This window comes from Mauremys mutica, chromosome 5, assembly GCF_020497125.1.
Source record: "Mauremys mutica isolate MM-2020 ecotype Southern chromosome 5, ASM2049712v1, whole genome shotgun sequence".
Taxonomy (NCBI): domain Eukaryota; kingdom Metazoa; phylum Chordata; order Testudines; family Geoemydidae; genus Mauremys; species Mauremys mutica.
In genome coordinates, this window is record NC_059076.1 from 108,352,102 (window position 1) to 108,496,280 (window position 144,179).

The window sequence follows — 144,179 nt, forward strand, 5'->3', positions numbered from 1 at the left end:
ATTTATACTTCCAGACCATCCTAAAGGATCTTAGTATAAATGAGAATCAGACTCTTGATGAGCCGTCAGTGGTTCAAGCGTAGTTCCAACAAGACTCCCTGAGCCATTTACTTTGACTATTCTTAAGGCCACATTCTCCCCCCTCTCTCTTCCTTCTCCTTCATCTCTGTGCAGCTGCAATACACCAGGAATCATACCTCAATTTATGCAGACATGATTCCTTCACATCATGAGTCTTCTTCTATCTCAATTAAAAAAAAAATTAAAAAAAAATGTTTCTAGCGGTGGGCCCATTACCTCTAAGGACCAGCAAAGTTCAAGTCTTAGTTATCAACTTTCTCCATTTTGTTCATCTTATACTTTGAACTAGCACTTTTACATGGATACTACTCAATTGTACCCATCTTTCAAAGGTCTAAAATAATTCCTATGGTTAAAATCCACTATCAACTTACTCCAATTTGTGTCTTTGTCCTAGTAGCGCTTTGCTTATCTAGCAATAGCCTCCTCTTTTCTGTCCCTCCCACAATCTCACCACTGTTAATGAGTGCAATGTCTGCCACTCCTGCTATTCCTAACCATTTTCTGGTACGCCACATCTATTCCTCATCTCCTTTCAAGAGTTTTGTATTTTTATGTATCTAATGGAATTAATCCTGTGTGATGGCAGCCCAAACAGGAGATAACCTCAATCAGCTGTAGCATTTGGACTTGCTGGTTCATGTTCTCCCTAAAACCAAGGCATAAACTAGCTTGTTATATATTCAAGGATGAAAACTGAGCCTAGCTATTAACCAACACCTGAAAAATGCTCACCCAGACAGAATGCAACTACAGCCTGGGATGAAAAATAAAACAGGTTAAGTAATTGTAGTAGTAAGGCTGCTACATTTAAACAATTAAACACAGTTCAGTTTTTTCTTATTTAATAAATAATATCAAAAAAGTGAACCGGTTCTTTTTTTACATTACTGGAAAAACAACAGTCACTTGTCTAACTTCAGCAATTATACAAGCTGTAGAGAAACAGGTTTATATTTGAAACCAGTTTTTTTACATGGACTTTCCGTATCCAGTTTAAGTGGAGGCCAGGGTGCCTGCCCTCACATCTATTGATGACTTTTCCTCTCCTGGGCTTGGTCTTCTGCTGCTCTGGTTCCACAGATGACCTCACTGTTTACAAGCCAAAAAACCCTGATTTCTTCTTTAACATTATGTCAGCAAAAATGTAGCCATTTTCAATAACTGTGATCAAATTACATTACTCTCTATATAGTATCATCAGACAGCTGTTAAAATAAGTTTGTCACAGGAGTAGTAACATGACATTTCATCGTGACTAAAACCTTATAGAAAAAAACTGAAACGAAATATTATATGTGCTTACACACACTGGACAAAACACTTATGTAGTTTACATTTCATTTTTATTTATTCCTTGAAACTGCCCATATTGCAGATTTTTTTGATGAAATATGGAACTGAGCAATTCAAATTTTCTACAAAATTATGGTAAAAACTTGCTCAATTTTCTACCTTATTGCTAAGAAATTTTACAGGTGCACAGTTTGAAAAATATAACCCTTAAAGGACTGAATGCATATACTTGCTGCAAGATTCAAGAAACAAACTAAAACTAAGCATAGCACCTACAGCTGGACAAAAGCAGTACTGACTGTAGGCAAATGTTTACAAATGGAACTATTCATCCATTTTGTAACTTTACGAAGGGAGAAAACAGTTCAGTCCTAAAAGGGTTAGGTAGAAACCCTAATATATTACTGTTTCTAACAAAGCTGCCACTCAACCCCACAGTACAGTGCTTGAAAACAAAGTCAACTGTCTGGCACAGGAAAGTACACACATTTTTTCAGTACTCATAAACACAGCTGCTTTTGAAAGTAAAAAGTAAATAACATGGTTAATAATTACAGAGCATTTTGTTTCAAAATTGACACCTCTATAGTTATTTGGTTTAAAGTGGGTAACTCACTTGTTTCATTTGTGTCAGATTTGTATTAGGGGTTATTATGGTTTTATTTCTTTAGGTTCATGTCTTTTCAGGTAACCAGTATGATACCTTATAAGTCTGTGCAATGAAGACAGAAGTGAAATAGTGTATATCAGAATTAACAAAAAGACAGATGCAGGGAGCATTCAGATAAAATTAGGAAAATGTCAGCAGCAGGTTATATTATACTAGTGTTGAATTCTGAAGTGCAGTTCTAAACAAAAACAGAACATAGGTAGCTTTGAGCATTTAACTTGCTTTCTCATCCTATTAGTTGGAACTATAAAAACATTCTGAACAGACTCAATTTCTAAGTATACTTTTAGAAATAATAAGATAAGACAAGACTTAACAGCTACAGTAGAACAGTTCTATAGTTTCATATTGAAACATTCTATAAGTAGTTTAACAGAAATTTTTTGCATTCTTGGGATATTATTAGTATCATGAAAGATGATCAACAGCTCTTGATGCCATTAAAAGTAACAAAGCCACTCTCAGGAAAGAGTTCAAGAAAATAAGTTATTTGAACTTAAATTACAACTGAGCATCTTTCTTAGTGACAGTGTGGATCTGGAAGACAATTCCTGTGTTACTAATTATCTACTAAAGACAATGGAGCCACAAGTCCAGGAAAAAGCCAACAAAAAGAGCTTTAAAAACTGTACATGAGCAGATACTGCTGAAATGGAATTTAATGTACTTTTTCACCCATTAGTCTGTGGTATGTAGAGTGGCAGAAATTAGGCCAAATGCATCATGTTTGTTAGTTTCTTGAAAAGTCCAGGAATACTGTGTATACTCCATTGGGCAAACTTATTGCAAGGAAAGAAACTGAATACAAAAGTCTATTGCATTTACATGTAAAAACATTTTAAAATAATGTATATAAAAGCAGGTGCCTCTTATGGTTTGAAAAGCTATTTAAAAATATTCCTTGAAAGTTAAAAAGCTTGTTATGGTTTTATCTGCTGTGTATGTAACGGTTTGTTCTTTAATATTATAGTAACTCCATTACTAACCACTTCCTTTAATCCTCAAGCTAATAAGCGAAGAAAACCTGAGGCCCATAAGTTAAACAGTACTGTATAAAACATACTTCTAGCAAAAACATTGTGAAATGATTTCTGTCAACACAACCAAGAGAAAATTAAATAGCACACAGACAAGTAAACAGATTTGCAAATAAATGCCAGTAAACAGCTTAAAACAGAGATAAGGCCACAATGAAGTCTGCCCTTGGCCACTGAAATAGAGATGAGGCAGTATTTGTAACAATGTTCAAGGGAAGGTTACATAGTATAAAATGGCAAATAAGAAGGCCTGTGGTAGAATACAAGCACATTTTAAAAGGACAGTGGCACTGATTTAACAACTAACTGAATATGTTTTACAACGGATTTCTTCCCTTAACCACATTGTCTTCAGTCTTCAATGAATGCAAAACCAACATGTTCATCGAGCAGCTGAAGGAAACACGCAGAACAGAGCATCAGAGAAGACAAACATATTACAGAGAAGCAATGCTTTAAAATGGTGCTGGTGCTGAAATTGGAAACTTTTAAAGTGGTCAATGGAAATCTATTCAAATAGTCAATGGGTAAGCCTGCAGGCTATGCTCTATAGTAAACCATAGGTTCACATGTACACAGTAGTTGTGGCTCCTGTTTCATGGGATGGTAAAGGTGGAGCAATTCATAGAGGTTATATTCTTGTCCTTGAAGGGGAAGGTTACACTACATCCTATAAGCCTATCCCTGGTTCTGGGATTGCAAATGAGCCACTGGGATATATTTTCAAATATAGTTGAAGCGATCAATTACATAGAGAGGGATAAAAAAGGCAAGTTCAGAATGAGAGTAACACAAATCAACTGAGTCAAACTGAGCCTTAAATTTCTGGTGGAGAGAAGGCTTGAACATTGCACTAATTGTTCGCAGGGAAAGAGAAAAACCCCTGGACACAGAGATCTGGGCGTTGACTTCATTACAGTGCTTTTGTAATCTTATAATTGCCCATTTCTAAGTACTAAAATTTATTTCTAATTATTATGGTATGATCACTTCACAATGAAAGGACATCTCAAGACAAGGATTACACCAACATTTGGCCTAATTTACTGAACAGTAGGAAGAAAAACCATGCTTTTTGTGATTTCTCTCATTGTATAATGATGAAGGGCATCACCTACCAATCCCATTTGTAGCAAATGCTTCTCATGATATTTTAGTCACATGCCAACAAGACAGAAGACATGCTGCCAAATGAAGTTATTGGGAACATTCCACTTTTGAAATAAAATGTTTAAGTTACACTTCATATAAATTATGTACAAGATTAGAAAAAACCTGAATGGAGCCTGAAACACTTTATGATACATTTCTGACTTTTAGGAGGGAAGGGGGCAAAACCCACCCTTCAAAACACCAACGTATTCCTGTGACATGACCAATCATAAACATGACTGTTTGAGATGTCACATATTTTGAACTCATGTAATGTTAGACCCTCATGAATTATCACTATAAATACATATTTTTAAAAAAGGAAAACATAGAAATAACTATTAACAATGACTGAAAACAGAGCACTAACGTTAACATACATTGCATGTATTGCAGGCAAGGCAGAGGCATTTTATTTTAAAGCTTTTGCACAGACTTCATATAATCTTAAAAAAAAATATGCTGGCCTTTACAAGGTTCTACTTGCTGAAATAAAAACAATTTCAGTTCATAAAAAGTCATAAGACTTCAGTTTAAAAAAAGGAACAGTTCCAGCCACAGACCAAAAATATATATATTTTTTAAAACTGGAAGAGTATGGTAATTAGATTATACAAGTATGGTCAGGCTTGGAACCTGAATATACTTCAGAGCAAAAGCTCAGAGGAAAAAAAATAGAAACTATTTGGTAACAAAAGTGTACTATATGTTGTGATACAAAAAAGGTATGGTGAAAATGTACCTTTTATACTAAAGCTTATACAAGTTTCTTGGTCCGTAAAAATTATGTCATGTTCATGTTTTCTAGTTTGCTTAACTTGTATCCCAGCCACATTTCAATTTCTTGCCCATTTAAAAAAAAACAGCTGAAAAATAGATTTTAATAAAGTTTATACATTTCTGATTTTTTTTTTTATTGTGGCTTCTATTTTTAAGATCAGCACTTGCAGGTAACAAGGTTCAAATAATATCACTTAGAATGGAAAGGTGTTTTCCCATGAAACCACAAAATTGTTCAGTTGTCTTGTCTGTAGCACTTGAAAGTCTGTTAAAGTCCAAGCAAACACTGTAGTTAGGAAACTACTGTTGCTGTAGATGATGTGACATTGGTTGGATTTGTGCTGACATTTGTGTAACTTCCCTCGCTGTTTGTATTTGTTTCACTGGAAGCCATGAGGCTTGAGTTGGCTCTGAGAATTGCTCCAGCAGCACTGCAATGCGGTCGTGGGCCTGGCTCCGGTGTATATGTAAAGGTAAGGCTAGTGGAGTAGATTATGCCATCATTACGGACCAAAGTTACTGGAACCTGGACTGGCTGACGGACCCACCTCCAGCCCTCTCGGAATGCAGAAATGTCTGGAACAACACACAGCATACTTTCTGCACATCTGACAAGAGAAAGGACACACGTTAGCTGCCAAGCAGGTATTCAGTAAAAAAGGTAGTAACTCAGAAAACGAAGAGATATGTAACAAACCACAAAAATCAATATACACTTGCCAAAACTTCAACACCAACTGTAAACAGAACTCCACCCACCAAAAAAAAGAAGTAGAAAATAATACTGCACCTGTACATAGTTTCAGCTTCCACGTCCCCAAACCAGACACGTAAATTTGGAGTGAAATTCTGACCTGTAAGTTCCAGCATTGCTACATCTCCACCACCATTTAACTAGAGAGAAGATAAACCAGACATACAAAATCAGAAGGAATTACTCTTGTAGTACATATGAGTACCATATACACTTGTAAAAGCAGCAAAGAATCCTGTGGCACCTTATAGACTAACCAGACGTTTAGGAGCATGAGCTTTCGTGGGTGAATACCCACTTCGTCGGATGCAAGACGAACATATACACTTGTTTATTACTTTTCTAATTGATAAAAGCAGCAAACAAATTCAACTCAATAAAAGAAATCACATGATAGATAGCTCCAAATGGTTTGGTGTTCTGAAGTGAATGGCAATGCTTGAAGGAAGACCATTTATTTCACAAAACAGAAATAGCCAGCAAGCAAGCATCTATGAGTAAAGAGCCTGCACCGTCGTCACCATTTGGTAGTTCATCAAAGCCCAAGTAGTAAGAACTTCAGGACACAGGATATGACCTTTTGTGTAGCCAACCTTTTGAGTCCTCTTTCAAACAGAACAAGGGTTGTTGTTAACAAGGAAGAGTTCGGTCATAGTGTGTTAATTGGTAATTAGTTGTTATTGATAAGGTGTCAATATAAATTTCTAAATAAACAAAAATAAAGATCTCTGGGGATTTATTACAGAGGACAATTTTAAGAAGTTCAACAATTCTTAAGAAATACACAAAGTCCATGTTCTCTTTATCAAGCATGTGTTCTTGTCTTGCATAACAGAGTTGAAAAATGTAGCTAAAATTTTATGGAAATATAAACAGTATTTTAACTTAACTTAGCAAGACACTCTCTTGTGGGTGCAGATATATAATGTAGGACTAGTTCAAAATTGTTCTGCTTAAGAGTGTTTGTAAGACGCTTTCTAAGTGTGAGAACGCAGTCTATTGATTAGAGAGGGAGAGACTGGGAATCAGAACTCTGCTTTTCCTCCCAATTCAGCCACTGACTCACGAGTGACCTTGGGCAAATTATTAAAGTTCTCTTTGACTCAGTTTACCCATCTATCAAACTGGTTACATAATATTTACCTACAGCATGTCACAGGAGTGCTATGAAATTTAATTAAAGACTGTGAAGTATTTAAAGATGCTCAGATGAGAAGCCCTATAGTAAGTGCAAAATTTATTAACAAGAACAGAAAAAGTAAACAACTGACTTACTTGAAGACTTTCTACAACAGGCACAGGTGTTACTGGAGCATGGACTGGTCCCATCCCCTCATAAAATGTATATTCTGCCTTATCTGTACTAATGATTGTCCAAGAAGCGCCATCATTAATCATCTCTTTATTTGGTTCTTTTGGGCATGGAGTGGCCTTTAAGAAAGAATGGTTAGAAGTTTGGTCTGTATATTGGTTTGATATTCACACCAGAATAATGAGTAATTAGAATTGGGAAGAGGAAGTGGGTCACAATGTCTCATTTCAAAGTTATGCAACTTCGTTTCCCTGTGGCTCTTCCTATAACAGAATATAGTCAAGGAACAACGCCTTGTACAATGCGGAATGGATTGAAATTTGCAACACATCCTCCTGTGCTAAAATAGTCATCAAGAGTCTTACAAGGCATACAAGACACAAAATAAACAACAAAAATATTCACGCAGAAAGATGGGTTCTAAACTTGGGAAATGTGAACAGGCCCAGGAGGAACACCCTTCACTATTTTTAATGATTGAATAGGAGGGAAAATTTTGATTTTTTCCCCGTTATGACATGGGGTCATGGCATGGAAAAGATTGATAACCACTGCACTAGAACAAGTACAATTACTGAATGAAATACAGAGCTGAAAAATGTCAGCTCATATGCTTAAGTGTTCTGCGTTAATGCTTTGTTAATTGGGGGGGGGGGGGAGGGGAAGAAGGTGGTTGCAGTGTCCAGGTTCAGTGTCAGACATCCAAAAGATGTGACAAAAGGAGAAATTTTACTTATCTGTAAATTTACTTTATTTGATCCCTTTAGAGCCTTGGGTTATAGTTCCTCCCAACCAACAGATGAAGACAGAGCATTAAACTTTTGATACCACACCCGTGACATACAAAGATTTGGCAGTTTGTCAACCTTCTGTTGAATTCATTGAAAGAAGTATCAAACAAAAAATTGGACTGATGCTATTCAATAACCATTAACAAATAAGTTCAGTAAGTAGAAGAAGCAATCTTAACATGGGATTGACTTAGTAATGGCATTAAACCTCTCAGTAATGAGGTAGACGGCCAAGCAAGGGAGGTGGGGGGGCTGAACTTATCTAGAAGATTCCAAAAAGATAATAAAATTTCCCCTTCCAAGCACCTGGACTGGTACAGAAGATCATAGAACTTTCCAAAGCAGTTCATCGTTTTAGTATGGATGGGACTATCATTAAACTACTAGTGCCAGCAACAACCTTCTACAAAGGCTGTGAATGCAATCTTATTCTCCAATGTTTTTGCAAAGATGTGGGCAGAAGCCCTGAGGCAGCCTTGCAAATCTCTATTAAAGAGGCTTTGGCTTTTTCATAGAATATCAGGGTTGGAAGGGACCTCAGGAGGTCATCTAGTCTTACCCCCTGCTCAAAGCAGGACCAATCCCCAACTAAATCATCCCAGCCAGTGCTTTGTCAAGACTGATCTTAAAAACTCTAAGGAAGGAGATTCCACCTTTCTGCCCATGAAGATTCTACTGACCAGATAAAGAGAGCTTTAAAAGATTCTAGTGTTTTGTTTTTTTTTCCTTCTGCAACATAAAGACACTCTGACCAATTCCCTAATCCATCATCTGATGAGGAATTCAGAGGTACATGATGACCTTTACATTTTGGTGTGAGACAAAATACTTTTATTACTGCTTAAATTCTGTTATTCTTTCTATTGAGTCCATGGAGCCCAGCCAATATAGCCTTCCCTCTATGATTCTAGGGCCAAATGTGGTAGAGTGATTTCCCAATTCAGATTAAAGACTGATGAAGTCTTGAGCCTGAATTCAGGCAGAGTTGTCAGCCTGGCCACAACCAGGTGAAAAATCATATGACTGCTTGCAGAAAAGGCCTGGAACTCCCCAACTCCTCTTGCTCCTATTATTATTAATAAGGTTAGCGCCCAGAGTCTTAACCAGATGAGAACCCCATTGTGCGAGGCATGATATAACCATGCTTTTATCAAGAACAGGACTTGAAAACAGAAGTCTTATCAAAATACTTCTCAGAAGGTTCAAAATGGTTAGTTAGCACCAGTTTCAAGTCTTAGCTAAGAACCACGAGGCTAACTATAAATCTCACTTTATCTGCTGCCTTCAAGAACCTAGAAACATTGGTCGGTCCCAGGTACAGAAATAGTTCCTTGGCTTTCTTCCCTGGGATTCTGTGTCCAGTCCTTGCACTCTCAGCCTGACTGCTGAAAACCTGAAGGGCCTACCGGTGATGTTTGTTACCTCTTCTCTGGTTCAAGCCTACCTTTTCCCTGTGATTCTGCCTCCCTTTTCCTGAAGGGTAGGTAGGGCCCTACCAAATTCACGGCTATAAAAAACACGTCATGGACTGTGAAATCTGGTCTCCCCCCTTGAAAACTGGTGTTCTGTATGATTTTACCCTACACTATACAGATTTCATGGGGGAGACCAGCATTTCTCAAATTGGAGGTCCTGACCCAAAAGGGAGTCGCAGAAGGGTCACAAGATTATTTTAGGGGGATTACCTACCTATTGCCACCCTTACTTCTGCACTGCCTTCAGAGTTGGGCAGCCTGAGAGCGATGGTTGTTGGCTGGGTACCCAACTCTGAAGGCAGTGCCCCACCAGCCGCAGTGCAGAAGTACCATACCATGTCACCCTTATTTCTGCGCTGCTGCCTTCAGTGCTGGATGGCCGGAGAGTGGTGGCTGCTGACTGAGGGCCCAGCTCTGCAGGCAGCAGGGCAAAAGTAAGGGTGGCAATACCATACCATGCCATCCTTACTTCAGAGCTGGGCAGCTGGAGAGTGGCAGCTGCTGACCAGGAGCCCAGCTCTGAAGGCAGCGCCACCACCAGCAGAAGCGCAGCAGTAAGGGCAGCAGTACCACAACCCCTCCCCGCAACTCCTTTTTGGGTCAGGACCCCTACAATTACCACATTGTGACATTTCAGATTTAAATAGCTGAAATCATGACATTGACAATTTTTTTTAATCCTATGGCCGTGAAATTGACCAAAACTGATCATTAATTTGGTAGGGGCCTAATTATAGGTATTAGTTGTGCTATATTTGTTCCTGTTGGACTGTAATCCTAGAACTCATAGGATAGTGGTTCTCAAACTGTAGGTTGGGACCCCAAAGTGGGTTTCGACCCCATTTTAAAATGGGGTCGCCAGGGCTGGCTTAGACTTGTTGGAGCCTGGGGCCCAAGCCCAAGGGCTTCAGCTCTGGGCAGCAGGGCTCAGGTTACAGGCCCCCTGCCTGGGGCTGAAGCCCTTGCGCTTTGGCTTTAGCCTCCCAGCCTGGGGAGGTGGGGCTTTGGTTTTGCCCCCCTTTCCCTGCTCCCTGGGGGTGGGGCTTGGGCGGGCTCAGGCTTCAGTTCCCCCTCCTAGGGTCGTGCAGAGGTTTGAGAACCCCTGACCTAGGGCCTCAGCTGCGGGAGGCCTCACTACTTTGAAGCAGTGAAGGACTGTTACATCTGCTCTAATTCCTCCTTGAAAAGAAATTTGCCTTTGAAGGGCACAGGTAGTAGTCTGACACTAGAGGAAGAACCCATTACCCATGGTTTGAGTCACAGAATTCTCCTGCCTGCCACCAAGGTGGCCATGGCTCTAGAAGATGAATAGACTGTCATATCTGGTTTCACAGATGAATGAGAGTATGAAGTCCAGAAATGGGAAGGTCAAGATCAGTTCAGCATCCTCATCTTTGGCCTCTGCATACCTGTTCTACTTCCGAAGCCACCTTGCCCTGGCCTGGGCATAAACTGGAGTTTGCAGTGACAGGCCTGAGATCTGACAAGATCTTTTTTAAGGGATACCTTACTTTTGTCACGCATATCACTAAGAGCTAATCCTTCTTCCACAGGAATTATTGTCCTCTTTGCTACCTCCCATTTGGCAGTGTCTGCCCAATTATCATCTCCACATCTGACACTCTGAGAGGACAGAGAGCCTTTAACGCCATGCTTAGGGTCCGCTGATTGTCAAGTCTTCTTTCTGACATAGGGGTGGATGGTCAGCAGCTGCAGGGTCCTATTAGATTAGGAAAGTTCCCTGGCAGAGGTTCTAGCCAACAGTTCCTGCAGCTCCAGAGTATGTGCCATCCTCATTAAGAGCATTAGCCAGTCCTGCTTAAATATGCAAAGTTCACCCTTCTCTTGAGCTTAGGGATCCAGACTGACCTGCTGATTTTCCATAGTCTCCTTTCCTTTGTCCTCTCTCTCTTTCTCCTCCTGGCTATCTTCACTCTGCCACTAGTTGCCCTCTTCCTCAGGTGGGATCTTATATGCTGGCTGGTGTTTGGATAGGCTGATGTCCACTGAGTGGTATTCAATAGCATGTGCTCAGTGATTCCCCTCTGTAATGGGCAGGTAGAAGGAGCTAAGATGTTCCCTTCATCTCTGCTTGTTCTTAAACTATAGAAGGTAGAGTTTCAAAGACTCCATAGAATCTGGGCTGTAGTTCTGGAATAAGCAGCCTGGTGCTCACGCTTGATTGTGTAGGAAGAAGTAGGTGAAGATGAGACTCTGCCTCTAGCAATAAATGTAGAGGTTTCTTTTCCACAGAGCCTTGCCCCTCAAGAAGATAGTGTGTTGTTCCACAAACAATCTGGAAAAGGGGGTGGACAGTGAAGTGGCAAACTTTGCAGATGATACAAAATTATTCAAGATAGTAAAGCCCAGAGCAGACTGCAAAGAGTAACAGAGAGATCTCATTAAACTGGGTGACTGAACAACAAAATGCCAGATGAAGTTCAACACTGATAAGTGCAAAAAATAAGCCCAACTATCCACATACAATGATGGGTTCTAAATTAGCTGTTACCACCTAGGAAAGAGATCTGAGAGTCACTGCAGATAGTTCTCTGAAAACTTCCACTCAATGCACAGCAGCAGTCAAAAGGTCTAACAGTATGTTAAGAACTATTAGACAAGGGATAGAAAATAAGACAAAGTATCATAGTACCACTATATAAAGACGTGGTGTGCCCACACCATGAATACTGAGTCCAGTTCTGGTCGAATTTCAAATGGGATATAGTGGAACTGGAAAAGGTTCAGAGAAAGGCAACAAAGATGATCAAGGGTATGGAATGGCTTCCATATGAGGAGAGACTAAAAAGATTAGGGCTGTTCAGATTAGAAAAGAGATGACTACGGGTGGCGGGGATCTGATAGAGGCCTGCAAAATCATGAATAGTGTGGAAAAAGAAAACAGATAAGTGTTATTGACCCCTTTAGATAGTACAAAAACCAGGGATCACTTAATGAAATTAATAGGCAGCAGGTTTAATACAAACAAGTGAATATACTTTTTCACACACCTAACACCTGCAGAACTCATTGGCATCATATGTTGTGATGGCCACAAGTATAACTGGGTTCAAATAAGGACTGAATAAGTTCATGGAGGATAGGTCCACCAATGGCCATTAGCCACGATGGGCAGGGACATAACCTATACCTCTATCAAAAGCTGGGAGTGAAAGACAAAGGAGGAACACTCCATAACTGCTCTGACTGTACATTCCCCCTGAAGCTCTAGTACAGGCCACTGTCAAAGACAGGATACTGGGCAAGATGGACTATGGTCTGACCCAGTATGACAGCCTTTATGTTCTTATGAAAGTGGGAAGAGGCCCATGTGCAGCCTGAGCTGGGTTTAATCAGTGGGGAGGGGAAGCAGATGGCAGCCTTTCCTTTGTTCTCCCCCTCCATTCTCAAGGGAGAAATTAGAAGAGTTGATGATTTTGTTCTTCAATCTTGTTCCTACCCCTGAGAAGAGCTGGCTCTGATCTGACTGGGCTTGATGAGTGCTGCAAGAATAGTTACAGTGGAAGGGTACCTCTGAGTCCTCATAAGCATTTTTCAGGGAGGCTGAATGTACTACACTCTAAAGCAAATTCCAGAGCAGCGGGAGCTGCTTTTTCCCTCGACTCCCCAGGCTGCTCTGTGAGGGGAGGTACCATCAGGGAGCTGATTCTCAGAGCTGCTGGTGCCTAAGCATTCCTGGTGTTTCTTGGCTTTCTATTCCCTGCTGGAGGATGTTTTCTCCTAATGGATAGGATCTGAGGTTACGACTGTTCCTGCCTAGCGGACACATTTTAAGGCTGAGCAATAGTTTGTGCTGGGGATGCTTCCAGACACTCGAGGGGGCTTGTCCCAGCTTCTTTAGGTTCTTTCCTGGGAACACTGTCTCTCTTCAGGGCAAGGATTGAGCCTTCACTGAGGCAAAGCAAGGATTGAGTCTTCTTGCTCCCTCCTTGTACTGGAAGGAAGTTTTTGTCCAAGGCATGATAGAGGCACGCCTTGGCTCGTCCTCTACTCCTATCTTCCTTATCCTGGTCAGGAGCCCCTGTATCCTGTCCTGCCCAAATAGGGCAAGCCCATGAAATAGAGGGTTCTATATGGTGACCCCTACTTTGACCAAGCTCCACGGAGGGACACTTTTTTCTGCTCATCACCTCTAAGTTTGGTCTCAGATCCGGAAATGCTCAGCTGAGTTGAAATTTGGTCCCAGTCTTGTTCCCTTGAAGGAGACACCCACACTAAACGCCTGCTAAGAGTGGTCCACCATATCAGATGAGATTGAGGGATCATATCAGTGTGTCATTTGTGCAGCCTGATCAGCTGCACACATGGTATGTAACCAGGCTCTTGTTAGGCCTCCAATGTCTGCTTTTTCACTCGTGGTGCAGAAGCTTGCTAGGAATAATTTTCTCCACCTACTGGAGAAAGGAATAATTGAAGATTGAGAGACGATAGACACTTACATGTGAGAGTATGACATAATCTACAATCTTAATGTTCTGTTTCCATTTGTTGACTGGGAGGAACTATAGCTCAAGAGTCAAGTCTGATACAGAAGACTGGAGAAAGAAAAGAAAATTTAACAGATTGGGAAGAGTAAAGTTTGGTACTTCCTATAGCAGTTTCTTTTAAAAACAGACTGCTGAGGCCAAAAATGTTGTTCCCGGATATTTTTGAAACAAACTTGATGATTACATTTCTCATTTAATACAATCTGTTTAAATAACTCACTTGAAACTGGATTATTCTCTCCTGGGAAAGGCACAAGTACATTCTTTCAGTATCTTTAAGGTAGAATGCACATTTATGGAGCTGCGATACTGGATCATCTGCATCCAGTAACGCTGTCTGTTTATCCACTTTTCGAATGATCTGTTGGTAAAAAAATGCACAAAGAAATACACTTAGAATAATGCAATCTATGTTTTATTTACATCAGAGAGTATACATTTATTTCTGGCAATTTACATGAACGGTACGGAAACAAGAGATATTTTAACACATACATTTGCAAGTTTAATTTTAAACATGTGATTAAAAACTCCCTGCAATTTCTAAAACAAGGATAGATATGGAGGCTTCTCTACTTTTTAGAGTCCTAAGTGAGTGCATGCTGCATGCATATATTTCAACTTTTTTGCTAGAAGAGAGGAAAAAAGCATCAGAAACCAGCAAAATCTGATTTCTTTTGTTTGGTCTCCTGATGCAAAAGAGCAGCTGGTCAAGTATCAATACACAATTTTACAGAAGCAAATGCCTCCAGGTTTGACAACTCATATAGCCAACTGCAGCATAGTGGGCCACTTACTGAATTGAAACCTTTAAAAATAGGGATTTATGGTAAAAGTATTAACACATCCTTATCTATAGTTTTGCAAATGCAACACTATAATAGTGTATCTCTTGACAGCTAGTCATGATGAATATTAGTTAAGACATGACTATACAGTACACCTGTAAAAGATGGCTGTTTCCTACATTTGACAATCCAGCATAAAAATACCTACTGTTGTAATTCTAAAGAGTTATAGTATTTAATTTTTTAAAATAAAAAAAGATAAGTATTCCCTTACAGACAACAGAAATCTGAAGCTTGGAATTTTAACTCAACTTCTAGAAAAAAAGTTTAGTACTTCATTTTATGCAACATCAGCAGAAGCAGCAGCCATAGTGCTTGAAGATTTCTAAGCCACGAATCAGAAAGCCAACCATGTCCTCTGGGATTTCTAACGATGATAAATGGAACTATTAGCAACATTATTTTTAAGGTTCACATTTTTCTTCAGAAATTTTATGAAAAAATGTAGTTTCTCGCCTAAAATCCTACAGCCAATATAATAAAATTAAAGGTGACGTGCAAACATATTTTATAACAAGAGTTGTAAAGATGTGCGCTGAATGTTCCCAACTGCAAGGGTAAAAAATAAAATGTCATGCTAAATGCAAATTTACTTCCCCTTTCCCATTAGAGGTCTCTGGAATTGCAGATGATGGCACCTTTCCAACTGGTGCCTGGCCCAGGAATCACACTACTGATGCTGTCATATCTCAATATGGAACCCATTAGGGTCAAAGGGAATCTTTCCCTGATTTCCATGTATACTGGATCAAATCCCTAGAAACTCAGTAAATGATGGAATTTTCTATTAATTGATATAACAGCTTAACAAAATGGGGGTTTATTATATTATACCATTTCAGTAGATAAAATAAACAAAAGTTTTGCCCTCAGCAGATCGTTTCCATCCTCCAACTGGATTTGGTTGTAGAGAGAAATTCTCAACATAGTCATACTGGGATATCTTATAGAGCAGGAATTAAATCTGTCAGAGTTTCATACTGTCACCATCATGGTATCTGAGTAGATTACACATAAAAGAGACTGGTAATAGTGAAGTCTCTAATAGGCTAATGATTAATGGTTTTAGGACACTTAAATAAACGGAAGGTTTATAATCAGTTATGTACTAATGCTCCCAGGCTGGCTATTTGGGGGCATTCGGTACATATATATCTATAATTAGCCTGTTAAAAAAAATCCTAAACACTTACAATACCTTTCTCAATCACTGAGGCAGAATTGATTAATATCATGTAAGCTTACAGAACCAAAACACAATTTCTCTTTTGTTCATCGTAATGGTGATGTGCAATTTTTTATTATATGCATTTTTATTGTTATATATGCTTAAATGAGTTCAGTGCCAGTATTCATCCGAAATTACTTTGTATAGTATACTGATATTCTACTTGTCTGTAAGAGGGCATATAAGTATACAGAATGATTTTAGATCTGATTCTAGCAAAGCTTTAAGCACAAGAGAAGTGCCACTGGCTTGAATGAGACTACTCACATGCTTACGTGCTTTAATACCGTGGTGCCTTTGTTGTCATTGCTAAGCTAGATCTATCTTTTTGAAAAGCTCACAGGGTAACCTGTATTTAGCATTTTGATTGATCTGTGTATCATGCCTTCTGTTTAGTTTATACTTACACACCTTATCCTTAACTAAAAGAATAATTCTACAGCAAAACAGAAATAAAGATAAAATATCATATTAAAATAATAGCATTTTAAAAATAAAACAACAGCAAAAAAAAAGTTTTTAAAAGTCAAAGCCAATTTGGCAGTTCTTCTAAAAACAAATACGTGCTAATCAACACATGAACTTGCATTTAAAACAATCCAGGTACTCTAATTAGTATATTACAAATTAGCTATAGCATTGGAGAAGTTAAACTGTACCAGTCTTGGGAGTGCCATGCCAGTAACTGAACACACAAGTTTGACAGTCTGTCCATAATGAATGTAGCCATCTCGCACTGTGAATTCCTCTCCCTCTGATTCATCATCATCCACTGCATAAAGCAGACAAAGTTCTATGTTAAATGGTTTAACTCATTTCTCTCTTGATGGCAAGGACATAAAATGGTACTATATTACACACAAATATATACACACACTGAGACTGAATCTTTACTTTGAAAATTGATTAAAAAGGGAAGAAAACTGGAGGTTTGTATTTTGGGGGGTGTTTTTGTTTTTTTGTTATTTTTACTTACAGAGATGAATGTAAAATGCTCCCCACTGTTGTGAACTGGCATGGAAATTACCTCCTTCTACGTGCAAGTATCTGGTGCTAACTGTTTGGGATCGAAGTCTATTAAATAGTGCCACTTTTGTTCCTGACGCAATACATACTGCAAGAAAAAAATAAAGACTTACTTAATATTGTAAAAATGTTTTTTAATAATGCAACATTAATAAAATCAACAAACAGATGCATAATAGACTGATTCCCTCATCAATCTGTAATTACGTTCTTTGTAAATCAAACACATTTGTGACACTTGGGAAAACAGTCACAATTACAAAAGTTAACTGTTTATCTGTAATTGCTGTTCTCTGAAGATACTATAAATTCTTGTCAGTTTGCCACTCTTGGACACGTGCATCTGTCTTAGAGTGGGAAGTACCTTAGCTCATAGTTCTAAACCACTGGACTCAGAGGCTGCATTGCCCCACCCCATTGAAATACTTAGGCTACTCTGAGTGCCCAGTTCCTTTCAAGAATAAGGAAAAGATGTTCCTATAATGACCAGTTAAAAAAAAGAAGAAAAAGAATACTGTCCAAAATTACAGAAACTTCAACTCTCTGATTTGCTCAGATCTTTCTCTTGAAAGTACAAAAGATTCAGAGAGTCTGGCAGAGTATAGTCCCTCACAAACCTGCTTACTGAACTCTTCAGATTTCTTTGAGGCCAGAGTCCACCTAAATGCAATCTTTCTTCTACATCAGGGGTGGGCAAGCTTTTTGGCCAGGGAATAGAAATTGTATGGCGGGACATGAATGCTCACAAAATTGGGGTTGGGGTGCAGGAGGGGGTGCGGGCTCTGGGGTGGGGCTGAGGAGTTTGGGGTGTCGGACGGTGTTCTGGGTTGGAACTAAGGGGTTTGGAGGGCAGGAGCGGGATCAGGGCTGGGGCAGCGGTGTGGGAAGGGGTGCAGGTTCTGGGGTGGCGCTGGGGATGAGAGGTTTGGGGTGCAGGAGGGTGCTCTGGGTTGGGATCGAGGCATTTGGAGAGCAGAAGGGGATCAGGGCTGGGGCAGGAGGTTGGGGCGTGGGGAACGGCTCAGGGGGTGCAGACTCCAAGCAGCTCTTACCTCAAGCGTCCCCCGGAAACAGTGGCATGTCCCTTCTCCAGATCCTATGCGGAGGCGCGGCCAAGAGTCTCTGCATGCTCCCCCTTTGCAGGCACTGCCCCTGCAGCTCCCATTGGAGCGCACTGGAGCCGGAGCAGGGCCATGCTGCAGCTTCCGGGAACTACATGGTGGGGCCCCAACCCTGCGCCCTGGCTGGAGCGGAGCCAAGCTGTGAGGTGTGGCCCCCGACCGAGCGCCCCGGCCACAGCGGGGCCGAGCTATGTGGTGCGGCCCCCGACCCAGCGCCCCACATGATGTGGGCCGTAGTTTGCCCACCCCTGTTCTACACGGTATTTGCCATCAAAGGAAGCTCAATACAAGCTTCCAGAATTGCAAGACTGGCTACAAGGACATAAGTCAACAATGCATATTGTTAGCCCACTGGTGGGACTCGCACAACAACAAGGCTATTTCTAATTGCACTTGAGGCTCCAGACGATGGATCCTGACTCAACAGTGTAATGGGCACCAGAACGATGACACTATATTGACGTGATATTTAAGATCCCGAAGAAAAGAAAACACTGAACCAACAGCTGCATCAGCATTTCAACTCAAAAACCAATGTTAAATGTTTTCATTTTTGAGAATATATTAATTCTGATGGGGGCTTATGAAAAGGGCTCCCAGAGAGTATTTTAATATCAAAAATATACCAGCTGGTCTGGATGAATGTTTTGTTAGAGTGCAGGTTGAACTATACAGGCCTTGAGCCAAGACTGGTGTCAACCAGGCGCTTTTCTTTAGGGTGCGGGGCCCTCTTAGGCGCGGGGCCCGATTCAGGGGAATCGGCCTAAAGTCAGCCCTGCCCGTGCCTGCAGGGTCCTAGAGCCCAGGCTCCCGCCCAAGCCCAAACATCTGCCCCACAATTAAACAGTCCCTTAGCCCAAGCCCCACAAGCTGAAGGCAACTGGCATGGGCCAGCTGCAGGTTTTTAACTGCAGTGTAGACATACCATTTAAGGTTTCCTAGCCCAGTTTCACAACAGACAATAGACAATCACAACAGAACTGTTGGAAAGGACCAACCAGATGTTGGCAGCTCAGTCAACCTTCTCCATTCCCCCCACTAAATGCTTTTAGTATTTAGGGATGTCCACTGGTGCATCTAAGGCTAAAATGAGTTCCACATGAGCAGAGAAGAGACACTTAGGCTGGCAGACAACTGCCTTCATCTGCAGATCTCTACTTATGAACTGCTCCTCTGACTACACTAGGCCGCGAAGACAACCAAGAGGGAAGGCAGGGAGTTTTCCAGAAGTCATCTGCTACTTTAACTGCACATTTGCAAGATGGTTCTGGGGACTTTCAGCTTTCCCCGCTTACACTGATTCCCTCTCCTGAGCCTTGCACCCCAATGAACTAGTCTGGAAATCCCAATGCACGATTCTGAGATTGGAGAAGATTAGACTACAATATCTGAATAAGAGAATCTCATGGAACAAGAAAAAAGGAATACACAATGCCTGATGTGCATCAATTGTGGACAAGCAAAACTCTGAGGAGAAAGAAGTCAGGGAGATTAAAGCTTGGAGTGCTTCAACTGTGCATCAGTACCCAAGAATTCTAGAGCTAAAAAACAAAAAACATGTTCCAGAATGAGCAAGCAAATTGAGCTTAAAGCCTTGAGAACCAACAACATGAAGAGTCCCAAACTCCAATGAAAGTCAATACCTTGAAGATAATCTCACAAAATAAATTTATAAATAAAATTGACATCAATGAGAGAAAAGATAGTGAGAGACTGAGAGTGATGCAGAGAAGTGAAGAGTTGGTTGGGGTGATATGGAGCTAATCACTAATGTTCCTAAAGCAATGTCTTTGCTGTTGACTACTGGAGGTAGCTTAAGTACCTCAGCAGGAACGGTCCTGACCTGCTAGAATCAACAGCTTAGAACTTTGAGATAAGGAAGTTCTTGACAAGCCGGCGTATAAGTATACTGACCCATGACTGGAAATCTGCTGAAAGCATTTTTTTAAACCTATCAATCTATATTGCGAATGCTAACCATATTCAATTCAATTACAGCATAACCAGGTAAACAAAGGGGAATATTGTAATACACATCAATGTACAGAGGTCTTAAATACATTACAGTAAATCTGGAAAATTGCACTATATTTATTTTTAGTTGCAATCAAACCTCAAACATACAAGAAGAAAGTCATGTGAGGTCAAACATATCACCACATAAAGTAAAGATCTGCGCACTAAATACTTACAGTCTGCATTTTTCAGTGACTGTTTCTTTTTAGAAGGTTTGGAGATGACTTTGATCCGTTTACTGAGGAACACACCGATGTCGTCACTATTGCCATAGAACATTTTTACTGATAACATGAAGTGCTTTCTCTTGTCTGAGTCAGAGATGTATAATGTTTTGGCTGTGCAATAGTTCTGTAGATTAGAACAAACTACTGTTTCTTTTTCAGATAAACTTTTAGTTCAAGATAGCAGAAACACTTACCACATTAAATAATCAGAAAATATGACATGGGCGGGATTCATCTTTAAAAACGTCTACCCAAATGTTTTTCTTTACCAATTCCCTGAAATCACAACATTCTGCTCCAATTATTTAAAGCGTACATCGTGAAGAGCATTGTAAAATAGATATTTATAGCATCAGTGAAGGAGCTACATTGCAAATACAAGGTAACTGAAACAGTGCTTGCAACACCTATAAACAACATAAACCTATGCAAGGTCAGTTTTATTCTAGCTATCTTAGTTCGTTGATGGCACAAGAAAACATCCCATTGTAATTTGTATTATTGTAAAACATATCTCTACATTTAGCAAAATACTATATCAATTCTTTTAAAAGTATTTTTATTCCCTCCTTTTAAACATTTGTTATACCTGCTTAGAAACTTGATAATTTCATTCTCTTTGCCAACCGACAAACTTTTCCCACCCTAATGTCTTATGGGCCACAATAATTAGTTAGTGATCAGAAAATAAAAACAACCTGAACGCATTTGCTGAAAGAGACAGTAGTGGTTAGAATGCCCCATGCTATAAACTGCAGGAGTAATTATTATGTGGGCTCTACCTTTCCTTCCAAATTCAGCTGTTGCATTTCTTGGTCACTGTTTCCTATTCCAATGAATGCACATGGTTGTGACTCTTGTTCAGAGCAACCATCCCGTTCCATTTGTTCTTTTTTTTTCTTCCATCCACTGCCCATAAGGTACACACATGGAGGGGGGCAAAAAAACCTGAAAATGAACAATTTACAGATTACATACAGCTTTTATAAAAATCTTTGCATAAAAGCGACAAAACTGAGTCTTGTCCTGGCAAATACAAAGCCTTCCTAGCCAAATTAGCATTTGATACTGGAACAAAAGCCCTCCACTGCAGCATAAAGGGGGAGACAGGTTAAAAATATGGCATCTTGCAACGGTATAGAGCACAATCAGGAGCTTTATATTCTTGGAAAGGAGATATTCAGAGCTTTTAAATAGAGCCCTAGTAAGTACTTAAAATGACACTGAGTGGTTGTTTGTAGGTTACATATATTTCTCTCTCTCTCTCTCACACACATACACACACACACACGCACACACTTGATTGCAACCCCTCAGTTAAGGTTGTGCTGAGAGTTTCACTTTAAGCCAGGATGCAAACTCTGTTTTGCATAAAAAGTATACTGTATCTTCCTCCAAATTTACAGCATATAATCTGTGACTAAACTGAATTTCAAAGATTTTCTCAAGTGAATCTGTTAATTAGTTTATGAATCAAAATTAAACAAACATGGTTCCTTTAAGCAATTTATCCTGGGAACTGTCATCTTTGTGTGTGTAGATTCCTGGGAACAGTGAACCACGGCCACCGGGAGCTGGGGGGGGGGTGGCGAGGGGGGGAAGAGGATGGCGGGCGGCGGTGTGCCTGAGGACGGTCAACGTCAGCAAAATGTCTCACATCCCGCAATCAGATTACCCTGATGGGCTGCAGGTTGCCTACCACTGCTCTAAGGACCGTAAAGTTGGTGTAGAGATACTAAGAGCTTTGATTGACAGATAAAATAATAAAAATATAAGCCTTTCAGAAAAACCACTCTAAAATGTTAATTTAGTATTTATTGTTATATTTATATCCTTTCATCAATGACAAATGAAGACAAGACTTGTTTTCTGACAACATGGATAAAAATCTGATTTTCTTTAAAAATATTTTTATATTAGATTTTTAAAAATCTAAATTAAATATTTCTTTCTTTTTTAAAATAAACCTGTGTAAAATTAAATTTGAAATTATGAAAAAACTATGGTAAGGACAAAACTTACAATATTCTATTAAAATAATTTAAATAAATACAAATAATAGGCTATCCCAGTGAGCCCTCAAATTGTAATGACTTAAAAGAGTACTGCTTTCTAACTTATATACAGAAACAGGGCGAAAGAATCTTTAACTTTTGAGGTCAATTCAAGCTTTGAAAATATGTTACAAATGTCATGCACTGCATTAAGTATATCTATATTATTTTCAGTCTTTACAACTGAGCAAATGCTAGTGTTTACGTATTTCCAAATGCAAGTACTTCCAGTTTATGTTGTACAGAAAAGCTTTTGCCAAAGGACACTAGGAGGCGATAATGACCACCAGAAAACAAGTTATAACCCATTTTAAGAACAAACTGGCTGCAACAATTCAACTTTCTTTTAAGCTAAAACTTATGATAAGGACATCAAAAATACTGAATTATATTGTAAATCAAAATCATATACAGACTCTTGGCTTACTAAGTTTTAAAAAACTGATTTTAACCTGTCAAATCAAGGAGAGAGAGACAAGGTAGGTGAAATAATATCTTCTATTGGACCAACTTCTGTTGGTGAAAGAGAGAAGCTTTTGAGCTTTACAAAGCTATTCTCAGGTCTGAGCTCTGTGGAGCTCAAAAGTGTGTGTCTTCCACAAAAAGAAGTTCGTCCAATAAATGGCAATGCCTATTACCTGACCCACCTTGTCTCTCTCATTTCGTGAGACCAACAAGACTACAACACTGCAAACAAGTAAAAGAGAAATAATCATAATTATTAGACCTGCTTGACTGGTTCCCTTATTGGACTAGACTTAAGGGTTAGCCTCTACCTCCAGATGGAGGCAAGTATTGGTTTTTCAATTTCTAACTTTATACAGACAATCCCATGATCTCCTGTAAAGAAGAGTTCAACTATATTGTGTAAAATACAGTAGAACCTCAGTTATGAACACCTTGGGAATAGAGGTTGTTCGTAACTCTCAACAAAACATTATGGTTGTTCTTTCAAAAGTTTACAACTGAACATTGACTTAATACAGCTTTGAAACTTTACTATGTAGAAGAAAAATGCTGCTTTCCCTCTATTTTTTTAGTTTACGTTTAACACAGCACTGTACTGTATTTGGGGTTGTTGGCTTTTTTTGGTCTCTGCTGCTGCCTGATTGCATACTTCCGGTTCCAAATGAGGTGTGTGGTTGACTGGTCCATTTATAATTCTGGTGTTTGTAACTCTGAGGTTCTATTGTATGTACAGTAAAGAGTGCATGTACACCTTTGATGCAGTTATTTCTCATTTAACATGGGACAAAAGAAGCCCCAGTCTTTGATTAGTTTAAGATAACTTGGAGAAAAAGCATTTGGAAGAAATGGGTTAAAGTAATAAATGAGAATTTCTAAGTTTTGATGATGGGCTGATTTTCAGCTACATATGAAAAGAGAAAAAAAAATCATTCAACTATTTTTAGTTTGAAACAATTTCCAGAGTTCACAATTAGAAATAGAGTGGGACTAGGTGCTATGCAACAAAGAAAACTGCTTTCCCATTCATCTTCAATTTATAGGGTCTTCTAACTTCTAGTCCTCTATATTAACCACGGGGCCATAAGCATCTAATAGAGTGGGAGGTGGAAGTTCCCAAAGAAGTAATCTGACCAGCAAAAAAAGAAAATGATTAAAAAAACTATTACCTCTGATCCTCCAAACCTTTGCCAGAACCCTGACTATAAGAGGTACTAGTGAAAAGGCATATAGGAGTCCCTTTATCCATTGGATAGATAAGATATTCCGTTGTTAATTTTTTTCCACTATGCCATGAGCAGAAGATTGGTAGCTTCTTTTTCAAGTAAGGGATGGAGAAATTTACCTCCAATGTTCCTCTGTGAAGTAGGTATGCCACTATGTGCTCCAGAGACCACTTGTGAAGATCTATCATGGATCAGCTCTTTCTGTTAGTTCTTCTTCCCTGCTAAATATATGGCAATCAGAAGTGTCTTCTGGGAAAGCTCATTCCCACATTTGCCAAGCCTTGCAACACAAGATGCAAAATTTGGTCCCTTCCTGCTTCTTGATATACAAGCACAGTGACCCTATTGTACGTGTGAAGCAGGGCCACCTTTTGGCACATCAGGTCTCTGAAGGTACTTGTATTTAGAACCACTCATCAGTTGTATATAAAATGTTCTGTTGTTGCTCCTACAGAAAGACTAAATTCCTTGAGAGGAGTGGGGAGGCACCTTCTCTGTATGCGCCTCATGTCATGTTGGACGAATCTGTGGTCACTACAATTTGAATGGCTGGAGTTTGAACTAAATCCCTAATCCAAGCTCATCTTTGGACTCGCACTTAGACAGAAAAGCCCAGAGGTTGTCCATCATCCAGAAGAGATGTGAGTCCCCCTATAATGCTTGCTTCCACTGTGATTTCAAGGTTCACTGAGTTGATCTCATGAGAAGAAAAGCCACGGTACTCCTAATTCAGCTGAGGCCATCAAAACTCAAATGTATTCATAGTATGGTCCATGCTATCATCCATCTGATCTGACAAATCCTCTCCATCAGATTGGTCATGTGTTGAATCCTGTTCTGCAGCAGGAAGACCAAGCAGATCCATGCCTAGCAGAGCTCACATGTACTCCAAATGTCTGCTGGGGAAAAGTAGAGACTTTGAATCTTACTGACTCCAAAACCCTCGCGATGACATGGAAATGCGAACAGACTGCTCTTTTGACTCCCTCCATAGTGGTGTTCTTGACCAGCCAATTCCCCAAGTAAGGGTACATGTGCACTCCCAGCCCCTGTAGTTATGGCACCACTAAGGCCAATGAATTTGGGAAAACATGGTGCTTCAGTAGCGAAACTATCCTAACTAAGCTTACCAGGGAAAAATGGGTTTATGCCAACACTAATGAGTCCTGGCACTCAGCACTCTTGTTCAACTCTGGCTTCTGCTTCAAGGATTTACCTTTTGAAACACTCTGGCCTAGCCCTGTGCTGGTCTCAAAGAAGTCTTCATAGGTTCCCTTGATGTGGGGTTGGAGAAATACACCACCGTTCGAGGTGACATTTGCATGACAATATTTCCCCTTGTACCTGGTGGTCGACTTGGAGACAGTCAAGGCAGAAGATATGTTTGTCAATTACCCACATTGTTCTGAGCATGAAACCACTCAGCAGTCTTCTTTCCTTCTTAGGGGCTGAAGAAACTGACAACATCCACTGAAGAATATAATGCAACAAGAAAAAAAAAACGAAAAATAATTAGGCACTAGAGTGCTAAAAATAGGCATCGGAGCCACGCGGCAAGCCTTGAACAAGGCAAAGCACTCAATGACAAAACAATTCTAGCAATAACAACCAGGACCTAGTAGGCACATAGTAGAGCATACTCAACAATACATCGCAGAGAAAAGTCTGAGCAATAACTGTGAGGTGCAGCTTCTGGAAGGAGTTTTTTCACTAACAGCTGTCAAGAAATTGCTAACTAGAACATTCCAAGGATACTGAACAAATTCAGATAGTAGTATGTGACCACTAGTAGGGGGACTGGCTCACAGACCCAGTCGTAAGCATCTTTTGAGACTGAAAATACTTCAATAGCTTGAGGAGCTGTGATTGTCTCATGCCAAGAAGCTGAGAACCACGAATGAAAATCCTGGTGGACAGTATCTTTACAGAAACATAACTAGCACAAAACTAATCTAGAATCAAAGTCCCCAGAGGGAACCCAGACAACTATGCTGAATGCAACATCTGAGAATGTAAACAATAACTAATGTACACATGCCATTGCCAAATGGTTCACCTAGAAATGTAACAGAAGAAATTTGCATCACCCTTGCCATTCCAAAGGCTATTATTACTAAAGAGTAATATGCTCTCATCTTAGAAGAGCAGAGGACCTGTCTACTATTATTTCTATTACATTAACATCTAGGAACCCCAATCAATGATCAGCGTACAGACAAGTAACAAAGACGTTGCCAGGTACTTGGGGACTAAGTCTGGAAATGCCTCTTTCTAAGATTTTTAAACAAAATCACACTACACAACATTTGCACATCATACGGTTCCTTTCCACCAAGAATGCCACACTATTGATTAAGCCTCATCAAAACACCTGCAAGGTAATTATTACCCTCATTTACAGATGGATAAACTGCACACAGAAAGGTTAAAAAAATTTCCAAGGCCTCATAGCAAACCAAGAGAGAGCTGGGAACAGAAATGAGGAGTTTCTGTAGCCTCTAGATTACAATATCTCTGACTGGAAACTGAAATTACAAAAGGAGCCCCAACTTCTGAAAATTTAGAAGCCTGTCGAGTAAAGATGGATTATTCTCTACACATCTAAAGTGAGCCAAGATACTTCCTTATCACATTAAAGTCCAGGACCAAAAAAAACATGGAGAGATCCTTCCATGAAGTTTAAAATACAATGTAACCGTAGGCACAATCAGTAATGGTTCAATTAAAAACCTCTCTCTTTGGAAATGCAAGAAAAAAAAATGAATAAAACGAATGTCCCATGAACTTGGTTAATCATTATAATAAAATAGCCTTAAAATCTTTGCTAACTTTGCTTAGCCCAGCAATAAGAAAGGAATAAGGCATGTCTCGCTATGAGTAAAGTAAAATGAATTTGAAAATCAAGGACCTAAATCTGCACTCATTTGCACGAAGTATCTGGCGGCAGAAGTGAATCTAAAGATTTAACTACAACTGGCACTTCTGAGATTCTGTTGATATCAGCAATTTAGTTGTTAAGAATAATAATGTAGTTATTTGTGACGCCAGAAGTTTGGGAGTCTAGTGTAATACTGTAATGCATCTTCTGTGCTGGTTTAAACATCGGTTTGAGAAGGAGAATAAAAATTAGATTGGCATATTTAGAACTATACATTTTGTTTAAATATTAAACAATTTTTCTTTTAATAACTAAATCAGTATTAAATCAGTTTGGAAATGATGCTATAATCTTATACTGAACTCCCAGACATTGTCACCCTTGAGCGCACTCTTCCTGAAACTCTGAATGTCTAAAAAGAAATCTGTACTCATTTGGTAAGTCTATCACTAGGACAAGAATTCAAAATAACTGGTGTGAAGAAAAACTCCAGCTATACTAAATAAATAGTGGATGGACCTACTTCCACAATGTCTACAGAGTGGAGGAGGAACATGCTATGCAAAAACATATGTATCTATTTTAATCAATATCCAATTACAGTTCAGTTTCTGAGTCACTAATGGTAGCCATGACATCCCTGAAAAGTGATGTAAAATTTTTGGTACCAGATGATGAGGATCCAGTATCAAACGCCACAGAACAGTTCCCACTCAGAAGAGCTTTGGTGTTTTAACATTTGGTATTTTGTATTTACGTAGTATTAATGTCATTTTGATTGCATGTTTTGATTACTAGTTGGCATAAGGACAGCAATTCTCAGGAGTTGGGAAAGCATACTTGTATGCATGCCATAGTGGTTTTACTAACATTAGTAATATATACTCATGAAAATCAGCAAGCCACATCAACAATGCCCGAAGCTCTACTCTATATTTTATCCAAGGAATTGTTTGGGGCAATATTACCTGTCAAAGGCACATGGGAATATTTGGAAATTGCTAGGAACAAAGATCCACCTTGAAAGTATCACCTCACATTTCTCAGGGTCATTTTGGGGAGGAAGGGGGGGACTTTACACATTTTCCTAACACAAATGGTGAGTTTTAATCTTCAAATAAAATGAGCCATCCCCCCTTCCTTTACCGCAATCCAAACAGGAAAAGAGTAAATCTATCCCTAAAAGGGTTGGATGGTGGACGACTCCTACTCCTGAAATACTTTGGGCCCAAGAGAAGGAACAGATTTCTGTCTGACAGAGGAAAGCTCGTTAGAAATGTGTTTTCCAATCCATGAAGGCATACAAAGGGGTTAAATTAATTCAGTACACTGTACTCCTTAACCATGTTATTTTTTAATACGGTGTGACCTGGGAAGTTAACCATGTGTTCCTGCTGTTCAGTCATGATGAATCTTGATGGCTGTAAAATCCTCCTTTGTGAAGCAGCAGGTACTGCTTACTGCTACATTGCCTTGAATTATAACCCCCTTGCTATGTATCTAAAAATGCTGCCGTCAGCAACAGAGGGCTGCATAGTTGCATCTTATACACACAGTGCACTTGTTCACTTGTGTCCTTTTTCCCCCTTCATGGAGTTTCCTATTTGATTCTCAATAAGAAATACAAGGCTCTAAAGAGATCTAAAAAATCCTTAACAATTCAATGGAACTGCTGAACCTGGAAACTGCCCAGAAGAGAAGCTTAGCGAAGACTGCATACTGTGGAGGTCTTCTCAGGAGAGTGGAAATGCACTGATGTACCAGTAACTAGGCACAGAAGTGTGAAGAACAGCCAACAGTGGCCTTTGCGTGAACAACAGAGGCCCAACGATAGGAAATAAATCCATTTGCATTAGAGGATTACATCTCAGAACTCTGCAGGCAATTTTTTGATGGACTTTGATTTTGAATTGTTTTTGTACATTGAGATGTTTAATATCTCAAACCTCAGGAAATTTTACAAGCAATATGATACAACAGGATGTGGACCGAGGTGGAGAAAGAAATATTAAGCATCAAAGGTAACAGTACATGCAGCACCTGTGGCTGTTTTGTGGCTACTGCATATAGATAACATCTGTGTCTGAAACCTCATCTGCTCTAGTCCAGTATTTTTAGCTCAACAATTTAACTTTTGAAATTTATGTACATCTTACAGTAAGTCATTGTGCGTTATAAGATAATTAGAAATCTAGACATAAGGGACCTTATTGGTGCTGCAAGTCAGAATTTAAGTGCACCAGCAGAACAGTGCCGAAAAACCTACACACAACTTATTCATAAAACATATTCACTAACAAGCCTTCCAAAAATGCTTCTTCTGCAGCCTCGTGCCTTAAAAACTACCTGAAGTGTACTACAATTGCCTGGAAATGCAGTGATCAGATATGTGGTTGATAGCTGCAGTATAAAAATCTATACAAATAGGATCAGATAGATAGCATCTTACTACTTATATACTGACCTATCTTTGACAAGAAGTTTTTATAACAAGACATACTTTATACTAATTTTAATGATACATCTCGATACTCTTATTGTAATTACAGGCCTGATTCAGGACAGCAAGTGCTTAAGTGCTGTCCTGAATTGGGGCCATGTATATTTTTATTTAAAATTACTGAAAGAAAAAAGCTAACCTTCCCACCACCACCGCTTCCTCCAAACAAAATACTTTAAACAGACACTTTACCATGGAAAAATAGTTTATACTAATAGGAAAGTCTTACTAAGACTTTCTCCCATTTTTCTAGGGCTAATTTTCACTATAATTTCAATTGTTGATCCCCTTAAAAGTGACCAAAAGAGGGTTTATGTCACTTTTTATTTTGGTAAACGTTCTCACTCTAACTTGGTTGGTTTTTTTTGTGTTGTTTTTTTAAAATTTATTAAACTCTGAAATATTGTTTACCTCAGAATGCTCCACAAGTAACTGGAGAACTAGTTAACTCAGCTGGCATGAAAAGACAGAAAAGTTGTATCTGCAGCAGATACAACAACGTTATTGGGGTGAGGAGGAGAAGTGAGACCCAGGCTAAGGATATCCCTCTCCCCAGAGAAATCAAACTGTGCAGGGGGGAACACCCGCAAGGGACATGAGGATCTACAGAACCTCACTGCTCTCCCAACCACGTGAACTAGATCAAAGAAAGAAATCCTGGGTGAACCGAAGCTGGGGACTGAAACTGCCAGCAGAAACAGACACAAACGTCTATGTACTAAAAGCAGCAGTTTTCCAACATTCACTATACAAACACCTGACTTGATTTTGGCAATACATTTGATCTATTTCATTAATACATTTATTTAAAGTAAGATTACGGTGTTTTTAATTTAAGACAATTTTGTTAGGTACTATGCTAAAATTAACGTCACACCAGATGAATTTTTTTTCCTCGATGGGGGGGGGAGGGGGAAAGAGAGAGAGAGTCTTCCTTACCTTTTTTCATTTCCATAAGACTTCTGCGCAACTTTTGCATGGAGAATTAGTACTGTTTGATCACCCCGCTCCTTTAGATAATTCCGCATAGCTTCCCTAAAAATTAATTTAAAGAGAAAATAAGTTTTGAAAGTTTTTTTCAGCTTTGTAGTTATAATAATTCAAAGAGAACTTTAAGAAAAAAAATGCAGCTGAGGTGGAAAGAAGACAAAATAGGGGTTTATGCAGCACACTAACAATACAGAGTTGGGTTTAAACCAGATGTTTTAAAAGATAATTTTTGGGGCAAAAAAAACAGTATTCAATTTGCACCCCACAACTGTAAGTTATGCTATCATCACAAAGTTTTCCACCACAGGGAAAGTTTGGGGTGCTGTAGAAGGACAGTATTTATTTCAATACATTCATTCACACCAGGAGGGATGTTCTGAGGTCTTGTTGTTACTATTTACAATATCTTGCTACTCATATTTGTTCAAGGTCTCCTTGCTTAGTTTTATCTGAGTCTTCCACAGTGATGTGCTTACATGAGATACATGGTCCATGTTGGTTTTCTAACATTCAGTCATACAATGACAACAAAAGCCAGACAGAAACTGTTTTGCTTGAAAACAAAGACAACCATCTCTTGAGTTGAATAGGTAGAGGACAACACTTTACTGGTCTTCTGCATATTACACCAGCCCTCCATTAAGTACTATAACCAATTCAGAGTCCCCTGGTCCTTACCTTCAAAGCGTATAACTAGATAAGTGCAAATACTGAAAGCTATCTACTGAAACTGACAGAAGTAGAGATAAAACTCTATGGAAGGGGTTTCAGGACATTTTTGGTGAAGGCCATCCACCCAAAGGCAGCCACCCAGGAGATCAAACTCAACCAATATTTGGATAGTTCTTTAATGGCACCAAGGTTGTTGACCCAGAACTTTACTCAACTAAAGAAACAATATTCTTAGTTGACAAGATCTGTTTCCAGTAGAAAGACCCCTCCGATAAAAGGAGCCTATGGAATACAAACTCACCCAGGAGAGTGGGGGACAGAACATAATCCAACTGTGATGTCATTTCAGTTTAAATTCTTGTACCTGGCACATAGATATCATAGTAACTGGTGCACCAGAAATAAGTATATAAGTGGATGATACACCAATACAGAAATAAGGGCCAAATTACACTTTTAAATGTGGATTACCTTGATCTCGGTAAATTTGGCTAATAACTAGTACCACTGATACTATGCTGCATATAGGCATAAAGTATAGACAATAAAAAACTCTCTCTCTCAAGTATATTTACATATACTGAGACTGTTTATATAGGTATTCAGATGTTCAGTACTTTATAACTATCAAACCTAAGATTAATATTTTCTCAATGAATTGTATTTACGTATTTCAAGTACTGACAAAATTCTCCATTTTAGCTTCATTTAACTTAGTCATAAACATATGTTCAAGTTGCAGAGTGCATTATGTAATACCCATGAATATCTACAGTACTCATGTTAAACAATTTCTCAAAGAGACTGCTACAAATATAGTAAAGAATGCTCATGTGCTGTCAGTTCTAGTGTATATTAAGCATTGTGTCAGGATCAAATTATCTCTGCCCCTTTCTTCTGCTCTAAAGGCTGTATTCGTAAAATCACAGTTGCCACATAGACCTAACCTCCTAAGAATAGAAAGGCTACCCTTCTTTCTCTACCGCTTATCAAGAAAATGTTCAATAAGAACAAGAATACCTAGCTCTTATATAGCCATTTTCATCAGTAGATCTCAAAGCACTTTAAGGAGATAAGCACCATTACCCATCATTATATTATATTTTATATATAACTGCAAAAGCAAGTAGCACAATAGAACAGAAGTTGCTGAGAGATATTTTTACTCCTTCAAGGAACTTAAGCAATGAAGAGGAAAATAATGTTTCAGAATTGCTGAAGAACATGTATCTGGAAAAACTGGAGATGGCAAGCAGGTGCAACAGGGTTTCTACAGGTACGTTAACAACAAGAAGGTGGTCAGTGAAAGTGTGGGCCCCTTATAGAATGGGGGAGGCAACCTAGGGACAAAGGATGTGGAAAAAGCTAATGTACTCAGCGCTTTTTGTGCCTCGGTCTTCACGAACAAGGTCAGCTCCCAGACTGCTGCACTGGGCAGCACAGCATGGGGAGGAGGTGACAAGCCTTTTGTGGAGAAAGAAGTGGTTCAGGACTATTTAGAAAAGCTGGACGAGCACAAGTCCATGGGGCCAGATGCGCTGCAACCGAGGGTGCTAAAGGAGTTGGCAGATGTGATTGCAGAGCCATTGACCATTATCTTTGAAAACTCATGGCGATCGGGGGAGGTCCCAGATGACTGGAAAAAGGCTAATGTAGTGCCCATCTTTAAAAAAGGGAAGGAGGAGGATCTGGAGAACTACAGGCCAGTCAGCCTCACCTCAGTCCTTGGAAAAATCATGGAGCAGGTCCTCAAGGCATCAATTCTGAAGCACTTAGAGGAGAGGAAAGTGATCAGGAACAGTCAGCATGGATTCACCGAGGGCAAGTCATGCCTGACTAAAGTAATAGCCTTCTATGACAAGCTAGCTGGGTCTGTGGATGAGGAGAAAGCAGTGGATATGTTATTCCTTGACTTTAGCAAAGCTTTTGATACGGTCTCCCACAGTACTCTTGCCGGCAAGTTAAAGAAGTATGGGCTGCATGAATGGACTATAAGGTGGATAGAAAGCTGGCTAGATCGTCAGGCTCAACGGGTAGTGATCAATGGTCCCATGTCTTGTTGGCAGCCAGTATCAAGTGGAGTTCCCCAAGGGTCGGTCCTGGGGCCGGTTTTGTTCAATATTTTCATTAATGATCTAGAAGATGGCATGGATTGCACCCTCAGTAAGTTTGCAGATGACACTAAACTGGGAAGAGTGGTAGATAAGCTGGAAGGTAGGGATAGGATACAGAGGGACCTAGACAAATTAGAGGATTGGGCCAAAAGAAATCTGATGAGGTTCACCAAGGACAAGTACAGAGTCCTGCACTTAGGATGGAAGAATCCCATGCACTGCTACAGACTAGGGACCGAGTGGCTAGGCAGCAGTTCTGCAGAAAAGGACCTAGGGGTTACAGTGGACAAGAAGCTGGATATGAGTCGACAGGGTGCCCTTGTTGCCAAGAATGCTAATGGCATTTTGGGCTGCATATGTAGGAGCACTGCCAGCAGATCAAGGGACGTGACCATTCCCTTCTATTCGGCATTGGTGAGGCCTCATCTGGAGTACTATGTCCAGTTTTGCCCCCCCCCGACTACAAGAAGGATGTGGAAAAAATTGGAGAGAGTCCAGCGGAGGGCAACAAAAATTATTAGGGGGCTCAAGCACATGACTTATGAGGAGAGGCTGAGGGAACTGGGATTATTTAGTCTGTAGAAGAGAAGAAAGGGGGGATTCGATAGCTGTTTTCAACTACCTGAAAGGGGGTTCCAAAGAGGATGGATCTAGACTGTTCTCAGTGGTACTTGATGACAGAACAAGGAGTAATGGTCTCAAGCTGCAGTGGGGAGGTTTAAGTTGGATATTAGGAAAAACTTTTTCACTAGGAGGGTGGTGAAGCACTGGAATGGGTTACCTAGGGAGGTGGTGGAATCTCCTTCCTTAGAGGTTTTTAAGGTCAGGCTTGACAAAGCCCTGGCTGGGATGATGTAGTTGGGGATTGGTCTTGCTTTGAGCAGGGGGTTGGACTAGATGACCTCCTGAGGTCCCTTCCAACCCTGATATTCTATGATTCTATGATATTCTATTAGTCATATAGGACTTTTCATATATAGAAAATAATTTAGTTAAAAGAGCATTTGAATTTTAACATAATGATATATTCTTCAGACTATCTGAATGGATTATATTCTTACTTACATAATCTATTATGTATTCAGTATAGGATTGCTAATTCAAAGGGAAAAAAAGATATAAGAAAGGACTCCAATTAACCAATTTCCACCCTCTTTGCCCTCCTATACTCACAAGAAATCTATCTTCTGGGATACGTCTACCAGATCCTAAAAGATGTTCTCTGCTCAATTCTTTAAGCATGGATTCTCAATGTAGAAGTCAAGACCACGAGAGGTATTGGGAGGTCTTGCTAGGTAAGGGATAGGGGAGGGCATTTCCTTGTTTAGATTTTGTGGGATGGAAGTTCCTAATCATTTTACTACATGTTCAGAATATGAGGTCTTGGTATGTTTAAAAAAAAAAAATTAGAACCACCCACTCTCACACATGGGAAATGGTTCCCAGGATCCCTGTCAATATCCCAGGAGGAAGATACTTTACTAACCAAGTAGCTGAACCCTGTGCATGAAACCTAGATTCATCAAAGTTAAGCATACAATACAGTTTATGCCCTGATATATTACAGGATGTTTATTCAATTTTCTATTTTTAATTAATCTCAGGAAAGTGGATTCTACCAATAACTTCAGAAGCAGAAAATTCCAAAAGTGATTAACCTCCAAGAGGGGAAAATACTTCATGATTTTAAACCTAACCTTTTTTTTTAAAAAAAATCCACAAATACGTATAGATAATAATTGTACAAGTCATATGGGAAAATAGAAAATTACCTGTTGAGATTATTTAAAGCTATTGTGGGATAAACTCTGGTTTGAGTTATAAGTACTCACAGCCTAAATATAAAGCAAGTTGATCACAAAGCTAGAGTATATCTGGAAATGTATTCCTGATGAAATGTACCCCAAACGTGACATGACACAAAACATGTTTCTTCTTGTTTTGCATGAGGCATCCTGCTCCCCAACATAAAAGGAAGTAGGCCAGGGTAACAGTGGGTGTGTTACGCCCCCAAATACTATTGTTCACACACAGCGCTATGAAAAAAGTGCAGTTTTTGTGCACATCAGGCAAACGCAGTGGCCATCATTAAGTAAACATTTGCTCAAAGTTGCCACAAAGCAGTATCCAAGATTACTACAGTTTTCCCCTCTCCACAGAATAATCAGTATTTATAGTAACTGTGTGGTAACAATTGGCAAATGGTGACTATTTTATGGCTTCTACAGTTAGTTATTCCAAAACGGAACAGGAATAACTCAGATATAATACTTCACAGCCCTTCTCACAGCCTTTCATGAACAGCTTCCCTTGAGAATGTGGTACTATTTATCACTGGTCACACATCACAAAACTTTTAGGTTAAAATCGTTCCCTGACAGCATTCTTGATTGTGATATACAGTGCAGCACAAAAGCCTTCAAATACAATATTTAAATTCTGCCAGTAAAAGAGCTTTGGCATTTGATGTGATTTCATCAGCCACACTTATCAATTAATATAGAACATAGGGATAGAATATATATACTTGTCAATGAGGAGATGTTTGAAGTCATCTCTGGAAACTTAGACCTGAGTAGATTAATACCTACTACGATGCTCTACAAATAATAAACATTTGACTACATAAAAGCCAAGTGATTTCTGCAAAGAATTCTGAATTTCAGATTAAACCAAGAAATGAAAGGAAAGCAATCAATGTTCACAATATTATTTCTGGTTGATAATGTGTTTGTTAAAGCTTTCCATTTTTCGGAAAAGATTTTAAACCAAAATTTCGAAATGTACTCTGACTCTCTGCCGAATGATTATCTTTCAGCACTGAAATTAAAGGCTGACAAGCTACAACTTGTTATTTATCTTTGAAACTTTTTAAAGGAAAAAATAAATTTAGATAAAATGATAAACTATTCTATGCTTACCTGGTAAGACGTTTAGGTTGAGGCCGCTCACCAAATTTCCTGTAAACAAACAAGAAGCCAGTAATTTAAAACAAACATTCTGTGATAGATTTTTACACTTAAATATTAGAATTTGCGGTAGTGCTGTATCTTATTTCCTTGATTATTTTTCTTTTTTTTATGCTGACATAATAAAAGTATGTGTGTGTATATATTATATTTATATATATATATATATACATACATACACACACACACACACACACAGAGATATTTAAAAACACAGTACAAGTACTGATAACTCATTTATGATTCAGAATATTTTAAATATAATATGTTCCATTTCTATTTTTTAAAGCAAACCAGCTCCTTTACAGAGTTTTTCTGTAATACTAAAGACTTTTCTTACTCAAATAAATCAGAAAAATTACGTATTATTCTAATTTTAACTAAAATGAAAAAAAACCCTTCACTGTGAAAATGTTCTTAATGTACCAAAAGGCCTGGCAAATGAAATCATTCATTATTGTCCAGTTTGGGGGGGAAATGTAGTACAATCCCTATTAATGTCTTTATTTACTATGCCTTCTGCAAAAAGTCACATTTGTCTCATTTTTCTGAAGTTTTCTTAAAAGTCCAAGTTTCTTAACTACATCAAAAATCAGAGATTATCTGCTATTACCATCTACTATAAGTGCCAGTAAGAACTGTTACTATCAACACAAAGACAACAACATTACTAATATTGTGACCATCAGCTGTCTGATTCTGAGTTGGCAAATACATTGCACTATAAATACTGCACATTAAAATGACTTTTCTAAGAAACTGGGGGTTTTCCCCCCTCAGTAACTTCTTACAGTAGGCTTGACGAAGTTTATTATATACAATGGTCTCGAGACTCAAAAAAAATTAGGTTCTCAGCTAAACACGTAGGTATAGAGAGAGTGATTCAAACACATCTAATAATCCATTAGCATTGTGAGGTAATACTACCTCACCACAAACTTTAAGCTAAATCTTCCTAAAAATGTTAAAGTATGTAAGATGCACACATGCAGTTGTATAGAAGCATACTCTTCAGTAATACAAAGCAATCCAAAAAGATTAAGTCAGAATTGTCAAGAAGATTTGAGAAAAGGAAGGCAAGGATATTGCTCCTCTGCCTCACAACACATCTGTTCCTATGTTCAATCTCTTAAAGGAAGTACAATCACAAGCTAAAATGAGAACAAGGAACATGTAGCAGCTAGCTGAACACCCTTCTACCTAAAAATAAATGATATGAGACAGGGAAGTCAACCATGCAATGAATACGCAGTCATTACTGGTAAATACACTTCAGAATGGCAATGTTCTTGGTACAGTATATCATAAACAGATATATCTTTCCCTTTATGCTTTATTTACAATGAAAATCCATCTATAATATTGCACTGCAATATCTGAGGCTCCCTATTGCAATAAGGAGCACGAGATCTAAAATTACATGACAAGAGATCCCCTAATTTATGGAGCTGATCTGCAATGAACTTTGTAGCAAAGCAAGTACAACTGATTATGCAATTATTCAATACACTTAAATGTTATTTAAGTAATTCCAGAAATGCACCACAAAGTGAAAATATACAATTAATGCACATAATTTAATTTGCATTGTAACAGAGGAATGCCATCTTGCTTAGGAGACCACCAAAAGAGAAAAAACTATAGGGGACAGGCAGTAGCATTAATTTAAGGTGATTAAATCAATTTAAAAACACACCTGAAATATTAAACCAGTTCAACTTTCTGTGTAGACCAGACCTTAGTGTTTTGGAAGACATGTCTGTTTTAAATAAATCCACAAGCTTGAGTGAAGGATTTTGCATTTAGCTCTGAGCAGATGACAACCATCCACTCTCTGAAATTCAGGTCTCTCTAAGGTGTCTCAATTTGGGCACCCCAAAATTGAAGTAACATTACTTGTCATTTTTCCGAGTGTTGGCCTAAAACCTAAAAAGTGTATAAAAATTTATTTTACTTGTTGTTATTTATGCTTTGTTTCTTTTTTACATTCTTCTCAGCTTGAATAATGAATGCAGATTGCTCAATTTCACTTATTTTTATGATCAGTATGTAGCTGCTTTCACTTTATTTCTTATGTGTTAGTGCAAAGCTGAACTGTTTGGCCTTTGAACGTTATAAGAACTTATATGCTTCTATCTGGAATGTAAAAGTGTGTGTGTAATTTTAACAAGAATATAAGCTGCACTAACATCTATTTAGTCACTGTTCTCCTTTCGAGACTTACAACAATTTAAGGAATAAATAGGGTGAAAAAAACCTGAAGATTCACCTGCCTGAGACTCTCACTAACCAGGCAGTGAACTCTCTCTAACCAATGCCATCTGACCAACAGAAGCAGAACCTGCAAGTTGAGTAAGCAATATGACTTTGTGGAGAAGTGCGTTCTCTGTTGCAATGCCACCTATGTAGTGTAACTCACTAAGACCACCTGATTAGGGTCCAATGCTGGATGAGAAAAGTGGATTTCGAATTTTTATATTTATATTCTGACCAGATCAGTTATTAAACTTTCATTTACTTATTTATATTACAGTAGCAATTGCAGATCGCAAACTAGATCAGGATCTTATTGTACAAGAGGCTGTACTATTCAAAGAAAGGAAAAGTTCCTGCCCCTAACTAATCACAATCTAAGGCCTTCTCTACACACACGTTTTTTCTGAGTTAAATCAGTGCAACTCCCTTGCAGAGACTCTCTTATTTCAGTTTAAGAGAGTCTTATGTGGTGTTACTGTGGCTTTAAGAGAATGAATAGAATCTCCAGTGTGTGGGAGCTGAGAGTGGGAGGAAGAAGTTGGGTTTCGGTTATACTGATAGATGGACCTGAGTTAAGATGCTTTGTATATATGTTAGCTATGTAGCTAATAAAGAGTATAGTTAAGGTGCTAGCAATGAAAGATGTTAAAAAACCACCGACAGTAAAAGTTACAGAGAATTGAAAAATAAGTTTGATTGAACTAAGATGGATCAATTAAGAATTCCCACATTTCTAAAAATGTTGAGAAATGCTGTGGAAAACTGGAAAAGGTTTCAACAAGTATTTGATTGATTTTTGAGGACATAGGGATCTAATCATAAAGAAGATGTACAAAAGACTGCCATCTTTTTTAGTAGTGCAGGTACTGAGCTTAATGTTAGAGAATGAGCTCACTGAGTTTGTCTTAAAAAAATGTGAGGAATACTATTTACCAAAAAGAAATGAAACATTCAAAAGATTTCAATTTCACTGAAGAAATCAAAAGTAAGAAGAGACTTCTGCATCATTTTTAACAGATCTAAAGATAAGAAGTCAGAAACGTAATTTCCAAGAAACTGAGTCAATGATAAGCAGTCAAATTGTGATGGGTATAATAGATATAAGTGTAAGAAAAAGACTGTTAGAAGAGCCAGATCTAAATCTGGAAAAAGCAGTGAGAATTTGCCAAACTGCTGAACTTAATCAACAATAATTTTACATTTTAGAAAGAAAACAAACTGATGTGAATATACACTTAATAAGAAAAAGTCTATGGAGGAAAACAGTGAAAATATTAAAGTTGAAAATATGAGCATATGAAAGAATGTTCTAAATATGGAAGATGACACCAACCTAAACAACATCCAGCCTATGGTCAAACCTGTCATATCTGCAAGAAACAAAATTCTTTTGCAAAAGTTTGTAAACATAAAAGTCGAAAAAATTAGAAATATACACTTAGTTCAAAATTCAAAAGTCTCAGAGAAGATGCTGAATAAGGAATGCAGAGTTTATAGTACACATGAAGACAATTTGTTTCTGGGTATGTTGAAACAGTCATTTTGTGAACTACAAGAAGGATTGGACAGTACACTATCTACTAATGGTACATTTATTTCATATGTAATAGATAAAGGTGCACAAGCTAATATAACTTCAGAAATTATAAAATATCTAAAAGTAAAAACCTGTATTAAAAGAACTACATATTTATTTGCAAACTTACAGTGGTGGAAAAATTCTTGTTATAGGTATTTGTGAATTACAAGTCATAGTTAAAGATAATTTAGAAAATATAAGTTTTTTGTAGTAGTTAAGGGACTAGTTATTTTTATTTTAGGCTTAGAAACATGTTTAGCACTAAATCTAACTGGTAGAATTCAAACTATTCAGGATTCTGAAACACTGGAAATATAATATCAATTTACAGAGTTATTCACTAGCATTGGTAAATTAGATACAATGCATAAAATAGAGTTAAATGAAACAAAGAAACCAATCATACATGCAACTAGAAAAATACTCTTAGCTTTAAGAAATAGGGTACACAAGGAATTGGAAAGGTTAGTTAATTTAAATATAATTAAGAGAGTGTGAGAGTCTGCTGAGTGGATGAATTCATTAGTAATAGTAGAAAACAAAGATGGATTCTGATGGTTATGTTTAGATTCCAAAGACCTAATTTAATATGTTAAAAGGGAACATTTTAAAATATCTACCAGGGAAGAAATATTTGGACAAATATCAGGAACAAAATACTGTACTTTTCTTCTTTAGATGCTTTGAATAGATTTTGGCCAATAGTACCAGAGTAAGAAAGTCAATTGCCATGCACATTTAATACATCTTTTGGATGTTATATTTTAAAAATCACCTTTTGAATTATGTTCCGCTCCAGAGGCATTTCACAAAGCAATACAAAATATTTTTGAAAATATATATCGCACACAAGTGTACATAGATGATATAATAATATGGGGAAGAACTTTCCAAGACGCACCTTATATTGGAGTTTCCACACCAGGTAGTTCTACTGATTTAACTAAGTTTCTCAACTTATTTAAATTGGTATCATTTTCTTGTCTAGACAGGGCCTAATTAGATAAGACAAAAAGTATCATCATCCACATTTTACAGATCGCGAACTGAAGCACAGAGAGATTGAGTTGCCCACAGGTCTGTGGTAGAGCCAGGAATTGATCCCCAATATCCCGAGTCAATCCCCAAACCAGCCTCACTTTGTATACTTCCAGATGAAAGTTACAGATTTTGTTGAAACGGATGTGAGACCTTGTATAGGTACTGCCTCTACTTAAAGGAACTATTTCTAAGCACATAAATCTAACATCAAGCCTGAGAGAACAAACTACCGTATTTTCCGGCGTATAAGACGACTGGGCGTATAAGACGACCCCCTAATTTTCCACTTAAAACATAGGTTTTGGCCTATACTCGCCGTATAAGACTACTCCCCCTTCCGAGGCTGAAGGACCCACCACCGAAGACCCGGTAGGGAACCGTCCAGTGAGTACACCCCCCACCCACGTCCTGCCCCCCCCTCAGAAACCACAACTCATAACCCCCCCTGCCCTGCTCCTTGTCCCCTGACCACTCCTTCCCAAGACCCCCCAACCCTAACTCCCCCCCAGGACCCTACCCCCTGCCAAACTTGCCCCGCTCCCTGTCCCCTGACTGCCCCGACTCCATCCACCACCATCCCAACAGACCCCAGGAATTCCCACGCGGCGCCTACCCAACCCCCCCTTCCCCATCCCCATCCCCTGTCTGCCCCACCAGAACCTCTGCCCGATCCAACCCCTCCTCCCCCGCCCCAGTCCCAGCCCTGGCCCTGGCCTCTTACCGCAGCTCCCCGGGCCCGGCCGACACCGGAGCCGGAGCCGCAGGGCCGGCTCCCCGGGCCGACACCGGGACCGGCGCCGCAGCCGCGGGGCCCGACTCCCCGGGCTGACACCGGGCCCGGCAACGCAGCCGCGGGGCCCAGCTCCCCGGGCCCAGCCGACACCGGAGCCGGAGCCGCAGCCACGGGGCCCGGCTCCCCGGGCCGACACCGGGACCGGCGCCACAGGTAAGCCGTCCCGCCCCCTCCCCCACATGCCCGGCTTACCTGCCCACTCCTTTTTTCAGGCTTCCCGCGAACATTTGATTCGCGGGAAGCCGGGGAAGGGGAGGAGAAGGAGGGCGGAGCGTTCAGGGGAGCGGTGTCATCTATTAAGCCTGCTTGGATTGGCTGAGTCAGAGAGGCAGGCTATTACAACCTTTGCCAATCCGAGCAGGCTTACACCAGAGAGACACCTCCCAGGATTGGCTCAGCCGAAGCCTGTTTATACCCGGCGTATAAGACGACCCCCGATTTTTGGGGGTTGTTTTTTAGTTTCAAAAGTCGTCTTATACGCCGGAAAATACGGTATTAACTCTCTAAGCTGCTATCTTTTTAAAATACAAATACTTTTTGGGGTTGTAGGTCCATGTTTGTTTACTATAAGCCCAAATTTTGACTGCCTATATTAAATCGAGCTGCCTTTTGTACAACTGTGTTATCTCAGTCCCCTCAAGTCCATGGACAGGTGAATGTCATATCATGGCATTTTTCAAATGGAAAAGAGGATGCTACCCTCTATGTCCTGACCAATATTTCTTTTCTCACTACAAACAGGTTCTAAAGTCCAAAGCTTTGTATGCACAAATGGTCACAGTCACAGCAATATTAATATGTAATTTACTGTCTAACATCTTTTGGGATGCCTTATGCATGGAAAGCAATGTGAACAGGTATTGTTTGTATCTAACTGGTAGCAAGGACACAAGTCTCTTTTACATATGCTGCTTAGCAGACTGTTAGTGTTCAGTGAACAACATAAAGGACTCCATGCACTCAGCAGCACAATGGACCCAAATTCTGCTGCAGGTACTCTTCAGTTCCACAGCAGGTAACACATACCTGCATTGCAATATTAATTATGTTAATTTGCTGATTTTTCATAATGTATAGCTGACATGAAGTAACATCTTCTATGGGATCTCTAGATAAGGGCAGAAGTTCCCCAGTAAGGCTGAATGTTGAGAATCCCTATACAAACAACACTCAGCTTCTGGAGACAGTATATGATAGCTGGGTAAAGCTCCACCCCTTATGGGCCTCAGCTTATGCCACACTTCTAAGGGGGACCCTGTGCCACTGACACTCCAGTGGGCATTGGGGTTACTGGTGCAGATGCAATAGTTATTGGTGGGTTATCCTGTGTTGTGTGCTTAGGGCCCCAAAGATTGCCTTAATCCAACTCTTAAAACAAACAAACAAAACAAAAAAAACGAGAAGCCCTTGTGGCACCTTAGAGACTAAGAAATACATATGGGCATAAGCTTTCACAGGCGAAAACCCACTTCATCAGATGCATACCTGCCTACTGTATTTTCCACTCCATGCATATGATGAAGTGGGTTCTAGCCCACAAAAGCTTACGCCCAAATATATTTGTTAGTCTCTAAGGTGCCACAAAGACTCCTCGTTGTTTTTGCTGATACAGACTAACACAGCTACCACTCTGAAACCTTAATCCATCTCTGCATACTTTGCACCTTGGCCAGACAGAGCTCAGACCAACAGTAGCAGTTCATCAGCTTGGCCCTTGGCTGCCACAACCTTTCCTCCACAGTTTCTGCACCTCCATTGCACACTTTGCATCCTTGGTGGGACAGAGTTCTGTCCAGTTCAAGTGGCTTGTTTGCAAAACCCCTGCCTATCACATTCTCTCCCCAGGGAACACACCTTTAATGTTAGGCAAGGGTGGTCTTGACAAGGCAGGACAGCTGTTGTGTCACATGCTGGCTCCTGCTTTTATGGCAGCAAGGTGGAACAATGTGCTGTTTAGGTTATTCACTGCCTCTTGTGAACACAAAAAATTCTCCATGCTGGGTGTCTGACTCAGGCTGACTTTTTTGGGAAAACTTCAGCCAAAATGGTTCAGCCATTTCTGAGAACAAGACTAGAAATATTCCTGTTTGCTCCTGTTAAATTCTGGCAACCCTTTCTTTTAACAGCTCTCGCACCCCAATGTTTTAGAACAGGGATCTGAAATTTGGCAGGGGTTAACATTTGTGCCGAGGCTGTGTCTTTCACCATCCATGTGAAAAATGCCCAATTTTAGCCAAGAAGTGGGGAGAGGCAAGACACTGAGATTGGACAAGCCACCCATGCAGGGAGACTGGGACTGGGAGCCAATGGGGATGAGGAACTTGTGAGTGAGGGGGAGGAAGAAGGAACTGGGTGGTTGGGGGGTTAGACTGGGACTGGTGGGCAAGAAAACTGGGACTGGGAGTCTGGAGGGGTAAGACTAGGACTTGCTGAACAAAGACACTAAGTTTGGGATCAGAAGCCTGAAGAGTGATGACTAGGACTGGCTAGGTGAGAAGAACATGAATGGAACTAGGAGTCAGGGTGGGGAGAAGGCAGAACTGGGACAGGGTCAGGTTGAAGGGGACACGACATATGGAGTAATGCTTGGGTGGAATGGGCAGAAGAGGCCATGCAGACTAGAATACACTTGTCTCCAGAGCCTGGAATGGAACCCAAGATTCTTGATTCTCACCATTCCCCCTCTGCTGTCCACAACAATCTGTGAAACCTACTGGCAATGTGTACCACTCCCTTTGGACCAGCAGTACCCAAAATTTTCCTCCCACACCCCTGCCCCCCTTTACCAGTAATGGCATGTGTCCACACACACACACACTGGGCCGGGAGCTGAGTCACAGCTGGGCTGGGGGCCACAGCCTGGGGTGGAGCCAACAACTGAGCCACAGCTGGCAGCTGAGAGTTGGCCAGCCACGCCAACCGGACATTCCTCTGCACTCTCCTAGGGGGTGTGCCCCACAGTGTGGAGACCACTACTCTAGCCAGAGAGGACAACAACCTTCTACTGCATCAGTTACTCTGTTAGCACAAAGTGTAGAGGTCTGTGTTGGATTAAAAGGTTCTAACCCTGCTCAGGAACCACGTGGGTATCAATACGGTGCCGTGTGACTGAATTTCTACTTTTTCAGTTTGCATTTTGAAAAACCTAGGAAATTACACACAAGAACTATGTAAAACACATTAAGGTTGCAATGTCAAGTTCCAAAATTAGGAAATGCCAATATTAAAATTGCCTGTGCAAAATCCTTAAATCAACAAATCATATCTGTTTTTACTATTCATTCACCACTCCATTCGTAACAAGCCTAATTCAAAAGTCTGTATCACTGAATTTTGACTAAAATTCTCAAGCAGCATTTTTCTTACTTGGTCTATTTGTAATTTTTGATGAAAATATTTCTTCTTCAGTTTGCATGTGCATGGCGAAATCAACATTTACTGATAAAAAAACCTAATTCTTCCAAGCCTACATATATTGCTAAGTATGCTAAAAAAATCAGGTCCCGGGGTCTCAAGTTGGGCACCCAATTTTAGTGGGATACCTCAGGCCCAATCTTTTGACAACCATGAAATACAAAAAGATTAAGTTGCACTGAAGTGCCATGTATGAATGAGTGCAACAATGTTTGTGTCAAAGGGAAAACAGGTCCTAAACAGATCAAGAGCAGACACTTGCACTTGATTCCTCAGCAGAAAATTGGGTGAAGAAGTGTGTAATTCAGTGACATCCTCAGACATCATGGTGATGAGCATGGTAATAAGTAGCTAGAGTAGATGGATTCTTAGCCTGACTTCTGGGTCAGGTAGCTGAAGATAACTTTTTAACCTTCTTTTCTTACCATGTATCTGCATGGCTCAGGTGAAGTAAACAAAGAGAGGAAAAAAACTGCTTGATGGACAGGAAATAGCCATCATGAGTTCATGCTTGCTATACAAACTTTCTTGTTATTACCACCAAGTAGCACTCCTTCAGTGCTAACATTTGTGAAAACACTAGAGTAGACAAGGCCCAAACATTTTTTACTTACGTCTCATATAGCCTTCTGAATAATGTTAGATGATGGGGATAACAGTGACTGAGCTTTGCCTACACTAGTGTTGAGCAAGGAGGTTTACCAAGACCTGCATTGTATATCACATCACATTTACCATATGGCATGGTTTTCAAAACTATTTTAAAGTTTTGTTTCATACTAGCTAAGACCTGTCAATCTGGGCTTTTTAACTACTATTTGAGAGTCCCAGTAGAAGGAAAAGAGCAAAGAGAAGAGAAGAGATTCAGATACCAAGATGATCTGACTTTGCAACGTTATTGTAGCAATGTCAAGTGGAAACTGTAGGAGCAGAATAGCTCCCTTCAGAAGATGAGAAACAGTTTGTACGACATCAACAATTGTTTAGAGCAACCAACACAAAGGCATACGCCCCCATGTTTAGTTCTAAATGAACTAAAACCTTGAGAAAGTTATTTTAAGTAAAAAGGAACAATTTTTATATTAGTTCCTGCTATAGCTCTAGCATATTGACTGCTAAAATAAAAACTGAATTTTAAAATTTAATTGTGTGTCCTGATTTCAATGGTATCAGATAAGACCTTTCATGGAATCCATAATTTACATTAATTTCAGCAGCTATTTCATTCTAAATTGTGTAGACCTAATGTAGGATATCCAACCTACTCTGCTATGAAAGTTAGCTCTGTAGTGAATAACCCCAGTATATTTACACTTTTCCTTAAATTATACTAAATGATGATTTCAGGAATTTGAAATGTTATTGTAAACATCTTTTCTTCAAAGTGCAACATTAATTGCCTTAAATCAATATTTAATTTATTCATTTATACTGCTCCAGGTTTAAGGATTAAAATGAATAAAAAATTAAATGGCTATGTTGTAATTACATTTCCCCGTGTAACTTTGATATACTACAGGAAATAAATTTTGTCACATGTATGAATTCCAACAAGATTCCTAATTATAATGGTACCACAAATTAGTAGCTTAGCTATGGCAATCTGGACATGACAAAAATGTGAACACCAATACTTAACTGCTTTTTTCGTTCCCATTCCTGCTATTCTTTCATGTCACAGAGCTGGAACAGTAACCCAGTGTTGAGATACCATTAACAACATCTATTTTCACTTGTTTTAGCATATCCAGAATTCCTTGGACCCTCACATGTACAAGTCCTAGTTCTCCGATACGTAGCTACAGTAAGACTTCCTGAGAGACTAACACAAATTTTGAACAGAAGAATGACTCCCGTAAAGTTTCCTGGCTGATGAACAGGGACTGAAATATATTGTCACTTTATATTTTAAATATTATAATGTATAGGAAGTCACACGGTAGAAACCACAAAACAAAATTCACACATGCAGCCTTCTAAGCTAATAAGCCCCAACAAATATCTGATAAAGGCACAGTTAAAAAATGAGAAAACAGCCCATTTTACTAGAAAAAAAAATGAAAAAACACAAAATATAACAATGCAGAAACTCTGAAGTAAAATAGAACAAAATGTCTTATCTTCCCTCAAAGGAGACAGAAACATATTATAGCAAATATCTAGACCTCTTTCTAAAATATATGCTGTCGGTCAAACAAAGTTAAGGGGCTTGATGCAGAAATTACTGGGTTACTAATTTCTTTGGCCTGTGTTATTAAAGAGATCAGACCGGATTATGTAAATATTTTCTACTGGCTGTAAAAAAATCTCTGAATATCCTTGTGAAGAGAATTCAAAAGGAAAAAGCCCTGCTTCCTTCCCAGAAGCTGAGTTGGCCAAAACATGGAAATCCCTTCCCATGAAAAATTTGTTTTTTTCGAAAGAAAAAAATTGCCCTAAACTAGTACAAAATGTCAAAAAAAACAGAATTACTCACTGGAAATGTTTTTTTTAAAAATACATTCTGGGAGAACCAAAACTATTTTTTTTTTGGCCACCTGCCTGGAAATTTCAACTGTCTTAACAAGGTGTGTGTGTGTGTGTGTGTGCGCGTGTGTGTGCGCTCTCATCAATTTCATGGGTGGAGGCAAAGCAATGGGGTCTCTGCCACACCAACTCACAGGGACAGCTTTTGTCAATTTCACTTGCAGAATGTGAAATTGACAAGAGCCTTCCAGGCAGGCAATGGGAAAAAACAGAAATTTTTGGCAAAATTTAAATTTTCTACAAAAATGACATTCTTGTAAGAAAAAAACATGATGATGAAAAATGTGCAATCAGTTCTGCACAGAAAGCATGAAGCAGATATTGAAAAGGGCACAGAATATGACTGGTACAATTTCTGCCCACAAAATTTTCACCCACAAAATTGAACAGCAGAAAATTTTGCACTAGCAATCAAACTTCAGGCACAAATCAGGTCAAATTAGGGACAAATTAGGTTCAATCAAAAGCACATTTCACTTCACTATAAAAGCCACTGAATAGTGAAATGAACTCTTGTTTTAATTGTAAAAATCTCAAACCACTGACACATTAAAACGTGGCTAGTAGTGCAGGGATTGTCTATACTACAGAACATCTTTAGAGGGTTCAGACAACTTTTCATGAGCCAAAGAGAGATTTTTGCAATATTTCAGACAGATGCTTAGAGACGGCATTAACCTTTATACTGAAATTGTAGCATCATAGAATATCAGGGTTGGAAGGGACCTCAATAGCTCATCTAGTCCAACCCCCTGCTCAAAGCAAAACCAATCCCCAGGCAGATTTTTTGCCCCAGATCCCTAAAAGGCCCCCTCAAGGATTGAACTCACAACCCTGAGTTTAGCAGGCCAATGCTCCAGATTTGGGGTGAGGAGGAAACTTCCCTTGAGAAAGGTTATCCTGTTGCCTAGTGCAAGGTTTCTTGCACCTTCTTCTAAAGCATTTGGCACTGGTGACTGTCAGAAATAAGATACTAGACTTAGATGATCCAATATGACAATTCTTAAATGTGTTTATTAAGTGAGAGATCTCATGCTTTTAGATGTCATTACTGGAGCAAGGCAGCTAAAAGAACTAGACCCTACGTGGAGGTCATAGGGATAAAGAAGGTATTGGTTTTAACTGCTAGAGGAGAGTAACGCTTGAAAGACAGAGAACCTTGAACAGGACTTTAGATTTTCATAAAAATCGGTGGAGGAGTTTTGATACTTCCTTCTTTGTTGATCCCCACAGCGTGTAAGAGAATTTCTGGCGTCTGCCAGAGCAGCAAGGATAAGCAGGAAGGCAACTTCGCAGATTTGGGAGCATGATAATAGAGAATTTTTTGCTCATTTCTGCAAATGGGTAGTACACTGAGGGTCCTTAAAGGGAAACTATGGGGACTGGCATTGAAATGAACTTTGGGTGATGTTCTGGTTAGTGCTTTAGCATACAAGATGACTTTTAATCCTTCTTTTAAAAACCAAATTTCGCAGCTGACAGATGTGATTATTTTATAAACCATATGACACAAACATTGTAACAGTTAAATCTGAAAAAGTGAAAAAATAATAAATAACTTCAGCTTGGTTGAGGAGCAGTTGGAGGGAAGTTTCCATTATTTTTTTTAAAGGCACTAACAAAATCAGTCTGACCACTGTACTTTCATGTTTTCTCTCTCCCCACAACTCTTTGTAAGTCACTTATGGGTTTTTTTAGATTGCAAGATCTTTGGACAGGCGTCATGTCTTCTTGTACGTTTGTACAGCACCTAGCACAATGAGGCCTTGATCCTGACTTGGACCAACCAGTGCTACCGCAATATAAACAAAACATATTTTTAAAAAGCATATATTGTGTTGCTATGTTGTTCTGAATCCTATTCTTGTCTATTGATGACCCTTGTGCCCTACATATTCATATTTGCAATGGTAAAATTCACTTTACTAATAGTATTTTTATAAATTTTGCTTAAAGTATTGCTACTGGCACAAGGTTCAATTAAAAAAATGCAGAGAATGAAATTCACAATTGCCTAGTCAGTTTTATATTTATGAAACTTGTATGGGAAGTAATCTTTTTTTCAGCAATTAATTGGCTTGAGCAAAAGCTGCATCTGCTAGAATCTTTATTTTTCAAACAGCCATATTGGGACTCTACTTCTCCTTTACATATTTTGTCTTATTTCTGGTCTCTCTCAGGTAAAATTTATTTATAACTGAGTAAGAGGAGTGCCAGTTTTTTTATAAAAATATATAATTCCAGAATTACTGAATATGGGAATGCAACAGATGTAAAATATATGGACAGAGTCCCATGAAATCCTGAAAATGTATTCAAATTAGTCTGGATGTGACAACATCATGTGGAATTAAAACTGGCTAATAATAAAGCGCAATGATTCGAACTGAAAGGGAATAGAGGTGTTAGAGAAGGGACTATCTTTTGCCATCAGAGTTCAGCTAGTTATTAAAATATTAATACTTCTGAAAATAGGAGTATACTCATTAAATTTCTGGTGATACAAAATTGGGCGGGGTTGCAAACACTAGTGAGGATAGACAAATGATATAATGCACAAAAAGTTTAACTTGTAGTCAAGTTTTTCTACTTGCAATTCCACACCAAACACACCACTCAACACACATCACTGAAAAAGCAAATACTAAAAACCAATTTCTGCTTAACAGGACTTTTAATTAAATCAAATTTTACATATATCCTGAGTGAAAAACTGTCTGCAAAACTAAAATCACCTTAACTCTAACAACCCTATAGGGACATCAGCCTCAAATCTTCTCTTTTTTTACTATAGTTCACAATTAGGGCCTGATACTGCAGAAGTTTGCATAGTCAATGGTATGTAAGATGGAGGCCCCCTAAGTTGTTTCATTTTGGATCAAGGACTTCAAGGGCTCTAAGAGGTTTGCATATATAGTTATTGACATCTTAAATTTGTAAATGCCAATGTATGGTGTAATGACCATAACACTGCCATCCTTCTATGTTCCCTTGATTATACTTTTCATAAGAACTTGGAAGCAATATGTAAAAACCTTAAATATGCAGTATGATCCAGGCTTCAAAAGCTTAATATCTATAGACCCAATAGTTCTGTATTTACATATGTGTATATACGAGTACTTAACACATCAGTGACTTGGGTGTTAGGGAACCATAGTGACAGGAACCAAAGACAAAAACATGAATCTTAAGCATCTGGGATTTCTCTATGCTGTAATTAAATTATTAATTTGTAAAGTATATATTTTCCTATGTTGTTTAAGGCTGTGAAGATCTGCGTGACCGTAAACACTGGTAAGACTGCTGTCTGCACATCACCAAAACAACTGTAATCCTCCCATGTAGTGATGTCCTCAGAAACAAAAACAAAATCTCCTAAAAGACAACCTTATCCATTCATGATTTTTTTCCATTCCGTGGGTGCATATTCATGAATGATTTTCATTGATTTAAAGCCAGAGGGACCATTGTGATCATCAAGTCTGACCTCTTGTATAACAAAATAATTTCTATTAAACTCAGTGTCACAACTGTGTATTTAACCTGAGTTGTTGACTCTCAGTTTTCAATATTTGATTGTTGTCAGATGATGTTGATTGAATTAGGTATTTGATTTGTACTAGACTAGATTTTTGGTTTTCTGACAGCTGACCCAGGTGTCAAGAAGCATCAAATAACATGCAATGTGCTGTTGAGACCCTGATATGAGATCTGTATTTGAGCAGGTTGCGTTCTGCAGTTTCCCAAAGCTAAAAATCTGTAACACACCAAAGCCATGAACTTCAGGCTTAAAAACAAACAAACTGCCCCCCAACACAGTTAAAAAAATGGAAGCAGGTTATTTTTTAGAGGCTATCCCAGGAACTAGGGAGCCATTTGAGATTTGTTGTCACTTAATATGCAAAGAAACAAAACCTATTAAGATGCCATATGCCCCAATATGCATATTTTGAATTTTTTTACTGAAATATTAAGGCATTTCATACTTTATTATTCCAAATGTTGCATGAGGCATGGAGCAAAAGGGTAGTTGACAATCAAGTGCCTTGACACTCAATTAAATGTTCATTGGTATTACAATTTGTTAGAATTTTCTAAAATTCAGAGAATAGAAGGCACCTTCAATAGAAAAATCCTAATTTCTAAAAAGAAAAATGTAGGTTGAATAACCAGAAAAATGTTAATATTATACTGTAGAGTAGCTTTCCTAAGAGATATGGTGGAAGCTACAATGCTAGTGACATCTGATACTAAACTGGACAAAATACTAGAAACATGTATTACTGTAGGGAACAATCCTGCACTGAGAAAGAGATAGACTAGATAATGTGATGGGTCTTTTCTCTCTAATTTCTATCATTCCATAAATAAATTCTTTAGAATTTTTAAGTGCACTGGCTGCTCTCATCCCCAACCTTCCCTCATAAGTTAACTTTTACTGATTATCAGAACTTTAGAGGCCGTTGCAGCCCAAGTCAATAAAAGCTGTGAAAGTTTACAACTTCTGCTTATTAGTCTGGGTAACTTCTGAGGGAAAGGAATCTTAAAATTCCTCAGCTTGCTCACATCCTAAACATTTTAGATGCCCTTTGCTGCTTCCTCTCACTTAAATATGGCCATGAAAGTTGTTTCTGTGTCATTTCCTCAATAAAAATGCTGCTGGAGCAGAAGCTCAGTTCTATGCAGAAACCACTGAAAATTATGCAGATCCACTGTACCACAGTAATGAACATTTTTAAAAGGGCTCATTTGTTTAAAATACTCGGCAGACTCTCTCCAAAATGAAGTTTTCTTTTTACAATATGCCTGGTTATGCTGACAGCCTGAAAAATAAATAGTGTTGCAAAGGTATTCTGCATCTGAAGAATTGGCACTGTTCTTGGAAAAAGTGATCTTGCTGCCCCCTCCCCTGCCAGTACAATTATATCATAAGCACAGCCTTTAGGGTCTGGGTCTGTCAGTCAACACAAATCTAACAGTTCACAAGGTCACCCCTCCTGCCTCAGCCCATGCAAGGTATGCGTATACACTGATAAAATCGCTTGCAGCCACCATGACACTGCAGACATTTATTATTTATATGCTACAAGCATTTAGAGGCTGCGATCTGAATTGAGGCCCCACTGCTCTAGTAGTCATATAAACACATTTAGAAACAGTCAAGACAAACGATAACAAATACAGACAATGTCAAAGGTACGTCATTAGTTAGCCTCAGCCACTTTTAAAATGAACTGCAACATCTGCACCACGCTCATACTACAGCTAGCTTGCTTCATCACTGCTGACCCAATATGCACTCTTTGCTGCCCAAGCTACAAAACAGATACAAGAATTAAAAAACTGCACCAACCTAATGGTTCTGAGTGACTGAAAGTGAATAAAGGCATGACATCTCCTACCCCTGTGCTCCAGTGTCACTTCAGCTGCTCTTCCCTCTTTGGACGGCCTAACTCCAATATGATTCTTTGGGGAGTCCAGAAATAAAAGAATAAAACAGGCTCCCCCACCCCAGTCAATACACAGAAAATTCCTCAACTGTCCTTCAAAACTTTCTTAAAAACCCACCTGTTCCATGATGAATTCCACTGACCATGGACCATTATATATTTGTATGGCATGGTCCTGTACTACACCAGACTACATTCACAGACGGCAAGTCCTCAAAACAGAGAACGTGCTACTTGTTCGAAACAAGTCTCCTATTGTACAGCACTATACACACTTTTGGCACTATACCAAATAAAGCTCACATAAATACAAGAGACGAGCGCTGGTTCACTTAGTCACGCCCTCTCACTGGAAATCACTTGTTCAATTAGAAACTCTCCCCCCCCCCTTTTCTTACCCTCTTTCATCCTCCCACAGTTCTTTCATCGCTGTCTGCTCTCTTTTCCAATCCTCACAGAAAGAAAACATAGGCAGCCACAACTGCAATGCTGCATCGTTGTTCTGTTTTAATAAGTAGGTTAACTTTTAAACAGTTTACAAAAGTAACAAGCTCACTTATACAAAAGTGTCATTTTGCATTTGGAAGAAAAACTCAGCTAGTAAATTATCACAACTTCGCTACCTAATTCCAAGGAACACAAGCTACAGTCCAACCTAAAGCGGTTAGCATTTTAATCCAACTAAAACTCATGCAATTCTGCCACAAGGATAAATAAATAAACCAAGAAAGCCAGTACGATAACTTGTCTAAAGACAACAATGTGCCTGACCATAAATCTGACAATATTTTTCATGTATTCAAATGGTATGTAGTTATCTGCTGTTATAGGCTGCACTATTCCAATTATCTAAAATCTATGAAAGGTTAATATAAAATTAATATAAATACAGAAAATCAAAATTTAACATGTTTATTCTAACACACTATAAAAGGAGTAATTTTTAAAGATATCTTTTATCAGAAAAGCTACTGCATTTTGTATTAACCCCTCGTGAATTAATAAGGCTGACTGAAAAGCTCAGTGCAAACTGCAGACTTTCAGACACTTACCTCAGCAACTGAAAGAGATATCAGCTTGAAAAATCAGCATGCCAAGAGAATCTCAGTCCCTAAAACACAATATAATTTGGCTCAGCTATTATGATTACACTGGGAATGTTCAATGTAAGGCTCTAGTCTGAAATATCTTTATCCACCAAAAAAGGGACGAAACTGAGATAGCAAGAGGTAAAATATATACAAGTAGTTCAGAAAATTAGCCATTGAAATGATCAGTGAATTTAACAGGTGGTCATACTCTGGAGTGATATCATAGTGTTACGTATTTAATGCATCTCAATGACTGCTACCTAATTTGCTCAACTTACAAGTTGATGTTTTTTCCAACTGCCAGCCCTGTAAACTTCCTCTGGGATCTCAAAGTCAGGTTCTGTTCTCTCTTGAGGCCTGATCCACATTTAAAAGTTAGGTTGACATAGTTACAGTACTCAGGGGTGTGAAAAATTTACACTCCTGAATGCTGTAGCTATGCTGACCTAATCATCAGTGTAGATGCAGACAGATCAATGGAAGAATGCTTCCATTAACCTAGCTACTTGGAGAGGTCGAAAACCCCATTCCATCACCGTAGGAACAGTCTACACTACAGCACCTAAGTGGAATAGCTACAGTGGCATAGCAGTACTACTGTAGCACCTATAATGTAGATGTGACCTGATCCACATATCACAATCAGTAAGAGATTTTGCAACTGAATTTAGTTATTTTTCAGAAAATAATCCTACTCACGCTCCCAAAGCTGTACTAGCTCTACAGTGCTAGCCAGAATAAAAACTTATTTTTCAGCTGATGAAAGCAGAAAGACTGAGTCAGAAGGACCATTTTTTACAGTTGTTTTCTGACCAAAAATGCATAGTGGAGTTCAGACTATAGCAGCAATTTCTAAATTGCAGTAGGAGTTAATTTAAATTAAATAAACCTTCTCAATATATTATGTGTTTGCTTCTGTTGTTAGACCTCTTAAAAGTCATAAACTGACAGAAGTTAGAAATGAAAGAAACCTACTATTAGGCTATTTAGGCAACTTTCCTGCCAGCATGGGATTGGTTGTTCTCTACAGTGTAATATGAGGTTTTGTTCTATCTTGTTTTCAATGTCCGAACCGTTCCTGTTCTTAACTATACCTTCCATCCCTGAAGTGGAAGACAGTAATAGACTTTAATCTTATACTCACATGGAAGGTGTCTCGTACGAATCACATAAAATCCTGAGCCATAATGAATTTCTTTTAACTGCCATCATTCCATGCAATGCCAGTACTACACACTATAGAGAGAAACTATGAGTGACCCAACAAGGAAGTGGTAAAGGACTAAACTGAGCTTGCAATAGTGTCATTACCAAGGAGGAAGGCTCTTGCAAGACTAAACCAATCTTGCTAACCTTAAAAGGAAATAATATTTTTTTTCCTGAGCATTTCTGACCCTCTTAAACAATCTTTTAGGCTCTGGATCAGGATGCTCACAATCCACTTTCGAGAGACTTCTACCCACTGCTCAACTAAGGAGGAAAGGGTGATCATTCTTTTGTGCTCTTACGCTTACCTATGCCCCACAACAGGGAATTTCATCACCACTACTGCAACCACTACTTCCCTACCAACGGATCAGTTACAGCAAACAAAATAAAATACAGTTATTGCTACAATTTCAAAGAAAGAGAAGACAGAGAATCCTAGCAGCATCTCAAAAGAGAGACTTAGTATTTGAAGGAAACAAAAAATTTGTTCAATATTTCCACACAGTCTCTCACAACAGAGCTGGAGAAGGTGAAGGAGAGCTTTCCAAGAAGAAAGGATTGTAGCTACAAGTCTGCCATAAATCTTAGATTGGTGTTGCAAAAAAAGATCAATTGTTAACTAAGGCCATTTCTATGGGTGCTTCAGCAGCACAGCTACAGCACTACAGCTATGTCGCTGTAGCACTGTAATGCAGATACTTGCTATAGCAACTGAAGGGGGTTTTCCACAGATTTAGGTAATCCACCTCCCCATGAGGCGGTAACTAGGTCTACGGAAGAACACATCAGGAGTTTTTCACATCTGAGTGCTGTAGTTATGGTCACCCTAACAGTAAGTGTAGACCAGGCCTAAGATTAAAAAGGACAATGAATCTGCAGCTTTTAAGCAAGTGTCTTGTAGGAGTAAAATCTGGATAATAAAGTTTTATTCTGCTAGAAGTTAGGAGTACTTTAGCTGTATTGTTTCAGTGTGTTGGTGACTTGCCTGACTAGACTCTGTTTTGCTGCTTTCCTCCCAACTTTGGACAGACATTTAAAATATATGGGGATTACAGAACACAACGCTTTGTGGCAGTGAAATGTGTTAACCCTTGTGATATTTACACATAGTGTAATAACATTATATTGTTTGAGTATAACTTGGAGCTAAAGTATCACTTGTGTATCTTGCATTTATATTGAAATACTAAAACAATAACAAAGAAAGTTCTGCACTTTAAAGAAGGCAGAACTAGTCTACTAAAGACAAACGCAAAAAGGGCAGCGACATCCCAGGTATAATATCTAGAAAACTTGAAAATATGTGAAAATATGATTACATAACTGATTACCCTTGCAAGTACTGTGAAGTCTTAAATTCTCTCTGTGATGGAGGTACAATTAAACTATCAAGGTGGAAATACAACTCTATTTTTTACAGTACCTTCCTGAGAAAGTTCCTCCCCACTCCCTTCCAAGAGTCAGTACTGCAAACTCAAACTGAAATTTCAGAGACAAGCTGTGTTCCTTCTGGCTCATCCATCATTAAGTCTAATAAAGATCTTGCAGCTGGAATTCAATTAACAATTCTGTTTATGATGCATGAGCCAAAGCAGAATCTAGATCATTCTCCTACAGGTGTGGGAAATAGTTTCAAATATTTTTGTCACCAAGGTAAGATAGATAGAGAGACTGACTACACTGAGAGAATACAACTGTTGAGTATGAAGGTGTCATTTTCATACGCTGTCACTCTTTTGACTATAACCATATGTGAAAGGACACCAAACCCTCTGCAAGTGAAAGCAAGAGGGACATGACATTCTTTCTACCTAGAATTCTTCAAAAGTAGAACCATTTAATAAAATAATTAACTTCAACTTAGTAGTCAATCAATAATTCTGCTTTTTCCAAATCCAAATAGCTAGGTCCAAAACACCTCTTTAAAAATAAAAATAAAAAAAATTGAACAGGCTACTCTATTTACATATAATTTAATAAAGTTTCAGTGGAAGGACCAAGAAGGCTGTGTTGGGGAGGGATATTATGACCAATTTAGAATCATTGCCCTAAGTAACTTTTGGAACCCTCTTACCCTCCCCTACCATGCTGTAGGTAAGGACATAAAACAGAAAAAACACTTCCCAGCAGAAATAAAAATCTTATTACCATTGATAACCAACATGTGGGAAGTGGGTTTACTCAGAAAATTATCCTGAAGACAGACTTCAGACTTATCCCAATCTTTTCTACTTCCGTGACAAACTGACACAAGAAAAAAACCTGACACTCCAATATCAACCTGTCTGGAACTATGTGGGTGCTTGAAAGGCAAGCCCTTGAAACTATGTAGTAAAATAATCAGACACCAGTGAGGAAAGCTCTATTACAAAAGAAAGCTTCTGTGTACCACATGAGGCTGTGTGCGTAACCAACAATAGAGGGGAAGAGGACATTCCAAAAAATTGTTTTCTTTCAGTTCTGTTTGTAACCCCTTTACTCCCTACCCCACCACACTATTTTTGGACAAGACAGTCATACTCTTCATTTTGTGTTTGAGAACCTTTTTGAAGCAAGTGGGTGTACGATGTTTATATCTCCCTCTCCCTTTTATTTCCTGTCTGCCCCTTCAAGGGCATCACATTAATCTTCCCTTCCACCAAGGAATGGTTGCAGCTACCTCTACTACTTATTAAGGCCATTAATGCAGTAAGAAAGGATCGCTAGAGTGATAAAAGATGTTCCATGGGAGAGAGTGCTCCACCTGTTGATCCTGAATTCAGAAAATGACAGATTATAACCATCAACGTTATTTAGGCAGAGGATGAAAATCAAGCCATAATAAACTCGTTGGTAGTTATTCATTGGGGCCATTTCCTAACTTCCCTAAAAGCATTTTCTTCTTCACTAGACAAAAGCAATGTGAGGAAACATGTGAATGCACAGGTTTTGCCAGTCTATTTTCTGTGTATTTTAATGAAATTATATTTAGTAACAGTAAATTTTACAAAATTATAGGGTTTCTTAGATTTCAAAGTGATCAATTACATCACCCAAGACGTATGTGGTTACAGAACGTTCAACTGAGTGTCATGGTCTAGAATTAATCTTAAATAAGCAGTACTATGAGACAATATACCCAACAACACACCATCCCATGAATATACAAACATCAGCAATGCATACACATGTTGGAAAAAAGATTATAATGTTGAAAATTGAGAAGAGTTACCAACTTTTTCCTGTGTATTATGGCAGCCAAGTAATTTTTATGTTTTAAAATGTCATAATTTTATGAACAATTAAAATAATTTTAAATGGCTTAAAAGTTTCATTATTTTGTTAAATTAATCTCCAGGCAAAACTAAGCCATTGCTTTCTACTCTGGCTATTTCCTAAGTGAAATCACTTCATAGAATTGAATCTCCCCTCTGCAGAAAAGTGTTAGCAACAACTGACATATAATTTGTGTTATCAATTATTTTTGTTGAGAAAATTAGACATTTACATTTTCTAAAGAGCAAGAAGATTTTTAAAGTTGAATATCTGATGCTAGATGTTTTATTAACCAGTTAAGGACTCCTAGTATTTATGTTTGCATAATTAATGACTTTTTTAAATACACAAACCACTTGTGACAATCCATAGAATAAAGCACCACACCTAATATACTATTATGGTTAACTGGGTCAATGATGTAGGAATAAGAAGGTTACCTGCACATTTCTGAAATATGCTTTTTTATTCATGTCATAGTATTTCTATAATATATCACATGACTCAGGTACACTGACATCTCAAATCATACTTCAGCCAGTATCTCATGTTCTGTTCTTTTTGCTCCATTTGAATTGCAGCATCTCATACAAAATCTCAGTATAAAACAGGGGTGCGTAAAACAGCACACTTATAAATATCTCAGCTATGTATCTTGTTGTGTTTTTTAATGTCTTCTTTCTCCAAGTGTATTCATCAAAATGTAATGCTTCCTTAAAAAAAAATCTTATTACTTTTAAAAAGACATTAAAAGAAAAATCTAATTATTTCATCCACGGAGGAGAAACACGATTCCTTCCTTCACATGAAGGAGGTCTCCAATGAACAAATGCAACATCATTATTGTACAAAATATATTTTTCAAAACACAAATAATTGTTGTTCAAATGTATCCCACTAGTGTCAGGAGCCTTGTTTTTCAGGTTTATCACATTTAAACACCACCTATAGGCAAATTACAATTAAAACTTCTCCATGCACCACAGTGAAGTTACTGCATATTACAAAGCAAACTTGAAAACAAGAATGCTTCTTATTTCAATTAGAATTTTTCTTGGCTAGAATTTTTGAGCTCCCTTTGCTATCTCTACAAAACTAGTGTTTTAAATGAAAATTCTACCTCACAGAGCTTAACTACTTTTGCTTAAGCATAATGGTCATAATCCTGTGTTTATTACAATACTGTGATTCCATAATGACAATCATAATATCACAAACCTAGCATTATGATTGTACTGCAAGACAAAATTAAGAGCACATAAGTAGTGTTGTAAGGACACCAATTCCTCAGCTCTGCACCCAACCTCTTTTAAAAAGTCTCATCTTCTAAAGAATATTCTCATCCAGAAAGCAAGGTGAATTTGTAAGAACTGTTTTGAAATGCCAAAGAACTGAGCAGGCCTTTTATCAGCGGCCCCAACACCACAATGAGGACCTAGTCTGGTACGATCTTTGAAACACTTGGAGATTGCTGAACATACGGGGTCAGAGGAAGCTATGGTACATGGCTGATACAAGGATTCACTGGAAAAAAAATCTGGAATTGCCACTTCCCACATGATGATAGAGAGGTAGATGGTCTCTCCAAGAAAGAGCAATGAAGAAGGCAACTTCAACAGATGCACTGAACTGGAGCCAACAACACAGCTTACCAGTTGGGAGACCTTAGATCGTCCATGAAAAAAAGTGTGGAGCTGCCGCAAAGATTCTTCTATAGCTAAGATAGATGGACAGAAATAGTGACAATCTAAACATCAGGGGATAATCTGTTTATCTGAGAAATTAAAGTTCAGATATTAGATTCCCAGTGTCTTCCTTCAGGGTATCAATCTTTCATTGGAAATATGGATAATGTGATGTGTGCTATTGTAACTCACACACCTTCTGGGTGCATTGTTCTGTCTCATCTTTTGGCACCACTTAGAGAAAGAGATAAAATGAGTCTGCTCTACAGCCTTAGCTAACAGACAGTTTGCTTTTAGCTCATGCGGTAGAGGCTCATGCACTAAGCTCCACCGACAACTGGGGTCTGTCAGCGTTACACTATGATAATGGCATGAAGAAGGGCCATGGTTACACCAAGAAAAGACTGTCTTATCTAAATCACAAGGGAAACCCTCTGTAGTCAACAAGTAATGCTGACAAATTACTCTCTAGATTGATGATGAAAACAATTCAGAATATCCATTTTGAACTGTTTTAATTAGACTCATAGACTTTAAGGTCAGAAGGGATCATTGTGATCTAGTCTGGCCTCCTGCATATTGCCGGCCACAGAACCTCATCCACTCCTAAACAGACTCCAAACCTCTGGCATGATTTAAGGACTTCCAGTTACAAAGAATTCACCATTTACACTAGTTTAAACCTGCAAGTGACTCGTGTCCCATGCTACAAAGGAAGGTGAAACCCCTCCCCCCCCCAGGATTTCTGCCAATCTGTCCCCGGGGAAAATTCCTTCCTGACCCCAAATATGGCAATCAAATAAAAGGGAGTATTTCTTCACAGAACACACAGTCAACCTGTGGAACTCTTTGCCAGAGTATGTTGTAAAGGCAAAGACCATAACAGGGTTCAAAAAAGAACTAAATTCATGGACGATAGGTCCATCAATGGCTATTAGTCAGGATGGACAGGGATGGTGTCCATAGCCTCTGTTTGCCAGAAGCTGGGAATGAGAGACAGGGGATGGATCACTTGATAATTACCTGTTTTGTTCATTCCCTCTGGGGCACCTGGCACTGGCCACTGCTGGAAGACAGAATACTGGGCTACATGGATCTTTGGTCTGACCCAGTAGGGCCATTCTTATGTTCTTATGATCAGTTATACCCTGAGCATGTGGGCAAGACCCACCAGGCAGGTACCTGGGAAAGATTTTCTGTAGTAACTCAGAGACCTCCCCATCTAGTGTCCTGTCTCCAACAGCTGGGGATTTATGCTACTGGCAGTCGCCAATGGACCACATGCCAGTGTAGGCAATCTCATCATATCATCCCTTCCATAAACTTATCAAGCTCAGCCAGTTAGGTCTTTAACCCTCACTGCTCCCCTTGGAAGGCTGTTCCAGAACTTCCCTTCTCTCATGGTTAGAAACCTTTGCCTAATTTCACTGGCCTACACTTATTGATGGCCAGTTTATAGTCACTTGTTCTTGTGTCTACACTGGAGCTGAATTTAAATATCTCCTTTCTCTCGTATTTATCCCTCTGATTTTCTTTTTTTAGGTGAATTATGGTAATTTTAAACCCCTTTTGTAAGAAAACAAGGCTATGTAGTTGGATATAACATCAAGGCTCCATCTTATATGGCTTTTCAGTTTGCCATGATACACATGGTATCCCTCTCATAATACGAGCATATGCTACTCACCCAAGCCTAACTAAGGGCAATTCCTTGTCCAACTGTATGGTTATAAATAGAGGGTTTTCCAGAATTCTAATAAGTTATTAAGTACATATCCCAACTTAATTCTAAAATTACACACAATTCTAGAGTCCCTGCCTGAAATGGACTCATACAAATTGAAGAAAAAAAAATTATGGGACGAATACGAACTTTATCTTAAAGTTTCTTAGAGCAGGGACCAACTGCCTACTAGTCTGGAGAATGTCTAATAGAAAACTGGCAATTTAATGATACACAAGGAAATATTTTGTGAGAGAGAGAGAGAGATTTAATTTAGTCTTTCCCTAGTGATTTTCAGGATGCTGTTATTAATTTACAGGTACTATTTTTTGAGTAGATGATGTCACTGTGTGGGGGTGTAGAAAGAGCTGCAAGACTGTCTGTGATGGGGGAAGTGAGGGGTGGGGGACAGGTTCAGAAGCTTGAGGTACTTTTCACTTCTGTTTTGTACTTTTTCATGTACACAGGAAATTCCCTCTGTGGGCGGGAAGACCAACTTCCTAATGCAAACATAAGAATGAGAATTTAAATAAAGGAGAGTTAAAAATTTTCCAGGTTTCCACACCTGGCCCTCTGCAAGGACACTAACAGAACGCCAATTCTGTAGTACCTATGATGATGAAGCACACCAGCCTTAATTGCCTCTAGTAACCAAAAAGGAAAACAATGGAGCTACACCGGCTTTGGCTTTGTTTTTCAAACTGGAATGATGTAAAAATTAGAGTAGCAACAAAGACTGTTGTACACCACTAAAAACAATGGCAGCTAAATGCTTTAAATTTGTGCAACAGGATGAGCTGGCCCTTTAAGGCAGGCTATAGGACCAGCTCTCCCTGTTCCAACTTTCACCCTCAGAAACTAGGAGTTTCCAGACAGACACCAGGAATTATTGGCTGGGCAGCCCTGCATGTTGGGAAAGTAGATAGAAACCACTAAAAGGTCCTCTTATGGATCAGTAACTGGTTAAAAGAAGGGAAACAAAGGATTAGAAATAAATGGTCAGTTTTCACAACAGAGAGAGGTAAATAGTGGGGTCCCCCCTAAGGAGCTGTACTAGAACCAGTGCTATTCAACATTAATGTAAAGGGAGTGAAGAGGCATAATTTGCATATAAAATTACTTATTTCAGATAGTTAAGTCCAAAGCTGACTGAGAAGAGTTACAAAGGCATCTTAAACTGGGTGACAAAATGACAGATGAAATTCAGTGCTGGTAAGTGCAAAGTAAGGCACATTGGAAAGAATAATCCCACCTATGCATTCAAAATGATGGCATCTAAATTAGCTGTTACCAGTCAAGAAAGATCTTGGAGTCATAATAGATAGTTCTCTGAAAACATCCACTTAATGTGCAATGACAGAATGTTGGAAACCATTAGAAAAGGGATAGATAAGACAGAAAATAACAGTGCCATTGTATAATTCCATGGTACAACCACACCTTGAATACTGATTTAAGTTCTGGTCACCCCACCTCAAAAAAGATATATTAAAATTGAAAAAGGCACAGAGAAGGGCAATGAAAATAACTAGGAGATAGAACAGCTTCCATATGAGAAGAGATTTAAACAACTGGGACTGTTCAGCTTACAAAAAAAGAGACTACTAAGGGAGGGATATGATAGAGCTCTATAAAATCATGAATGATATGGAGAATGTAATAAGGAAATGTTATTTACACCTTCACATAACATGAGAACTAGAGGTCATTGCTGAAATTAATAGGTACCAAGTTTAAAACCAACAAAAAGAAGTACTTCACACAATGTATAATCAACCTGTGGAACTTGTTGCCAGATGACTGTGTGAAAGCCAAAAATATAACTGGGTTCAAAAAAGAATTAGATAAGTTAATGGAACATAGATCCATAAATAACTATAAGCCTAGATGGTCAGGGATGCAATCCCATGCTCCATGTGTCACTAAACTTCCAACTGCCAGAAGCTGGGCCTGGATGACAGAGGATGGATCACTTGAAATTGCCCTCTTCTATTCATTCCCTCTGAAGCTTCTGGCACTGGTCACTGTCAGAGATAAGACACTGGTCTAGATGGACTACTGGTCTAACCCAGTATGGCCGTCCTTGGAAAACAGGAGACTAAGGGGGGATATGATAGAGGTATATAAAATCATGAGTGATGTGGAAAAAATGAATAAGGAAAAGTTATTTACTTGTTCCCATAATATAAGAACTAGAGGCCACAAAATGAAATTAATGGGCAGCAGGTTTAAAACAAATAAAAGGAAGTTCTTCTTTACACAGCGCAGTCAATCTGTGGAACTCCTTGCTTGAGGAGGCTGTGAATGCTAGGATTATAACAGGGTTTAAAAGAGAACTGGATAAATTCATGGAGGTAAAGTCCATTAATGGCTATTAGCCAGGATGGGTAAGGAATGGTGTCCCTAGCCTCTGTTTGTCAGAGGGTGGTGATGGACAGCAGGAGAGAGATCACTTGATCATTACTTGTTAGGTTCACTCCCTCTGGGGCACCTGGCATTGGCCACTGTCGGTAGACAGGATACTAGGCTGGATGGACCTTTGGTCTGACCCAGTACGGCCATTCTTATGTTTTATATTCCTCATGTTCTTTGGAGACACCTGAGGGAAGAGGTTCTCCTGTGGAGGAAACATAGAAGGACTAAGGAGATGACAGGTCTGGGAAGCTAGCCTAGGAGGCAGGTGGACAAAAGAGTAAGGAACCAAAGGGAGAAGAAAATTCCATGGATTCTGTTACAAACCTTGGGGATCGGAGGGGTGGGTGGGGGGAGGAGGGGAAGGTAGGGGAACTGGAGAGGGCAGAAATGATTTTAAGCTAAATAACCAAAAGTAGTCAAGTCCCAGGAGCAAAGCTGAGACTAACAGAGTAAAGAAAAAGGCTATGGACAAAGGGAACATAAAGAACTGGTGATATAAACTTAGTGCTAGCTTTCTTTTCCAGGGCCCGGGGTCTGGGCTTCCAATACCAGATGTGAGTAAGATTGCTCAGACCCTTGAAAAACCGTTATGACCCAAAAAGGACAAAGACTGGCTTCTTTATGGAGCTATTGTTTGTTTTGCAGTTTTGTATACCACAGAAGGTGAATTTTCGTAATTTAAATCAAAGGTCTAAATTAACAGCATGACCACAAAGGGTAAACAGAGTCAGCTGGGCATCAGATTCCAAAGAAGTAACACTATTGTTTCACATACTTATAGGAATATCTTCCCGGATTGAACTTTTAGAAATAAGTGTCATACATTTGTCATACAATAATGGAAGTGGATTCTATCAGAAAGAGAAGATATCATATCAAAGCACTGCCAACAGATTAATTCTTTCACACTGTGGCTAGAATAGCTCATGTTCAAAATGTTAATGTAACAAGAATGCAATATATTTTTCATATTGTACCTGGAATAGCACGTTCAAAAATTTAATGTAACAAAAGAATCATTATGGTTTTACGTAGCAGGTTTTCAATGCTGTCCTAACCACAGATACAGTCACAAGAAAACTCCTTCTGCATAACAAATGATTTTAAAATTTAAGTCAGGTATTTTATTTTAGGCACTAATTAGCTGTAAATTTCAGCATTTAGAAATGTTGTTTTTTTTATTTTCGGCAGGTCAAAACACTATCTTAAACCTCCCCCCTCCAGAAAAGTTCCATTCCCTTGTAAACGTGCCACTATAATAAAAGTTTAAGAAGATGTCCTGCTGTTTCGTTTTTTTACAGTCTTTATTCTAATAGGATCTCTATAAAACCACAAGCATTTACTGTGAATGCTTGCGCAACAGAAGACCTGCAACAGCTATGCAACTGTGTCCTAACCTAGTAGTTAGTATCCTGCAGAGTAGAAAATTTAGTGAAAATATTTTTTTTAAAAATGGTTTATGGTACCAGTCAGTCACACTACACTTATTTATATACTGTAAAGAATTCTATTTTACATAAATTTTAAAAAGTGAAAATAAGTTCTTCCTAGCTGGTTCACAAACTCAATGGACTAAAAACAAACAAAGTATCAGGATGGGGGTGTTTCAAAGGCACAAATGACAGTTAAGCACTCACCTCATTAAAAGTCATTGAGAATTGGGTGCCTAATGGTTTCATTTGTGCCTATGAAATGCTCCCGTTATGTTTATAAGAACTATTCCTAGCAGGTATCAGAAATACCTCTCTTCTGCTCATTCACAAGTTCAATTTCAGTTGTCTCTCTTGGGGCAGCAGGAGGAAGAGAAGACAGCCATAGATTCCCACACACTTCTAAAACTATGAAAGAACAGCAAAATGAGAGGGGAGAGAGAAAGCCAAAAGAAACTAATAAAGAAAAATTCCCCTTTAGTGAAGCTCTTACTCTCTGTTCCTCTCCAGCCCATTTCCCTTCCCTCAACTAGCTGCAACCTGAATTTTTAGCTCTCTTTCATTCCCTTCTCTTTATTTCAGTCTCATCCTCTTTTTTTCTTCCCCAAAGGGTATCTGGAATCTCCCACCACTCTAATCTGACTTACTCTAAACAAGAATGGCTTAAAAGTCAATGATGGGGGGGGGGGGGAAGCGGCGAAGAGAGAGAATCAAGCTTTCTATTTAAATTAGATTTTTTTCCCATTTAAATCGATCTTTGATTTTATTTAAATAACAAGGTTTTCTTTTTAAAATGAAACCTGTTTACAATGAAATCTGAATTGAATACAAAAAATGTTAATGGCCTAACCTTATAATAACCTCTTAAAACAGTGGTTCTCAACCAGGGGTACTGATACCTCAGGGGTACGCAGAGGTCTTCCAGGTGATACAACAACTCATCTAGATATTCGCCTAGTTTTACAACAGTCTACATGAAAAGCACTAGCAAAGTCAGTACAAACTAAAAGGTCATACAATACTTCTTTATACTGCTCTATATATCAGTGTTTCTCAACTGGGGGGGGGTCATGATTTGTTTTATAATTATATCGTAAAAATGAGAAAGTAAACAATTTTTCAGTAACAGTGTGCTGTGACACTTTTGTATTTTTATATCTGAGTCTGTAAGCTACTACTTTTCAAGTGCGGTGAAACGTGGGGGTACGCAAGACAAATCAGCCTCCTGAAAGGGGTACATTAGTCTGGAAAGGTTGAGAACCACTGTCTTAAAACACTTAAATAAAAAATAAATATGCTGAATCCATGAGTCTCTATCAAAAACTGAGTTTTTATATATAAAGAAACAATTGGGGGGGGAACATCTAACTTTTGAGGTCAACCTTTATAAATATGGCACAGTAGGTCATGTACTGTATTGAAAGCTTGATACTGTGGGGGATCCAGGAGTTCTGCTACTGAGTGCAAGAAACTGGCAAAATCACCACAAATGTTGGGACAAGGCCCCTGACTCCAGGAGACACCATTATTTATCTCATCAGGATCATTCATTAAGCCCACCTGAGGGGTATTTTACTCCTATTTTACAGCTTCTCAATACCCGAGCTCCAACTGACTCAGTTCTCAAATCATGACTATTTATGACTCCACCCACCATATGTACTCCGTGGCTAAAGGAAAACACTTATCTGCCCAGTAACTACCAACCCGTTTCTGGATGGTCCTGGGCACTTCAAGTAAATGGTCTTGCTCTATTTTCCTTGCATGTGTGCATAGAGATACAAACACACAGAAATCAATTAATTTCTCCACCTCCTCCTTCTGTCTCCAAAAAAATAAAATACCACCTCTACCCCGACATAACGCTGTCCTCGGGAGCCAAAAAATCTTACCGCGTTATAGGTGAAACCGCGTTATATCGAACTTGCTTTGATCCACCGGAGTGCGCAGCCCCAATGCCACCCCCCAGAGCACTGCTTTACTGCGTTATATCCAAATTCGTGTTATATTGGGTCGCATTATATCGGGATAGAAGTGTATTACAGTGCAAAAGGCACGTGGGTTACACAAGCAGAAGTCTTCGACTGTTAGGTTTTGTTTTTCTGGGGGCAGTGGTCGGAGTGGGGTGCAGCAAAGAAGTTATGTTACAAGGGAGAAGGAGCAGAGTGTGCAACCAGAAAGAAGCAACTCTGGTGTCAAAGCAAGACACTTGGAAGAAGGGACAACATTCTTCAGAGAGCAGTCTCTACTGTTGATTTTAACTCCTGGGAACTGAAGAAAAAAAATCCTACCATGGCTGCAGGTTACAAAACAGACCCTCTTTGGGAGTATTTTTAATAAATTTCTGTATCTCAGGTAAAAAGGAACATATACCAATGTAAACAGGGCAACAAAGTTGCAAAACCTGGTTGTCAAAATTAAACATTATGAAAAATGTTCCTCAGAAGTCAATGACTAGGAAGATGTGGCTGTGGACATATGCCTGAACAGTCTGGATCAACTGGTTAGTAAACTTTTATTACACCATTCTTATGGACTGCCTAACATGTGGATTACTTATGAATTTAAAAATGTTTGTGTTCATAATATAATTGGTATGTTAGTTTGTTGTTGGAGTATTTATCAATTACATTTTTACTGTTACTGCTGGACTTCTGAAATGATTTTTTATTGCCCAATACAATCAAAGAGACTAGGTGACAATTTCCTGTTTAAAAAGTAAAATTTTATTAGGGATTATTAATTTTAACTTTTTTCCCCCAAAAAACGTTTGGTATGTTGCTAGAGATCATGATTTAAACTGATTTAGATAACTCTATGATTTATTATTTTCCTTATGAAACTGGCTTTAGAAAATAAGAATGGCCACACTGGGTCAGACCAAAGGTCTATCTAGACCAGTATCCTGTCTTCTGACAGTGGACAATGCCAGGTACCCCAGAGGGAATGAACAGAATAGGTAGTCCTCAAGTGATCCATCCCGTCGCTCATTCCCAGCGTCTGGCAAACAGGAGAGGGACACCATGCTTGCCCATTCTGGCTAATATCCATTTATGGACCTATCCTCCACTAACTTATCTAATTCTTTTTTGAACCCTGTTACAGTCTTGGCCTTCACAATATCCTCTGGCAAAGAGTTCCACAGGTTGACTGTGCATTGTGTGAAGAAATACTTCCTTTTGTTTCTTTTAAGCCTACTGCCTATTAATTTCCTTTGGTGACCCCTAGTTTTTGTGTTATGAGAAGGAGTAAATAACACTTCCTTATTTACTTTCTCCATACCATTCATGATTTTATAGACCTCTATCATATTCCCCCTTAGTCATCTCTTTTCCAAGCTGAAAAATCCCAGTCTTATTAATTATGGAAGCTGTTCCATACCTCTAATCATTTTTGTTGCCCTTTTCTGAACCAATTCCAACATATACCTCTACCCCAATATAACGCAGGTTCACATACAATGCGGTAAAGCTCTGACACGCTGCTCGCTCGAGGGAAGAGGCTTAGAGGAAGGGACCCCCGCCCCACACTCACCAGCAGCCCGGCCCCAGCCCACTCCACTCCACCAGCTCCCAGCCGCAGCGCTCCACTTCCCGCTGCAGGTGATTAGGAGGGGCGTCCTTTCCCCAACCTCTGCGCACTCACCTGCAGCGGGAAGCAGAGCGCCGCGGCTGGGAGCTGGCAGAGTGGAGCTGGCTGGGGCTGGGCTGCTCCGCTTCCCGCCACAGGTGAGTGCGGAGGGCGTCCTTTCCCCAACCTCCTTGCACTCACCGGCGGCAGGAAGCGGAGCAGCCCGGCCCCAGCCAGCTCCACTCCGCCAGCTCCCAGCTGCGGCCAGTGAGTGTCTGTCAGGGGGTGGGCGGTGTGCATAGGGGTCAGAGCAGTCAGGTGACAGGGGGGTTGGGTAGGGGCTGGGGTCCTGGGGGGTGATTAGGGATGGGGGTCTCTGGAGGGGGCGGTCAGGGAATAAGGAACATGGGGGGCCAAAGCAAGTTTGGTATAACGTGGTGAGATTTTTTGTCTCCCGAGGACCGCATTATATCAGGGTAGAGATGTATTTTTATTTGAGATGGTGCGATCACATCTATAGGCAGTATTCAAGATGTGGGCATACCATAGATTTATATAGAGGCAATATGATATTTTCTGTCTTATTATTCATTCCTTTCTTAATGATTCCCAACATTCTCTATCTATGTCCAGTATATCAGAATGAGAATGTTTAAATGCTATTTATTAAATAAATAATTTTAAATTCTTATTGTAAAAGGGATAATTTTCTAAAACAAATGTGGATCATTACTTTTGCACTTCTCTATAAACTTGTGACTTCTGCATTTTTCTGAAACTAATCCTTTTCTTCATTTTTAAACTTTTGTGTCATGACAGAAATAATTAGCCTTAGCCAGGACCTATAACAGAAAAGCAGAAAAAGTGTGCAATGAAGTCAGAAAGGAAAGGAAGCATAATTAAAATCACAGGTAGATAATAACATTTTAAATTAAATAGACAGCTGATCAACAATGCTATAATTAAATACAGAGCACAACGAACAACACAGAACTGTTTTCTTCCTTCAGATTGCAATGAGTGTTTCTTAGGCTATGTCTACACTAGCACACCCCTGACCGATATAAGTTTCACTGACAAAAGCACCAGTGTGGACAACGCTATATCTGCAGGAGACGCTCTTCCACCAAAATAACTAGTGCTGCTCCTTGGGGGTGGTTTAATTATGCCGACAGAAGAGGTGTCAGCTGTCAACATAGAACAGCTACGCAGCTGCAGCAGTACATCTGTGCTGCTGTAAGGTCTGTAATCTAGACATAGCTTCAGTAGTGAAGGGGAAGGAAGGTGGTATAGTAGCATGGGTATTTTTCATCCAGGTTAATAGACATGGGTAAACTTGTTCAAACAAAATAAGGATTTTATAATGGGAACTCTCAATCTTAATATAGCTAGCAAGAATTTTCAAATTACATTCACAAAGAAAATACTTGCTCATTACCATAGCTGAATAGGCAAAACATAGGAGACTTGTGTTACAGAGCAACTCTGACATTTGTTTAAACTAGTGGTTGTCAGTGTTATCAAATGCCATTCTCTGTCTCAAGAAGAGAGCAACAAACATTATTCTGCAGCAAGTCTCCAATGGAGATTTTATTGTATTAGTCCCTTACATATTCAGTTTAGTCAGTACAATATTTTTACATTACAACAACATTCTATATAGTTTTTAAATTTTCCCTTTTTGAAGACCCTTATGGGTAGGGTCAAAGGTTACTTGAAATTAAATTCCTAGCTTCCCATCTGTGATAGAGTGTATGAACTCCTCACTAGACAGCCAGGTGTTAAAAAGTAGGAGGGCAGAGGAGGGTCCATGCCGAGCATGCTCTGCTTGGAGGCACGATCTACAAAGGAGACGCTCACCTAAGAGTGGACAGAGCAGGGAGGATTGACTCTGGGAGCTCCAGAGCAGAAGGCAGCCAGATACAAATTGAGTGAAGGCATGTTGGAGAGCAGCAGCCCTTGTGGGACAGAGGGGGGATAGGCAACCACCAGGACAGCATTCACCAGGACAGACTGCAGAAGACAAGATGGAGGTAGGTAGTGGCCCAGGGAGGCTAACTTGAGGCAATCCAGGGGAAGGCTGGTGGACAGGTCTCACAGGGACATAGGTCAGAACTCGGTGGAGCGGGAGGGCCCACATTTCCCTAATCTTCAACTGTAACCATTAGGCAGGGGGGACTGATATAGACCGTAACCACTGGGGGCGGGGGAACTGCCAGAGACTGTAACCACTAGGCGACAGACCCCAGGCCCGATCACACCATCCCCAAGAGTAATTTACAGTAACCAACTGTCCCACTGTCACCTATCCCAAGTATTTTTTTCATTGCATCCAGTAAGATAAGCATAGTAAACTATAAGTTTCTGTTAACAAATCAGCAATGATAGTGTTAATATTGGCATTTATGGCCTCCTTGGTAAAGTGTATTGAATCTCTGGAGGTGTTATATGGAGCTAAATATTAGTTAAGTCACTGGGATGCACAGATATGATCACTTGAGCTGAACTGAGATAGTCCATGTCTCAAACTTGTCACTGGCTCACTGTAGTATCAGGAAGACAATGGACAGATTCATATTTAGAAGATTTTCTTTCATCCCACAAGGGCTAGAAGGTTAAGTTCTGCAATGCAACTCTTCAGCTACAGAATCATAGAATACATATGGCTCTAAACATATCCTGAACTTGTCAACATTGACTGTGACTGTGAAACTCCAGAAAGGGGGGTGGTGGTGAAATAGCTGGTTAATATCTTAATCATTCATACAAAATGGCTGGAAAATATTTTTTAATTTATTTCACACACAGAGAGTCATGGTCCCAACCAATTATTTTGGTTAACTACTCTACTACCTCTCTACAGTCCTGAGATAAAACACAGTTAGGTTTTAAAAGCAGAGTTGTGATTAGGAAAGTTATTTTCAGTACACTCTCAAAAAAGTTAGCTGGAGAATTCCCAGTTCACCTCCACCAACCATGGAATGTTAGAAAAAATCTTGAATGCAAAAAGAATAAATGTTGGCAGAAGTGCTCAGCATGACGGAAGAAAAAAAAAATGTTGGCTCAGAAAGCAGCTGGCCACAGGAGATTTGGTCAAAGGAGGAAGAAGTATCAAAACTTATCATTGGAAGACATCACAACATACATAAAGAACTCTCTAGTTGATCTAGCAATCAAAAAGTAGAAGGGGAAAAATCTGTCCCCCCGATATAACTGATTTTGCCCTATTTTCATTCCTCCAGCTCACTAGTTTTGTCTTACTTTTGTTTGGTAAGCTGGAAAGAAAATATAAAAATTTTATTAAAGTAAATGTTTGAAATGAAATATACACAGGTTGAGAGGGAATGTACTGTACATCTGGGGTCAGGCTTGGGTTATGGGGGGGTACAGGTATTGTTTGCAAAGATGAAAAGATGCAGACATATCGCATAACCGGCATAGACCCAGATTGGGGTGCAAGGGTTTTTAAAGTGTCAGTGGATAAGTGGGCTCGGGTATGCCACCCATGGAATGAATAAGGAGTCCAAGTCAGTATCGGTGGAGCGGATAGGTACATGGGTGAGGTGCGTCCCTGGGTCTGTCAGGGAAGGAAGTGGGTTATTTCCCTGGTCGGCTGTCTCGATTACTCGGTGTGGTATTGGCATAAAAGAAAAACGCAGTCATCTACGCAGATTAACTTGTATAGAGAAATAAAGAGATGGATGGCTCTGGAAGGTTTCATGCCTGTTCTGCTGAGAGCTCTACAATTGCACTTTTCCTGACACCATATCTGTCTGATTGTTACGCCCCTTAAGAACTTACATGAAGGGAGTAACATCCCTTCTGTTGCCACTGTAGCTTCACGCTAGTAGCAATTAAAGCTATTAAAACTGATTAACCATGCAAATGATTATACCTTTTTGGTTCTTCTTTCCATACTATTCTTCACTGAATAAGATGAAAAAAACCTATATAATTCTGATGTCTTCCCTCAGTATTCTGAATCTACACATTTCTGGTAGGTGAGATAAAACACTGCTTCCACTTGTCAATAACAGAACACTTGAAAGGGAGCATGGCCCAGCAGCTAGAACACAGTTCAGAGAATCAGGAGACCAAGACTCCATTCCCATCTCTCCCACTGACTCTGCATGACCTTGGGGAATTTTCAACCTCTCTCTGCCTCAATTTCCCCATGTATCAAAAGTGCTTTCAGATCTAAGGCTGAGAATCACTGAATAAGCTCCAAGTATTATATATTCTATTAGTGCAGGTCTTGGAACTTACATACAATGGCATAAATTCAGAGTGGGCTTGAAAATATCCCCTCCATTCTCCAACCCCCATTTTAAAGTTCCCTGCAGATAACAAAATTAATACATATTAGAACTACCCAAAAGTAGCACCTGCCCACCAGAGAGAAACTGACATGTTCAGTAAGTTTCACACAGCGCTCTGCTGAGCAAAACACCATTTTCTATGCCAGAGATGAGCAACTTTAAGGTAGACTGGGGCACAAAATCCACTAAACCCCTTTGGCAGCCATATAGGGTTTTTTGTTTGTTTTTCAAAAAAATTGAACATGGTTGCTAAGGGGCACAGTCTTTTAAAAAAAGCTGCTGTTGTCTCACATCGCTAGGCTCCACTTCCCCAACAGCACAGGGTTGGACTTTAGCCCATGCCATCCAGCTCCAGTTACTGCCCCCATTGGCTGACTTAAGAAATGAGAACCACATTTCCCCTATCCACCCATCAATGGGAAGGAAGTAACCGGAGCTGTGTAGCATGGTGCAGCAGAGAGAAGCAGAATGCCATGTGTGAGGTCACACCATTCAAATCTGGCCCGAACACCCCTCCAACATACCAACAGGGAAAAGATTTGCCGTTACACTACCCAATTCTGGTTACTGCCTCCCCATTGGCAGACATATGCCCCAACTCATCCACAGCCTGGAGAATAGGGGGAGATAGGCTGGCCCCAATCAGACTGGCTGTGGGAGCTGGGAGCCAATGAGAAGGCAGTTAGAGCCAGGTGGCTTGGAGAGAAGCCCCTTCCCTGCATCAGTGAAAGTGGGGTGGTTGGGCCAGTGAGTGGCACTGCGACCGAGTGCCTGGGCTCCTGCTCCCAGTTCTAGGCTCTGCTCCACCACACCCCACACTTTAAGCACTGTGTTTGGTGCTCAGATTGGGTGAGCCTAGGAGCTAATTGGGTAGGCTGAGACTCAACCCTGCTCAGCCTCCCATGCACAAGAATATTTTCACCAGCTGCCTCCGGGCAGACCAAATAAAATGATTTGGCAAGCCAAATGCGTCCCCCAGCTTGCCAGTTAACTATCCCCATTCTATGCAGTGCCTTTTCCCAAACTTAAAGTAAGTATATAAAACTGACTAGGCTTTTGTCAAATTTCATCCTGAGTTTAATGTTCATGGTCTGCAAAATTGCTACACATGGGAGTTGTGGCACAGGTGTAAACTTAGGGCTTGTCTACACAGAGACTTAGCAAAAGGCAAGTCAGGCTGTGACAGTTCATCACACTAGCCTTCCATGCACTAAGTTGACCTACTGCCTTTCACTAAAAAATTAGTGGAACTTTCATTCCAAATAGCAGGAGGTCAAAGTACACCATGTAACTTTTAGTGCCCAGCAGCAGGGTCCACACAGAGACTTAGTGTGCAGCAAGCTAGTTTACTGTTAATGCACACCTTGTGTGATTGTATGAAATGGTATGATACCACCTTAAATAATTACAGATTTGCCATCTTGTGTGTATTTCAATCCCTTTCTGCTTATTTTTTGACAAAATCGGATTTGAAATTTACAGATCTGGGTTTGAAATTTACTGTTCTTAGATTCAATAATGGTATAATGATTTCTGAACTGCTACTCTCAATTTCCTCCTTAAATAAATGGATCAGCTGTCGGACAGGTGCTCTTTTGTTGCTTGCCTATTTCATAGCCTATTCCCCTGAATCATATACATTTACTTATTAAAATTATGTGTAAGAATCAATATTACCCATGTCTTGGTACACTTATGAAAGCTTACAATGAATTTCTTAATATTGTATGATGACCTTCCACAGTGGAACATCAATCACTCAGCAAATTCAAGTAAGAGGTCAATTTTATATTGGAAAAATGTACAACTTTATTAGAATATAAACACTTGCACTTGTTATATTTAAATTAATGAACATTACAACTGTTCCTTTTATTCAGCTAATGTAATCAAAGTATTTTTTTTTAATTAAAAACCCACTTGCATGTTCAACTATGCCTTTCCTGTAAAATGCTTCTTGGGAGCCAACAATTTAGTATATTATAGTAACATGTAGGTCAATAAATGAAGTGCTTATAATTAATTTCAGAAGCCTTGGGATGAAGAGTACTGTAAGAGGGTAACAGCGTACTGCAACCATAAACTTAGGCTTGGAAAATTTGATTTATTTATTTTTTTAAGACAGATAATATTAATGTATATTTTAAGCATTTTTTTTCTATTTTTAATCTATTTAAATTTTCAAAATTGTGGTAAATTATGTGGAGGCATACAATTATTTCATGACTGTAGAGACAGATCAAAAAAGTTAAAGCTTTCCAAACATTAAAAACAAACTGTCAACATTACATGTCAAAATATACAGAGTAAATATCCTTGAAATCAAACTTTAATAAGTTCCCAAGCAGCATTTTTCTTACTCTGCATATATGTAAATTTTGATTATCATCAATGGAAATATTTTTTCATCAGTTTGTGTGTGTGTACAATGAAATTGACATTTACTAATATTTACTGATAACAGCCTACATAAAGTTCTGCTTCACACAGTTTTCTTCTAAAGATGAAATCAAAATTATGAACTGGGTAAGTTACACCCCAAGAGATATAAGAATGTATTGCATAAACCAAAATATTTATGATGTTTATATAATTTACATCTTAGGACATCTAAAAGCACAGCTTCTTTCTTTCTTCCCCCTTCAAACCCTGCTCGCCACCAAAGAAGAGTAAAAGTCAATTATTATTGACTATATAGTTTAATACTAAAACTTTGACCATGAAGACCTAATATCTTTGTAAGCCAACCCAGCTAGAGACATTTCTCCTTCTTTCCATATTTCTCTTTTTAGTACACTAGCATGTTAATTTTTACTAATGTCGAAGAACACTATAATGAATTAATTGTTCTATTGCTAATTTGAAAAAGTACTCTGTTCTCTTATTTTGACAAGTGCAATTTCCTTTAAATAATTTATTATACTTCATAATGTACAGTATATTTTTTAAAATAAGTCATATCTCTAAGACTTCATAATATTCTAAAATGTTTTGCTAAGAAATGGAGAGCAAAATTTTTTGGTGTGTGTCAAATAAAATATGTACAGATGAGTGAAGTTCTACCTACTACCATAATCTGAATAAAAACAAGATATTTGTTTTTAAGTCACTCTACTCCTGCATCGGACACCTCAGTCCTTTTTGCAGCAATTAAAGAACAGTCATAGAGGACTTCGGGTAATGAAGAAGCAGCAAATGTAAACACACTAAAAATAAAAGATAATATTTTCATACAACAATCCTTAATAAAACCATGAAAAAATGTGTTTAGAACTATCTCAGAGATTTTCAAGGATTCCCAAAAGGTTTCTCAATAGCCAAATTTAGAACAGTAACACTCCTTGCTAATGATTTATATGTTAATACTTCCTGCTTGTGTGACTTTTACCCATTTGACCATAAATGATTTTATAAAAACAACCTTCTAGACCAGGGGTTGGCAACCTCTGCTTACCCTGGCGGGCCGGGCCAGTTTGTTTACCTGGCCATGGTTCACCGTTCCAGGCCAATGGGGGGCGGCGGGAAGCGGCGCGGGCCGAGGGATGTGCTGGACGCGGCTTCCCACCGCCTCCATTGGCCTGGAGCGGCGAACCGTGGCCAATGGGAGCTGCGATCAGCCAAACCTGCCGACGCAGCAGGTAAACAAACTGGCCCATCCCGTCAGGGTAGGCACCCTCGCAAGCCGTGTGCCAGAGATTGCCGACCCCTGTTCTAGACTATGTATGTGTGCATATAGTATAAACATCCATAGTTTTACTATTCTCAAATCTTAACCATAAATTTAAACCTAGAGTGATAGGCACATCTTCCTTCTCTCTTTCATCACTAAGCTCACTGCACAGCTGTTTACAACTGCTGTCTGGAGTTGCTTTCCTCCAATTCCATCCTAGACTCCCTCCAGTCCATCTTCTGTGCCTTGCACTCCATTGAAATTGCTCTTGCCAAAGTCTCTAATGACCTCTTCCTAGCAAAAGCTCAGAACCCCTACTCCTTGACCTGTCAGCTGCCTTTGACATACTCTTAACTGAAATATTGTTCTCCCTTGGTTTCCATGACTGTCCTCTTCTGGCTCTGCTACTTCTCTAATCACTCCTTTTGCATATCCTTATCCACCCTCCGACTTTCAATGGCAGTTCCCCAGAGCTCTGTTCTCAGTCCCCACTTCTCTTTTCCTGCTACATCTTATCTCCAGGTAATCTCATTCACAAACACAAATTCACTACCATCTTTATGCTGACAATTCACACAGCCTCTTCTCTACTCCTCTCTTTCTCCTCTACATGCCTTTTGTCTACACTAAAATCTCAGCCTCTCTCACTGACCTCTCCAAATCCTCAACATGGCTAAAACAAAGCTTGTAGTCTCTCCCAACAGTCCCCCAGCTACTTTCTTTCCTGGCTACAATGCACAACACCACCATCCTGCCTGTCACTCAGGCTCAAAGTGTCGTCTTTGAGCTGGACCTCCAGGTTATGTCTAAATCTTGCTGATTATATCTTAGAGATCTTATGCAGAAGCAATCTATTCTATTCATCCACAGAGCCAAAACTTTCATCCAGAATCCCAATTACTGCATTATCCTACTCTCTGGCCTTGACAAATGCAATTTTGCCCCATTTGTATTAATTCAGAACGTTGCTGCAAAGACCATTTTCCTAGCACAGCATTTCGACCATGTCACCCCTCTCTCTATATTCCTCAACAGGCTCTCTTCTTCTCTACTGAATCAAACATTAGCTGCTTGTCTTCACTTTCAAGGCCCTTCGTTGTCTGTCTCCTCCCTACCTATTAACTCATACATGCCACACAAACATCAACTCCTACCTCCAATCAACCCATGATACCAGCCACTATCATGCACTTGTTCAATTTTTAAAACACCTTTGATGCTTTCTCATATGCTGTCCCTCATGCTTGGGAGGAATTCCCTTTAAACATCTGCAAAAATTCACTCATCCTCCTCTACACTCTCTTTTGGTCAGCAGCTTATGACACCGTCTGGCACACAGGTTTGCCGTACAAGATGTCAAAAATTCTTCCTAGATGGGTTGTCATGGCAACTGAGCTATTGCTCCAAGGTAGACATGTGCAAGTGGCTCTGGGCCATAAAACTAGCACTTGAAGATTCCAGACTGTAGAAAGGCTTCACGCTGGAATCAAATTTATCTTATGCGTTCACCAACAATTTGCCATACACCATCTCCAGGAGATTCATGTAGCCCCGTGATATCTGCTTGGCCTCCAGAGACTGTAACTCCCAAAAGACTGAAGAGAATCTGAACAGTGATATTGCTGTAAGAAATGGAGACAAATCAAGTACATGAAACACTGCTTCCTCTTACATCATGCTCAGAGCCAACTTGAGCTTAAATATGTTTTTGAATGGTCAGAGGTTGGCACATGTTCTAAAACCAGTGTATCAAGGGGTAACTCTAAGTCACACACTTCTATACAAATGCCACCTCACTAAAGATCAAGAGCAGAAACTGTCTTCTGAACAAACTAGTAGTTTTCTCTTGGGGAGTCAATGCGCTATGTGGTTTGGGGCTCACCATATGCTATTGAGTTGGAGAATATTGTGCTCGTTTGGTTAAGTTCTGCACATGCTACACTATCAGACAAACAACTCACTTATACCATGAGAATTATTACAGGCACACTGAAGCCAACAAAACTTGTATGGTTACCAATCCTAGCCAAAAATCCTCAACCTAACAGCTGGCATCAGAATACAGCCAATAAACTGATCAGGGTGCAAAGTACCTTTATCAAGACACCAAGATATAGCAAATGCCACACTTGCCACTCTTCAGGAATATATGGGATGTACTCCATCATCAATTGCATAGCCGAAATCTTATCTGGACAGTGCTACACACTCTCTATCCAACTAATGATATCCTCAGCTCACTGTGGTGGTCAGAATTAAGAGAGAACCTCTCCCACCACCTGTAACTCTCATATCATCACCAGGCTGGATGAACAGCAACCTGGCTTTGGGCTCCCATGCCACCGTTGGAGACAGTTTAATAGGTCTAGGTGTGGCATGGTTCGCTATGCCAAGACAGACCATGCCTAGGGCATCAAGGACAGCTATCTGTGCACCTTTAATGCTGTGCAGGATGGCGTTACCTTTTGTGTTGGGTTTCCCAGAAGTCTTCCCATAGTGAACACTGCTGACTCAGTGGCCACTTACTGGCTTAAGACCATTTAGCTGTTTTGGCATTGGTTTGTTTTTTAAAAGCTTGTCTTGCTCACACGCAGTCATGTGCACACTTCCCCTCTGTAAATACATATAGTGTGTGTGTGTGTGTTTGTGTCACACCGTTTTTGTGATACCTACAAAAAAACTTCACAAAGGAAACGCTGCTGGTGTACTAATACTGCTGCCTATCAGGCTGACCAATACTGTCTCATCTGTCTGTTTATAGCCATCATGTCTTATATTTAAAATGTAAGCTCTCTGAAGCAGGGACTGTCTGTTTGTTCTGTGTTTGTACAGCACCCAAATACAATGGAGTCTTGGTCCATAACTGGTGCTCCTAAGCACTACAGTAACAAATAAACAATAATAAATCTGATAATTTTACAAGTATAATAAAAAACTGTATAACCATACATTGTTCACACAGCTAAGTTCTATGAAAAACAAGTTCATATTACTGTTACCCCATCGACCTCTGTTTGCTTATATCACCCTTCTGTTTTTAAACAAAACTGTAAGGTCTTTGGTGCAGGAACTGTCTTTCACTATGTCATATATTTGTAGGAGGCTTATCACAATGGGTTCCTGACCTAATTGGGGCCTTTAGGTACTTGCATAATACAAAACTGATCAGAATGAAGGTTTCCTACTGAATCTATGCATCTCTAGTAGTCGACATTTTCATTAATACTTCATAGCCTTAAAATTATTAAAGTTTTCCCAATCATTCACGTGCAGAAAAGCTTACCATATTCTGTCCATAAATTATCCATTTCCATTAGTAAAATATTTTTGGGAATAAGACATTTTCAGTTACTTGTCTGCTACATTTCTAACATATTTTTCATTATCTCTCTCTCTGCCCCTGAAGTGAGTAATTTAGGTTCAATCATAATAATGAATGCATACTTCACTATTCCAATAAAAATTTCTTTGAAATAAAATGGTATAGTATATAACTTCGTGTAGATAAGAAATCAGACATGTTTTGGCCATACCGGAAAAACAACTTCTGTGGTGAAGTGCTAACCTCGCTATTTTATGAACAAGTTACTGGCACAAGTGAATAGATGCATGCAGGTTAATTAACTGTAATTTAAGTTTTAGCATTCACAGTTTTAATAGAAAGATTGTTTTTATAGAAAGACATTCAACTCCATTGACTAGAAAACAATCACTTACATACTTTGTCTAGCAATCTCAGGGTGAATAGAAATTGCAAACCACCACTGAAAAATTGTCACTTACTGAAGGACACATCAGATTTTAATTTTAACATATCCACAATGAAAACAGGATATAACATTGCATAACATTAGTATAACAATGCTAATTCAAAACTATAATACTGCTAATCCACAAACCTGATAATTCTCACAAAAACCAATCAGCTCATTCCATTTTATAATATGAAATATTATAAATCATGGCAAACTAAACTACACCTGTCAAAATTTAGTCATCTGCATTTAGCAAGGTTCTACCAGATAGCAGGTCCTGAGACCCATCATTCAATATGCTAACATACAATCCTCAATACAATAAAGCCACACCTGTTAATAAATTTTAGCATGTCTTTTAAAGTTTACCTGTGTGATAAAAATATGTTTGAAGTGATTATCCATAATAATAAATGATTCAGGGTCTCAGGTAGTAACAAATGAACTCCCACCTTTATTAAGTATTAAGATTCAGGGTTTCAGGGAGTAACACTGAACTCCCTCTTTTAATAGGGATTAGTAAATTTATACAGGTTTTGACCAATACAACCAATTTTAGAATCCTCAAGCACACACAGTCTTTTCGGTTCTCATGTTAAAGCACAACATATTTACTTCTCTCCTACTGTTAGCATGGTTTTATCATTCATAAGAAATTTTCTAGGCTTATGAATTAGTCAAAATGTAGTACATATTTCCTAAGAAGAGACAAGATGACACAGACCTAGAGCATTATTGACAGCAGTTGGCTAATCAGCAAGCAAAGAAAATAATTGTCAAATGATCAGACAATTAAACGAAATGAACATAAACTGGAATACAATTAATCTATAACTAATGCCACAGCAACATTTAAAACAAACATTTTAAAGCACTTTTTTGTCTTGTTCCCCCAACCTTAGGGCTCTAAATAGTGCCAGCCGGAAACTGAAACAAACACCTGCTGCATTAAAGAATGTTAAATAGGAAAAACAAGCAACAGCAGCAAGCTCCATTTGAACATGAAAGAAACCAGGCAACATCCAGGCAGCAGCTTAGATCTTGTTTTCAACAATGAAGAGAAAAAATGGAACCACCATCAAGGCCAAAATGAAACAATGCCACTTTTGCCAAGAGAACAAAAGCAACAACCACCAACCCCACCCCCAAACAGGCTGCTGGTCTCTCTAACCACATAGCCATGGCTGGAGACAGTGTAATCTCACGGGGAAAGGAATACTTAGTGTGTCTGTGACATTCACTGTGAAAATATCAAACTAAGTGCACCATGTAAAGATACCCAGCAATATTCTTACCAACCAGGATTTTGTTTTGAATGAACAGGTGGTGAGCAGACAAAGCCTGCTATTGTACTTGCAGCCCCATCCCTCAAGATTCAGTATGTGTTCAGTGGAGTGGACGCAACTACTCAGTGGGACCCAAGACCCATGGTGCCGACTACGTGAAGTGTAATTCAAGATGTGGCAGAGGTGTGCAAAACAGCTACTGATACACCCTACCACTAGTGAATCTACCATTATTACCTAACAGCAGCTGATTAGGAGTATGTCACTGATTACCATGACACAGTTTACAGGTGGAAGGCCATTATTCAGTATGACCCAGTGGCATTAATGGGGATGGCAAGTAGTTTTCATGCTGAGTCAATGTGGAGCAGATGGAGTGGGAAGGCTGCTATTCTTCTGTGGGGAGGGAAGCAGCTAAAAATATTCATTTGTAACCCAGAGAATAGTGAACAGGCAGCGAAAGGGGAACTTCCACTCACTTCTGCAAGGGAGCAGGGGTCTTGCTTGGGAGAAGGCTGTTCCTACTGAATGGGACCTAGAGCCTGGTGAATCCAGCGCAGCACGGCGCGCGGGGAAGGAGCGTTCTGCCCCCTCTCATCGCGCCCCGCTAGAAAGGAGGACAGCCCCCGACAGGAGCCTTTGTCTGGTGCCCCAAGGCCGGTGGCTGAGGGGGCCCCCGCCCGGACCCGGACCGGGAAACCCCACGAACAGGTACCCACCTCGGGGACGGGGAAGGAGTATGTCCGGCACTAAGCCCGCCTCCCCCCGTCCCGCCTGGGGTTTGGGGATCTCGGGCCTCCCTGTACCCGCCCCCAGACTATCCACCTGGGGATCCCGGCCTATCGCCCGGGGGCCTTCTCCGGTGCAGCCACCTGGGGGGTCCCAGCCCCCGAGGGTCTGTATCTCGGGGCCTCCCCCGGATCGCCCGCCTAGGAGCTCCCGCCTCCCCGGACGGGGAAGCAGCAGAACCGGGGGGCGACGGTAGGTGGGCCCCAGTGCCGGCAGAAAGGAATCGCTCCCGGCCCGGCGCTGCGAACCCCCCGCACTTACCCTGTCACAACAGGCGCCATCTTCCACAAACTCTCGCCAAAACTCCTACTCTCGCGAGAGCTGTCTCCTCCTCCCCTGGCCGAGTGCGCGCGTGCGCGCGCCCGTGAGACACACACGCGGTCGCGAAGGGGAGAGAGTGGGGGGGCGCGCCGCCCCCTCATTCCCGGGTTCCCCTCAGACTCAACAGCGGCAGCAGGCGTGGGAACCTGCCCAAGACTCGCGAGAACTCCTGCAGCGGCCTGCCAGGCACAAAGGGAGAAGCCCGATTAGTATCGCGAGAACAAAGTGAAGGGAGGGGGTGGGGGAGTCTCTCGCTGCCGCGCTCCGTGTTTGTGGTCCTTGTGTCTCTCCGACTGGCTCTGAGCCGGCGGCAGGGAGGAACAAACCATTCCGGGGAGCGGGGCGGGAGGGACCATTTGCGTGGGCAGTCAGGCGCTCTCCCACAGGGCAGGAGCGGAGCGGGTCTCTGCCTCTTGCCGGCACGCGACGTGCCCGGCCGCGGGGCTGGGAGCGCCCCTGCGGGGCGTGGAGCCGCAGTGGTGGGAGCCGTCCCGGCCTTCCCTCCAGCGCCTCCCTCTCCGCGGGGCGGGACGGCCCAGCCCGGCTCGGGCAGCCGCCCGCACGAGGAGGTTGCACGCTGGGTGACAGCTGATGTCCCAGCTCCTTGCGGCCCCCTCTAGTTCAGGGACTCGCTGAAACCCACCCTCTTCCGGGGCTGTGCGTCCTTCCTCCCTCCATACTAGGCTCCCCCATTCTCCCACCCCCTCCCGGGGCTCCATGGGACCCCCCCCGCCCGCCCCATGCTAGGTTACCAGTGCACCCCACTGCCAGGGGATCCGCGTGCGTCCCCGTTTCCCCAGCTCAGTTACAGACAGATAAATAGAGAAATGCCATGGTGGTGAGCATGGGCCTCACGTCGTTCAATACAATTAACTTGGCATCTGCCTTTTGGCTGCACTGGAAAGGTAGAGAGGAGAATGAGCAGGCAAGAGAAGTGATGGCAGTAACCAGGATATTAAATTATCTGCACATGGACAAACTTCTTAGAATCATAGAAGATTAGCGTTAGAAGAAGAAACTTCAGGTGGTCATCTAGTCCAACCCCCTGCTCAAAGCAGGACCAACCCCCAACTAAATCATCCCAGCCAAGGATTTGTCAAACCAGGCCTTAAAAACTTCTGAGGAGGAAGAGTCCACCACCTCCCTAGGTAACCTATTCCAGTGCTTCACCACCTTCCTATTGAAATTGTTTTTCCTAATATCCAAGCTAGATCTCCCCCACTGCAACTTGAGACCATTGCTCCTTGTTCTGTCATCTGCCACCACTGAGAACAGCCTAGCTCCATCCTCTTTGGAACCCCCCACCTTCAGGTAGTTGAAGGCTGCTATTAAATCCCCCCTCACTCTTCTTTTCTGCAGACTAAATAATCCCAGTTCCCTCAGCTTCTCCTCAGAAGTCATGTGCCCCAGCCCCCTAATCATTTTTGTTGCCCTCCGCTGGACTCATTCCAATCTGTCCACATCCTTTCCGTAGTGGGGGTACCAAAACTTGACAATGCTCCAGGTGTGGCCCCACCTGTACCGAATAGTGGGGAATAATCACACTTCCCTTGATCTGCTGGCAGTTGTACTACTAATACAGCCCACTGTGCCATTGGCCTTCTTGGCAACAAGGGCACACTGACTCATATCCAGCTTCTCGTCCACTGTAATCCCAGGTCCTTTTCTGCAGAACTGCTGCTTAGCCAGTCAGTCCTCAGCCTGTAGCAGTGCATGGGATTCTTCCTTCTTAAGTGCAGAACTCTGCACTTGTCCTTGTTGAACCTCATCACATTTCTTTTGGCTCAATCCTCCAATTTGTCTAGGTCACTCTGGACCTTATCCCTACCCTCCAACATATCTACCTCTCCCCACATTTTAGAGTCATCTGCGAATTTGCTGAGGGTGCAATTAATCTCGTCATCCAGATCATTAATAAAGATGTTGAACAAAACCGGCCCCAGGACCGACCCTTGTGACACTCCGTTTGATACCAGCTGCCAACTAGACATCGATCACTACCCATTGAGCCTGACAATCTAGCCAGCTTTCTATCCACCTTATAGTCTAAAATAGTCTTGGCAGTAGGGATTAAGAGGAAGTGGGAAATCCTGCTTTGGGGCCCTGAAATTGGCATTTAGGAGCCTAAAAGGTCATTTGCATAACTAAATGTGCACTAGGACTTTCCAGTTCAGGGTCTGGAAGTCTATCAGATGTTGACTACATTTGAAAAGTAAACTACTGGTGCGCAAGTTCACTACTAGCTCTTCTTTCACCCCTTTAGATTCCTCTTGCTGCGTCTGTGGTATCAGTAACTCATCTAGTTTAACACTCAAATCCTCCATATTAATAAAAAAATGCAATATGAGAATGAGATTCTAAAGTTTACTTAATTCTTATCACTCTACTTTGGCAGGTCTGGCTCACATGCTTACAAAAGATTGAATTTTCTGTCATCTATATGATTTTTTGTCTGCTTCAGCTCACTCTACTGCTAATGCTAATATAACGCAATGGAGAACACCTTCCTAGACAAACTACACTAAATTTGTGCATTTTAAAAGACTGCTTTGTCACAGAGTTTGCTGTAGTTGTACAAACAACTAGTGTTAGTTATCATTACGAATACTCTTTTCCCACATGATTTCTCCCTCCTCATTAGTTTCAAAAGGATTTTGATTGGTTCCTTACAGGCACACTCCTCATCTTAAGCACAATGCATACTGCAAATCCTCTGTATTGTTTGTGGAACTGTAACTCACAATCCCCTTTTAAAAAGCTCTTCCTGAAAACATCTTTTTTTCCAAGACTGATGAATGATCTCAGTTCATGGTAGTTCCATTGCAGTAAGAATGGTTTCTGGATTTTTGCCCTAGTTTGTCTGTAAATGGTCACTTTGTGGGGCCTCTTCTTTTTTGTGTGTGTTTTGAATCAAACTGGAAAATCTAAAAATATTCTTGTGTACCATATGTCAAGACTTTAATATTTTCCAAAGAGGACATATTTTTATTTAAAATATTGGATCCCAGGAAGGTATATTGTTTCCAAGGATTAATCATTAATAATTTGAGAAAAGTGCTTCCTATCACTGATTCAGATGCATTTTTTTAAAAAACAGGATACATATTAAACTATTTTAAAAAAATTATAAGGATTCTGTAGTAGTGTAAAAGGTCACTCACCCTCACAATCTAGAATTAAAAATCAGGAACACAACTCATAAAATCAGAGATAAGGTAGGCTCTGGAAAGAAATAAACCTCAGGCAAATTTAAATTTTTGTATGGATTTTTTTACAGTATTGCTAGTACTGACCGTTTTTTGTTATTTCACAAAGTGATGAGTATTTCAATGGGAGTTGAGAGCACCCAGCACTTCATGAGACAGGGCCCTAACATCTGATCCTTAATGGAAGACAGTACCAGATTTGAGGAATAAGAATAACTTTAAATACAGTATAGGGCAGTAAGGATTTTGGATTTATTTGTTATACAAGTCAGTGCTTTAGCTAGTCTGTGCCAATCCAGTATACAATCTTGTATCTAACCCAGCCCCTATTGAACTCAATGGAAAGAGTTCTAAATCAGGTATTAGGGACTGCATTTTGGGAGTCCAACTTGAGACACAAAGGGGACTGATTTCAGAAAGTGCTGATCACCTGTCCTTTAAAATGTAGCCCCCTTTCAAGGTGTCAAGTTGGGCACCTGAAATCAGTAGGATTAAAATTTTCAAAAGTGACTAAATAAGGAACTACTGTTTTTAACCTCGTTTATAAACTCTTTGTGGCAACTACTGTCTACTACTACTACTGTTTGTATAGTGCCTAGTACAATGGGGTCCCATTCTTTACTGCTTTAATAAACATAAGAGTGGTGAATAATTGTATTTTTAAGCCCTAGCTGCTTTATAAAAGATACTGACCCTAACAAGCAACATATATGCCAGTACCTCACAGCCTATCTCTGTCTTAGTTCATTATAAGTAATACATTTCATCTCACAACATTTCAGTTTACATTTCTGGATGTAAATCACATAAACTACTAGGACTTACTATGATACAGCCTTTCTGGAATTTTATAAGCACAGGATGTGCAATATGGTTTAACCACTTTTCTAGGAAAGAAAATAAATACAGTTGGCCACAGAGTATATCTTACATCTAAGCTTGTGTGCATACGCCAACAAAAGTTATCACTTAAACTGCTAACTGAACAGCTAGATCTCAGAAGTGCCTTTGCTGTTTAAAATGGAAGTTCTTATTCCGCATAGCTGAAAGAAAAGGAGATATTACAATATCTCCTTTTAATCAATAAGAATAGTTATTACTAGCAATCTCAAAAAGGTATGTTTTTGAAATTAAACAGTTTACACTTGTGTGTTGTATTCTCAAGTAGGCCACTGGGACAAAAAAAAGAAAGAAACAACTATAATCTGTCTAAATCTTAATGCTAATAGGTTATATCTTACTATATATTATTTTACTATTATTATGGTAGCTCCCAAAAGCTAGAGTCAGGTTGGGGCTGCATTGTGCTACACACACACACACACACACGCTGATAGTCCCAGCCCAAAGAGCTTACAATCTAAAGACAAAATGCAACAAGTGAGTATAACAAACAATAGGAAGGAAGAGGGGGAGGGAGGATGAGGTTAACAGTATTAATATCATGTGGTTATGTAGGTTAACAGTGTGCACAGCCTGATGGCTCTGAATCACTTAATTTTTTTTAGCATCATTTTAAAAATTCCCTATCAAACCACAATCCCTCATACTGTATTACCATTTGTCCCCCACACCACCACCTAGCTACAAGTATTTAATTGCAGTGTAGACATACTCATTGAATTCCAGTACTGTAAAGGTGCAACTATGGGGGGCCCATTACCTCTCTCACACACCCAACAGTCAGAGTTCAGAACTGCTGACATTTTCAGGGCTCTTGAGATTGTAAAGGCCCTGCCCTGGTGTTAGTGGGAGTTTAGGGAGCTATTGGGGCTGTGTCTCCTAGAGTACTTGATTTGTGCAGTGGTAAATATGTAATACACACCAAACCTGTTCTAGTATTAAGAAAACAATAGATGTGATTACAAAATAATTTACTGAAAAGAGAAATAACAAATATCCTCTGGAATTTTATTCCATAGCATTTCCCTCAATCTTTCAAAATGTGCTAGAGAAAAGTGAGATGATATATTGTCTGTGTCCCTCCTTGCCATTCTTTATTCTACATATAGGATTGCTTCTGAGATGATGAGACTAGTTTCATAGGAGCAAATTAATTTTTGATTTAACCTAACTGAAATCAACGGAGTTACAACAGGAATTAAACTGGTCCATTTTTATTTTATTTTTAATGGAATTACATCTTTATGGATGCTTAATAATAAGCATATTAAAAATACATCTAGAAAAAAGACATTTGCTGTTTATCTATCATTAAAATTGCACCCTGGATTGAATCTGTAACAGCTACAATTTTGAACTGATGTGAAAACAGATGACAATTAAATCTATGTACCAATCTATCACCTATAAGATAAAAATAAAGTACACTTAAAACAGATGCCATCATGCAGGAAAAAGTAGTTAACCAGAGGTGCTGCCTCAGCTCTAAGCTTTTCATCATGTACAATAGTGACCTACCTGCATGCTGGACCAAATCTCACACCCAGGACTGTCCCTAAATAAGTGAGTTAAAATGCTTGCTATTGAAGACATCCTTTGAAATAATGCATGTTTATATATTTCAGCACATGAAGTCTGCAGGTCAACATGGAAAAGATCAAAATCATGATTTTCTAGGAAAAGCCCTGAAATAACCAAAACTCAAATTTGATTTTTACAGATGGAAAGGCAGACCACACCCTTGACTGTACATACTTTGGTCTCATACTTAGTGCATGAGGGAGTTTCAAACTGGCTATAAAAATATTACAACGAAGACCTCAGCAGACCTACCCCATAAAAAAGTTACTAGACACATACAATACCTTGATAAAACTACAGCTGAAACTCTTTGACATAATTCAACCCATTTTACTATATAGTAGCAAAGTCTGGGTCCCAACCATAACCAGATACTATGTAGAATGGGCTAAAATACCAACAGAAATCCTTAACCTGCAATTCTATAAACCAGTACCACTGTATGTGTGAAATGTCAACAGACCCCAGTCGTCAGCAGGCGGGATTGAAGTGGGGACCTTTGGAACTTAGTGAATGAGCTAAAAGCCAACTTGCTGTTAGCTAAGGCTGTAGAGTAGACTCATTTTATCTCTCTCTTGAAGTGGTCTCAGTGCTACACTATGGGACAGAACACCACACCCAGAAGGTGTGTGGGTTACATGTGCACACAGGAATTTTCCCAATAATGACTTCAGAACAGAACCAGGACATACACCCCTTTGCCGGGGGGCAGGATAAGGTGGAGGAATCACTTTAGTCCCACTTAAACCCTACTTTGACACACACATGTGATGTAGAGGCATTGTGCTGGTCCTCAGCACAGGGGCAAATTTAACATGATGTGTTCAGTGACATAAGAGAAACTGTCCTTGTTCCCAGTCTAGGAGGACAATTTTTGTTATTAGTTTGGTTCTATAGTTAGAACAAAAATAAATGGGAAAGTTATACATGCCGAATGAAGGGTTTTGTTTGTTTGTTTTTTGTTTTTTAAAATCAGAAGGGAATAAATTGAAGACATTGTTGAGGAAACTTCATCCTGAAGAAAATTAGTGTGTGATACTGCCAAGTCAATGTCATTTTGGATTATTTGTAGCGGAAGGGATAGTTGTACGAATTTGACCTTTCTAGGGCCTATCTAACTTTTATGCCATAACTTTTTCATTTTGAACCTCTATTTTTCTGTATCGCTTTTGCTTACATCCCATCCTGACAAAATGTGTATCAATGATAATCCACTGAACTCTGAAATAGCTATTAGTGGAAGTAAATTCCAAAGCACATAGGAATATCTTACTGCTTTTATGCAATGTCTCTGACATTCATGATTAAAATAACCCTTCGGGGAGTGACTGAAATATGATTTGGTAACTGTCTAGCCCAGGGATCGGCAACCTTTCAGAAGTGCTGTGCCAAGTCTTCATTTATTCACTCTAATTTAAAGTTTCGCGTGCCAGTAATACATTTTAACGTTTTTAGAAGGTCTCTTTCTATACGTCTGTAATATATAACTAAATGATTGTTGTATGTAAAGTAAATAAGGTTTTTAAAATGTACAAGAAGCTTCATTTAAAATTATATGAAAATGCAGAGCACCCCGAACTGGTGGCCAGGACCCGGGCAGTGTGAGTGCCACTGAAAATCAGCTCGCATGCCGCCTTCGGCACACGTGCCATAGGTTGCCTACTCCTGGTCTAGCCCATTAGTGCTTGGATAAAATGGTGATGGGCATTTTATAAATGAATGGTCGAACAGATAAGTCATGGCTGAGGTACTGACTTTATATTTATTGCTGAAGTGAGTGGAAACGTCATTAATTTTGATTAGTTTTAAATGAAATTCTAGTGAATCTTTATCTCAATATTTGTTTCAGAATTAACCTAACATTATTTGCTCTTTACACTTAACTCTGTCTTTTCAGTTTTTAAATGGCCTAGCCAGCTACAGCCCTTTCTACAGCACCTTGGAGACTGCCACCCATATTACTCATAGCTTAATTGTCAGTTTGCTTTTCTGCTCATTTCTGGCCCTGATCCTGCTAGCAGTTAAGTCACATGCATCATTTTACTCATGTGAGTAGACCCATTGAAACTAATGGGACTAATGTCAGGAGTAAAGATACTTATGTGGTTAAGTGTCTGCAGGTTTGAGCCTGGCATCACTGGCGACCTTTATTTAGTCAAGATTGTGAAACCTTTCCTGGAAGGAGTTCAGACTGAGCAGAATCATTTTCTTTGCCGCTCACATGTAGATACATTCACACAATTTCTCTTGGGCCTAATCCTGATTGATGGTGAGCACTTTCAGTTCCAATGGGAGTTACAGGTATTCAGCATCTTTAAGGATAAGGTCTATATATAAAATGGCATTATCACTTGAATTTAACTGTAGTCTGCTTTTCAGCTGTGCTACCTTCTTCCCCTGTTTATGAGTATGGAACAGGTTTCTTATTTTTAATTTTGTCATCCATAGGGTCCAGTTCATCAGTATTGCCTGAGCTGAGGCTGGCTCCAGCATCAGGGGGTGGAAAGGTCACTTTACATCACCTTTGCATCTCCCAAATTCTGGGACTAGACAATATTTGTATAGACCCCTAGCAAAATTAGAGCAGCTTGAGGATCTGCTTTACCTCTGACTGGCTGTCAAGGGCCCCAGGGAGACATTGTGGCAGCCAGGAATATTTAGAGTGCAGCTGCACTTCAGCCATAACCCCTTTCTCTGAAATACCTGCTTACATTGGGGAGTAGCAGGGAGTGGTTACTCTGTATGCAATGCCGCCGAGAGCAGGTTCGGGCCCCGGTGAAAAATTTTTTTCCGGGGCGGACTGGCTAAACAGGGCCAATGAAGCCGGGCCCCAGGCCCCTGTCTGGACCGCCCGGCCCTGGTAATTTGTAGCGGCTTCTCCCCCCTCTTGTCGGCCCTGGATCCAGGTAGTCATAGAATTATAGAAATTAGGGATGGAAGGGACCTTGAGAAGTCATCGAGTCCAGACCCCTACACTGAGGCAGGAGTCCTCCCACACCGGAGGAATTCCCTGGTGTCCAGTTACACCAGAACTATTACCCCTTTACACCGTTGTGTAAACATAAATGGGACCCTGTCTATCAAGCCTTGAATGAGCTACAAACATTTCGGGGGTGGGAGGGTGGAATGGGAAAAGAGAAGAAGGGAGGTTGTTTGCATGCCTACAAGATGCCCCGCACACTATGAATGACACTAGTTTATATAAAATGCAGCTCCTCAGTTATAAAAACAGACACCACTGCTTTGCTGTCATTTGGAAGAAATAAATCCTCTGTGGCCCTGGAAAGAAACTTCAGTTTGTAGACTTTCATCAGTTCTATGTATCATTTTCAAAATAGTCCTTCATTTTGACCCATTGACAAAAACAACAATAAATGGAGATGAAAAATTAATGAAATCATAGTGTCTCTTGTTTGCATGCTGGAAAAATCAAATGGTATAATTAATCCTGATCCACTTCTCTGTTCTTTTAAGGATATATATCAAAGTTAGAGTATTTCCTATGGAGGATTTTTATATTTATTACCCATTTTACTTCTTTTTCCAGGAAAATTTCAATTGAATTGGGCAGCTAGAGGTCTGAATTATCCTCCAGCCCACATCATTTTTATTAATGGTGGAAAGAGCCATGCTATGTACATGCAGTGTTCATTTTGATGAAGTCTCATCACCCTAGGACCTATGATTAATGACAGAGGAGGAGCACTGAAGTGACAGTTAGGGTTTTGCCAGCTTGTACTGTATATACAGCTGTTGCTGCATAGGGGAGGGAAATGTAAGGCCTGGCTGTCTGCTCAAAACAAAAAGAAATGGCACATGCTATTAGTTCCAGATCATTGGAGTCCCTGCACCACCATCTGCTTGGGGTCAGAGCAGTTGTCCGGGTCGGCGTCAGTCATGCACAAACTAAATGCTTACCACTGAGCTGCACCCGGCAGTACATATTTACAAGAACAATAAAGCAAACCTGCTCCCTAGACACAGGCAACACAATACTGTGTCACATTCCAAACAAAGGAACACAACAAAAGTTGATATGCATCACAAAAGACGTACTGGGGATCTCATCTTTGTAATTTCAGGATGCTAACACAAATGGGGGTGGAGTGAAACTGTCACCAGTCAGCTGAAAAAATAGTGATCGTAGCAGTGTATTTGTGTCAGACATAGTAAAGGATTCAGAGACATGAGAAATTGAAAAAGATGCCTCGGGCAGCAAGCTCTCCATAATTTAAAAAAAAGAACTAGACCTTTTCATGCATTTCTGTATCTTTCTGTGCATCGATCTGCATGTATGTCTGTATAGTTCAATCTGTGACTCTTTCTTTAAGTACACAAAGAGTCTCTAACTCGATGGATTTTTGCTTATTTCACACTTCAACAAGCTCCAGTAACCAATGGAGTAACAGAATTTTTGTGTGGCAATGCATGGTATCGAGAGGCTCCTTTAAGCTTCCCAATTTACAATCTGCTTTGCACAGAGTGAACTCGGAGTTTAGCTCTCACTAGCAATTTCCTTTCGCCTACCTTTCCAAGCTGAGTTTAGTTAGGTTTCCATCAGGGAGTGAAATAAATGTCTCATAAAGCAGAGATGGCTGAGGGGGCAAAGAAAGAACTTCTCTTGTGTTAGAGTGATGCGCCTCAGTCTGGCCAGGTCTCTCTGCTTTTCATGTCAGGCTTTTCCACCAGGGCACTTCTGAGGAATTTAAGAGTCTAAGGCTATGGCTACGCGACAGTTTAAGTTGACATAAGTTAGCCACTCCCCTGAGACACATAACTTATGCCAACTTAAGCACCAACATAGTAGGACAGCTTCACCCGCCAACATAGCTACTGCTGCTAATGGGCGCTGGAGTAATTAATCTGATGAGAGAGGTCTCCCCCTGTGGGTTAGAACAGCTACATTAGAGCACTTACAGCAGTGCACCTGCATCCAAGCAGCTGTGCCGCTGTAAACTCTCTAATGTAGCCATGGCCTTCTTCAGCCCCAAAGGCAGCCAGGGAGAAACTGACTTTCACCTAAAAAAACCTTTTTGGTGCAGGAGTGGCAACATGGCTCACGAGATAGCATAGTGGTGATTGTTGCAAAACATACACGCAGGGCTTTCCATTGCCTCTGTACAAAAACTATGACACCCACCTATCCATCCCTTGAGAATATACAGGCTTGCCTGTGGGAATGGTTGTAGTCTGTCTTGTGTTGCTACACAGTGTTTTTCACATTCCACCTTGACAGTTCATCTAAGCTGCATGGTCTTGTTAGCAAATCGTTAGCCCGGACCCATGCAGGCCAGATACTGATGGAGTCCTCCTTAACTGCACTAGTATGTCCTTACTAACACCTGCCTGAGCCTTGGCAGTGGTAAGTCCGCATATATCCTGTTACACCTATGCAACCGCTATAAGGCTGGTGCCTGCTGCTTCCACTGTGCACTGTTTTTGCCTGGTACATAATATGTAGCAGTAGACCTTCAAGCTGGCTGCACCTACTTTCCTGCCAAACTCCACCCACTTGGCCTGGCATGCAGTAGTGCACACCAGATTGTGCAGGAGCTCTGAAGCTGGTTCTGCAGCCTTTTGCTGAACATGGAGAAGCACTTACTCGACTCTGCAAAAATTTCACCAGAAGCAGTGCATGTTGGCACTAGCTCAGGAGATGCACCGATGAAGCACCTGCATATCTCAGACCTGAATTGGGCTCCACAAAGTTCATGTTCTAGTCATATAGCCGTTATGTGAGTAGCCAGAGCTAAAGACAGGATATGTTTTTAAAAATATATCAATGTTATAAGGACTGATTTTAAAAAGAAAAGCTACATGGAGTCAGAACAGAAGTTAATTTATAGATTGTATATGATAGTGCTGAACATTTAAAGTGTAAATAATTTGAGTGCCCCTTAAATTAAAACAAACAAAAGAAAGCTGACAGACTGGATGTTTCAGGGGACTACTAATGGGACAAAGGGAGGAAGAGCCTTTCACCTGTAGGTCAGTGATCTAAATATGGTTGAAGTGTGAGAGACTGAGTCATGACCATCTGATAACTGTCCAGTAGCCTATGAGACATTATTTGTTGTTCTCTCAGTCTAGTTCCTAGAAGACAGGTGTCCACGTCATGGAAATCATCCCATTTGGCACTCACTTGCACTCTTATTGGCAGCCTCAGCAGAGAGGCCAAGGACTGAATGAGTGTGGAGAACAGATCACATTCTCACCCCCGTAAGTGGTGCCTCCTGAACAGAGTTCAGGCACGTTTGTCAGACAGACAATGTGGTGGGAAATAAGGACTACTGTTACCTGTTCTTCAGATAAATGTAGGACTTAACAATCCAGGAATATTTCATGAGTGCTAAATTAATTAAAAAAACAAGCTAACGCAAGAATGCATTCTGGCTTCATAAAATAATTTTACATATAAAAATTCAAATGTCTCCAAACAATAAACAAAATATGTGTGCATGCTCATGCACAGATGTGTGTGGGGATGTTTGTGTGCACTCCTGCTAAACTGTGCTATTTTTCCTTTAATTAGGTTTTCAGTGAAGTTCTCGTCCATCTTTGTCTGCTCTTAAAACTAATCTAAATAAAAATCACTTACAAAGTTTCATGTTGCGGATGACCCATATGATAGGGCTCCATTTTATAAATCTAGGGATATATTTTCAGAAGAGCTCCACATAGGCACCTAAATGAAGTGGCCAGATTTTCAAAAGAGCTCAGTTCCCAGCAGTCCCATTGAAAACAATTCATGTAGGCACCTAAATGGGAGCTGAGCCATTTATAAAAAAATCTAGCATAAAGTGTGCATGTTGGGCATTTTTGAATATCTGGCCCGGAATTTGTATTGCCTCATTGTTTTGCCAGCATCAGCCTTGATCGCACATTCTTTCCCCAACCACCTTTTGCCGCTCTTATGCCAATACTTCTGCACTCTCCCTGAACTAATTCAAAATGTCACTACCCTGTCCTTCAAATCTCTTGTCAAGACCCACTTCTACCACAATCCCTACAGAAGAATGCCATCAGGTAATGGCTTGGTGAATGGCCAATAGGGAATACTGAAAGAACAAAACAAACGAAAAATCATATGGATATCTTGTAATTTTAAAAACAGACAATTCTGAATGATTCAAAACCAGCTAAGAGCATATAGTAACCACATGCTACTATCGCTTGTTCTTTTCAACTGAGTATTACACCCACTTGTTGCATCGTGTCTTAATTAAATGGAAAGCTTTTCAGGACAGGTACCACCTCTTGCTTTGTATGTCTGCACAACACTTGGCCCAAAGAGTCCCCCATCATGACTGGGGTTTCAGGATACTAAAAATAAATAAATAAAACACTGGGAGGAAAAAAAGTTGTAGAGTATTAAATATACTAAACAGCCATTCCCCAGTCAACACCTTGAAATAGCTTTATTCTCTTATTTTCCATAAGTTTTATCCTTCAATGTTTGTAGAATCCTTTTCCGGGGGTGGGGGGAATCTAGCTGTTTTGTTTTGATCAGTTTTGTAACATTTGCTTTTTCCCTTTGTGTAAAAATGGAAAAGACATCAATACTAGTTTATTTACTTCCTTATTCATGCACCACATTAACTGTTATTAGTATGAACACAGACAGCTATGGAATAGGGTTTGCTCATCATCTGTTTAAATTTTGTTGCAGGAGCACAAGAAAAGAAAATACAGTTTTTAAAGTCCTACAAAAACAGTGGCTATTCTGGAGCAGCAGTGATGGAAGGGGTGACAATCTAGTGAGAGGGAAGAGATGTTATAGGAGAGAAATGGAGAGACAGGAAAGAAAAGGAGGTGGAAGGTAGAGTGAGAGACTGTCACTGCAATAAACAGTATGGGGGTTGGCTGAGGAGACAGCATTAAATTGCTTCCAGTCTCTGCTCTGAAAACAGGCCAGAATTTGCTCCCCCCCCCCCCCCCCGCCCATGTGCCAGTCTTTTCTGTAGCAGAGAGAGAAACTAACAGACACTATCTCCAGAGCAGCTGAAAACTGACAAAAAAGCTGGTCTCTTATTGCCAGGCAAGCAGCAGTTCACTGTCTTGTTAGTTTCAAGCCATGACAGAAGCACCATTGACAAAGTGTGTGCTGCATTTGAGGGAGCAGAATGTGACAATGAAAGAGACCTCAGAGAGGCAGAGAAAAGAATAGAGGGGGAAGAAGAAATGAGAGTGTGGGAGCAAACAAAGTAAAAGAGCACAGTCAGAAGAAAAAGAATTGCCCTAAACTTAATAAAATTAAATAATCATAATAAGGAAGTTCACCTTTAATGCAATGCTTTACAGATGGCCATCCTCACTGTACCTCTGCAACATAGGTGAATATGTATTATAATCACCATTTTACACATGGGGAAAAGGAACACAAAGCAATTAAGTGACTTACCCTAGGCCACACAGTGAGTCAGTGACAGAGCTAGCAATAGAATGTAGAAATTCCCAGCTTCTAGCCGCATGCTGCGCACATTGTCTAGTTCCAGAGAGAAGCAGAAATAATTGAAGAAATCTAAGAAACACAAAGACCAATATATGCCCCTCCTGCATAGAAAAGTGCAGAGAGGAACAAACTAACAGAAAACAAGGCCATGGAATTGTCTCATTCTCACCTTCCCTCCCCAGTCATAGGAAGAGGGACCAGGATGTCAACAGGGTGAGCAAAAGCAGCAGAGGCCAGGGAATTACAGATAGACCAAGCCCCAGTATTGCAAAGCCATCCAGAGGGACTCCATCTCCTCTACCAACTACAGCAGCATGGCTAGATAAGTAGCTATATTGCCACTGGTGTCTGGCTGCTCTGTGAGCCTTCTAAGATGGGATCAGAGCACACAGAGGAGTTAATACTGCTTGATAAAGTTTTGTATTTCTACAGTTTTTACAGGGTCCTTCAGCACTTCTTGGAGGGGTCAAGGGATGCTTACAACAAAAATCAGAAACAGATAGAAGTAGAAATGCACCCATTTACTTCAATGGGAGCTGCGCATGTCTATCCAGGTCTGAATTGGCTGAATACATAGAAGCAAACTTTCCACCTCCCAACACTCCCCATGGACTGATGCTGTGAAATGCCAGAGCACACGGTTGAGATTTTTAAAATATAATCATAACAATTGGCATGCCAAGTTTTCTACAAGTTTCAGCTGTTTAGTTGGATTATTTTTCCACATATGATAAAAGCCAAATTCTCCTCTGAGTTACACTAGAAAAGCGCCTTTAAAATCAATGGGGCTGCACAGGTGCCGTTAAGAGGAGAACTTGGCTATGAAGACACAAAGGAGTCTGCTTCTGTGACACAGAAGCCCATTGGTTAGTCACAACTCTGTGTCAGCAACTCTTGTCAGGCCTGACACACTCACTACACCTAACACACTGTTGTCATTATCTGTATCTAAAATGTGGCATGTAATATATCATTTGAAAACTGATGACATGCTGGTGATTAATATCATTGTGAAATGTCTGTATTAATATTATAGGAGGAATTGTGGATATTCACTGATATTATGCTTTAAAGTTTGTGACCAAACAAAGGGTGAAACAGGTTCCCTCCCAGACAGCAGTGAATGCAGCTGTCTGCCTGTCTCCAATGTAAGTTAAGCAAGGTGTGACCCAAAGACAAAGAAAAGCACATTTACATGTGAGGTAAATAAAGCCATCAGAAGAGCAAGGGGGGAAGATGACCACCTAATCTCAATGTGAGATGGAGTGTGCAACCCCAGGAGGCCTTGCTGTCTCTTGAAGCATGGGAGGGGTCGGGGTGCAGGCTCCGGGTGGTGCTTACCTCAAGCAGCTCCTGGAAACAGCGGTATGTCCGTCTCCCCCGGCTCCTACGTGGAAGCGCGGCCAGGCGGCTCTGTGAGCTGCCCCGTCTGCAGGTGCCACCCCTGCATCCCCCACTGGCTGTGGTTCCTGGCCAATGTGAGTTGCGGGGGCAGCGCTTGGGGCGGGGCAGTGTGTGGAGCCTCCTGTCTGCTCCTACACATTGGAGCCGGAGGGGGAACATGCCACTGCTTCTGGGGCACACACAGAGCGGGGCAAGCCCCTGACCCTGCTCCCCAGCTGGAGCAGGACAAGCCCCAGACCCCGCTCCCCCACTAGAGTTCGAGGGCCAGATAAAATGTCTGAAGGGCCGGATGTGGCCCCTGGGCCGTACTTTGCCCACCCCTGAGCTAGACCATCTACACTGAATTATCACAGTCATGGAGATCCTAAATATGTACTTCAGTGGGCAGTTTAAAAAAGTAACTTGTATTTTATAAAGTGGTAGCTAGTGGGATCCTTATATAATTAAATATAAAAAGCTATTTTCCTATCAAGCTGTTTGCTGAGGAAACTGCAGAGTTGATTGAGGAAGTTTTACCCAAATTAAAAAAAAAAAAGGTTTGCCAATCAGAAAATGTGAATTAACTGTCTTTCATCAGAGAATGAGATTTCAAAGAGAGAGAGGGAGAGGAGAAAAACAATTTGCATGTATTCAACCTTCAGTATTCAAGTAAAGGAATGTTAAATTCAGTAAATACCACACACTTGCCCCTCTCAGTCTGATGTTTCCTTTATTTCTTCAGGGAAATAGAGAATTTGATTTGGTCAGTTTTAGAAGCAAAAGATTATGGGGAGAATCCACAGCTACCTTATTGACTTCAATGGAGCTATGACAATTTGCATCAGCTGAAAATCTGCACCTATTATTATATGAAGGGCAATCTTCAGAAAAAATCTGCACAAGTACATCTAATAATGATAATACTTGGGTTTTATAAGAGGTTGACATTTAAAAATTCACCTGCATGAAGAGTTCTCTTTGTTGCTTGGATCAAGGTTTCTGTTTCACATCTTAGATTTTATCACAGGCTTCTGGTTTTATTTATGGTTTTAAGTAATGAAAACACCATGTAAACACATTTTAGAAGCTGAACAAAACAGGGTGTTTCCTGTAGTACACCAGCTCAGCCTGGTGTTTGATTCTGAAAAGCAAGTTGAGGTATTCTAAAGCTCGTGAAGAGTGTAAGTTAAACAGTGTAAAATGTGTCATGTGTCAACAAAACGGTTCAGAAAAATATTAATTAGCCAAAGCCATCATTCAAAATTTGAATCGACCCAAATCAGAATTTGAAGTCAAGGGAAAAAAAAAGTGTGGTTAACTCTTCATTTGTTTTTACTCATCTCTACCAGTGGCAATTTCAGGTACTATTAGAAATGCAGGTACCATATGCTTGGGAAAGAGTGTGCACTAATAAATTATTGTTTAACATGTTTATTATGGTAGTGCCTAAGGCCCAACGAAAAGCAGGGCCCCATTGTACTAGGCACTGTACAAACACACAATAGCAGACAGTCACTGCCCCGAAGAGCTTACAGTGTAACTAGGACAGGCACAAGGTGGGGTGGAAGGGTAGAACACAGAAGCAGAGCAATCAGTAGTATGGAAGCAAACATCATGTTAGATCTACAATTTTTTTAAATGTATTTGCGTATTGGGAGGGTGGGTTTAGTGAGCAGAGGATTAATTAAAATCGAAAGAAAAGGGTAAAGCAGGAGGCAAGGAGGGCAGGGCTGGGGAGAAGAGGGGCTGATAGGAAGTGAAACTGAGGTGACAGTCTGTGAGAGCACAGCACAGGGCAGAGAAAGTACAGTCATTGACCATGGATCTAGAAATCAGGAACACCTGAGTGCCACTTCCGACTTTGCCAATGGCTTGCTGTGTGGCCTTGGACAAGTTGCTTCAATTTTCTATGTCTTGGTCCCCCCAGTCTGAGAAACAGGGATATTAATGCTTCCAGGAAGGGAGAGAATACTTAACAATTTAACTCATTTTGCCTCTTTCTGTCCATGTATTTGAATAAATTGTGATTTTCTTTAATTAATTTATTGCAAATTTGTCCTGAATTTCATCTTCCTGATGGCTTACTCTTTGAATTGAGTAGCTTTATTGTGATTGGTCACACAAGTCAGGAAGTGCCATTTCAGCTCCCTGACTGGATGACCATAACTCAAGCAGTTTTCTAGTGCAATTGCTCATAGAAAGAAGTTTAAAATTCAGTTTCAGTGAATACTTGAGGGTGTGGCCATCACATTTGCTTTCCACAAGTATTTGTGGTTTTAAAGCTTGAGCGCCCACATGTTTGCACACAGCAAATGCAAAAAGGGTGCAAAAACTCAGCCAAAGTGAATTTGTTTAAAAATTCGAACAAGTTTACAAAAAGTAGTTTTGCAGTATTTGCTCAGCTCTTACAGCTACTCATATTTAACGTTCTCACAAAGATGTTGTAAGGATTCATTAATGAGTTTGATACTGCTCTGTCTGTACTCATGGGCCTCTCACACCGATCCACCACCCTAAAGATCGTAATCATTTTTCTCCCTAGCACCCCTTTTACAGCTGTCCACCCTCAGAACTCCACAAACTCACAGTCCATGTAGGGGCAGTCCTGCCTTATGTGTCCTTTGCCAGGGAGCAGACTACCACTTGGGCAGCTGGGGCACCCTCGTTTGCCCCCTGCATCTCCTTCCTGGGCTTTGCTGTCTGGGGTCCTCTCTCCCCTACTCTTAGTCATCAGGGGACAGAGCTCTTTTCGTGGAAAGTCCGCCTCCACGTACTCCATTAATTTCATGGCCGCAGCAAATGATTCTGGCTGCTGCCTCCAAACCCAGATCCTTGTAGTTCTGGGAATACTCTGTATAAACTGCTCCAGAATAACAGAGTCCGGTAGGGCTTCAATGTCCTCTCTATTTGGCTGCAACCATCGAGTTGCCCAGTCCAACAATTTTTGCACCGAGGCCCTGGGGCATATCCCGTTATCCCATCTGGCCGCCCTGATCTTTTGGCGGTATTTCTCAGCTGACAGGCTGACCTTGTCCAAAATAGCAGCTTTTAGTGTATGATAGTCTTTTGCCTGATGTTCAGTCAGGGCCATATAGGCTGCCTGAGCCTCACTGGCCAGATGAGGAGCCAGCTGAAGTGCCCATGCACCCTTGTGCCATCCGGTGCTAGTAACCACTGCTCAAAAGTTAATAAAAAGGCATCAGGGTCATTGTACATAGTTTTACATAGTGCCAGGCCCATTGTTCGATTCCCAGTCCCCTCACTGGCATTCACCAGCCTCTGCAGGAGCTATTGCTGTACCTGAGCCTGCCCTTCGATGAATCCCTGCAGCATTCATTGTTGCTCTGCCTGCCAATTCAGGAGTACTTGCTGTTGTGTATTTGGTTGTCATGGGTTTTGTTACTATGGCAACTGAGTTAGACTATTAAGGGATAGCTCAGCCAGTTTCAACCGGCTGAGTGAGCTCTCTGTGTCTGTAAATAAAATGGAGGTTTTGGTTAGCTGTCTGCTCTCTGGCCTCAAGTGATTGCTTCCTACACCGGCTGCCCCAAGGATATAACACTGGCGACAGTATCGATAAAGCCCCTTATGAGTCACAATAGTCAACAGCTCTTGGGACTTTTCATCGACGTGCATCTGTAAATATGCTTGACTCAGATCAATCTTACTGAACTTTTGTCCCCCAGCCAGGCCTGCGAAGAGGTCATCGATGCGGGGAAGCGGGTATTGCTCTGCACACAACACTGGGTTGACAGTGACTTTAAAATCACCGCAAATCTGGAGAGAGCCATCTTTCTTCACTATTGGAACGATAGGAGTGGCCCATGAGCTATGGGTAACTGGTATTAGGACTCCATTGGTGACCAGGCGCTCCAGGTCTGCTTCAACTTTTGGCCTGATGGCATATGGCACAGTTCGGGCTTTCAGATATTTTGGTGGACTGCCAGGTTTAATGTTCAATGTCACAGTGATTCCCTTCATACTTCCCAAATCATCTCCAAAAACAGCAGCATGTTTCTTTAGTATAGGGGTTAGACTGGTTTCTTCTTTAGTCATCCGGTGCACTTCTGCCCAGTTCAGCTGAATCTTCCCAAGCCAAGACCTACCCATTAAGGCTGGGTAGTTACCTCTCACCACAAACAGTGGCAATTTAGCCGCCCGTCCATTGAGCTCCACCTTAACATCAATAGTGCCCAACATAGGCACAGCTTCACCTGTATACGTCTTCAGAACAGTTTTTGTTGCCTTAAGCGGAAGATGCTGTAGCTTTTCCTTATACACAGTCTCAGGAATCAGCGAGACAGCTGCACCGGTGTCTAGTTCCATGCGTATAGGTTTGCCCTCCAATAAGGGGGTTACCCAGTATTCATGTGAGCCCGCTGCCAAAGACAAAACATGCAGTGGCACTTCCTCTTGTGAGGCGGTGTCACCTTGATCATCCTGGGTCTGCTCTAGGGTATGCAAGGTTCCTCTTTTTGTCGGCCAGACCACCGGCCTCTTTTTCTTTTGTTTACAGGCACACTCAATGTGTCCCTTTTTGCCACAGTGTCGACACACCAGGTCCTTACACCAGCATTCCGATGCCTGGTGTCCTGGCTTACCACAGCGGTAACATTCTTGACTCTGCACAGTTTTGTGGGTCGGTTCTTGTGACACTTTTTGCACCCTAGGGGGTGCACCGATGTATTGTGCCTCCCTTGTAGCCAGTTCCATGGAGACAGCAATATCAACAGCCTTCTGTAATGTAAGCTGAGCCTCTGTCAGTAGGCGCTTCCGTATAGCTTCACTGCAGAGGCCACACACTAACCTGTCACGCAGGGCATCATTTAACATCTCTTTAAATTCACAGTGTTCTGCTAGCTTTTTTAAAATGGCTACAAATTGTACAACTGTTTCATCTTCCTTTTGGTCTCTTTTGTGGAACCTATATCTTTCAGCAATTACCAGTGGTTTTGGGGAGAAATGAGACCCCAGGATTTCCACAATGTCACTGTAAGATTTAGTCTCAGGCTTAACAGGGTGTAGTAAGCTGCGTAGCAGAGAGTAGGTTTTAGCCCCTACAACAGTTAAGAATATTGGCACCTTCTTCACTTCTGTAATGTCATTTGCAATACCAAAAAGCTCAAAACGCTCAGTATACACATGCCACTGCTCTGTATTCTCATCAAAAGGCTCCAGGGGCCTGGTCAGAGGAGCCATGATTTTTAGTTTCACTTTCACAGTCAGTGCAAACAAGCAGCTTTTTTTCTTTGTTTGGTCTTTACCTTGACTTCTACTTCCTTCTGTTACTGGAGCAGCACCAGGATCCCACCCTCGTCGCCAGTGTTATATCCTTGGGGCAGCTAGTGTAGGAAGCAATCACTTGAGGCCAGAGAGCAGACAGCTAACCAAAACCTCCATTTTATTTACAGACACAGAGAGCTCACTCAGCCGGTTGAAACCGGCTGAGCTATCCCTTAATAGTCTAACTCAGTTGCCATAGTAACAAAACCCATGACAACCAAATACACAACACTTGCCTCTCTGCCTGCTGGGTCTGCTGAATCTCCTTTTGTTGCTCCACTAACCAGCCCAGATATCCTGCCTTCATGCAGGTCCCCCCTCATGTATCCTCTTCTGCTAAGGGACTTACTGATCCCGGACAAGCCCCCACATATCACAGGGTGCCTCCGTCGCTACTCAGTGACCTCACTGCCTGGACAGTTCAAATGGTTTCACAGTCACAAATACAAACTGGACTGTTTATCCTTCACTAAGATGTGCATTTATTTCCCTCTTACATAACACACAGACTTACAGCAAGGATTGGCTTCCCTGCAGTCCTCACTCCCCAGCTCACCCTGTGATCACCTCTTGAGCTGCCCCCTTACTTCCTGTTTCTTCCCCTTATATTCTCCCCAACAACCTGTCACCCAGGTGCTCACAATCCCAGACCCCCCAACAGACAGCATATAATTGCCCTTGACTGCCTGCAGCAATGTCAGTGATCAGGGTGCTGGTGATAGCACCCAGTCACATGCTCCCATTGAAGTTACCGAGAGCTTGGCCATGTACCCCCCTGTGAGCAGGATTGGAACCAATGTGCTTTTTTGACCTATTATTATTACCTAGATATCAGGAGAAAGGAATATTTCTTTCCCTGACAAAACCTGTTCTTCTGATATTCCCAGCCCAATTTCTAGTCCAAAAACATCGAGAAAAGTTCATGTAAGACCTCCATACCCACTGACATGCACCCAGAATCAAAACACCAGATATAGCCTCAAGCCACACTTTGGATCTGGATTTCAGATGGTTCACAGTTCAGATCTGCTGTTTCACTTCAACCCAATAAAAGACAAGAGGGCTATTAGCAAAATTCAGATCCAGATCTGGAGTACCTGCAATCTGGGTGAGTGTTTGGATCCATAGTTTGATCTGTGTTTCTCTCTAGTCAACAAAACACAAAAGGGTAAAATGTCTCTAAATTGCAATAATCACATCACAATTGCAAGACCTAAAATAGCTGTATGTTACATGTAGGCCGCAGTTTATTAAAGTTAGATTTGTAAAGTGGGCGTACAATGAATGGGTGATCCAATAAGTCATTAAAATCAATGCTTTTAAATCACAAACATTGCGTGCTTCATTTACAGATAGGTGTGTGTGTGAGAGTGTTTGTAGGGAGAGAAAGGGCTGCATTTTAGTTTAGCACAGACTAATTACAAAACAGGCCCCATACAGCTTATGCCAAAAGAAAAAGTTCAAGGCATGAAAAATCCAGAAAGAATTACATCATTTCCTTGTATCTTCCCTAAGGGCAAGGGATTGGAGAGTATGAGTCAGTTTGCAGAAATTAAATGAAAACAGGCTAACTTTACTGACTTTTCGCTACTCTTACCTTATGGAGTAAAGCAGACTGTTTGAAGGCTTTTACCGAAACATCTTATAGCATGCTAGATTTAAAAATAAGTGAAAAGTACACATGTTAAAAGCATGGTTTGGTGATGAGGATTATGTAAAGAAACAGCAAATGGGAAAACCTCATCAGTACATGGGGCAGCATGACCTGTGGAATGTGCATGGACTCAAGAGCCAGGAGGTCTTGAATATTGTCCATGGCTCCACCACTGATATGCCATGTGGCTTTGGATGAAATATTTTTGCAAACTGCCTAGAACGGTGGCTCTCAACCTTTCCAGACTACTGTAACCCTTCCAAGAGTCTGATTTGTCTTGTGTATCCCCAAGTTTCACCTCACTTAAAAATTTACAAAATCAGACATAAAAATACACAAGTGTCACAGCACACTATTACTGAAAAATCACTTACTTTCTTATTTTTACCATATAATTATAAAATAAATCAATTGGAATATAAACATTGTATTTACATTTCAATGTATACTATACAGAGCAATATAAACAAATCATTTTCTTTGAAATTTCAGTTTGTAATGACTTCGCTAGTGTTTTTTATGGAGCCTTTGTAAAGCTAGGCAAATATCTAGATGAGTTGACGTACTCCCTGGAAGACCTCTGAGTACCCCCAGGGGTATATGTACCCCTGGTTGAGACCCACTGGCCTAGAAGATATGGACACAACACCCATATCCCTTAGGTGGTTTTAAAAACCTCAGTCAATCTTTCTGTATCCCATCTTTCCCATCTGTTATATGGAGAGGGAGCGGGAATAATATGTAAGAATTAATGAATGGCTGAACAGTGCTTTGTAGATACAGAGGTGATAAGCAATATTGCCTATCTGTCGTGCCAGTTGCACAGCATTCTGCCATTTGTCCATTCCACCTTCCAAACAACTTGCAAGGTAAACAAATGTTGTTTAAACCCCGACAGATTTCTCAGTATGGACTTCTTTCTGTTTAATTTACTCATTCAATAACATTCTCTGGATAAAGATTAACTTCTACCAAATGAGAATGGTAGCATTAACTTCCCCTTTATACAAGGTCCAATGCAATGAATAATCAGGCTATGTGCAAATTAGTCATATTTCTCCATCACTGACATTGTTGGAGAAAAGAGAAAGCCGGTAAACACTATATTGTATTACATCCCCCATTGTCAATTAATACTTTCAATGTCCAAAGCCTACAAAATATTTGGGTATAATACTTTACAATAATAATAATAGTAATTAATTAATAAATTTACAGTTGGCCAACTAGCAGGCACAGTAATCACCTTGTATCCCTTAGGTTACAATGTGCTGTGGTTGATGAGATATTTTAGAAGGGCGGATTTTCTGTCTTTCTTACTGTGCACTTTTCTGTTTTTCACTAGTAGTTTCTACTATCCCCATATGTCTATTTTGTATCTTTAGACCATATTGTCCTCTCTACTTATTGGGCCAAATTCAGATGTGATGTAAATTAGGGTCCCTTATACACATTGGTGCAGTGGCAAGGGCAAGAAGGTCTGAGAGACTCTAAACATGTGTATGATATTGAAAGGAGGATGGAGGGTGGGGAAAAGGCTAACATGCCATCTTACTCATCATTTCCATTAATAGACTGAGCACAAGACTGGAAGCCATGTCCTCTTAAGGAAGACTATGGCTTCTGGAGTCATGTGATTAGATCACATCTCAGTTTTCATTTAAAAATAAAAAGTAAATCTTGGTGAAGAGAAGTTTGGAAGCATGATAAGTGTAACCAAAGCAGTGATACCTCCCTGAGTCTGCAGACAGCTTGAAACGCTAGTTCTGAGAGGTGTGAACTGTACAGTGCATGTCAATGATGTATTAAGTCCTAGTCCCACTGCTTTGAAGGTCCCACCAACACCATCCATCAGAGGCATCCATGTGGCCAGAGCAGAAGAGTGAAAAGGACCTGGCCCACCCAGATAAACCTGGATGCTGAGGTAGTTATTGGGGGACCCATTGCTGCCACTGCTGCCTCAACCACACCAGGAAGGAGACTGAAGGAGCTATGTCAGAGGGTCGGATTACAGGATGGAGCCACATGCCCTCACATGTCATGGTGTGCCTAGGACACCAGATTGCCTTAATCAAGATCTGTCCTCAGCACCTCACTTCCTCCTCTATTGCAACTAGTTCTGCATATCACCAATCAGCTTCACCACCACACAAATGCAAGTCAATATGATAGACAGAATGAGTCATGTGTCTGGTGGAATAGGTTTCATCATCCTAAATGGTACCTGTCCTCTAGGCTGGTGGTCCTACTTAAGCATAAGAGAGCAAGATCTTCTGAAGTGTTTTACTAATTGTTTATACATCTTACCAGAGAAAGAGCCAGGAAAGGAAAAACAGGTTGCCCCAGCAGCCAAGACATCTGGTAGGGGCAGGAGTCACATTATGATAATTTTCAGTGAACAAGCTTTGATTTTAATTGCATAATGAATATTATGGCTCTTTTGCATCACTGAAGCCAAAGTGATAGGAGGGGCCAGGATCCAGCCCAAATTGTATCACGTGAACAAGACCTTTTATAGTAAAGTCTGTGCTGTATCAACTAGACAGTATCTATTCTGTCACTCACAAACAAATCATTAAGGTGAAGTTGCAGACACGTATCAGTGGTCTGAGTACAAGAAGGTTGGAGTTACATAAAACCTCAAATGCTAGAAATCCAGCTAGTACAGAGTTAAAGCCCTGACTCACTAAATTACTTCAGTACACATACAATTTGGAGTACATAAATTGACTTCAAGTCTCAGAATATGCATGTGCTTAAGCGTCTTGCTGAACTGGGACCTAAGGTTCTCAAAGACAACGACTCGCACTCTGAGAACAACCACAACATTAACTCTGTCCCAGAAAGTACAACAGATGCAAAATCTCATAGTCACAGACATTAGCATCACCATTCCATTAAACAAAACAGTCATCAGCAAGCGCAAATAGAGTCGTTGTAATGCTACAGTAGACATGGGGCTATGAGAAATGTACTTCACATTGAATTCTGTTGCAATGTCAGTTTCCATATGAAAATCTAAAATACAAATTTATCTTCTGTCATTCTGGGCACAAGAAATGCCGTTCTTTAAGATAATTCACTTTGTTGGTGTTTCAAGAATCAGAAGTTTAGACAGAAGCATTATGGATCTTTACTTAACAGAGTCCATATAATCTTAGAAAGAAATAAAACTAAACAAACAAAAGCACAATTTTAAAGGCCATTTTCCATACTTAAAAATTAAAAATCCAGCTCCTCTAAAATTCTGGACAGTAGGGAAACCAAGGGACATCATCGTATTGGAAGTCAATTTAGAAACTCTGGCTAGGAGCCTGCAGACTTGGGTGTGCTGGGACTAGCTGTCAAAAGTGGCCAAGGCTGTACAACAAACAGGAGAATACCTGTAGGCGGAGCAGCCGGAGAGGCCACCACAGCCAGGGACATTCCATGGGACAGACAGAGGAACGATCAAAGAAAAATGAAAGGAAGGGATTCAAAGATTGCAAAGGGAAGGCAAAAGGAATAAGGATGCTCAGCCAGAATATGATAGGAGGGAAAACACCAGCTTTTTCTATTCTCTGTTTTTCTTGTTGTCAGAGGGACAAAGAAATTCTACCCTGTATGGAACATGACAGTGGCGGAATGTGATTACCAGTGTCTGGGGCTCCCAAGGAGTATACTGTGTCTGAGCAGCTGGAATGAGAGATTGTGTCTGGATAAATGGATTCAGAGTGTGTCCAACTGTCAGTAGAGGAGAGTTGAATCAAATCTGAACTGCTGCAGATAGCAGCACCTATTCAGGTCACCTGGGTCCATGGAGACACCAAGACATAGGAGTTTATAGATCAGAAATATAAGTAAGGGGTCATATGAGCCAACACTGGATGGGGGGTATCCTCCTTCCCCTGGTCATTTATCACAGGGAGATATTAGGAACTTCTGAGGTTCTCTCTCATCCCAGGGTATTTCTATGAGAGTAGGCAAATGGGACCAGTGTAGTTAATTATTTCTCAGAAAAGCCATCTCTGACCTTCATTCCACACATGACTCCCGCCAGGGCCACAAACAGAATATTCCTAAGGAGAGGGCCAAATTTCCCCTCCTCTCCCAGCTCTAAGCTCTCTCCCCTACACTCTCCCCCTGCACCCAACCCGCACTCCACCTGTTGCCTCTGCACCCAGCTTTGAGTTCTCCCACTGCACCCAACCCTGAAGCCTCGTAGCCCCACAGCCAGCCCTGTGCTGCCCACCCACATCGCCCCACAGCCTGTCCTGCACTCATCCCCTGCTGCTCCCCCATACCCAGTTCTGAGCTCTCTCACGCTGCACCTGCATCCAGACCCACACTCTTCCCCCTGCTCCACACATACACCCCTCCTACTGCTCCACAGCCAGCCCCATGCTCTTCCCCCCACATTCATATATAATACCAAAGGGACAGAGTTGATTCACTAAAGTGAGGGATGTTAGATTCTGAAATTCTTTGCATTTGAATCTGCAGTTGCCCTAGCCAGATAAGATCACAGGACTACCAGTGTGGTTCAGAAATAAAATGATTACCTGTTAACTTCAGAGTTGGGACAAAATTCCTTCTAATGTTATAGCAATATAAACGTATTGACAATACCTTCAAAGAATCTGGTTTTGCCTTCTTTCAGGGATAAGATATTGGGCTAGATGGACCAGCCACTTAGATCCTACAGAGGGCATTACAAAAATGCCCATAAATAAGTAGTGTTAAATTGAACCAGTTTGTTCTAGTATTATAATACCTACATACAATGTTTATTGTGCTATAGCGTTTAGCAATCACAATGTGTACAACTACCTCAGCTTAGTAATTGAGATGTTTCTTGCATGCCAGCCTAGTTTGCTGGAGAAACAAGAAGGGTGGGGTAATATCTTTTATTGGACCATCTTCTGTTGGTGTGAGCGGGAAACTTTCGAGCTTACACAGAGCTCTTCTTCAGGTCTTCCCTAGTTTGCTGGTAACACTGATCAATCTAGTCATTATTCAGATGATGCTCAGCCTTTGGTCAAAATTCAGTCCTGATTTAATTGGACACTTATTCACAGAAATCAACAGATTTTTACCTCAGGTGAAATCCTGCCCGCACTGAAGTCAATGGCAAAACTCTCTTTGATTTCAATGAGGCCAGGATTTCACACCTCCTTGCACAGTCTGAGTTTGGTCATATCATGTCTCTTTTTATCAACTCAAGGTACCTGTGTTAATGCTCTGTGTGTGCTAAGACAGGATTATCTGAGAAAAGATATCTCAAGCTCTACCCTAAAATGACAATTAAGATCAAATGGGTAGGTTTCACTTCCACTTCCTGGGATTAGAATCAGGATTGATGTCAGAGCTTTCATAGTTGAGCTCCCTGCTCTTTGGCTCTGAAAGGCCATGGAGAGAAGCAAATTCCAAAGCCTGGTAGGCTTCAAGACAGGAAGTAAGCTGTATTATTTGTCTGATTTGGGCTGCATATTTTTATTCCTGACTGTGATGGGATGTACAAGCTAGCGCTCCATAGTCCTGGGATACTGCCTGTCCCAGTGATTTTTAAAAAAAATATAAATGGAGATACCCTATCTTCTAGAACTGGAAGGGACCTTGAAAGGTCATCAAGTCCAGCCCCCTGCCTTCACTAGCAAGACCAAGTACTGATTTTGCCCTAGATCTGTAAGTGGCCCCCTCAAGGATTGAACTCACAACCATGGGTTTAGCAGGCCAATGCTCAAACCACTGAGCTATCCCTCCCCCTAGAGACAGTGATGTCCCTAAGAATAGGCCCATCAAGCCAAAGAGTGTCATAGGTCTTGAGTAAAATCCCAACAGGAGTTTTGGAGTCCCAGCTGAGGACTGTAGCAGACAGGTGCAGCTAAGGGTTCCTCTTATTGACTGAGAGGCAGAGGTTTGCAGACCAGAAGTCAGAACATAGAGCACCAGAGCTGCCCTTTTTTTATGTTTGGAGTTTACGGATAGTTAAGTTACATGAAGGGAATGTAGACAGAGACTTTGCTGGGTTTTGTTCATTTAGGTGAACAAGGACCTCGTGAATAAACTGCAAAAAGAACAGGAGTACTTGTGGCACCTTAAAGACTAACAAATTTATTTTAGCATGAGCTTTCGTGAGCTACAGCTCACATAAATTTGTTAGTCTTTAAGGTGCCACAAGTACTCCTGTTCTTTTTGCGGATACAGACTAACACGGCTGCTACTCTGAAACCTGTGAATAAACTGGAAACTCAGAGACTTTTCTGCTTAATTAGGGCCTCCTATGAAAGAGCACCACTTTCTTTCTAGCCAGTCAGATCCTGGCCCTCTCTCATGGACAAAATGGTAAGATGGTTGCAGACATTTCTGGAGGCAGCCACAGTGATTTTTAATATTATCCACGGGGAGGAGGTAGTCATATGCTTTTTAAGCGTGTAATTAAGTGCTATATCAATAAGCACCCTATCAATCTATAATCAAAAATAAAAATCCACAGCTTCCTGATTCTTAAACTTCCTGTGCTTATATAGTTGAACAATATAGAATTGTGTTGAGAAGGAAAGAACATTCCCACTGGTACCTGTCTGAGTTAGGGATTACTCTATAGCTTGAGAATATGCCAGGCAGCCCAAATGTAGATTTAGAAATATCAAATTCTGCAAAGCTAACATTTGGCCCTCTCATCAAGCATGTATTTGTTAGTGCTGCTTTGTGTTTCTGACACCTTGCATTTTAAAAAAACACATATTTTTAGAATCTTTGATTCTAGGGCTCTCGAGTTCAAAAACAGGAAGTCCCTGTAGTCAGTATGCTATGCCAGACCACCAGAAAAAAAAAAAGCAAACCATCACTATTTTGTAATTACAATTGTGCAGTGGGCTTTGACAGTTTTTTAAAATAGTTTCCTGCCTCAGCAGGAAACATCCTGTTATTCATGTAACACTCTTTGCTACCTAATGTGAAGGTGTCATGTTTTCAAGTTTATATAGAAATTGTGTTTCACAAACCCTACTGGACCAGTTCTGCTCTTAGTTACACCTGTGCAACTCCATTGACCTCACCAGGGGCTGCAGAGGCATAACATACAGCAAAATTAGACCCACTGGATAACTATTAGACCCACTGGATAACTATTTGGAACAGGCTGTTTTATTTTTTCCACAGATAGCGCCAAAATTCCTTTGGAAAGTGTCCTCTGCATCCACAATAGCACAATCCTTTTGTTACCTACGTGGCTTCCACATATTGTACATCCTTTCAGCTTTCTGTACTTTATCTCAGGCAGAGACTTAATGGAAGGCAAGGCACCTTCAAACCTGTAGATATTCAGCATGCCAGGGCTACAAACAGGAGATGTCAAATTCTGTCAGACTCTGATGTTAAGAGAAATACCTAACCAGAACTGAGGAGAATAGAAAAAGCTAAGAGTGATTACTAAAGTAGAAAAACTAATAATCTGTTAATGAAATTTCAACCATATTATCTCAGAACAACATGTAAACAATGGCAACAAATGCATGGGGCAGATCCACTTTCAAGCACACCTGAATGAAAAATGTTATAGACTCAGACTGCATCTTGTTTTTATTAAGGCTTTTGACAAGCCCATGTGACATTCTCAAAACTAGGGAAACTGGTGTAGATGAAATTACTATCAGGGGTGCAGATCTTACTCAAAGAGTAGTTACCAATTGTTCATTGTCAAACTGGGAGGATGTATCTAGTGGGATTCTACAGGCATCATTCCTGGGCCAATATTTTCATTAATTACTTTGATAATAGAAGGCAGAGTACGTTTATACAATTTGCAGATGATGTCAACTTGGAAGGGATTGCAAGTTCTTTGGAGGACAGGATTAGATTTCAAAACAACCTTGACAAATTAGAGAATTGGTTTGAAACCCACAAGATGAAATTCAGTAATAACAAGTGCAAAGTACTTCACTTAGGAAGGAAAAATCAAAAGCCAAAACATGGGAAATAATTGGCTAGGCAGTATCTGGGGGTAATAGTGGATCACAAAGTGAATATGAGTCAACAATGTGAAGTAGTTGCAAAAAAAGGGCTACTATCATTTTGGGGTATATTAACAGGAGTGTTGTATGCAAGGAGGTAACTGTCCCACTCTCCTCAGCTAGTCAGGCCTCAGTTGGAGTACTGTGTCCAATTCTGAGGACCCCACTTTAGGAAAGATGTTGATAAATTGGAGAAAGTCCAGAGGAGAGCAACAAAAATGATATAAGGTTAAGAAAATCTGACTCATGAAGAAAGGTTAAAAAAATGGGAACATTTAGTTCTGAGAACCGAAGATTGAAGGGGGGACATGATACCAGTCTTCAAATATGTTAAGGGCTGTTATAAAGAGGATGGTGATCAATTGTTCTCCATGTCCACTGAAGAAGGGGCAAGGGGTAATGGGTTTGATCTATAGGAAGGGAGATTTAGGTTAGATATTAGGGAAAACTTTGTAACTATAAGGATAATTAAGTTCTGGAAAAGGCTTCCAAGGGAGGTTGTGGAATCCCCATCACTGGAGGTTTTTAAGAACAGCTTGGACAAACACCTGTCAGGGATGGTCTAGGTTTACTTGGTCTTGCCTCAGTGCTGTGGGCTGGACTTGATGGCCTATCAAGGTCCCTTCCAGCCTTATATTTCTGTGAGGCTATAACCTATTAAAAATACTAAAACAAAACAACTGACCTTCCAAAAAAGTGACATTTCAGTCATCTCACACAAGAATGCTGGAACTACAGAAATGAGACATAAGAGTGAAAGAATGACCAGGTATAATATAAAACTAGTATTCATTAGATCAATAACAAAGAATTCATCTAGGAAAACTGGGAACTGAACAATGTAAAAGCAAGCACAAAAAGTTATGTTTTGGCCAGGAATATCTGGACAGAGAGAAGAAATTGTCATCTAATGTCAGCAGAAAAAATTGTCTAAATGCCAACAGCAAAAAGAAAATGTGAAAATCAAAACAAAAAGAAATATGTATCATTCACAAATTTCCATGTCACCTGTGGCAAACTCTGGGAACAAACTTTCCACAGGGAATGAGAATGGGTATTTACTGGCAATAGATTATTATTCCAAATATTGTGAAATCTCTCCCTGAAAGGAAGATTGGAATAAATCACACAATAGAATAGCCACTCCAGAATGGCTTGTTACATTTGAGGAGAGACAAATCTGAAGACGCACCCACTTTTAATTTTAAAAAAATCTTGAAGTTTTGCAAGAAATCAGACTGCAAGAAAACAAGGTATTTCAATTTTGGGAGTACAGGAACAGTCCTTTAGGCAATTGTGAATCAATGGCTCCAAGGCTGATGCATCAGTGAATCCAATGTACTGGTATAAAGCCTCATTCAGAGCAATTGCTAATCCAGCATGTCCATAAAACCCGTTAGAATTTTTGGGGTCAATAAAAACAAATAGACAAAACAGAAAATGCTATTGTAACAGATGACTCAAATTTAAGTTTCAGTCTGTTAGTCTGTATCAGCAAAAATAACGAGGAATCCTTGTGGCACCTTAGAGACAAACAAATTTATTTGGGCATAAACTTTTGAAAGCTTTCGGGGGGTTTTGCTGATATAGACTAACACAGCTACCACTGAAACCTGTCACCATACAAGGCACAGAATTTAACCGTATGAAGTGGAAATCCATCAACTTCATGAAAAAAACTCATGATACATCTGATGAAGTGGGTTCTAGCCCACAAAAGCTTATGCCCAAATAAATTTGTTAGTCTCTAAGGTGCCACAAGGACTCCTCATTTTTTTTCAAAGTTAAGTGTGCCTTCTAGTTTGTACCCAATCCATCACTGCTTCACAGTTCTCACAAGGACAAGATGCCATATTTCATTAGACAACTCCAAAGTCTTCTTTAGGGTACAGGCCTAGCCCCACCATGCACATGCCTGGGACAATTTCAGGCTAGATTACTGCCATGCAATCTACTTGGTGCCTTGATGAGCATCTGGAAACCAGCTGGTGCAGAATGCAAAGCTTACTCCCTGGAAGAGGATGGGGTGGAAGAGTATTGTCAGTCTTTTACTTTGATACGTGCCACACTGATCTGGCTACAGGTTGATCATTTTGAGGGACTGATTATGATTAGAGCCGGGAGATGGATTTTAGTCAACAATTTATATGACAAACGTAGCCATTTGTTCATAAACAGACTGATTTTTACACATTTGTTCACTATTCTACATTATTCAACAAATGCCCAATGCAAACAAATCTGTAAGTGTTGGAATATTGAAAAAAAATCTCCCGTATATTTTAGCTACTATTAGGATAAATACAGGGCCATATAAGTATCTAGATAGATATTTTATTTGGCCATTCCTATGTATTAATGCTGGTGAAAATGAAATATATTATAGTAGAATCCAGAGACCACAATCAGGATCCGGGCCCCATTGTGCTACACTCTGTACAAAATCATATGAAGACATTATGCCTGTCTTGAGGAGCTTATATTATTCAGTGGGAGTGTTGCTTTCCAGTAAAAGTCTTATAGCCTAAATAGCATAACATAGATTAATCTGGTTCACCTTCAAGATATTGGGCCAAATGCATCCCTGAATACTGAAGTCTATGGCTTACACCAGAGATGAATTTTGTCCATTCTATTAAGCAGAGGGCCGGTGGGTATATCATGGAATTCTATTCTGTCCCAAAGAAATGTCAAATGAAATGTGCTAGTGATGCACATTAAATACATAAAACCTGCAAAACTTGGTACATATAGATCCAGTATGTGCAGGATACTCCTCTCATATACAAAGTTTTTCTCCGTTGATAGAAATCACTATTGTATTTGATGCATATAGAAAATACAGCTCATTCAGATACCATTGAAAAAACAAAGAATATACATTTTAGTGGGGGATAGAGGAGGTCTCATCATGAAAATACCTTCTAAACTCATCCATGTTCATGGGAATTAGATTTCAATGTGCAGAGAATAGACCCTCAATGAATTTTTTTAAGCATAAATATAAAAAAATGAACCTTTGCCAAAGTGAAAGATGAGAATGAACACACCAAGGGCCCAATTGTGCTAGTGAGGCCCAGCCCTGAGTATGGGGAATTCTGGGAGAACTGTGGCACCCTGAAACTCCTGAGGAGCACATCTGCCATACCATCCCTTTAGAAGTTACACCATGTGCTCCACCTGATAGCTAGTCAAAGAGCTCATAAACGAAGGCCATGTAAGGACATGGATAGATAGCTGACTCTACTGGCTAGAGTGGAGGAGGTTGGGTCAATGGCCCTATGTCCTCCCCATCCCTTTTGAAAGGGCTAACACCCAGAGTAGAACTGGAGTGGTGGAGGAGGAGGGATCACAAGCACTGAGCAGCCCTTGCTCTGGTTTTCTAGTGAATAAAATACAAGTCACCTCTAACAAAGGCAAGATAATCCATAATAAGGGATAGGAGCAAATTACTCTGTGTCCACTCATATTTTGGGTGCACATTCATAGGATTGTGCTCCTGAAATTGTCCTCTAACTCTAAAATGATGGATTTTAGCTAGGCAGCAGGAGCCTCAAAGGGATTGGAGACTCACTTAAAGGGAAATCAGTTCTCTGTTGTATAAATAATAAAAATAACTGCATGAAATGTATGTCTCTCAGATTCCATGCTGGAACTATTAAAACCCCAAAGTTAAAATCCAGCGTACTGCGTGACCACAATAATGATTAATTTATGGAAAAATGAAGGGCTATTTTGTGTGTGTGTGTGTGTTCGGCAGTAAACAGCACAAGTTCTCATTTTTCCACTTAAAAGAGGCACTAGGGACTCTAACATATTTTTAAAAGGCTAACACCCTTTTCACACTTTGTACCAGATCCCCATTCAGTAATACACTAGATTTTTCATATTTTCCTCTTGGTTACTAAGTACTGTAGGTCAGTCAAGTGTCTTTTAAGCAAGAAAACTGGATCTGGTTGAAGTTAGGAGTAAATCTAATGCAGTGGTGCTCACACTTTGCCACAGCAAGGGCCACATCTACTTTACTGAAAATAGATTAGATTCAAATACTTTTAATCAGATTGTGCATCCCACAGAGACTTTAGGTCACATCATGGAGTGTTTCATCTTGATCCAAGCAGCCAGTTAGATCTAGGATTCCTGTACTGTTGAGGGATAATCCCAACTATTGTTCTGTAGATGGACTAAATGGAAACCCCTTTGCGTGCACACACACAAAGAGAAAAAATGCTTCAATTCTGTAAGGACTGTCCTGGACCTGAAACAGGACAATGGCGGGTGGATGGAAATACTATCCCAACTCTATACAGTAAGCAGCCAGTAGTAGAGAGATTCTTCATCAAATGTGTATTTAGGCTGGAGTCTGGTATTAATATTGGAAGTGATGGCTGATTCCAACCACTTCACCGTCAAGCTGGCAATGCAAAATCCCAAATCCTAGAGCAGCAGCAGTCTTTAAATGAGGTGCCCTGTATATCAGTTATAAATTGAACTTCCTGGCATCACGGTGCATCTCACTTCCAGCAGTTGAACAGGCAATAAAAAATAATCCAGTTGTAGCACCAAATGGGTGGGCAAGATACATCCTAACTACGTAATGCTCTTCCAAGGCAGGACAATAGAAATGGCTGCTTTCTAATGAGACTTTCTCTTAATGCTGTTAGGAATAGTGTTTTTAGCAGCAGTTCCCCCTAAATCCCTACTTGTGCCCCAGAAGATTAATAAATGCATTGTCCAAAGCTTGTTTAGCATCTGACACTGACCTAAATGGAGGCTGGATACAGAATCCTATGCTTGGTTTGAAAGGGGAAGATTCTTTAGACCCTTTAAGTGAATAAAACCATCGACATCTCTGTGTTTAATCTTGTGGGTTTGTCTATTTCTGGCTGAGTATTGTTATCGTGACACACACCTGTTACTTTGGACACACATGAGGTTATATAAATCTCATGATTATGAAGTGATTCCACAGATTTACAACTACCATATATAAGATCATGGAATTCTGCATCCAACAATGAATTATTCTGCTGGAGTGGAACAACAGACAGTTATCAGTATCACAGAGATCCTGCAAATTTCATTTAGTCCTACCATACAATTCTCTTTCCTTAGATTCAAAAGGAATCCCAGTGATCCAGAAAGTTTTAGAAGCTTTTTGGGACATAAACTTTGTAGAACACATTACATTTATATTATATATTTATGCGCTTTTCTGCTGTTCTGGGCTTGGGTTAGATCTAAAAACTATAGAGGTTATTTGGACACTTTTTCTAATGACTTACAATACCCACTGAGACTGAAAGCAAGCCAGGGATTTTTGGAAACCTAAAACCTTTCTTTTCTATAGTTTTGAAAATCCTTGGAGTTTAGCTTTGAACTTTAACCAAGAGAAGTTATATCTCCTAAACAATGGCATTTGTTGATTGGATGAAGGACTAGATCAATATTGGTTTTGGCAACTGGCTTTGGCTGTGTTTGCCTGCAGAAATATGCAGGTTGTGGTGTTAAAAAATTATGTCAGTTCCTCAACTTGTGCCTCTTTTTCTTGGAGCTATGCCTGAAAGTTTCCAAAGTTACTTCTGAAAGTTAACCTAGAGTCTGGCCTCCTCAGCAAAGGAAGTTACACATCAAATAATGGAATGTAATCTACTATTGTGAACTAGCAGCAGCCTTTACTCTGCCTGTTTTCATGATATTATCACATATGAAATCAAACTATGAGAAGGAAGATAATCAAGGAGACTTCATAATGTAACTGAAGTGTTAAAAGCATAGGGCCTGACGCTCATTTATACTATTTAAACCACTGATTTAAACCACTCTGGCAATCTAAAAGGGCCTTAAAGTGTAAATATAGATTAATATATTTTAAGGCCAGAAGGTACCATTGTGATCATCTAGTCTGAACTCAAGCATAACAGTCCAATAGCTGTGGTTAAACTAGGCCAGGGGCTCTCAAACTTCATTGCACCATGACCCTCTTCTGACAACAAAAATTACTACACAACTCCAGGATGGGGGGACTGATGCCTGATCCCACCCGAGCCCCACCGCCCTGGGCCAAAGCCTGAGCTCCACCATCCTGAACTGCGGGGCCAGAGCCCAAGGGCTTCAGTTCCAGACAGGGGGCCTTAATGTGAGCCCCGCCACCCAGAGCTGAAGCCCTCAGGCTTCTGCTTCAACCCCAGGTGGTGGAACTCAAGCTTCGGCTTTGGTCCGAGGCGGTGGGGCTTGAGCTTTGGCTTGGGGCCCCAGGAAGTCTAAGCCAGCCCTGGTAACCCAAAAATGGGGTCACAATGCACTTTGGGGTCCCAACCCACAGTTTGAGAACTGCTGAACTAGGGTGTATCTTTAAGGACATTTTCCAATCTTGATTTAAAAGTTTCCAAAGATGGAGAATCCATACAACCCTTGATATATTGTTCTGAAGGTTAATTGCCCTCACTGATACAAAAAGTGTAGCTTATTTTGAGTCTGAATTTGTCTAGCTTCAATTTACAGCCATTGGATCATGTTATTCCTTTGTCTGCTAGATTGAAGAGCCTTCTATTATCATATTTCTGCTCCCCACCTAAGTACTTATAGTCTGATCAAGTAACTCCTTTACCTTCTCTTTGATAAGCTAAGTAGATTGAATTCCTTGAGTCTATTGCTTATAAGGCATGTTTTCCAATCCTTTATTCATTTTTGTGGTTCTTTTCTGCACCCTTCCCAATTTATCAACATTCCTTTTGAATTGTGGACACCAGAAGTGGACATGGTATTCCAGTGGTGGTCACATGGGGACCAAATACAGAAACAACCCTGTTTGCCACTCCTGTTTGCCCACTCATGATGTTGCGCAGTGACGGATTTGTATACTAAATCTTGCTGCTAAGCTCTACCCCCGTGCTGTCAAGGAGGGATCAGTCATTCAGAGACTTCAAAAACTAGGTCTGTTCAAAGACCCAAGAGTCGAAACCACACATTCCTCACAGAGACACAAACAAACAGAACTCTCTTACTGGTCCCATTCAGGGGCCTGAAACCCAAGTCACACAGAGACAAACAATCAATAGATGGGCCAATAACACCACTCACCAAGTCCCATTACCTCCAAGCACGAGTCCATAACTATGCCCTGTAAAATTCTCCTGTTTGTCCATAATGGACTATTTTTTATAACAGAAGTACTTCCCTATAAGCAGATGTTCACTCTAACCCAAATATCATTGTGCACATTGCACTGCACTGATGCTATTTGGGACTGTTCTTCCAATTCTCTATAAAAAGAATTGGACTAATTCACTATATAAGTAGTCCTACTGTATCAAAGAAAAAAAATATTTAAATACCGTGTATTGAAAACATCAGGAAATAAGGTATTGAAGAAAAAACAATGGAAGAACTTTGCATTATAATGAAGAACCAGTAATAGGATTTTTATGAAAAGAATTATCCAGTCCTACCACATAAGGATGCAATATGTTGTTTGGGGCAAATACAATGTGTATTTTTCTAATTTTCTCCATTATTCTTTTGAATGTTGTGATGCCTGCCATAATTTAAGGCAAAAGCCTTCTAAAACCATTTGATCTGTATATGTATCCCCATGCTCTGCTTTGATAATTTACCCCATCATATGGATCAGAGGGTCATCTACACACCTCATTTTGGAACAAACCCTGTACTTTCTGAAGCATCCCATAGCTTAAGTGGAATTAAAATGTAAACATTTCTGTGTTGATTATCACAATGAACACAGCTAAGCAATTTTTCCGTGGAACATTCAAGTCTACTGGCAGTACTTGGTGAAGAGACTGCAGCTACTATAATATATCCTAAGAATTTCAGGAGTCTTCAGATTGAAGGAACAGTCAATCCTGTGATTTTTATCTAATCACTTCTTCATCTAGTACTGCTGAAAAGTAATGGTTAAGCCCATAAAATATTATTCACATAAGTTAATATACTTCCTCTTTAGATTCATTTGATGCATTTTCTCCCTGAGGGAAATCAATGTACAGTGATTTCCGGAGTACCTCCTCCTCCAAACTGGGCCTTAGTGGCATGAAAAACTGTAATTGACTTCAGTGGAAATTACATATCTCTACTTGCTATGACATCAGGTGCAGATGGTCTAATGAGCAATCTGCTTCTTATGTCTGGCCTTCTTTTTAGGGAAAAATGTCTTTTTTTTACAGTTAAGCCAATATAAAGTGTGTGTGTGGGAGGGGGGGACACATAATTTGCAAGGGAAACAGCTTCAAGAGTGCAAGTATTATTAGCTGAGCAGAAGGAAATTACTTGGAGATGAGAGTTTTGGTAGGTCTGGGTTAAAGTGTCAAAGTATAGATGTTCAAGCAGTTTGCAGACCACCTGAACCATGAAGTCTGTATTTCTTCTACTTCCCCTTTCCCAAACACACCCGAGGGAGGCTGGCATCATTGGTTAGGACATGTTGCTATTAGTTTAAAGTGGGAAATGGGAGGCAATTTACATGTTCCATTTGAAAGGCTAAATGAAACTCACTATGTCTACGAAACAGTTTAGACTTCCCGGTTCATGTCTTGAGTAGGTTATATTCCTCTTTCACTATGACTGTCACATCTGTAAAGTAACCTTTTACAAAGCTACTGCTGAGAAATCCAGACCAACTTTAGAGAATTCATTTACTTTCATTAAACATACAGTGCCAGGGACCAGCTATTAAAGTGCTTTATTACAGAATGATTTTGGTTAGAAAGAGTGATCTTAGTAAGAAGAGAAAAATGAGTCAGTAATTTGTGGAAGCTGCAGTAGGCATAGAACATCTTAACCACAAAAGGCGGCGGGGGAGGGGGGGGGGAGAAGGGGGAATATAGAGAGGAGTGTTGCCTATGTTTCTAAAAATATCATCCAAAAGACTTTGTCACCCTAGTACTATAGGCAAGGCACGCACACACACACAGAGTTTCTCTGCCACCCTATATAATATCTAGAAGACAATCCATTTAAAAGACTGGGCCAGATTCTCCAGTGCAGCATGGCTGTTTTGAGCTGCACTGGTCAAGGGAGAATCACCCCAGTGTAAAGTGATACTCCAGTGGCATAGGTCCAGCATAGGGTCTCTTATACCACACATCCTGCTGAAGTTGGCAGAAGAAAAGGGAAGCGGCTGGAATGCCTCAGGCCCTGCAAATTTTCATCTGCATTTTCAGCCCCCTGTAGCTCTGACATAAATTAGAGCAGCCCTCAGGTTCTCTGACCCAAAGAATATAGTCTAAACTTGAACCTGACACAAGTGAGACACAAAAGGGTACAGAAAACAGAGAGGAAGGACTATAGAAAAAATTTTTAAAGAGCGCATTATTACTTAATAAGGATCTGCTTCAAAGTCCATAGCATAGAAGTCAATGAAAAGACTATCTAAGATACCTATATGCCCCCCATTACTACACTGTGAAAGAGATTGAAACCCCGTGAAATATTTTGAGAGGCCATATTGTATTAAGTTTATGAATCACTGTGGGCAAAGGATTGTATGCAACTCCCCGGGGAGAGTTATTACGGCGCCTCCAGGAACCAAAACCAGTGTAAGTAAGGTGGTGAATCTCTTAGGTTGTAAACACTTCCAGAGAGGTACTACCCTCTGGGAAGACTTGCATATACTGGCTCAAACTGGGTTTTCCAGAAAACTTTCTGAACTAGCAAATGGTTATGACTCTGTCCAAAGGGAGGCCCCAACCCTTGTGCAAGGGACGTTGGCCTATCAGAGGCCCCACAGAGAAGACAGGCAATTTTTGGTATGTTTAGTATGAGTTTAAATCTTTTTTATTTTTATATGTTTTCTCTGTAATGCTTTACATTAAGAATACACGCGGTTGCTTAGAAAGAGCTGTGTGGTAGCTTGTAACTGCTGGCAATGTACTGTTCATATAGCCTGTGGAGAAAAAGAAAAGCAGAGGCACTAGTCTTTAGGCAGACTGGCTTACAGGGGATATCATATTGTAATGGACAGGGGCGGCTCCAGACCCCAGCACGCCAAGCGCGTGCTTGGGGCAGCATGCTGCGGGGGGGCGCTCTGCCAGTCGCCGAGAGGGCAGCGGGAGGTCCACCGGAGCCGCCTGCCGCCCTCCCAGCGACCGGCAGAGCGCCCCCCGCAGCATGCCGCTCTGCTTGGGGCGGCGAAATTTCTAGAGCCGCCCCTGGTAATGGAGGGGCCTGTGCAGCCTTAAAACCCTGATCAGAAGGGAGAGAGATGCAGGTCTTCATGCAAGAGAGGTGACAGCTGGGGACTGGAAACTTTAAATGGGTGCCCTCAAGTGATCATGGAGGAGGAATACAGTTGCAGTTACCCTGAAACTGTTGCACATAGAATCAGAATCTTTTACTGCTTTTATCCTCATAACACCCCTCAAGGCAGGAAAGTACTATCATTATTGCCCTTTTATAGGTGGCAGACTCAGCAAGACTAAGGGTTGGTCTACACTGCAATGAAAAACCCACAGCACCAAGTCTCAATGCCTGGGTCAATTGACTTGGGCTTGGGCTGCAAGACTAAAAATAGCAGTGTACATATTCCCATGTGGGCTGGAGCCCATCTGAGGGTGTGTCCATACTGCAGTTAGACACCCACAGCTGGCCCATGCCAGCTCACTCAGGCTAAGGGGCTGTTTAATTGTGGTGGAATCATATGGGCTCAGGCTGAAGCTCTGGGACCCTCCCACCTTGCAGGGTACAAGAGCCCAGGCCTGAACATCTACATTGCAATTAAACAGCCCCTTAGCCTGGGTCAGCTGACTCAAGCTAGCTGCAAGTTTTTAATGGCAGCGGAGACACACCCTAAGTGACTTGCCTAAGATCACAGAGGCAGGGAATTGAATTGGGGTTTTCTAACTGGCAGAGTAGTTTCTTAACCACTGGACCAGCTTTCCTCCCATTGAAGCACCGAGCTTTGGATCAGGCTGTTGGCCATGTTGATGATTCCATTCAAATTATATTGCTGTAATTGTAAGTTATTCATTTCATGTGGGCACCTTGGAAGAAGCTGGATTTTAGAAGAGACTTAAATGGAGTACTGTGGTTTGGCATTGTTATTCCAGAATTCATCAGTGTTCTTTCCTCTGTTTTCCCTTGTAAAGTTCTGATGTCCTGCAGTCACCACTCAGTTTATTTACTGAGTTGACTCGGAAAATCCTACTGGCTTCATTATTTGGCCTTAAAAATTGCTATTAAATTTCCCCTTGGAAGATTCAACAAAAATATTTGATCCTGATGTATTTTTAAGTCTGTCCAGATGTAAAGTGCTGATATAAATTTACTTCATTTTATGAGTTCAGAGTGGTATTTGGGAAGGGGGGATGTTTCTTAATTAAACAAGGTATGTTCTGCTTAAATTCGGAAGTCTTTTCTGGCTGCTGTGATCTAGCCCATATAATCAATCTCCTTTCTTTATGTCAAGGGTTATGGAGATCATACAGCAGTGGTGAGGTAACAGAATTGTGTTCACATAACAACACTGCACATAAGAGATTCCAACTGGGCTTTTACCATCCCCTTCTAGGATAGGAATGTAGAACCACAGGACTCAACCATAGGCAAAGAGACTCAGCTTTTAGTAGTTTTTAACTCAAAAGGCAATATACTGAGAAAATGGAAATCAGATACTATCATCAAGGGGACTTTGCTGCAGTTAAGCTGTGCTTAATTTGTAATGAAAGAGGTGCCGGAGCTCAAGCAATTAGGTGCCAGGGCTCAAGCAATTTTTTTACATTCATAACTGATGCAGAAAACCCAGAGGAGCCAGGGCTATGAACTGCTACGGTTAGAAGTGCTGGGGCTCAGCTCTGACAAATCCTGACACAAATTAAGCACTGCAGCTAAGGGAAAAATCAGGGTCTGTAAAAGAATGAGTCTTCACAGATGTAAGAGTTAGCAGATCTTCTACTGGACTTTACAAGCTCAGTTCCTTCAAATGTTTCTCACATCCTCTGTATACACAAATACACCCTCCCCTGGATTTCACCTATAGATGCTACTTCCTTCCTAGAATTCCTATTTCCTTAACAGTTTTGAAGGCTTGGGATGAGTGAGAAGGCCAGTATCCAGATTCAGATTTATTTTTAATAGGAAATGTCTGAGAACATTCAGATTTGGTTTGGGTACAAATATAATGGAAATCATGGGTTGAAATGTGATCACCACATAGCAGGAGAGGCATAGGGTGTCATAGCTCACTTTTCAGAGGGAAATACAAAGCAGAAGAATGAAGTGTGGCTGTTGTGTTTTACCACAAGAGCTAGGTGAAAAATGCCAATACATTTTTGTGGAAGATTTCAAACTAATTTTCATTCTGTAGGATTTTCAGAGGAACAATATTTTGTTTTCATTTTTTTATTTTGGTGAAAATTTTTACTGAAAATGTTTGGTTTTTTGGAAGTTCTTGAAATTATGTTTTGGTTTGGTTTGGCTTCAGTACCACCTTCCCTCCTCCCCCTCCATTTTCCTTTCCTCTCTCCTTTCCTCCTTTTTGTCACTGCAAAAGGAGAAACAAGGGAAAAGATGAAGGGGGAAAACCAAAAAACCAAATTGTTTAATCAAAACTATAAAATAACCACAAAATGGATTTTGCAAAATTCTTCATTTTTTTTAAAAAGGTCATTTTTCCTTTGAAAAACTGTTTTGTATAAAATTTTTCAACCAACTCTAATTACCATTGTCATGTTTGGACCCTTAAACTATGTCTGACTGTAACTATGTCTCACTGTAACTCCTCCCAATCTCCCACTACCAGGGGTTCTGTGTGACTCCCATTCTTTCCTACTCCAGCACCAGCACCAGCTCCCGCCCCAGTCTTCTCACCATACCAGTGGCTCTATGTTCACCCTTATTACCCCCTTCCCTCTCATGTCAGGGATTCTGAGCACTCCACTCTCTCCCCACCCCACCTCCCATACCTGGGTCTCCATTCTTCCCTTCCTGCGAAGGGCCGTGTACATGCCTCACATGATCCTCTTCCCCCTATAACCCTTCTTTCCCTCTTCCTCCTTAATCCCTAACATTGTTTCTGTCTTGGAGGTAAGTCATTCATGTCAAACTCTATTAGGAGGATGAGCAGAGATGAGAGGGAGCATTGTTATGCTAGAAGAAGTTAACAGATGCCAACCAGCCAGACATGCCAAACCCACACAAAAAATGCAGAAATTGGGCTTGTTTTTGGCTTAATTGGCTTGTGAGTTGCTTGCTGGCTAGTTTTTGGCTTGCAACTTGTTGCTTGTTTGGCTTGTAGCTGCTGCTGCTTTTTTTTTTTTTTTTTTGATCGGCTCCTGGCAAGCAGGGGCAAGGGGGGGGAGAGAGTCAGGGGTGCACAGCAGGCCCACCACAGTCCCAGACTGCACACCGGGGGGATCTAGTCACATAAAGTGTTGGGGTTCTTAAGGATTGGCTTGTTTTGAAATGGGATTAGCTTGATTTTTGGCTTATCATGAAAGTTGGGTGCTTATTTACTTGGGGAAAGTTGGCACCTGTGCAAGCAGCGGTTGTTTGATCTCTGGAGAATTGCAGAGGTGCTTGAGGCTGTGGCTGTGCTAAAGAGCTGGCAAATGTGTTACCCCTTTTGGTTTTCCAGTTCTCCTTTTTCCCCCTCCCCCCAATCAATATGGTTCTGGCCACTGATGCCCAGCAGATTCCCTGAAAATCTGGAATTGATCATATACAGCATTCAAAAGTTATCACATTACAAACATACAAATGGACAGAGAAATACCATTGAGTTGTGTGTAAGGCCTTCACAAGGTCAGCCAGTGATGATAAAGCCTTGGTCAACATCCTGTTAGTTAAATGACTCGTTGAGGTCATTTTCTAACTCACTGTAATTTTCAAGTGAAGACAAATCCCATGGTCTTCCTATCCATCTGTTGGACCACCATTCTGTATGCTGAGACAGAACTTCTTAGTCAGTGTCCCGTGGATCACAAATCCCACGGAGGGTAGGCTCTGACCATCCTTCCCTCACTATCTAGTTTTAGGCCTTCTCCACACTCCATACTTTATTATGTGTGAACAGACACATTACTACTTAAGTTTCCATAACAGCCACTTATGTGTTAGTAGACTATAGATATACATTCTCTTTTACAGAAGCCATGCTCATTTGTTCCTCTCATATCATGTTTTAGGATTCTATTTTTAATAATCATTTACACCAATTTGTCCATTTTAGAAGTAAAGCTCACTTATCCTTAATTCCCAGTATCACTCCAGTACATTTTCTAAAGATAGGTACAACTTTTGCTATTTTACAGTCCTCTCATGGAGTACCTGATTGTAATGAAAGATTGCACATTTGTTAGAAACTCAGCCACTGCTTGTCTAAGGTTCTTTAGAACTCTTGGGTACATATCATGGAGTCCTGGTGACATTTTGCTCGTAAACCTATCAATACATTCCAACACCTCCTATTTTGACACCTCAGTGTCTGACAGTCATCATCATAGCTTGTTATTCCAAAACCAATGCCAATGCTTGGGTTGTGTCACTTATCTTGACCAGTTTCTCAGGAGTACAGGGTATTCACAGATTCCAAGGCCATGAGTGATCATCTAGCCTGACCTCCTGACACAGGCCAGAGAATTTCCCAATAATAATTCCTAGATCATAGTTTTTGGTAAAACATACAATCTTGATTTTAAAAGTTAGTGATTTTAAAAGAGTCACAACCCTTGGTAAGTTGTTCCAATATTTAATGACTCTCACTGTTAAAACTGTACATCTTATTTCCAGACTAAATTTGTCTAGCTTCAACTTCCAGCCATTGGATCATGTTATACCTTTCTCTGCCAGATTGAAGAGCCCGTTATCAAATATTTGTTCCCCATGAAGGTGCTTATAGACCAGAGGTCAGCAACCTTCAGCATGCAGCCCATCAGGTTAATCCATGAGACATTTGTTTATGTTGACCATCCGCAGGCACAGCCCCTTGCAGCTTCCAGTGGCCGTGGTTCGCCATTCCTGGCCACTGGGAGCTGCGGGGAGGCCATGCCTGCTGACAGTCAATGTAAACAAAATGTCTCACAGCCCGCTAGTGGATTATCCTGATGGGCCGCGTGCCGAAGGTTGCAACCCCTATTTATAGATTGTAATCAAGTCACCCTTTAACCGTCTCTTTGTTAGACTCAAGGAACTCAATCTATTTAGTTTATCAGTATAAGGCATGTTTTCATATCCTTTAATCATGCTCATGGCTCTTCTCTGAACCCCTCCAATTTATCAACATCCTTTTTGAATTATGGGCACAAGACCTTGACACAGTATTCCAGCAATTATTGCACCAGTGCCAAATAAAGAAGTAAAATAACCTCCATTCCTTCTTGAGATTCTCTGGTTTATGCACGCAAGGATTGCATTAGCTCTTTTGGCCACAGCATCACACTGGGAGCTCTTATTCAGCTGATTCCTCTACAATTCCCAAACCTTTTCAGAGTCATTGCTTCCCAGAATAGAGTTCCCCTTCATGTAAGTATGGCCTGCCTTCTTTGTTTATGCCTATGATAAATACATTTACATTTACTCATATTAAAATGCATATTGTTTGCTTCCACCCAGCTTACCAAGCAATCCAGCTCACTGGGCATCAGTGACCTGTCCTCTTCATTATTTGCCACTCCCCTAGTTTTTTTTGGGTCATCTTCAAACTTTATTAGTCTTGATGTTATGTTTCCCTACAGGTCATTGCTAAAAATGTTAAATAGCATAGGGTCAAGAATGGATCTTTGCAGGACCCCACTAGAAACATACCCGCTCAATGACAATTCCCCATTTACAATTACATTTTAAGAGCTATCTGTTAGCCAATTTTTAATCCATTTAATGAGTGCTATGTTAATTTTATATCATTCTAGATTTTTAATCAAAATGTTGTGCAGTACCAAGGCAAATGCTTTACAGAACCCTAAGTATGTTACATGAACACTATTATCTTTAATCAGCCAAACTTGTAATCTCATTAAAATATATCCAGTTAGTTTGACAGAATCTGTTTTCCATAAACCCATGTTGATTGACATTAATTATATTGCCCCTTCCTTTAACTCGTTATTAACTGAGCCCTGTATCAGCTATTATCTTGCCCAGGATTGATGTTAGGCTGATAGGCTTATAGTTACCTGGGTGTGACTAAGCACCCCTGTATTCACACTCTACGCACTATTACAATATGTTTTGTACAAAATATGCCTTGTAAGGTATTATACAAAAGTTAATAACATGCTTGTTATTAATATCAGTACAATACATGTGTTAACATTATTCATTAAGTTATGAATTCCCTTTGTATGATGTTACTATAACATATTTAAAACCAGACAGCCTAGCCTAGGTAAAGATGATAAACAAGACTGTAATAGACTGCTTTTACCTCAGTTTACTTATTAGCTGTAAACAAAGCTATCGAGCTAAACTACAGGGATCTGAACTCAAAAGATGAAAAATTAATATGGCTCCTGCAACCCAGAGAAAAACCATCTTGAACAAAGACTCCCTTGCTAGATTAAGTTTTAGATTTTTAGATGCAAGTTTTCACTTTTATTTGTTTGTAACCATTTCTACCTTATCTCTTTTGTTTGGTATCACTTAATCCACACTCTTTTGTTAATAAACTTGTTTTACTTTTACTATTAACCAATTCAGTACTGTGTCTGAAGGGAAGGTTTATTTACCCCAGTTAAATTAATAAGCTGTAATATACTGACTCTTTAACAGAGCAGCAAACTTAATATCTTCTGTGCATGCATAGCACTAGGGGCTATGCATTGCAGAGAAACATCTCTGAGGAGCTTGGGGGCTGGAGTTCACTGAGTGTTACCTGCTAGTCCAGATTTGGGCCAGGAGAGCCTTGAGGAGTTTGCTGATGACCAAGTCAGACTTGTATGTCAAGGAGATGACACATGGTCTGTTCGACAGCAAAACTTCATTCTTGCTGAGGCAGAGGGATAACACAATGGCTTACAGCTCTGGGTATCTCGGTGTGTTATTTGGGGCTATGCCGTTTACCCTTTTAAACTTTTGGCACAATTTCTTCCAGTTTTCTGGTACCACTTCAGTGTTTCAAGACTTAATGAAATTAACATTAATGGTCCAGCAAGCTCTTCAGACAGGTCTTTTAAAACTCTTGTATATAAGATATCTGAACCTGCTGATTTAAAAATATCTAACGTGGGTAGCTACTATTTAACATCCTTCTGAGATATTAATGAAATGGAAAGAGTGTTATGATATAACTACATCATCTGTTCCTCCCCATACAGAACAGAAATATTTAACATTTCTGCCTTTTCTGCATTATTATTTATAATTCTATCAGTTCCATCTAGCAATGGACCAATACCATTGTTAGGAGTCTCTATTCCTAATACTTAAAAATTTCCTCCTTATTGTCCTTAACTCTGCTAGCCATAGATTTTGCCTTGTCTCCCTTTTCTTCCCTTATTCATTTTCTACAATTGCTAGCTTCTGATTTATATTTATTACTATCAACTTCCCTTTTCTTCCATTTGTTTTATATTAATTTTGTTTAGCTGCCTTCATTTCCCCTTGTAGCCCATAGGGCAAGCTTGCCTATTATATTCATTGGCTTGCCTTCATTATATTTAGCTGCTTTCATTATATTCAGCTGTAATGCAAGAAACCTATTGGCCTGTTTCCTGCAAGACATTAGTTTAACCATAAATTAACTAGAACGACTTTCTAGTTTCTCCAGGGGTGCTTGACTTCTGCTCCACCCCATGCCCCGCCCCCACTCCACCCCTTCTCCCAAGGCCCCACCCCACCTCAATGCGTTTTGGTTCAGTGCCTCATTTCTGGAGTACACAATTCCTGAAGTTCACTTTCTTTTTAAATTTCTTGATGTGTTCTTTTGAATGTCAGCATTTGGTCTAATGTGACCCCAAAGTATACCCAATGTTCAAAGGATTGTACTGTTTTACTATCCCACTATATCTAGAGTGTTTGCTTGGCCTGACTTTTAGATGGAAGGTGCATGCTTGTGTCTTGCTAGGGTTGGCATTTAGGAACCATGTGCAGTAGCATTTTCCAAGCACATTCAGGGTACTAGTTAGAATGTGCTCAGTGTCCTCTAATCTTTCCAACTGGGTGGTGATGCAAAGATCATCTGAATAAATGAATCTTTGCTCACTGGGGAGTTCAGGTCGGGCAGTTGTATAGACATTCAACAGCGAAGGTAATAGTACTGAACCTCGGGGCAATCCTTCCATTGACTTCTGATCATCCATTTCAACAAAGAAATATTGATGCTTGAGCAGGGAGGAGATGACCTAGACCACCTTGCTGTTTCTCAGAATTCTTGCCAATTTTTACAAAAGTGTACAATAGTTCACAGTGTCATAAGCAGCCAACAGATCAACAAATAAATCTCCTGTAATTTTGCACATTTCAAAGCCATCTTCAGTGTACTGAGTTCAGTTTACAACTTGACCACAGCATGAACTTCCTGAGCAGCAACTGGCTTGATCATCCGTCAGCTGCACTGTCTCTAACAGCATTTCATCTTTATTATTTGAAAAGAGTAGCCAGCGTAGGTAGCTCCTCTGTAATGAAGGCTGCTGCAAAGAAACCTCTGGGGTGAAGAAATCTCTATAGTGTAACTATCTTTCACCATTGCACCCTTTCCCTTAACTCCATGGTAGTGTAGTACAGGGGTTCTCAAACTTCATTGCATCACAACCCCCTTCTGACAACAAAAGTTACTACACAACCTCAGGAGGGGGAAGCCTGAGCCCGCCCAAGCCCCACCACCCTGGATGGGAAGGCCAAAGCCTGAGACTCACTGCCCTGGGTGGGGGAGGTGGACAAAGTTGAAACCCAAGGGCTTCAGCCCCAGGCAGGGGGCCTATAATCTGAACCCTGCTGCTCAAGGCTGAAGCTCTCCGGCTTCGGGCAGTGGGGCTCGGGGTTTCAGCTTCAGACCCAGCAAGTCTAACACCAGCCCTGGCAACCCCATTAAAAAGCGGTTGCAACCCACAGTTGAGAACTGCTGCTCTAGTACACCAGTTCATTCTCACAGGCTTCCTAATACTGATTTGCTGAACTAATTTCTTATCTGCTTTGATATATTTGGATATTTGCTCTTCAAAATTCCTCTGAGCCAAGTTACATTTTACCTGCCATAGTTTATGTTCTTGACTATTGAATAGGGCTGGATTTCTAACTTTTATTTACCTGTTTGACATAAATAATCTTTTGAAATTTGACATTCAATCCTACTTGAGTTTCTTGCTTTCTTGTTTCCTCTGTAGTTAGTGGGCATACATGGCTTCTGTGACTCTTATGGCATGCTTGAGTTCCCTTCAGGCTGAGTCAAGGGATTTTAATTACCTCACCTTTTGACTAGCCCCTTGGATTTTTAAAGCCTCTCTCCATTTCTTAAACTTAGTGTCACCACCTTGGCTGTCAAAGATTGCCTCAGATTTCTTAAAATGTTATGCACTTATCACTCCATTGCCAGCTTCAAGGTTGTTTTGGGGAGACACTTGCTTTTGAATGTGAGGCGAGATGTGCACATGTAGAACGGGGCCAGATTTCTATAAAATCATTGTTTACATGTTGTGTGTTTAACACAAGTTAGCTGTTGATTTTTCTCATGTTGGGTTGGTGGTTGTTGCGTTGAGCAACCTTGATTGTTACATAGTGATTGCATGGTGGAATGCATTCAACAAGCATTATTTCCTATTAATATGAAAAAGCTCAAAGCTACATCTGTCACAGATGGAAAAGAGCAATATAAATGGTGGAGCTTAATTCCTCAATTGGTTTATGAATCCAAATTCCTTCAGGTACTCCAACTATCACAAGTCCTTAAGTTCTAGATTTGCAAATGGATCTTTGATTAAATCGAAAAGTAAGTCTGACTGCATGTTCTCATATAATTCTCTCATGAATGTACATTTGAGGAGATTCAAGAATATAAGTTATCCTGTCTAAAGTCACTTGCAGTTTATGCTCACTGAAAAGGCTTCAATTTTTTTCAGACAATAGCATAGAAATAATATTTGCAGAACATAGTCATGTATTAGTCAATTAAAATTTAGCATCAGACACAGTAACTAAAAGTAGGTCTACAAGTGTTTCTAATTTCCTCATATTTAACATCACAATATGGAAAAAATATACATGTAGCATCTCAACAAGGTTACTCAAAGCTGAACAGATACGGTAGGCTGCATAATTTTCTTTGTCTAGCAACTTTTAGTATCGTTTCCATATTTCAGGCAGACAGTGTTACACAACTTGTAATCTTTCAGTCATCAAAAAGTATTTTAAGTCCCATTCTCTACAATAGTTCCCTGGTCATTGTCTCAGTTTTAGTCATGTAGAGGAACTGATGTCTTCTTGACTAGACTGGCAAAAACTAAAACATAGGTCAACAGGTATTTTATCAACATATTACTCAAAAATGCATTTATGACTTATCTAAATGATGTCAGGTCAAGTCTAAAAAAATAGCTACTGCTTTGTGGAACATATATTTTAAAACCAGTAAAGCATTGCAGTTAATTAATTTTCATGATCCATTGCCATAAAAGCACATGTATTGAAGCTGGTTTCTTATAAAAAACAACAGTAGTTACTGAGGTAAGTGCCGCTTGGCGCCTGCACCCAACACACACACACACACATCCCAGCCTCCTGCCCCACCTGATCCCCCTCCTGCCCTCCACACTACCTCAATCCCAGCCCAGAGCCCCCTCTTGCACCCCAAATCCCTCATCCATGGCCCCACACCAGAGCCCGCACCCCCAGCTGGAACCCTCACCCCCCTGCACTTCAGCCCCCCCCCCAGTCCAGAGCCCCCTTGAACCCATCATTTATGGCCCCATCCTGGAATCCACACCCCCAGCCCAGAGCCCACTCCCCCTCCCACACCCCAACTCCCTGACTCAGCCCAGAGCCCCCTCCCATACTCCAAACACCTCAGCTCCACCCCACATCCCAGAGCCCCCTCCTACATTCCAAACCCCTCATCCCTGGCCCCACCCCAGAGCCTGTACCCCCAGCCAGAGCCCTCACCTCCTCCCGCATCCCAACCCACTGCCTCAGCCTGGAGTTCCCTCCCACAACCTGAACTCCTCATTTCTGGCCCCATCCCGAAGCCTGAACCCCTTCCCAAACCCCAACCCCCTGAGCCAGCCAGGTGAAAATGAGCGAGTGAATGAAGGTGGGGAGAGCGAGTGACTGTGAGGGGGATGGAGTGAGTGGGGATGGGGCTTCGGAGGAGGGGTGGGGCCTCAGAGGAGGGGCAAGGGTGTTTGGTTTTATGCGAGTGGGAAGTTGGCAACCCTACTGAGATGGCCAACTTCTACTCAGACACTACAGTGATAACTGCTTTAGAAAAATCTAAGGTAGACTGGTTATACCAATACAACTATTATGTTGGGCTATAAAAAAAGAACTGGAATGTCAGTGCACAAGACCGGGCACAGTGGGTGCTATCAAACCAGATGTATATGTTGAGTGGTAAATATCACAGTGCAATAAATAACCATTTGAGTGGTACCAATGGAAGTATTAAGAAGAGGAAAAGGCAGAAGTTTTGAGATGTGATTTTAAATGATTAATGGAATGAAAGGAGAGCAGTTCCAGAAAGCTCAAGCTAGAAGAGAAATAAACATATTGAAAAGAGAACCTCTTTTCCCTATTTTGCACTTCTTTTGGCTCCCTTTTTATTGCATTAGTTCCATCAGCCAGATGGAATATCCGATTAACTAAAGAAAAGATGAGACTTATGAGCACTCCCATCTGTTCCTCTTGGAACAGAATGGATCCTATATACCCATGGCGACATCACACTCTACACCACATAGAGGAAATGTACACGGGAGGGTGAAGATTTCCTTCTAATAGCTGACTGTGTTTCTGAGAATAGCAAATAGTATAATGAGACAGAACATTAAATTTTGATGAAATGCAGAGTCTCAAAGAATCAAGCTTCAAAACAGATTTTTGGCTGCTTTTCTTGAATGCTGAAATTTAAAGAAAGGAAAAATGAGAAATTTGATGGCTACATTTTACACTGGTAAAAGAATTGTTGCTCAGTTTTTCCTGCAATTGTCCTTGCATTATTTTATTGTTTCTTACCCTGTTGTTAATAGACATGTCAATTGAAAACTGCATCTGTTAATGTGCTACTCTTACAAGTCAACCACATATAACAATGATGACACTTCTCTAATTACTTCCATCAGCGATCGCAAGGCACTTTGCAAATCAATCCTTCTAAAATCTCTGTGATGTAGGTCAGTACCTGAAACATAGGAATTGCCATCCTATGTCAGACCACTGGTCCATCAAAATCCAATATCCTGTTTCTGACAGTGGCTAATACCAGAAGTTTCAAGGGAAGATTCAAGAATCCATGTAACTGACAGTTCTGGAATTTTTCAAAAAGGAACTAATAGTAAATAAGTACCTGGCCCAAGTGCCCAAACCTGGAATTTACACAATGTGTGCTCATCACCACACCGCTCACTTTGCTTGTATGTTTTTATGTTGTATACTTCCCCTCCCCCTTTCTTCTGTTTTGTTTTTTTAGATTGTAAACTCTCAAGGCCTGGATTGTGACTTCCTGCCGTGTGACTGTATGGTACCTAGCACACTTTAGGCAGTACTGTAATATTAATACAAGCAGTAAAATGCCCATGAGCAAAGTTCATGGTAGGATTCTGTCCAATGACGTGGCTAGCTAGTATCACAGCATACATTCTTCTATGCCCCGGGGTGTCTAATGTTTGCTTGACTCCTACTAAGCTCTTTGACTCAGTCATATTGTCACAAGGTGACACAGGCTCTTTAAGAGGGAAGAGCCCTAGTGCACCTGTGACTGGTCAGTTGGCCCCCAGTTAGGTTTAAGAGAGGCCACCTGGGTCCTAGAGGGAAGGACACCAGGTAAGTCAGAACCCAGTGAAGCAGAAAGGGGCAGCTGAGAGCTGCTTGAGACCCAGAGGAGAAAGAAGCAGCAAGCAGGAGTTGCTTGGAAGAAGATCAGTAATCATGAGCTGCCAGTGAGGAGTTTGGAGGAAAGCTGTTGAGGAGAACTGATCAAAGCTGAGGATCCCTGAGGAGCAAAAAGCTCAAGCAATGGCCCTAGAAAAAGGGGAAGATCCAGCATGGTCAGGCGAAGCTCTCCGAGAAGCAAGAGGGTTGTTGTGGGACGGTGGATCATGAGGGAGCATGGCAGCTTGGAGGAGAGGAGCACTGCTGGATGGGGAGCCCTCAGGGCGAAGAATTGGGTGAAGACTGGCCATTCTCAGGCAGGGAGGCCTGGATAGTGGGGCTCTGGCTCAGTGGGAAAAGCAATGAGAACAAAGTGCTGCTATTGACTCTCGGGTGAGTGATTTGCCAGTGAGGTCCTGGGAGAGAGGAATGAGAAAAACCTGCTGTTCCTTTATGTTTATTATAGAAATTTGAAAGTGGATTTACTACAAGGTTTGAGGGAAATACTGCATGGAGGTATGTGAATAAATTATACCAGATTTGGGCTTTCTATCACAGTGAGAGACTATGAGCTGAATGCTCAAAAGGATTTAGGTGCCTGAAAAAATCACTGTGATTCACAAAGCCTGAGTTAGGCATGTAGGCTCTCCACATACTGAATGGGTAGAGAGAGGCATCTGAGAATGGAATCCACGAAAGCCAGCATGCTAGGTGGGGAGCCTCCTAAGCTAGTCCATGGGAGATGACAACCAGAAGGGTGTGTGCTAAGCCCCACCCCTCTCTGAGATAGGTGCCTTTGTCCAGGTGCAAGGAGGTGCCTATGCCTGCTTTCTATTCTCGGCTGGGAACCCTCTTTTGAGTTAGGGCACCTATGTCATTTAAGCAAGAAGATGTTGGGGGGTGGGGGAGAGGATGGGAAGGAGGATCACCTCCCTCATGACTTTTAGCCTAATGGTTAGGGAACTCATCTGGGAGATGGGAGACTCCCAGTTTGAGTCCCCCCTCCACCTAAAGGATCCTCTGAGGTGAGTGCTCTAACCATTGGGCTAAGGAATAGTCTGAGGGCAGGTCTACACTAAAAACGGGGGTCGAACTAGGGTACGCAAGTTCAGCTACGTGAATAGCGTAGCTGAATTCGAAGTACCCTAGTTCAAACTACTCACCCGTCCAGACGCCGCGGAATCGAAGTCCGCGGCTCCAAGGTCGACTCCGCCACCGCCTTTTGCAGTGGTGGAGTACCGAAGTCGACCCCGGCGCTTCCGGAGTTCGAACTATCGCGTCCAGATTAGACGCGATAGTTCGAACTCCGAGAAGTCGAACTCACCGTGTCGACCCGGCTGGTAAGTGTAGACTAGCCCTGAGCTAGGGAGTCCCTCAGTCACTCCTGTTGAAGTTGTCACTCTGTGAATAAATATGACAGCCTCAGTAGAGCAGGGAGACTGAATCTTGGGTCACCCACATCCTAGCTGAGTGCTCTAACCACCTATCTGTAGAATCAGTCTCATGCTTGTGCGTACTCTTACTCTCTCATAGAGTAATTTTGACCCAGAAATCTCCACATCAGAGTATTCAATATTCCAGTGGTTAGATCAATGATGTGAGAGGTGGCAGATCCCTTCAAATCCCTTCTCCCCCTTAGGTGGAGGGGGGACTCGAACTGGGAGTCTCCCATCTCCCAGGTGAGTGCTGTAATAACTGGGCTAAAAGTTATGAGGGAGGTGATCCACCACCTCTTCCTCCCTCTCTCTGCCACTGTTTTTCTATAAACTCGCCTATGGGGGCTCAATCTGATAGGCAGTCTCTGAGCATGCTTACCAGATTGGACCCCCTCAGGTAAGTTAAGTGGCTGAATGCCTGTCTTCCCCAGGTTTGTGAATCACTCTGGGATACAGGTGTCTGGATGCCCATAGGGAGGAAGCAGAGTGCATACTCAGAGGCAGAAACATAGGCATCTAGGGAATTTTTACTTCAAAAACTTCAGTGCCAAGTGAGTTTAGGCACCTACAGGGTTTTAGTGGGAGTTTTGAACATCGAAGTGGTCCCCAAACTGGGCTTTAGGTGGGGGCATCCCTAAGGAATATCCTGTGCAATGACAACTACATGTTAACTATGTGTTGAGTTTAAACTATTTCCTTTGATCAATGTCAAATGTGTTATCTTTAAATCATCTCTCGTTTACTCACGACAAAACATAAGTCGTAGGCCTGACAGGAAAACTGGAATTCCATTTCACAAAAAGTTGAAGTTTAAGATTTGTTTTTGTTCTGCATCACAATGGAAATGAGACCTTTTGAAGTTTTTTGTGAAAAAATGTGAGAGCGTGCCTAGAATGGCCAAAAGGAGGTGGTCGTGGCACCCCCTTGGGAGGAAGGAGACACTAGTTCAAGTACCTGCTCTGTCTGACTTGGAGTAGGGACTTGAACTTGGTCCCACATCCTAGCTGAGTGCCCTAACCATCAGCCTATTGGCTATGCTACGGTCATATGCACTCTCTTCTCCTCTCTGCTCCCCTTCAGGCCTGGCAAACTATTTAGTCAAAACTACATTTTCCAAGAATAGGTTCAGTTTCAACAACTCCGCTTTCTTCCAGAAAAAAAAAGTTTTTGTCAAAAGATTCCTGACCAGCTCTCGTAAATATGCATATCCAAATACTATTCTCTACCTCGTTCATTACGTTTTACATCTGTCTCTTCTCCCTAAACAAATAACCCCAATATTTTCATCTCCCCTCAAATACATTTAGGCCAACACTTTCAAACCTGGCTATCTAAAACTGGGCTCCTGTATCCCATATTTAGGCACCTGAAAATCAGGCCACTTTCACTTAGGGGTGTTAAGAACCACAACGTACAACTATTTAAGGAATGAACTTACTGCACGACATTAAAGAAATATGCACCATATAAAAATATATATAATAATTAAGAAACCAAACATGCTGAGGAAAACTAGAACAGCTTTTTCTGAACCTTAACTACTCATATATACTTGATCATAAGCCGGCTTGTTTATAAGCCGACCATCCCAAGATGGATAAGTAAAAATGGAAAATTTTTATAACCCATTCATAAGCCGACCCTATAATTTGGGGTCAGCAAACTTTGGCTCCCGGGACCATCAGGATAAGCTGCTGGCAGGCTGAGATGGTTTGTTTACCTCGAGCGTCCGCAGGCATAGAGGTAAACCTAAGTAAACAAAGTGTCCCGGCGCGTCAGCTGCTTACCCTGACGGGCCGGGACAGTAACTGGTGGGGAAATATTTTTTTGAGGGGGAGAAGCTGGGAGTCAGGGGAGTAATCCCTGTTACCACCCCCCACATGACCCCATCCCTAGCCTGGGACCCCCCCACTCTCCCCATCCCATCCCATCCCTTCCCACCTTAGCTGGGGAGGATGTCTCTGGCCTGGCTGGAGCTGCTCCGGCAGGTTGGGCAGCACGGCCACATCCCACTCCAGCTGGCCAGACTGGGCAGCACAGCTGCAGCATGTTCCAGCGGGCTGGGCCGGGTGTGGCCACAGTGTGCTCCAGCGGGCCAGGCAGTGCAGCCATAGCCTGCTCTGGGGGGCAGGGCCGAGCGGCACAGCTGCAGCCTGCCAGCCCCAGAGCTGCAGTTGCTTTGGAGGCTGGGGGAAGAGCAGCGTGGCCAGAAGCAGAGAGACTCTGGCCCTGCCTCTTCCCTTCTGGCTCTGCTGGCTGTGCTGCCTCTCCTTGCTCCCTCTGTTGGGGGGAGGGGCTGTGTCCCGCCTCTCCCTCTCTATACCCGTTCATAAGCCAACCCCCTTCTCTGGTGCTTTCCTTTTTTACTAAAAAAATTCGGCTTATGAACGAATATATATGGTATTTCCTTTAGAATCAGCTACATTATATCAGCCACATTTCTCTGCACTGGGTGGAGGAGGTTGGGAAGGGGAAAAGGAGTAGTTTCAAACAGCTGAACTATAGATCTTAGTGTAGCAAGAGGCAGTTCACTGTAGCTAGTCACCTTTTAGGTCCAAAAAAAAAATCTATCCTTAAGTGCATGGTGGTTGCGCCAGATAAAATTATTAGCAGCCATGTAGATTTTAAGTGACAAAATTGGCCGGTCAGAGAACCTGGCTTTTATGCCAGTTAAGCCTTTTGGCAGCTCCTCCCCACCAGGAAGACAGTGTATCAGGAATGTCCTGAGAAAGCAAATTTCCCTGAGATTTAGCTGAAGGTGGGTGCTTAGTATCTCACAGAACAAGATCCTATATGATCAAAAATGACCCTTGAATATCAAAGTACATACAATATCACTATATGGTATACATAGGTGGTATATGTACTACCATAAGAACTTGGTGGATTTATATGTTCAATATCTTCATCAACGATTTACATAATGGCACAGAGAGTACACTTATAAAGTTTGTGGATGATACCAAACTGGGAAGGGTTGCAAGTGCTTTGTAAGATAGGATTAAAATTCAAAATGATCTGGACAAACTGAAGAAATGGTCTGAAGTAAGGCGGATGAAATTCAATAAGGACAAATGCAATATATTCCACTTAGGAAGGAACAATCAGTTGCACACATACAAAATGGGAAATGAATGACTGCCTAGGAAGGAGTACTGCGAAAAAGGATCTGGGGTCATAGTGGATCAGAAGCTAAATATGAGTCAACAGTGTAACACTGTTGCAAAAAGCAAACATTCTAGGATGTATTTGCAGGAGTATTGTAAGCAAGACACGAGAAGTAATTCTTCCACTCTATTCCACACTGATTAGGCCTCAACTGCAGTATTGTGTCCAGTTTTGGGCACCACATTTCAGGAAAGATGTGGACAAATTGGAGAAAGTCGAAAGAAGAGCAACAAAAATGATTAAAGGTCTAGAAAACATGACCTATGAGGGAAGATTAAAAAAAACTGGGTTTGTTTAGTCTGGAGAAGAGAAGACTGAGAGGGGACATTATAACAGTTTTCAAGTACATAAAAGGTTGTTACAAGGAAGGGGGAGAAAAATTGTTCTTCTTAGCCTCTGAGGATAGGACAAGAAGCAGTGGTCTTAAATTGCAGCAAGGGCAGTTTAGGTTGGATATTAGGAAAAACTTCCTAACTGTCCGAGTGGTTAAGCACTGGAATAAATTGCCTAGGGAGGTGGTGGAATCTCCATCATTGGGGATTTTTAAGAGCAAGTTGGACAAACATCTGTCAGGGATGGTCTAGATAATACTTACCCCTGCCTTGAGTTCAGGGGACTGGACTAGATGACCTCTCAAGGTCCCTTCCAGTTCTATGAGTCTATGTCTATCCTCTGTCTAATTAGCATTAATGTGAATTCTCTACTCTATGGAAAAATAGACTAATTATTCAAAAAGACAGCACAGTGCAATGTCATAATTGGGAAATATGCAACAGATGGACTATTAAATACTTTCCAATCATTTGATGTAACTATATTCAGATTATCCAGGCACACGTTTCCCCTATAAAAGAAATTTTGCTCTCATTTACAATGGTGCAACCTCATTTAAGTCCATGGGGTTTCACTGATAAATCTTAGACCAGAATCTGATCTGAGATGCATATCTTACTCAGTTCATAGGACTTTCCAGTCCTGTAGATTATGAAAAACAAGTATGCTACTAAAGCTGTTCAACAGTAGGATGACACAAAATGTGTTCTTCCAACTAAATAGTTTTCTTCAAATCTGAAACAGATGGGGACACAATGAATTACCTTACATGAGATCATCTGGACTTCTGAATGGAATGTAGTACATTTGGTCACGTTACATATGTTAAGATCTGATTTTTATGGTCTAACCCTGGAAATTCTTACGATCACACATTTATTCTTGTGCATAGGCTCATTAAGGTCAATGGGACTACAAGCAGTAATAAGTGTGTACGTACACTCTCATAAGTGCACACACACTTATGTGCATGTAAGTGTTTGCAGGCTTGGACTCTGCATATAATATCATGCATATATAAGGTCTATTATCCTGAAGACTAAAGTATCCTCCAAGTTCCATATGCATAATAAATGGAAAATTATCAAAATGAGAAAGAGGAAATGAAAATCTGAAATCAGCCCTTTTCCTAGGTTTCCCAAGGAATCTAGTCTTTCTGTGTTTGTCTTCTAGACTGTAAAATTGCTGGGGCAGAGTGTCTTGGACAGCACCAACCATATTGCTGACATTTGACAAAATAAAAAATAGTATTTAATAACCTTAATTATGCCTTTTAACAAAAATTGGAACTGTGCTTAAAATAATGATGTACTGCTAAGAGAAAGATTAGGATGAAAGTTCACATGTATAGATTTGCAGGTATTAAAATTCCCTTATTCACGAGTTTATTCACAGATATTTCAAATGCATACAAAACGATGGGGTCTAAATTAGCTGTTACCACTCAGGAAAGAAATCTTGGAGTCATTGTGGATAGTTTTCTGAAAACATCCATTCAATGTGCAGCGACAGTCAAAAAAGCAAACAGAATACTAGGAACCATTATGAAAGGGATAGATAATAAAATGGAACATGTCATAATGCCACTATATAAATGCCACACCTTGAATACTTCCTGCAGTTCTGCTGGCCCCATCTTAAAAAAGATATTAGAATTCGAAAAAGTACAGTGAAAACAAAAATGATTAGGGGGATGGAACAGCTGCCATATGGGAAGAGATTAAAAAGACTGGGACTGTTCAGTTTAGAAAAGAGATGACTAAAGGTGGATGTAATAGAAGTCTATAAAATCATGAATGATGTGGAGAAAGTGAATAAGGAAGTGTTATTTACCCTTTCACATAACACAAGAACCGAGGGGCACCCAATGAAATTAATAGGCAGCAGGTTTAAAATAAACAAAAGGAAGTATTTCTTCATACAGTGCAAAGTCAACCTGTGGAACTAGTTGCCAGGGGATGCTGTGAAGGCCAAAAGCATAACTGCATTCAAAAAAGAATTAAATAAGTTCATGGAGGATAGGTCCATCGATGGCTATTAGCCAAGAT

At 40.6% G+C, this 144,179-nt stretch overlaps 1 protein-coding gene across 22 annotated transcripts; it reads right to left on the bottom strand.

Annotated features, from left to right (window-relative positions):
* Nucleotides 1–904: 904 nt before the first annotated feature.
* RBPJ (recombination signal binding protein for immunoglobulin kappa J region) lies at nt 905–105,151 on the bottom strand. 22 transcript variants are annotated; one of them, XM_045018933.1, is made up of 13 exons: nt 105,093–105,151; nt 97,862–97,945; nt 83,711–83,949; nt 36,143–36,181; nt 30,385–30,480; nt 21,105–21,270; nt 20,272–20,446; nt 16,909–17,046; nt 16,592–16,704; nt 14,077–14,217; nt 7,046–7,201; nt 5,807–5,910; nt 905–5,624 (listed from the first exon to the last, which is right to left on the bottom strand). In XM_045018933.1, the coding sequence occupies exons 3-13, from the start codon at nt 83,869–83,871 to the stop codon at nt 5,309–5,311; spliced, it is 1,605 nt and encodes a 534-aa protein (XP_044874868.1). In that variant the 5' UTR covers nt 83,872–83,949; nt 97,862–97,945; nt 105,093–105,151; the 3' UTR covers nt 905–5,308. The 22 variants fall into 22 exon arrangements, with proteins under 22 accessions (XP_044874868.1, XP_044874876.1, XP_044874872.1 ...); XM_045018941.1 differs by lacking the exon at nt 83,711–83,949 and adding an exon at nt 79,145–79,241 and having other exon boundaries at nt 105,093–105,146; XM_045018937.1 differs by lacking the exon at nt 83,711–83,949 and adding an exon at nt 79,133–79,241 and having other exon boundaries at nt 105,093–105,146.
* Nucleotides 105,152–144,179: the final 39,028 nt, after the last annotated feature.

Bases quoted from the DNA above. Each gene is read 5' to 3' on its own strand.
- RBPJ (XM_045018930.1), bottom strand. From the start codon at position 102,628: ATGCTGCAGGGATTCATCGAAGGGCAGGCTCAG. The intron at 20,447-21,104 runs GTAGAGCCCACA...TCTAATCTACAG, and splicing joins AGCTGAATTTGGAAGGAAAG to AACTATTGCACAGCCAAAAC. The intron at 7,202-14,076 runs GTGAGTTATTTA...TCTTTCTTAAAG, and splicing joins AGAGAATAATCCAGTTTCAA to GCCACTCCATGCCCAAAAGA.